Source organism: Dendropsophus ebraccatus, chromosome 12 (assembly GCF_027789765.1).
Source record: "Dendropsophus ebraccatus isolate aDenEbr1 chromosome 12, aDenEbr1.pat, whole genome shotgun sequence".
Taxonomy (NCBI): Eukaryota; Metazoa; Chordata; class Amphibia; order Anura; family Hylidae; genus Dendropsophus; species Dendropsophus ebraccatus.
In genome coordinates this window covers 11,442,252-11,586,430 of record NC_091465.1, presented here as the reverse complement: position 1 = coordinate 11,586,430, position 144,179 = coordinate 11,442,252, and the positions used below count along the sequence as shown (strand labels likewise).

General features: G+C 44.9%; 1 protein-coding gene across 2 annotated transcripts; it reads left to right on the top strand.

Moving 5' to 3' along the window:
* The first annotated feature begins 65,259 nt into the window (after nucleotides 1-65,259).
* Nucleotides 65,260-143,104, top strand: DISP3 (dispatched RND transporter family member 3). 2 transcript variants are annotated; one of them, XM_069947346.1, is made up of 21 exons: nucleotides 65,260-65,589; nucleotides 95,557-96,483; nucleotides 96,826-97,045; nucleotides 102,311-102,447; nucleotides 105,525-105,659; nucleotides 109,481-109,641; nucleotides 109,961-110,100; nucleotides 112,804-112,949; nucleotides 113,992-114,153; nucleotides 114,415-114,576; nucleotides 121,250-121,372; nucleotides 122,213-122,349; nucleotides 128,017-128,198; nucleotides 129,159-129,286; nucleotides 132,873-133,045; nucleotides 134,650-134,776; nucleotides 136,272-136,417; nucleotides 137,726-137,885; nucleotides 138,297-138,410; nucleotides 139,023-139,189; nucleotides 141,842-143,104. In XM_069947346.1, exons 2-21 carry the CDS (start codon nucleotides 95,562-95,564, stop codon nucleotides 142,202-142,204), a joined length of 4,005 nt encoding a protein of 1,334 aa, XP_069803447.1. In that variant the 5' UTR covers nucleotides 65,260-65,589; nucleotides 95,557-95,561; the 3' UTR covers nucleotides 142,205-143,104. The 2 variants fall into 2 exon arrangements, with proteins under 2 accessions (XP_069803447.1, XP_069803449.1); XM_069947348.1 differs by lacking the exon at nucleotides 65,260-65,589 and adding an exon at nucleotides 87,673-87,741.
* The last annotated feature ends 1,075 nt before the right edge of the window (nucleotides 143,105-144,179 follow it).

Here is a 144,179-nt window from a genome sequence, read left to right as displayed (position 1 = left end):
TTTGATTCCTAAATGCCTCCACTTCGTAACTAAGGCCTCCTTCCCACAACTGTAAGTGCTTTGTGGACTGAAAAAATATGAATCAGGATTTCCATTCTGAACACATGGACTGTAAAAGTGCACGTCAAATTGTTATATAGACAGGATTTATATACAGAAAATATACAGAACCTAAAAAAACAGAAGTCATGACTAATAGTGTCCTCCAGGGAGGTAAAAGGCACAGCTGCTAGACATGGGGGTCTATTCCTTTTGGCGAATATTCTGGTTTGTTCATATTTCAAGTCTCCAATAGGTGGCGCTAGAGAGACAGCTTTCTTCCTTTTAGAGGCAAACTAATTTGCATACTTTATCCCAGAAAGCGCAGCCTGACCTATAAGAGGTCTTACCCAGCCTAGAGGTCTCCCTGAGGAGTCACATTACTCTCACATACACTTGTGGTCACATAGACTGAGATTGAATGGGAGATGCCAGCTCTGATCCCATTCCATCCACATCATGATAATGGCTTCCTATATCCCCGGAGAGATGACCTGATGTCACAGGCGCCGTTTAGCCTTCATTGTAATGTGATGCATAGGTTATGTTTTTCCCTTCATCATTGGGTTATAATTCACACAGTAATGGGCGGATGTAGTCTGGTCGATAGATCTTCCCAGCATGTAATAGTGTCATGTATATAATATGTAACAGCCAGCAGTGAAAAATGACTCCAGCGTAATAACCCATCCTCAATAATCAGATGCTAATAAATCTTACCGCAACAGACACCAATGGCGTAAACATTGAGCAGCTAGGAGGTGACCTTAAAGGGGTTATCCAGGCTTAGAAAAACATGGCTGCTCTCTTCCAGGAACACCATAAATCTTGTCTCCTGATTTGGTGCAATTTTCCAATTAAAAGGGTTGTCCAAGTGCTATTACAATCCAGCTCCATTTACTTCAATAGAAATGAGCTGCAAAACTAAAACCAAACTGAGCGACCGTGGTTTTCTAAGCCTGGACAACCCCCTTTAAAGTAGTCCAGCCATCACTATTCATCACTATCCAGACTCACCTCTGTAGTATCCCACTATGTTTTGTTTTTTTCTTTTCTTACACCTTGGTAAATCTGTTTCTCTCTAGTGTCACAGGTTAGGACAGGAGGCCGCTGTTCCTTACTCCAACCACTAGATGTCACTCTCACACAGCATAGCTGCAGCTAACACTTAGGTCTAGGTCTACAGGCCAGGCAGGATGTGTATTATTCCTGCACTAGCTCTCTAACCTTCATGGGTCGCTAGATTGTAAGCCTAGGGACACCAGAGCTAAGGTAGAATTCAACTCTTGTCTACCCCGAGTATACACTACCTGAATAGGATGGTCGACCTCCTTAAGGAGGGACAGAAAAGCTCAAGAGTGATCCTACAGTAGAGCACAGTGCAAATTCAGCCGCTCTCTACTGACAAGATGCCCAGCTTTGAAGAAAGGACACTACAAGCCAGCTCCATCCAGAGCAGAGACCTGGGACTCGTACTACCTCAGAGGACGGGTTAACTGACACTGTGAGGCAGATGGTGGTAAGGTGAGATAACTGGGACTCATATGTGAGTACAGGGATTCTTCAAACACTTCTCAACACTTCGCCACATCCCGGCGAAGAGTACAGAGTACATTAGGCAAGGGCCCTCCTATTCGGTCCCTATCTTATGTTATCATTCTTCTCTCAACTCACCTACCTACCTGTTGAAGCTTGAGCACTGTTTGTAACTGTTTGCACTAAGATACCTTGGTTTGGGACTGTCTTCTCTGTCGCTGCACCTACACCTACACTCCATCCACACCTCACATCTGTCCAAACCAAGGTCCAGTTGCTGTGTGTCCGAGGGTGGGTGTCACAGCTCCTGGCCACCGTGACAAGTAGCCTCCTAAACACCAGAACCCACCAGCAGGCCCTACATCAGAAAGTGGAGGATAACCACTTTACTGGGAATCTCTACCATTCATCTCAATAGTGTTTGAAGGTGCAAAATTCTGTGCTGCTTAAAGGGGTTGTCCAGGATAAATTTATTATAAAGGATTCTGCTGGGGCTTCAGGGAAATGTGAGTAATGAATACTTACCTATCCCGCTCCCCAGCTGCTGCCGGATCTCGGGACAACCGTTCTTCACTGCTGTCATTGTTTTGGAAACATACGGTGACATCCCGCCCCCTTCAGAAAGGGACGGTCAGCATAGACAGTAATGGAGGTATACATAACTCGTATGTCCTAAGCAGTCCCAGCAGGACCATTAATGATCAATTTATCCAAGACATCTCCTCTAATTTTATAATCTTTATAGACAGACACTGAGCATTCTCCCCTGAGGCTCTCGAGCTTTTTCAAAACTAGATCTCCCATCATGCCCTCGTAGACAAAAGCTGGTTAGAAACAGTGGAATAGTAGGATCAAGAGGTGGAATGAAGCCTCATGGGACATCCCAATAACTGGTATGGGATCAGATGATGATGATGGTGAAGAGCAATGTCTAATACCCAGGATATGGAGGAGCCTATGAGATTCTTATAGCTCCCCCATGTGGCCAGTGTTGTGGCTCAGGGGGATCAGTTTATTCCCTTATTATCTTATATCACACATAGATGGCAGGTTCAGAGCCGCTCCCTCCATCCGGAGGGAAGTCACAGATGAGGTGACATTGATTTATGATGTTGTGGCCCCGGGGTGGGCCCCGGGGTGCCATCAGCCTGCCATGCTGACATTAGGATCCAGAGTATAAACCTTGCGCGGCTGGGATTTCCGGAGTGGCATTTGGGAGTCGGATACAATATCAGATGTTCTCACAAATCGCCCCGTGTTATTTAAACAGACTGGCATTTGGAGATGACATTTCGGATAGCGCTCCCTCCCCCGCCCATGGCTGACAGGTGGCCTCCGTCTAGCTGACTTACTCCTTATTTGTCGACAAACATGGCTTTTGCTTTCGTCTGCATTCAGTTCTACAGAGAACGACGCGGCCAATCGGAGGAGGTGATGCATACGGAGGGGCCAGATGGTGAAGCCCCATAGACACGGCACAACATCTGGTTCGCCCACAGCCAACTTTGCTACTGATGAGTCAGTCAGAGGCAACGTACTTCACACTACTCCACAATGTACAGGCTGTTCCTGCGATTGTACAGCGTCCCCATGTTATCTCTCCTCCCTCCTCCGCCTTCTGGTTTGTTCTGCATCGTCTCACACTTAGGGCAAGATCATTCTCACCTTGACATCCGCAGCGATCTCACCTGCTCCTGATCCTCACATCATATGCAACTCAGACATCCTGCAATTTTGTTTGTTTATAAACTACATATAATCAATAGTAGACCTCTAGTCAGATGTATCAATTAGGGATGGTCCGAACCCTCCGAGGTTCGGGATTGTATGAACCCAAACGCTCAGCATCAGATTCCCGCTGTCTGCCCGCTCCTTGGAGCGGGCGGATACAGCGGGAGGACTGCCTGGAAAACTGGGATACAACCTATGGCTATGGCTGTATCCCAGTTTTCCAGGCGGTCCTCCCGCTGGATCCGCCTGCTGCACGGAGTGGCAAGACAGCGGGAATCATTGCCGAGCGTTTGGGTTCACCCCAACCGAACTCGGTTCGGATCATCCCTAGTATCAATATATGCTGCTCCATCTCTTCCCTCCGCAGAATTCCAATAGGGACGCGGAGCTACTTATGCAGCGTCCCGGTATAAATCTTGTTGGTTTTTCCAAGATACTATGTACAGATGGAGACAGCAAAGGGATCGGTCCAGACCAACATTGAGATCTCGATCTATTCGATATCTTTTAGGGGACCGACTGATGACCACCCTAGGATTTGTGAATTTAAGGCAACGGGAGATTTGGAGTCGAAGCATAAAACTGAGGTTACCTTACTTTTCATGGAGAGAAGCGCAAGTTGGAGGTAATGACTCTGTCCTCACGTTACCTCTTGGATGACCAATTAGAGGTCTTATCTAGGGGTTTGACGACCTTTTATTTATTTCAAAAAAATTATTGTTGACAAAGTTACCTACAAAAGGAAAGTGGAAAGTGATGCAATCCGAATATTGGAAGAATTGTTGCAAGAACAGGAGGTTTCCCACAGGACTGATACCTAGACCCAAGATGTCGTTCCCCCCCGCCCCCCCCCCCCCCCCCCCCCCCCCCCCCCGCCTTTATCAGTTGGTGGAGAAAGAATTTAGCCGAATCTCCTACTCGAATTCCAATTCCAACCTAAGGGTATGTGCACACTGGGCAATTCTGGAGAAATTGTAGAGGAAAGTTTTCTGCTTGAAATTCTTCGCCTATTCTACTCTGGCAGCGGAAATTAAAGCGGAATGCAAGCGGATTTCGAGCAGAATTTCAAGCGGAATTTCAAGTCCCATTCACTTCTATAGGATTCCTCTAGCGGAATCCGCCCAAAGAATTGACATGTCAATTCTTTGGGTGGAAACGCGGATTCCATGCGCAATTCCAGACGTAAATTTCCTCTGTGTGCACGGGCAGTCGGAAATCTCTATGGAAAGGAGCAATGTTGCATTTACACGGGCGGAATTCCGTGTTAATTCCGTCTGCTTTTTGCTCCGGAATTCCGCAAGAATTTCTCAGTGTGCATATAACCTTAAAAGCGTTAAGGGAATTCCAGGGTATGACCATGGGGTATACAAAGCATCAGACAAGGGGGGGAACGTGGTGGTCTGTATTGAGCAAGACGGGAGAGGAGTATTACAAACATATTTCGTAAGTCGTAATTCGCAGTTACATGCAGCATCGGAGCACACTCTCTACAATTAGGGTATATGCACACTGAGCAATTCTCGAGGAATTGAAGAAGAATGTTTTCTGCTTGAAATTCCTCGCCTATTCTGCTCTGGCAGAATAGGAGCTGAATTTGAGCAGAATTTGAGCAGAATTCAAGTGGAATTCAAGTGGAATTTAAGCCCTCATTGACTTCTATAGGAGTCCTCTAGCAGATTCCGCCCAAAGAATTGACATGTCAATTCTTTGGGCGGAAAATGCTGGGGTCCTGGGTTCAAATCCCAACAAGGACAACATCTGCAAAGAGTTTGTATGTTCTCTCCGTGTTTGCGTGGGTTTCCTCCGGGTACTCTGGTTACCTCTTAAAACATACTGAATTTAGATTGTGAGCCCTGATAGGGACAAAGAGCAAGAACTGGATGTCATCCTTGAGGCATCTGTGGCGTGTGGCCTCAATGTAGAGAGATCTAACACCTTTCCCACTGCTATATTGTAAGTACTGGAAGACTGGAGGTTTTTAACGATAACTAAATTACAGATTTATATAACTCTGAAAGCAGCTGATGCTGGAGTTCCCCTTTAAGTAGCAGGATGGCCATACACACATACAGTGAGCCGGAGTACAGGGAGGGCACCCCGGAGCGCGGCTTTACTGCACCATATGATTACTTCCATACATCTCAGTAACATCTCATGTTTTGCAGGATGAACATTCTGTTCTTTTCCGCTGATTCACTAATGAAGAAGACATCAAATAATCATCTAAGACCGAAGTTATGTAAGAAAAGTCTAAGGACTTGGAGACATTTCCTTCCAAGTCGCCTCAAACGTGTTTCTAAAAAACAGGAGGAATTTAATCCTTCCCGCTAAGCTGGGGTGTAGGTTATAGGGACCCCCACAAATCAGTGGTGACAACCAATGTGGCCAGCAGCACTGCAGCAATGGTCTATACTGGTCGTCTCTAGCCTGTGACCCGCCAGTTGGCCAGAACTACAACTCCCATCATGCTCTGACAGATCGTCCCTAACCTATAATTCACTAGCTGTGCAGGACTACAACTCCCATCATGCTCCGACAGATCGTCTCTAACCTGTGACCCTCCAGCTGGCCAAACTACAACTCCCATCATGCTCCAACAGATCGTCTCTAACCTGTGACCCTCCAGCTGGCCAAACTACAACTCCCATCATGCTCAGACAGATTGTCTCTAACCTGTGACCCTCCATCTGGGCAGGACTACAACTCCTATCATGCCCTGACAGACTTTCTGTAAACTTTTTTACAATGCTACAATAATGCTTGGCGCCCTATTAAAACTTAAAAACTTAAAGGGGTACTCCATCCGGGGGTATTTTTTACCAATGGCGTGGAGGGGGGTGGTTATAAACGGCGCAGGTGACTTACCTCCCCGATTCCAGCTCCAGGTCCCGGATCACGGCGCCCCGTACCCCTATCCCGCGGCCGCTTCCTGGTGTGAGCTGCCGCATGAGATGTGACCTTCTCAAGGCAGCTCAGCCATTCGGTGGCCGTCCCACCAGAAAGCGGTCGCGGGACAGGGGTACGGGGCGCCGTGATCCGGGACCCGGCGGTTGGTAAAAAATACCCTCGGACCGGAGTACCTCTTTAATTAATGGGGTGCTCCAGCGGAAAAAAAAATCTTCATTTGGCATTTGGCATCAGAAAGTGCCAAAGATTTTTTTATTTCCTTTTATTAAAAAAAATCTCCAGTTCAGTCTTCCAGTACTTATGAGCTGCTGTATGTCCTGCAGGAAATGGTGTATTCTTTCCAGTCTGACACAGTGCTCTCTGCTGCCACCTCTGTCCATATCAGTAACTGTCCAAAGCAGCAGCAAATCCCCATAGAAAACCTCTCCAGACTGGAAAGAATACACCACTTCCTGCAGGACATACAGCAGCTGATAAGTGCTTGAAGACTGGAGATTGTTTAATAGAAGTAAAATAAAAATCTCTGGCACTTTTTGGCACCGGTTGACTTGAAAGAATCATTTTTTGTTTTTGCTGGAATACCCCTTTAACCATTGACCCCTTTTCTTCCCATTTTGCTCTCTGCTGCCCCTATCCCTCCTGTTGGGACTCATTCTGCTCTACAGCTCCACCTGGTGGTCTCATCTTGCCTTGCAGCTCCTCATCTATCAATAACCACCTTGCCATAAGGCAGATCTGTGATCTCTAATGAGACTGACTGATACACGCCATGAGACATATGGGAGACAGGAGCGCGGCGTCTCACCGTACACAGCCGCCATCGGCCACGGCACAATCAGAGCAGGAAACTTGGTGCAGCCCTTATGTTGTGATGTAAGACGCAATGTGTTAAACAGTAAAAATAAGAAAGAGACGGAAAAACAGGCGGACAAATCTCTCTTCAGATGTCATTACCCCATATAATAGGCGACATCGGGAACAAACGCCCTCTGTATAAGAACACTTCAATTCTATCTCCGCAAAAGCTCTCAACGCCGAAAGCCGAGAATTCCTGACACAAAGACGAGGTGAAGGTCACAATAACGGCGTACCACGTGTACTGCGGTCTGTCAATGGAAGGAGCGCAAAATCACAGGTACATGAAGCTCATCTCAGACATAAAGACATTACTCACCACCAGCTTGGGGTTCTCAGAGATCACAAGATAATATGTTATAATAGATCAGTCAAAGTTGCAGGATGGCGCATGAACCAGAAAGCTGAGGATATCTGAATCTGCAATTCTAGGCGTTACACCTGGATATGTACATCTTTATCTGAAGCTTTCGTGAAGCAAAAATAAAATAGCAGATTTGTCAAAGTTGAAAGATGGTGCACAAACAAGAAGGCTAAGGTTATCTGAAGGTGCAGGGTAAGTTATGAGAATTCCCTGTCTTATTTCCTGGGGAGTTCACAAGCCAGAGCCCTAAGGTTATTTGAAGGATCACACATCCAGGCTAGTGCACAAGCCAGAATACTAAGGTTGCTTGAAGGTGCTTATGTCCAGAATGGTGCACAAACCAGAAAGCTAAGGTTATCTGATGGCGCACACTCACTTATGACAATAACAGGGCTTATGTCTAGATGTATATAGGGTTGTGTTGAAAAAAAAGAATAAAGCACTTGTGAAAAAAGTATAAAAGTATATACTAATAGATTAGTTAAAGTTCCAGTATGGTGCACAAATCAAAAAGTTAAGGTTATCTGAAGCTGCATGATTACTCTTACAATTTTAGTTTTTATATCTGGATGTATACATGGTTATTTTGCAAAGCACTAAAGCTTTTCAAAAGCAAAAAATATAATAGTGGTGGACTCAAAGATGAAGGATGGCGCACAAACCAGGAAGCTAAGTTTCTCTGAAGGTGCACAATAAGGTATGAGAATGCCAGATCTTATTTCTAGGGGAGTGCACAAGCCAGAAAAGGGGCACAATTCTGGGATGGCGCACAAACCAGAGGGCTAAGGTTATCTGAAGGTGCACAATCACGTATGACAATTACAGGACTTATGTCAACATGGATATTGGTTTATGTTACAAAATGGTAAAGCTTTTTATAAGGCTAGTATATAGTAATAGATTAGTCAAAGTTCCAGGATGGTGCACAAAAAAATTTAACGTGTAGCTGTCATTTATATATTTTTTTGTACAAATCAATAGTGCAAGCGATAACCTATGGAGGGGGGAGGGGCCGAGGGGGATCAGTGAGCAGGAAGAGGTGACAAACAGACCTGCCGTTTGCAGACTGAGCACCTAAACCGCTGGATTCAGAGGTCAGAAAGGTCAGTGCTTATCTGGGAACCTGGTGAGAGAAGATTGCAGGATGATGTGCTGTGCAGGGCTTCTTTTCTCCTCTCTGTGCTCACTCACCCCTCTCGGCCCCTCCCCTCTCCATAGAGCGTAATGGACACAGGAATCCTGCTTCTTCTGAAGTTGGGGAGGGGGGGGGGGGGCTGTAAAACAGCTTTTTGAGTACAGAAGGAAACTCATTTGCTTAATGAAACCTATTACAGAGTTTCAGAAAATCACTTGTACTATTGAAATCTTATGATTTCTAAAAAGTGACATTTACATGACAGTTACACTTTAAGGATATGTGAAGCTGCACAATTACTCTTACAATTACAATTTTGGTTTCTATGTCTGGATAAATATACGTTAATTTTGCAAAGTCCAGAAGCTTTCATGAAGCAAGAATATAACAGCGGCGTATTCAAAGTTGAAGGATGGTGCACAAACCAGAGAAGCAGAAAGCAATAACTTATGAGAATTCCAGACCTAATTTCCAGGTGGGTGCATTAGCCAGAAAGCTAAGGTTATCTGAGGGTGCACAACCACTTATGACAATAATTGCTTAGGTCTAGATGGACATGGGGTCATGTCACAAAATATTAAAGCCTTTATAAATCAAGTACAGTGGTACCTTGGTTTAAGAGTAACTTGGATTAAGAGCGTTTTGCAAGAAGTTTGTTTAAATAGATTGCTTTGGTTTAAGAGCTCCCTGTACTGGGTGGGAGTGGGGGAGGGGCATGGTCTGCATAGCGGGGTCTACAGCACTGTACTCTGACCCAGGAAGTCTCCCTCACTTTCCAAATTATAGCAGATCCACTTCAGGCTGGGGCTTGCATCAGGGGACAGGACTGTGGAGGTAATCTCTCCATAGCTGTAACCCCTCTCTCCCCGGACAGAGAGTGCTGCTATACTGTGCCCACATCTGCCCTGCTCATTCCCTCATGCTCCCTGCAGTCTCCGTCAGCCCTTATGTTTCCCATCCTCTCCATGCCTGCTATAATATGCCTGCACGCACACTCAGCTATACACACCGCTGTATAGTAAAGTTTCTGTCTCTGCCCTCTTTCTCACTTCCTGATTGGTCAATGCTGAGCACACACCCCTTCCCCATTGCTGTCATGTGACCACACAGACCTCTGACAGCAGCCCTGCTTCTCTATTCTAGCCTGTTGTACTACACTACTGCATTATGGGGATCTGCAGTTCCATCCTGTATCTACAAACTGCTGCTGTGTTATCAGGGTTATACAGTTACTATACACTATACTCCACATGCTGCTATACTGTACAGTAACTTATATATCACATATCCAGCTGCTGTGTTATCAGGGTTATACAGTTACTATACATTATACACCACATGCTGCTATACTGTACAGTAACTTATATATCACATATCCAGCTGTTGTGTTATCAGAGTTATACAGTTACTATACATTATACACCACATGCTGCTATACTGTACAGTAATTTATATATCACATATCCAGCTGCTGCTGTGTTATCAGGGTTATACAGTTACTATACATTATACACCACATGCTGCTATACTGTACAGTAACTTATATATCACATATCCAGCTGCTGTGTTATCAGGGTTATACAGTTACTATACATTATACACCACATGCTGATTGCTATACTGTACAGTAACTTATATATCACATATCCAGCTGCTGTGTTATCAGGGTTATACAGTTACTATACATTATACACCACATGCTGCTATACTGTACAGTAACTTATATATCACATATCCAGCTGCTGTGTTATCAGGGTTATACAGTTACTATACATTATACACCACATGCTGCTATACTGTACAGTAACTTATATATCACATATCCAGCTGTTGTGTTATCAGAGTTATACAGTTACTATACATTATACACCACATGCTGCTATACTGTACAGTAATTTATATATCACATATCCAGCTGCTGTGCTATCAGAGTTATACAGTTACTATACATTATACACCACATGCTGATTGCTATACTGTACAGTAACTTATATATCACATATCCAGCTGCTGTGTTATCAGGGTTATACAGTTACTATACATTATACACCACATGCTGCTATACTGTACAGTAACTTATATATCACATATCCAGCTGCTGTGTTATCAGGGTTATACAGTTACTATACATTATACACCACATGCTGCTATACTGTACAGTAACTTATATATCACATATCCAGCTGCTGTGTTATCAGGGTTATACAGTTACTATACATTATACACCACATGCTGATTGCTATACTGTACAATAACTTATATATCACATATCCAGCTGCTGTGTTATCAGGGTTATACAGTTACTATACATTATACACCACATGCTGCTATACTGTACAGTAACTTATATATCACATATCCAGCTGCTGTGTTATCAGGGTTATACAGTTACTATACATTATACACCACATGCTGCTATACTGTACAGTAACTTATATATCACATATCCAGCTGTTGTGTTATCAGAGTTATACAGTTACTATACATTATACACCACATGCTGCTATACTGTACAGTAATTTATATATCACATATCCAGCTGCTGTGCTATCAGAGTTATACAGTTACTATACATTATACACCACATGCTGATTGCTATACTGTACAGTAACTTATATATCACATATCCAGCTGCTGTGTTATCAGGGTTATACAGTTACTATACATTATACACCACATGCTGATTGCTATACTGTACAGTAACTTATATATCACATATCCAGCTGCTGTGTTATCAGGGTTATACAGTTACTATACATTATACACCACATGCTGCTATACTGTACAGTAACTTATATATCACATATCCAGCTGTTGTGTTATCAGAGTTATACAGTTACTATACATTATACACCACATGCTGCTATACTGTACAGTAATTTATATATCACATATCCAGCTGCTGTGCTATCAGGGTTATACAGTTACTATACATTATACACCACATGCTGATTGCTATACTGTACAGTAACTTATATATCACATATCCAGCTGCTGTGTTATCAAGGTTATACAGTTACTATACATTATACACCACATGCTGATTGCTATACTGTACAGTAACTTATATATCACATATCTAGCTGCTGTGTTATCAGGGTTATACAGTTACTATACATTATACTCCACATGCTGATTGCTATACTGTACAGTAACTTATATATCACATATCCAGCTGCTGTGTTATCAGGGTTATACAGTTACTATACATTATACACCACATGCTGCTATACTGTACAGTAACTTATATATCACATATCCAGCTGCTGTATTATCAGGGTTATACAGTTACTATACATTATACACCACATGCTGATTGCTATACTGTACAGTAACTTATATATCACATATCCAGCTGCTGCAGTGTTATCAGGGTTATACAGTTACTATACATTATACACCACATGCTGATTGCTATACTGTACAGTAACTTATATATCACATATCCAGCTGCTGTGTTATCAGGGTTATACAGTTACTATACATTATACACCACATGCTACTATACTGTACAGTAACTTATATATCACATATCCAGCTGCTGTGTTATCAGGGTTATACAGTTACTATTGATAAGGCCAGCCATACGATTTTACCTACCTGCACCGTACCTATATGACTACACATATATATAGGCCTCTTGCTCAGAAGCTCCAGCACATTAGAGAGTCCCTGATAGGGTTAACTTATAGTTGGACCATTTCTTACCTTGGAAAACTTCTGATATGGACACTAGAAAGAATGTTTTGTCTCAAGAACTATTTCCCTCAGAGACATGTTTATCAGCGTTCAAGGCCGTTCTCAGAGGAAAGCTGCCTGTCTGTTACAGTGGGAATAATGTGAAAGTATCATTGCAGAGAATGTATTGTTTTAACCTTTTTGAATAATAATAATGAATACTAATATAGATGCCATTGCGCATGACTGAATATCTAAATCACTAGCACCGCCTCATCTATGTCTTATTAGCATTTGTTACCACCCTATATTTTATCTGTCTATAAAATGTGATGACCATAATAAAACTTGGGCCATTTTCTCCAGGCTTATAATCATGATACATTGTCTTATCTGTGTCCATGACGTATAAGTAACGAGCTGGTAATACTGCAGGATTCCAACTCTAGATATAATTAAAAAACCATCCTTTACCTGGGTTTTTGGCTTCTCTCCATAGAGAGAGGTCAACATATAAATTTAACCTTAACATTTGGCGTCCGAACTGGGACTCAGCCTCTTGCAAACTAGAACGCAGACAGACGGGATGTGGTGATTTATCCGTCATCGGACGCGCAGATATAACTGGCCAGGTAAGAAAGACTTTCCTTTCTTACGTACTATCTGTGCCTCAGGGGAACGGATCTAATGAGATTCCCGTCACCTGTGTTCTCTATATGTTTGTAAAGCTGAGTCTAATTGTTAGACAAAGAACTCTGTAACCCAGGATAGGACAAGGTTAAAGTGCTGCATTGCCGTCGCAAACTGTTGTGTGATTGAGATAAGCTGTTGCTGTATTTATGCTGAATTAAGGAAAGGGATTGCCGAACTTATTCACTTCTGCGTCCTTACGGGGAGGCTGTGATTAATGCTTAACCCTTGTAATACAGCATGGCATCGAGAACACCTGCGAGGTCACAGACAGTAGGCATATAACTTTTGGAGTGAACGGGTTCCTGATAAGTGATATCTGTCTCGAGCAGCGGGAACAATACTTGTATTGATCCCATTACTTGTGCTTGTACTGTGGTAGAGAGCAGGTCAGAAGATCTGTGACTTACCCCCTTGCCCCCTAGGAGGAATTAGCAACGAGGGACAGTAGGTTGCTGTAGTGCGTCGCCATAGTGTGTCACTGTGACGGCTGGGCCTATAGCAAGGTTGCTGTAGTGCGTCGCCATAGTGTGTCACTGTGACGGCTGGGCCTATAGCGGCTGTGCTTGTTAAAACCTAAGGTTTAGGTTTCGTTCCCCAATACGCTACCTAGGGATTAGCTGAGCAAGGATGAGACAGTTATTCTCTAAAAAAAAAGGGATCACCAGTCTCCACAAGAAGTTTATGTGAAGCTGATGTGAAGCTAAGGAAGATAGCGATGGGCATGTAAAGATGCAGTGCAAGATCTAGAACAGATCTTTAGGAGGCTTGATATGAAGGCAGATACATGCCTTAGCCCCACCAACCTCTGGCTCTCTGACCAACACCTGGGAAACCCCCCACACTCCTGTGCACACTTATTTTTGCCTTGTGGGTAGGTAACCAGACCTACATGTAACATGCAGGGCAAATGGGTCCTTGGAATTTCCAGGAATCTTAGGGGTTAATCGAAGTATTATCCCTAAGGGGGAATCAAGGATTAGAGTTCTAAGAGGGGAGGGTGGGAAGTAGATAGAGAGATGAGAGCCAGAGGGTCGGACAGAAGGAAAACATTCAGGATAATGGGTGGGAAGCACAAGTCCAGCTGGGTGGACATGTCATGTGCCGGTGACCAACAATATCTAGATAAGACAGAATATTGTAGTGTGTGTGGCAGACCCAAGCCACATCATTATGTTACATCATTGTACCCAGTTTATATCTGTATACAAACCCCAGATCCTGCGAAAAGCCAACCTACGTCCAATGGTGGCTTATAGACCCTTTGTTCTGCAGGAATCTTACCCTTGGTCAGCTGTTGAAGTAGTTACTTTGATTTAAAGTGCCCCTGACCTGATTGTAAGACCAATGCCTTTGTGGAGGTGGGCAGCCTAACCTCAAATAGTGTATAGTGCCATATAAGTGTCTGAGTACAAAGCCACGTACTCAGACAAGGAGAACAGTCCAGCTCATTGCTAGATACAGTACTGAGAGAGCTGAAGAGGTTAATTAATGCTGCGTAGTGAAGCAGCATACAAAGTTTTTTTTGTGTGTTATTTGTTATGTTTTGTACAAGGCCATCAACCAGCTCTGAGGGCTGCAGATCACATGCAAGCAGCATTAGAAAAAAAAAAAAAAAAAAGAATCAGAGCTGTTAGTGTAATGTAATGTACGCTCCTACATTATACTGTATTTCAGCCAGTCTTACTAAGCTGGTGTTCCCCTTTAGAAGTATGTTACGTGTTACAAAATGTTGATCATTTTCTGTTGTCCCGACCGTGGAACATTTGCTTATTTAGCTACGCCACTTTTCTGTAATCAGCCCTCAAAGATGGCGACTGAAAGCCAACCACTCCCACATATCATCCACGTCTGTATTATAATTGTGACGTCTCAAAACCATGCCCTAAGCCAACACCCCTATATCCGGTTATCTAGTCCGGTGGCCATTTTAACTCCTGGCATTTCTGTCCTCCGCCCATACTGCTTAGTGTCACTGAGGGGGCGGGCACAGGACTTTCCGATAGAGTCTAACAACTGTTTTGCACATTTATTAATGAATATTATTACCTGATGGTGAAGAAAGTTAGACAAAGGTTTGTTGGAGGGAAAAGCAATGAGACTGTTTGAAGGAGCTGGGTCTATTAGACCTATTAGTGTATAAGATTGTTATACGGAAGTGTCAGTAGGAGGAGTCAGAGAGAAAAAGTACGTTTATTTGGAATGTCAAGAGAAAAGTGATAACTGGTAAAGATCAAACGCAGAATTTTGTGCACTTATTAAGAACCCAATGGTATAAGGAGCCTGTAGTAACTTATTACTGTAACTTACACATTTGTATTTAAAAAGTATGTTGTAGGTATATATATGTATCCCAATATATATTGTAAGCAGATTTTCTTTAAGTGTGTGTCCCCAACGTATGATATTTCAAAGAAGAAGTAGTTTACTATAGTAAAATATATATACTTCTAAGGAGTAGTAACTTACTACTGTAATATATATTTCTATGTAACTTTATTTAACAAGTCTTTATATATATATATGTGTATATATGTGTACACATCTATCCTAATAAGTTCTACGCAAATTGGTTTTTTTTCCTACTAAGTTATAAGTATGTGTGCCACTGTCCAAGGTTACAGTCTGGTGCATAAGAGCACAGCGCTGATATCTTCTGTAACTTCAAGGATGTTAGAAAAAAAAAGAAAAAAAAAAAAAAAAAAAAAACTTCCAAGAAATTTTAACTCTTGTATCTATGATTTTACTGCTCACTGCTCAAGGTTAGAAGTGAGGTACAGAGCGTTCTGTTTACTGATAAGAGCAGCGTATGGAAGGAATATTCATTTCAGCGAATTCATTTAATTTTTTTAATGTTTTTATTTTTAGGAGTAACAGTTTTGTGATGATTATAGCAGACTTAGCTCATGAATATATATGTACTTTTATCCCTAGTAAAAACCAAACCCATGTCCATGGCTCCAGTCTGCACTCCTTATGCCCCCCCAATATATATATATCTTGTGCTAAGTGCATTGAATCCAGCATCTCTGTTGCCTATTGATGTAGATTCAAATGGGGGAGGGGATAGAGGTGAATGGAAATGGGAGCAGCCCATTTTGATGGAGTAGCCAATTTTGATGTTTTAAATTTTTTTAAACACCGTACAAATTTTTTATTTTTGAATAAGGATGTTTTTGTTACTTATTGTGTTTGATATTTTAAATTGTGAAAGATGAAAATGTAATTGAAAGCCCAAATATTAATGAAAGTTTAAAAGTTTTCATTGTAGATTATCCCAGACTTTTCAAAGATGGATGACACAAGACGCAAGGATATATGGTGACCGCCATGCAGTGTGACGTTCCACTGCAGAAACCGCTCCTGCTATAAGCTGGAGGTGAGGACAATCACTGAGACATGTAGGATGGTTGAAGGTAACTGTGCAGATGTCTATATGAAGCCCACCATTATGGGTTAATTGGCAAATTAGAGATTTGTTTGGTCCCTGGGCTTACCAAAAACACTTGTAGAAAAAAAAAACTGTTCAAAGAAGAAGAAAAGCTGCCATAGAGCGGCTGACACAACGTTCACGCTGACAAACCCTGATGCCAAAAAGGGTGATGGATGATGGATAAAGCTGGTGATGCGGTGGTTTCTGTGCTCTTCCCAAGGTAACAGCGTACAAAGCGTACAAGGGAATGGGGAGATGTTTCCAGTCTCTTCCTGAGGTAACCGTACATAGTGTACAGGTGGAGGGGAGATGTGGATCTGTTTGTTTTTAAGTCTTTTCCAGAGACAATCAGCAACAAGCTGAGAGACCAGCGGATGGAGAGAAGGTACAGGGTAAAGATGGCATCCAATAACTATTTGCCGACAGCCTTGTATCCCACTGTAAGTTATCTGACAAAACCAGCAGAAGGAAGCCATGTGTAATGTGATGTAGTATCCTCACATTGGGCGGCCCAGGGGACAACAAATATAGAAGAGAGGGTTGTGTACGGCTGTATTATCTACACCTGTCATAACCTACTGTAAGTAACACCGTAAAGTGCCTGTCTGCATAGTCTGTCATCTTCCTGCCTGTTTCAGGGAATGTAAGTGGACGTCATCCAGCTGCCACAGGTGGCCTATATAGGTATGTCCTTGTCTGTACTGGTGTCTTCTTTACAGGTCAAGCCAAAACTATGGGAGACAACAAAGCCAATGTCTGAGGTTATACGAGTGGCCTATATATAACTGAGGCCAAGAGTCCAAGTGTCTGTAAAGAGGCCTGTCAGTCAAAAGATGGGTTTAAGGATAAAGGATCCATACCAATGCTACTATTACAAAAAGGATCATATGATATATTATTCTCATAAAAAGGCTTTGAAACCTTAGGTGATGTATCGTTTACACTTTGCTGTTATTTCTATGGTGGTTATTTTATGTGTAATATATGATGATCTCAGTCAGACAAGAGACAATTCAGTAGGATCCAAATATTATGTAGGTAATAAGCGCCCAGTTACTCCATATTATTGGTCTATGTATTATATTATATGATTACTTACAGGAACAGATGTGACCATGCGACCAGTCATTACTCCTGTGTGATCTAATCATAAAGATGTTTTCTAGGTACAAAATTACGTAAAAAGACTAAAAAGAAGTGGAAATTTTGAGAATCCGGTACTAAAGATTGTGAATTCACTAATTGGTTATTATAAGTGAATCTAGAGGTTACATAGTAGGTCACATTGTGGAGATTTTATTGCATTTACCTGTTATGCTGTTTTTGGTTTATGTATCAATGAATTTTTATTTTTTGCTTTTGCCATGAGATAAGATTTGTTCACATCTTAACTTTTCTTTTTCAGAAATTTTTTAAAGTTAGTTGTTGTGATTTTCCAATATCCACATGATGCCTAAGTGGTAGAGTTTTTGTGATAGAGTCACATCTGTTATATACAGTGAAGAACTTATTGTCTGATCACTCAGTGTCACAGGGAGACGTAGGAGTGACAGGAGACTAGTTAGGTTCGGGACGGAGGATTGTCTTACCTTTAAAGCAGTCCTACGGTAAAGGGACCTAGAGAAGGGGGCTACATCTGTAGTCAAGATTAGGGACAAATCTTAGGGACAGGAGTGATGAGACAATAAGGTTTGGTTATTTTGATAAAATCCGGAGAGGTATTTGTCATATACATATATTAGTTTGGGTATTGATAATAAGCTTTTATTTGTTTTGTTGTAACTAAGCTGTATATTGATGTATACTGTACACTCACCCATTGTTTAGTATTTTCTTTCGGTTATTGCAGATCTTACTACCACATCTGCTGTAAGTTTGTTCCGCCATCTATAACTTTCAATAAAACGTATGGTACTATTTTTGTCTATCCTATGGTGATGCCCATAAACTAATGGGAGTCCTTCAGGGTCTCTTCCAAGTGGTCTTATGCATAATACTGATCTGTTTTTCAGTAAAAGTGTTCATGTGTATTTTCTCTCGTATAAAACCTCGACAAACAGGAAGAAGCTTCACCCTCATATAAGAGACTAACGTTACTATGCTTTCTTTCTCTTATCGGTTCTCTTGAATCTGTGCCGCCTGGACATTTCTGGAGGTTGGATGCTGTACTAGTACTTGGAGGATGTTTTCACCTGTGGTCCCTTGATCAACCTGCGGCTGAGGGTAGAGTCCTTAAAACCTCCGGCTACGACCCAACCACCAGTGATGAACCATATCCATGCTCCACGGATGTCAAATGGGGGAATGATAAGGCCAGCCATACGATTTTACCTACCTGCACCGTACCTATATGACTACACATATATATAGGCCTCTTGCTCAGAAGCTCCAGCACATTAGAGAGTCCCTGATAGGGTTAACTTATAGTTGGACCATTTCTTACCTTGGAAAACTTCTGATATGGACACTAGAAAGAATGTTTTGTCTCAAGAACTATTTCCCTCAGAGACATGTTTATCAGCGTTCAAGGCCGTTCTCAGAGGAAAGCTGCCTGTCTGTTACAGTGGGAATAATGTGAAAGTATCATTGCAGAGAATGTATTGTTTTAACCTTTTTGAATAATAATAATGAATACTAATATAGATGCCATTGCGCATGACTGAATATCTAAATCACTAGCACCGCCTCATCTATGTCTTATTAGCATTTGTTACCACCCTATATTTTATCTGTCTATAAAATGTGATGACCATAATAAAACTTGGGCCATTTTCTCCAGGCTTATAATCATGATACATTGTCTTATCTGTGTCCATGACGTATAAGTAACGAGCTGGTAATACTGCAGGATTCCAACTCTAGATATAATTAAAAAACCATCCTTTACCTGGGTTTTTGGCTTCTCTCCATAGAGAGAGGTCAACATATAAATTTAACCTTAACACTATACATTATACACCACATGCTGCTGTACTGTACAGTAACTTATATATCACATATCCAGCTGCTGTGCTATCAGGGTTAGACAGTTACTATACATTATACACCACATGCTGATTGCTATACTGTACAGTAACTTATATATCACATATCTAGCTGCTGTGTTATCAGGGTTATACAGTTACTATACATTATACACCACATGCTGATTGCTATACTGTACAGTAACTTATATATCACATATCCAGCTGTTGTGTTATCAGAGTTATACAGTTACTATACATTATACACCACATGCTGCTATACTGTACAGTAACTTATATATCACATATCCAGCTGCTGTGCTATCAGGGTTATACAGTTACTATACATTATACACCACATGCTGATTGCTATACTGTACAGTAACTTATATATCACATATCCAGCTGCTTTGCTATCAGGGTTAGACAGTTACTATACATTATACTCCACATGCTGATTGCTATACTATACAGTAACTTATATATCACATATTCTGCTTTTTCTCATTGTTTGTTTCGCCAGTTTTACATGTTATTCAGAATAAAACAATCATTATATTTGGGGTGAGGAACCAATTGTTTGTATTTCAATGATTTCTTATGGGGAAATTTGCTTTGGTTTAAGAGTGGATTTGGATTACAAGAACGTATTATGCTCATAATCCAAGGCACCACTGTATATAATAATGGATTAGTCAAAGTCCCAGGATGGTGCACAAACCAGAAAGCTAAAGTTATCAGAGGGTTCAGAGTATAATAACAGTTCCAGGCCTCATTCCTGGATACATTACAAAGGTGTAAACCTTCTGTGGATGTTCTATTTCTGCAGAATATAGCTTATCCAGCTTATAAATGACGGGAACGAGGAGGGATTAGAGGTGTGAGTGCGGCACACAATGTGGAAGCTGATTAGCCGCCATTCCGACAATGTGCTCTTAATTGAAACAAAACCTGATTATTTGCTGCTGGATTCTAAAAGCTTTCCCTCCATCAATAGAAAGTAAATGGCGCTGGCACTTCTCCCATTGTTCTCCCTCATTGTGGGAGCGGCCCAGGAGAGGACGGTGGAGCATCACCCCGCATGAACCCAGCCTGGTCGGCACGGATATGGCAGACAATGGCCTGTGTATTTATAGGGATCGGCCCATAATTTACTCCTACTATCTGGTCTGCCGGGGGAGGCCAAACTGATGGAGACAATGGCCGCCACTCCAGCACCCATAGGGATAATGATACCGTCTAACAAGACTGAAGACAAGACGGAACCGACTGTACACGTCTCCTCTAGGGCGGAGGAGCTGCGTTATGCCTACAACGCTTTATGTCTACAGATATGTGTATTACAGAGAGATCAGAGGCCAATATAGATACAGAATAGTGATTTATTGTCTACTGTCCTATTCTGCCCAATGCTGTGTATCCTATGGGCAAGGCTGCACTACTGTCTATAAGAATAGAGACACTAACAGTAATTACAGGCTGCACTACTGTCTATGGGAGGAGTACAGTGTATAGGATATGGTGATCCCCACTAGGTGTCACTACTATTTTGTCTAACCTGTTGCACACCTGAAGTTACCAAGGGTTAATTGTTTTGTAACACATGTCTATATGCTGACCAATCAGAGGCGCTTGTTTTCTTTAGTCCTTATCTCTAACACACACTCAGCCCCACCACTCACAGGAGGGTTTAGTTTGGCCCCTGTAGGAGAAGTTAGTTTAGGTGGAGGAAGTGAGGTCAGTCCTGACTTAGTATTCAGTGTGAGAGGAAGCAAACAAAACCCAGTCTCTGCAGAAGTTAAGCCAGGGCCTGGCTTTGGCCTGGACCCCTGACAGGGACCAAAGATAGTAACCACAAATTTCCTGAAGCAAGAGGAACTGACCCCAGTAGGGCAAAGCTATTGTGCAAGGTCTACATATCCTACTGCGCAGCACAAGATGACTGGAAAAACCTCGGAAGTCTGCTACACCCAGATAACCGACGACTGGGGCTCGTATTACCCACCTAGGATGGGTACCTCGCAACTAGGGGGCATACGGCGGTTCAGAGCCACAATTGGCCTCCGTGATATGAGTATCTTCTTATCTCTTCTACTTATACACCTGTTCCGACAGAGCACATTCACTATCTTGGGTAAGGCTCCTCTGGCAACTCCTCTCCTCTTCTCTCTACTACAAAGCACCTTCTACCTCTACAAGCACTGGTTACTTCTGTGTCAGCACCAACGTTGTGTGCCAAGATTTGCACTACTGTTATTACGTGTACTGTTTAACTTGAATCATACTCCAGTAAAGTATTATATTTTTCACTAAATGCACGGGACTCTGGTCCGTATACTACCGCATACTTGGGTTATTTCCCCTTTCTGGGAGTCATGGTACCAACAACCCAGGTGGGTTTACTACCACTCCAGGCTACTGTGACAAGTACCCAAGTGACCCTAAACACTCCCGGAGGTTGCCGACCATTGGGGCAACCAGCAGGCATAACAACATTCTCAACAGACACCCGCTACAGTAACATCACTGGTGTGGCAGGGCAGCGCATCACAAGTGCAGGCACATTATAGCAGCAGTGTGTATAGCTTAGTGTGAGTGCAGGTACATTATAGCAGCAGTGTGTATAGCTAAGTATGAGTGCAGGCACATTATAGCAGCAGTGTGTATAGCTTAGTGTGAGTGCAGGCACATTATAGCAGCAGTGTGTATAGCTGAGTGTGAGTCCAGGCACATTATAGCAGCAGTGTGTATAGCTGAGTGTGAGTCCAGGCACATTATAGCAGCAGTGTGTATAGCTGAGTGTGAGTGCAGGCACATTATAGCAGCAGTGTTTATAGCTGAGTGTGAGTGCAGGCACATTATAGCAGCAGTGTGTATAGCTGAGTGTGAGTCCAGGCACATTATAGCAGCAGTGTGTATAGCTGAGTGTGAGTGCAGGCACATTATAGCAGCAGTGTGTATAGCTGAGTGTGAGTGCAGGTACATTAAAGCAGCAGTGTGTATAGCTGAGTGTGATTGCAGGCACATTATAGCAGCAGTGTGTATAGCTGAGTGTGATTGCAGGCACATTATAGCAGCAGTGTGTATAGCTGAGTGTGATTGCAGGCACATTATAGCAGCAGTGTGTATAGCTGAGTGTGATTGCAGGCACATTATAGTAGGGGGGTTACAGCTATAAAGAGATTACTTCCACAGTCCTGTCCCCTGATGCAGGCCCCAGCCTGAAGTGGATCTTCTTTGATTTGGAAGGTGAGGGAGACTTCCTGGGTCAGAGTAAAGTGTTGTAGGCCTCGCTATGCAGACCATGCCACTTGCGCTCCCACCCAGTACAGGAAGCTCTTGAACCAAAGCAATGCTCTTAAACCAAGTTACTCTTAAACCAAGGTGCCACTGTGTTAGGACATGGTGACACAGTGTATTAGGATATGGTGACACAGTAGGATATGGTGGCACAGTTCATTGGGGCACAGTGTATATGCTGCTGTATAACTTATTAGGATTGTATTAGATTATTATTATTCTGTTCTGTATTGTCAGTCTTAGGTCTCCAGCTGCCCAGATCACTGGCTGCAGAGACATCACTGGCTGCAGAGACATCACTGGCTGCAGAGACATCACTGGCTGCAGAGACATCACTGGTTGCATCGTGTCTGGAGGGTCTGCTCTAGTTGATAACACAGGATTGTCTCCTCTTTAATGAATGATGAAGGGTTACACGGCAGGAGCGGCGGATACTGCCGGCTACAGGGGACTCTCAGGTAACATTTTCGGGATATAATATATAACAAGTAATCCTATGATCATGTCTTTGCTCTGTGGTCCCCGACGTCTCCGAGGAGCAGCGGCGCCATCTGTGTCTGCAGCTGAGCACTAATGAGCGTCACCCCCCGAGAGACGAGGACGACTGCTCACACACCAGCCCCATAGACTGGCTGAGGCCGCACCAGGCAAGGAGACCCAGGATACTACATGACATGCTTATACACAATGCCCTGCAGCTAAGATGGTGCTGGAGGAATCCAAACAGAACTCAATTACCAGCAGATAGGAGTCCAGTATATAGCACAATAACAGCCATATATACAGTACTAATATACAGCTATACACAACACAATGCCTATACTCAACATGTCACTATTAGCCAGTACTAATATACAATAACATAGAGAGCCAATACCAGGAGCGGTACTGACAGGACAAAATTATAACCAAAAGATTTGCCCAGTTTCTGTGTTTTCAACCGGCTCCTGGTTTTGATTGCACCCATCATCCACACACTATGCACAATTAGTTGAAACACCACTAACATACACAAACATACATTACTGACACAGACACTGACTGACATACACATTACTGACACGCACACAGACACTGACTGACTGACACACAGACACTGACTGACTGACACACACACACAGACACTTACTGACACAGACACTGACTGACTGACACATACACAGACACTTACTGACACAGACACTGACTGACTGACTGAAACACAGACACTTACCGACACAAACACTTACTGACTGACACAAACAGTAACTGACTGACACACACAGACACTGACTGACAGACATTGACTAACTGACACACATACACACAGCACTTACACCTCAGTCCTCCCCGTCTTTCTTTCTGTCGACTAATCTCCACAGGGTAATATTAAGGACCTGCAGGTCATGTCATCAGGTCCTTCACCTCTCTCTCTCTCACAAATCCTGCTCCTCTGTCTTCTGATATTCAGCCCGCTAACATTACACCATAGTGAGAGGGCTGAACATTAAAGTGCCGGGCTCCTCTCCCTCTCTGCCAAGGTAAGCTGGGTGGTCACACCGGCCCTGTCTCTATTCAATATACAATGGCAAAATACAGTTATAGCGTATGTTCCAACAACATCCCTTTTTATTTTGTTTTGCAGACCTTGTTTTTTTTTTTTTTTTTTTTGGGGGGGGGGGGTACTTTTGTCGTCATTAATTGTTATGCACAATACGCAACACCAATTATCCCAAAATACATTATACCAATATGCAACAATACAGAATACCAATATTCAACAATGTATAATACCAATGCAAAAAAAAGCACAATAACAAAAAAATGTAATGCACAGCACAATACTAAAGCACATATACTAATATACAATACAATACATGACTACATACAATACACGACACAATGCTGATATGAATAGGGAAGAGCTAGACACAATCATGTACACTATAATATTGCCGCTATATTTCAAAATGGTGCCCACTATGTAACACATTTCATGTGTATTCACATCCTTTTAGTTGTAGAATAAGATATAAAGAATGCAAACAATGGGCTTGTTGCTGGCACAGCTTGTGTACGGCTAAGGGCTTATGGGCCCTGTTGCATTTGGCTTGAGATTCTAACTGTCCCCCACAGGTTGAAAAACTACAACTCCCATCATGAACTGTCAGCAGGATGTAATTATGGGGGTTGTAGTTCTGCAGCCTGGAAAGCCACAGGTATGGGAACCCAGCCCATATTAGTAATTCTCACCTCACCTGGCTCCTGCTGTGCTCCGGTCCTCTGGCCTCTTCTGGTCAGGTCTGGATGCTGTGTAATGTAGGAGGAGTTAATCGTACTTCTATGCATAACACAGGAAGTGGCAGGATAAGGAGCACAGGGCTCCCCTTTCCTGCCATTTAACTATTCAATTGCATTAGCGCTAATATGATTAAATAGAACTTGAGAGCTGCTCACTGCAGAATGTCCCCACCCCGATACGGCTGTCATTATAACAGCTGCTTCTGGAGGACTGCAGAGTGACAGCACGTGGTGAGGGAGGCTGGCGGTGCCCCCCCTAGCGTGCGAGCCCAGTAGCAATGGCGTCCATTGCAACCCCTATCACTACACCACTGCCCATGTAGCTGGCACCTTATAAAAACCTTATCCATGAGCCATGCAGGTTTAGGGTACACTGGACCATGGAAATAAGGACACACACGCTCCACACTTGTCCAGCCATGGCAGACACACTGTAGACAGTAAGGCCCATGGTGACTATCACCCACCTATACACCTGGAGTAAGCGCCCCCCTCCCCCAGCCATTTTTCCCCATTATATTTGTGTTATCCCGGCCGTTCCCCTTCGCAGGTGCAAAACAATGGCAGCAGCAGCCGCTGAAGGAAGGCGCTGCCCTTTAGCCACAATCGTAACATTGCTTCCAATTATGTAAACAGAATATAATGTAATTTCACCCATGGGCAGCGCTGAATAGAAGGCATTCTCCCGGTGCATTAATGTATGGCGCCAGAGCTATCAGGGCTGAATACCGCGGCTTCATACAGTTGTCTTTGGAAAATATCTAATGTTCACAAGACACCGAGGCACGAAGCATTTCACAGCTGAGGAACCAAGATAAAGGGGCGACATCTGTATTCTTGTTCCATTTCCAAAGAGATTCAGCCAAATGAATGTCTTTTCTTTGAGTTCCTGCTCCTTCTTCCCCCGGCCAGCTCATACATTACTCTCCTCACTCCATGGATGTTGACAACAGCCTCGAAGAGATTTACCTGCTGTTAATGCCGGTCCGTCACGTCTCATTTGTAGCAGTGACGGAGAACGGGGGGGGGGGGGGGGGGGGGAATGTGAGGTCTACCATCAAAGAAAATGGTGGACCAGTGTAACCTCAGGTCGTCGATCAGGTTCATTCACAACAGAGAAGGCGATCAAAACAAGTGAGGTTCCAGAGACTTGGGCAGGGTGAAGAACGGAGCAGTCCACCTTAAAGAGGATGTACCACCAGGTACATCCTCTTGAATTTAACACACCGATAGAACAGCGCCGTCATGGGGAAGCTGGTGCCGCGGTCCGTTTTTCAAACCGTGGCCCAGTTCCCGTGCATGGCGCCGTTCTATCCAGTGGTACCGGGCCGTGCTGAAGCACTGGGGGTCGGCCGGCACCCCATTGGATTTTTTGTCGCTCCCTGAGCTCAGTGTTTGGTGTGTTTTTTTGGTCTATTTGTCATTGCCCCCGGTAGCCAGAAACCTGCTCCACACTGACGAGGGGCAAATACCCCGAAACAGCTGTCTGTGGATGGATGCCTGCCTTTGCAAGCCCTTGTCATGTCGCAATACTCGCCACAGAGTTAGACTTTGACACAAAAGGGGCCACCCTGGTATTTCCTTATTTATGTTCCAATACTCACATCTGAGTGGGACTTAAGTGGCTATGTATCAGGGTGGTTTGCTTGACTTCCCACTGGGAGACACCACTTGGCAACAGGCTTTCCTTCTCTGGAGGGCTATCTGGCTATTCCCGTGTTTTGAGACTCGTAATTGAGGCTCTGCGAACCCTTTTTTGCATACCTAAATGAGGGCAGCATAAACTAGTGACAGAAATGCTGAACAGATCGGCGTATTACTTCCATTATTCTGTTCAGCCGTTCTCCTAATATGCAGGAGAATAGGATTCTTGCCACTGCTCCCCCCCCCCCGCCCCGCGCCCTCCAGATGCCAATTGACAGTTGACTGCCTATACACAGCATGAATAACTACCAATCAGCAGCTGGTGGGTGGAGTTTGCTGCTGCTCACGAATATCCAGGACTTCTTATTGTCCATGTTTTTCAGTAGGATATCTCTAGATCAGCTGCATAGAGCAATGTAAGTGATAAATAATTCTGTTCAGCTTTTCTGTCACTAGTTTATGCTACCCTTAGATAGGACACCATAAAGCTACTGACAGAGTCTTTTTAAAGAGGGTATGCAGGCTTAGAGAAACATGGCCGCTTTCTTCTAAAACAGCACAATGCTTTTCCCCAGTTTGAGTGCAGCCAAATTCTATTGAAGTGAATGGAGCTGAATTGTAACACCACACACAAACTGAGAACAGAGGTGCAGAGGAGGGCGACCAAGGTCATAAGGAAATGAATGGGTTACAGGATCAAGACGGGTTATCAGACCTGGGGCTATTTAGGATAGAAAACTAGTATCACAACGTACAGATATATGAATGGACAGTACAGAGGTCTTTCTGGTGATCTTTTTACACCTAGGCCTGTAACCATGACAAGAGGACATCCTCTACCTCTAGAGGAAAGGACGTGGATAAGAGCAGTGAGACTATGTCTGGATCCACACGGTAGGGTTATAGCTTGGACTTGATGGTCTCTTTGGGAAGAGGTTTATCGAACCTTGTCCAGAGAAGCAGTCGTCCATAGCAACCAATTGGATTCCAGCTTTCATTTTTAAAAAGGCCTTTGAAAAATGAGAGCTGAAATCTGATTGGTTGCTATGGACAACTGCTCCTCTGTCCTAGGATTGATAAATCTCCTTATCAGCTGTAAGTATATAGCAGGAGATTTATCAAACATGGTGTAAAGTGAAACTGGCTCAGTTGCCCCTAGAAACCAATCAGATTCCACCTTTTATTTTCCAAAGAGTCTGTGAAGAATGAAAAGTGGAATCTGATTGGTTGCTAGGGGCGACTGAGCCAGTTCTACTTTACACCATGTTTGATAAATCTCCCCCATAGTGTTAGGACTGTTCCGCATCGCCCGCCATATCTCACTATCTCTTATGTGGTGTTGAATGTTATCCGCAGTCCCGCCTGGGGTTTATAGTTGTCATAAATAGAAGATAACCGGATGATTCCCTGAAGAGAGGCTGACATCACTCCACTGCCGCCATCAGAAGTGATTTTCCATGTATCCACAATATAATGACGCCGCCTCTTCATGCGTATAGAGAGAAGCGCCATCCGAGCCCCAGATCCTCACATCTGTTTTATATACACGTTCGGCTCTCCCTTCACTCTATCATATCAGTCAAAATTGAGACATCAATGATTCATTAATCTCGGTCTCTTTTCATTTTCCAAGAGAAATTAAAGCATCTAAATAAACATTACTTTGTGGCATGTTGGTAAAGTGGTGAGCGAATAGAATGGCGCCCCGGCGGGGGAGGGGAGGGACGGAATGAAGACTGATATCTGGAAAGACTTAAAAGAAGGATTCAATTACGAGACGAGAACAGGGAGTGCTCATATTATCAGGAGAGATTCGGGATGTAATTAATTTTGGGAGATGAGTGCGCTCCGCTATTCATTGGCTGAGATCTTCTTATTTGCCTAAGTCAGATCAAATCCACTTGTAATTCTGCTCCTCTCTCACCTGACTCTGACCTGGATTTCTCACTATTGTAGCTCTAATCTCTGCAATTTACATGTCTAATATACAGGAGGGGGTAGTTGGAAGCTGGAGGGCCCTGGCACAGAGCCATGAGGCCCAGGGCCACCAGTTAAAGCGGCAGCAGATTCAAACACATGGCTGCTCTCTCCCAGGAATGGGGGCCGCACCTATCCAGGGGCTGTGTCCGGCATTGTGGCTACCGGTTACCACGTCCACTTAGCCCGTCGGCAGCCAATTCTTCTCTGTGTCCAGAAGTTCTGGTATCCATGGATATGAACACGCAGAGACCTTAATGCACAATATGAATAGAGAGAGTTTAATATGTGCTCCGCCTTTCAGCGCCGCTCCGTTTCCACCCTGGGTGCCGGGGAAAAGCTGGATCCAGTCCTGGGAAAATGGGAGAAGTTTCCCAGGATTAGATCCAGCTTTTCCAGGTGTAACACAGAGTATACCTCAGTCCAGACTATACACAGGGTTAAAATGGCCTAGGATAAATTATACCTCGGGGTATATACCTAGGTATAATCTGGGCGGGGGTTAATCTGGCCTGCTACACCATTATCCTGGAAGGAGTGGCAGGGAGCGGAGCAACGCTAAAAGGCAGGCGGCTTGATAAGCGGAGCGCAGATGAAATAAAGCGCTTCACTTCATTTAGATGGGCGATTCACTCATCTCTATAGCCGAACATCCGGCCCCGGGGGAGAAATTACCTATCAGTAGACTTTGTGACAGGTACACATTAAAGGGGTTATCTAGTGCTATAAAAACACGGCCACTTTCTTCCAGGGACAGCACTGCTCTTGTCTCCAGGTCAGGTGTGGTTTGCAGTTAGCCTCCATTTACTTTAACGGAACAAAACCTGCACCCAACAGTGGTGCTGTCTCTGGAAGAAAGTGGCCATGTTTTTCTAACGCTGGATATCCCCTTTAAGGCCCATTGAAATAAATACTCTGCAATCCCATACACAACTTGTGGACAAGTTTTCGTCAGAAAAGTATTTTTCTAACTATGGACCCACCCCCCTTTAAAGTAGAGACCTGGAACTCCACTCGAACAGAAGCTGCAGGGGATCGGTAAGATGATGTCTTCTTTGTTTGCAAACTTCCAGAATCCCAGACTCCTTTAGGCTCTGATGACATCACTCTGCAGAGGTTTTCTATGATGCAACAACACAGAAACACAGCACCAAAGAGTTCTTAGAATCGAATGAAACTTTCTGTGTGAGATGTGAGGCGAGATCTTGTACTGTCCAGGGATAGTGACTGATTCAGGCCATTATGAGGGCTGTAGTGTTGTAGGAACTTAAGAACTGCTCTATTTTAAAGCTACAACTCTCATCATGACCAATGAAAGATTTAGAGACAACTAATTTTTTATTTCATCATAGTTGCTTGAACGCTGTAGGAAAACTGAAATATTCCTTTAAGGGGACTTAAAAATAAATTTGGTGTGAACTACCCCTTTAAGGAGCTCTTGATCACTTCTCCGCTTTTAGCTAAGATCTTCTATTTACAGCTGCAGAGCATTTCCAGGAGAGTTATAGAAAACCCATTACACAATGTTATAACCGGGGATCTCCCAGTCTGGTTTTTAATGGGCCATTCTGGTCGAAATGGGAGACGTCGTCAAAGTTATTAATGGCGGAGAAACGTATCGGAGATAAGAAGACGGGGGTGGGGGGGCATATATATTAGAGTTACGGTTCAGAGAGGTGAGATTTATACGGTGTATTCCGCTTGAGCGTTGAATAAATAAGAGCGGGCCATAAGAATTTACAGGCACTTTCCCGGTGAGTGGCGGTGGGCAAAGTATGTGACCCCCATTATTTCCTGAGATAAATCTTGATTTTCCCTTGTAAAACTTAACAGCCTAGTTAAAATAATTTCTTGCCTCTGAATAATTCAGCTGTTACAGTAAGTGGGAAAGTGATATTGAAGGCAACGTCTGAGAGCGTTCCAGATCAAGGGCACAGCGGGGGCTCTGCTGAGGCAGCTCAGCAACAAAGGCTGAAGCCGCCGACGTGACAGCGCCCCTGACACTCCACGCTGCAGCCCGATCCGGAGGGTCAAAGCGCAGCTCACTGCAAGATCGGCAGGTTGAGCCGAGGAACCGCGGCGGAATCATAATGAGGCCTAATAATGAGGCCTGATTAGCCAGACGCATCTCCCCCTGCACACACATGGCGCCATCAGTCCTGCACTCTCCAGGGAATCAAGAGGAAAACTACAAGGGCTACAGTAACCCGTCATCCAGAACCGCGGGAGGGTGGAGTGGTGCCGTCTGCCTGCCTAATAGTAGGGCCCCAAGCTGTGACAACAGAACCTGATGCACCCTGTTATAAGTCAGTGGGGTCCATAGGCCAATGGATCGTACAATAGATACTGGGTTATGGATATGATTGGCACCAGGAAATAGGCGTGAACAGATCAATTCTGAAGGAACTTTGTTCCTGACATGGACAGAGGTGGCAGCAGAGAGCACTGTCAGACTGGAAAGAATATACCACTTCCTGCAGGACATACAGCAGCTGATAGGTACTGGACGACTGGAGATTTTTTAATAGAAGTAAAATACAACTCTGTATAAAAAATTTTGGTGAACAACCCCTTTAAGCTTGAGTGGTAAGTCCTAAGATCTAAACCTTAAAGGGGTACTGCAGCGAAATGCTTTTTTCCCAGTAATTGAAACACATTACAAAGTATATAACTGTATGCTCCAATCCCTATCTTTTTCCCCATCAATCCCCCACCAGGAAGTGAAGTAAACTCATTCTTACCTGATGACTGTTGACCCCAGGCTTTTCTGTGGCAGCCATTTTGTGACAATAACATCATCAGGAGGGAGGCGGGTCTAAGCCCTGTTAGGTCAGCCTCTCTTTGTCAGATAACTCAGGTAGCTCAGCTTTGATTGGCTGAACAAGATGTAAGCCATCTAACAGTTTTACAGAGTCAGTTAGACATCACAGGAAACAAAGTGCATCATGGGAAAGCCCAAACCAGGAAGTGAAGAAAAAATGAAGACACCAACTGGAGATTCAGGGACCTGCAAACAGCGGGAAATTCAAACCGAGACAGACCCAGGAGGGATGGTAAGTGTAAAGACTATGATTGATTGTTTTTTTTTTTTGTTATCAGCGCCAGAGTACCCCTTTAAGCCCTGAGTCTTCAGTAACTGAATCTCGAGGACCCCAATGCAAAACCTGTATCAGGGCCCTGACTTACTATGTAATGATACTAACGTCCTCTTATGGGACAAAGAGGACTATGGGGCCCTCAAGCAGCAGGTGTCATCTGTAGCCTCTTCTCTCCCTATAGCCATGCCTCTATGTGTTAGTGCCAGGATTTATCATCAGATATCGGGACTACAGGGAGACGACAGCCAGAAGTGCCGGTGCCTCTCCAGCCGGCTCCACCATTAGGATTCACCACGTAACGTGCAATGTTTCCCGTATCCTCACCTCGTCCTCGTTCTTAAATTAGCAAATCTGATGAGAATAAATCTTTATTATGGGCTATTCAAATATTAGACTCGTTCTACATAAAACACAAGAAATGACTTCACAGGAGTGAATTAATGACATGCATATTTATTCTCCTCTAATTGGCGGATGTGAGGAGGAGCGCCACCCAAAGGCCAACGCCGCAACGCTAATTATTCTACACAATTAATTACATGGATTCTATTAATTACCGATCGCCATGTAGAGAGCATGAGCCCGCCGTGTGAGGAGCAAATAGATCATACACCGACAGGTCTGACTGTAGGGACCCGGAGACAGGGAGAGATGGAGAGACAGAGAGAGGGAGGAAGAGGAAGGGAGAGACAGAGATGGAGAGACAGAGGAAGGTAGAGAGAGAGGGGGAGGAAAGGTGAGACAGAGAGAGGGAGGAAGAGGAAGGTGGAGACAGAGATGGAGAGACAGAGAGAGGGAGGAAGAGGAAGGGAGAGACAGAGATGGAGAGACAGAGAGAGGGAGGAAGAGGAAGGGAGAGACAGAGATGGAGAGACAGAGAGAGGGAGGAAGAGGAAGGGAGAGACAGAGATGGAGAGACCGAGGAAGGTAGAGAGAGAGGGGGAGGAAGGGAGAGAGAGAGTAAAGGTGAGACAGAGAGAGGGAGGAAGAGGAAGGGAGAGACAGAGATGGAGAGACAGAGAGAGGGAGGAAGAGAAAAGGGATAGACAGAGATGGAGAGACAGAGAGAGGGAGGAAGAGGAAGGGAGAGACAGAGAGAGGGAGGAAGAGGAAGGGAGAGACAGAGATGGAGAGACAGAGAGAGGGAGGAAGAGGAAGGGAGAGACAGAGATGGAGAAACCGAGGAAGGTAGAGAAAGAGGGGAAGGAAGGGAGAAAGAGAGGAAGGGTGAGACAGAGAGAGGGAGGAAGAGGAAGGTGGAGACAGAGATGAGGAGACTGAGGAAGGTATAAAAAGAGAGAGACAGAGGAAGGAAGGGAGAGAGAGGAGGAAGAGGAAGGTGGAGACAGAGATGGGGAGACTGAGGAAGGTAGAGAAAGAGAGAGACAGAGGAAGGGAAAAAGAGGAAGGAAGAGGAGGGAGAGACAGAGGAAGGGAGAGAAAGAGAGAGGGAGGAAGAGACAAAGATGGAGAGAAAGGGAGAGAGAGAGGGGAGGAAAAGGAAGGGAGAGAGAGAGAGACAGACAGGAAGGGAGAGAGAGGGAGGAAAAGGAGGGAGAGACAGAGGAAGGGAGAGACAGAGAGAGGGAGGAAGAGGAAGGTGGAGACAGAGATGAAGAGACAGAGAGAGGGAGGAAGAGGAAGGGAGAGACAGAGGAAGAGAGAAAGAGAGAGGGGGAAGAGGAAGGGACAGACAGATGGAGAGACAGAGGAAGGGAGAGAAAGAGAGAGTGAGGAAGAGGAAGGGAGAGACAGAGGAAGGGAGAGAGAGAGGGGGAGGAAGAGGAAGGGAGAGAGAGGAAGGGAGAGACAGAGGAAGAGAGAAAGAGAGGGAAGAGGAAGGGAGAGACAGATGGAGAGACAGAGGAAGGGAGAGAAAGAGAGAGTGAGGAAGAGGAAGGGAGAGAGAGAGGGGGAGGAAGGGAGAGAGAGAGAGGAAGGGAGAGGAAGAGGAAGGGAGAGACAGAGGAAGGGAGAGAAACAGAGAGTGGGGAAGAAGAAGGTGGAGACAGAGAGAGGGAGGAAGAGGAAGGTGGAGACAGAGGAAGGGAGAGACAGAGGAAGGGAGAGAGAGAGGGGGAGGAAGAGGAAGGGAGAGAGAGAGGAAGAGGAAGGGAGAGACAGAGGAAGAGAGAAAGAGAGAGGGGAAGAGGAAGGGAGAGACAGAGGAAGGGAGAGAGGGGGAGGAAGAGGAAGGGAGAGAGAGAGGAAGGGAGAGGAAGAGGAAGGGAGAGACAGAGGGAGAGAAAGAGAGAGGGAGGAAGAAGAAGGTGGAGACAGAGAGAGGGAGGAAGAGGAAGGTGGAGACAGAGGAAGGGAGAGACAGAGGAAGGGAGAGAGAGGGGGAGGAAGAGGAAGGGAGAGAGAGGAAGGGAGAGAAAGAGAGGGAAGAAGAGGAAGGGAGAGACAGAGGAAGGGAGAGAGAGAGGGGGAGGAAGAGGAAGGGAGAGAAAGAGAGAGGGAGGAAGAGGAAGGGAAAGAGAGGAAGGGAGAGGAAGAGGAAGGGAGAGACAGAGGAAGGGAGAGAAAGAGAGGGAGGAAGAGGAAGGGACAGACAGAGGAAGGGTGAGGAAGAGGAAGGGAGAGAGAGGGGGAGGAAGAGGAAGGGAGAGACAGAGGAAGGGAGAGAAAGAGAGAGGGAGGAAGAGGAAGGGACAGACAGAGGAAGGGAGAGAGGGGGAGGAAGAGGAAGGGAGAGAGAGGGGGAGGAAGAGGAAGGGAGAGACAGAGATGGAGAGCCAGGGGAAGAAAGAGAGAGAGGGGGAGGGAGAGACAGAGATGGAGAGACAAGGGAAGGGAGAGAGAGAGAGGGGGGGAAGAGGAAGTGAGAGACAGAGAAAGGGAGAGACAAAGATGGAGAGACAGAGAAAGAAGAGAGAGAGGGATGAAGAAAGGAAGGGAAAGATAAAGATATAGAGATAGAGGAAGGGAGAGAAAGAGAGAGGGAGGAAGAGGAAGGGAGACAAAGCGGGAGGGAGGAAGTGAGAGACAGAGATGGAGAGACTAAGGAAGGGAGAGAAAGAGAGAGGGAGGAAGGGAGAGACAGAGAAAGAACAGAAAGAGGAAGGGAGAGACAAGGATGGAGAGAAAGAGAGAGAAAAGGGAGAGGGAGGAAGAAAGTAAGGGTGAGACAGAGAGAGAGGAAGGGAGAGACAGAAAGGAAAAAGGCAAGAGAGATCGAGAGAAAGACAGAGAAAGAGAGAAACAAAGCTACAGAGACAGGAAGAGAGAGAGAGGGGAAGGAAAGACGGGGAGAGAGAGAAGAGACAGAGAGAGAGGGAGGGAGAGACATATACATGGGGGGGAAATGGATGTAGGGGGAGAAAGGAAGGGAGAGACAGATGAAGAGAAGAGTAAAGGTGTAGAAAGAGACAGAGGTATGAAGGGAGTGATAGAAAGAAAAGAGTGGCGGGAGAGCCAGAGAGGTGAATAGACAGAGTGAGAACAACAGAGATAGAGAAAGGGAAGAAGAGAGGGAGGAAAGAAACAGAGAGGGGAAGTGAAGGGCAGAGAAAGAGAGAAGAGCAGAGACCATAAGAGAGAAATAGAGAGAGACAGAAAGGGATAAACAGAGAAGAGACAAAGATAGATGTGAAGAAATAGAGAGGTATCCCCTCAGGTATCCCCTCTGTAGGTAGTCCTCCCCCCATGTAGGTATCCCCCCCTCCTGTCGGTAGCCCCCATGGTAGTTGGCCTCCAAGTAAATAATACCCCCTGTATAAGTTCTCCCTTTGTAGGTAGCCCCCCACCCCCCATCATGTAGGCATCCCCCCTTCAGGTAGCCCACTTTTAGTTATCCCCCAATAAATAATATCCTCTTTCTTCCAGGAACAGCAGCCCTCCTTTCCTCAGGTTGGAGTTCCATTGAAAGTGAATAGGGCTGAATTGTAATACCGCACACAGCCTGAGGAAAGGGTGGCGCTGTTTTTGCAAGAAAGTAGCTGTGTCCTAATCCTGCAAAACCCCTTATAAAAAGCCAGCACCCAGTGGCTTGGTGGGCCCCAGTTTACCAAGTTCTGGCACAGCAACTGTCACCCCATTCTAACAGCAGGAGACACCATCTAAGGTACACCGGAGGTATGCTTGAACTACACTCCTGTTCATTACCCTTACCACATCTCTGCACAGGACAACTGCTCTATATCACTAGATGTGCACAGTACTCCATGACCACTGCCTCCAGTATACACAGTATATCCAGTACAGCGAGCAGGGGGTGTGCACAGTACTCCTTGGCCAGACCAGTACCTTTAGTATACACAGTATTTCCAGTACAGTGAGCTGGGGATGTGCACACCACTCTTTGACCACTGCACTTGTGGTGCACCACCGCAGTGGTGGTCGACGGGTCACTTGCCAGATGGTGAAGTGTGACTTCAATGCAGTAGTGGTTGGTCGGGAAATAGCTCAGCCAGGTGTTAGGTTGTCGTGACACCAGTGCCGGTTGGGCACACAGGTACGATGGCACACCTGCTTTTGTTTTAGGGAGGCTGGCTATGTCCTTTCCCCTGTGGTCCGTAACCTGCCGGGCTGTTTGGGGGTCCCTTGGGCGCTTATCATGGTGGTCCGGAGAGGAGTTGTGGCCCACCCGGACTATTGGTACCGCCACCCACAGAAATGGGAGATAACCCAAGGAAGATGCAATGGCTGTATAGGTGCTTAGAGAATAACCAATGAGTCCAGTTAAATAAATAACTTCTTATTTACTTTTAGAAATACTTGATACAGTGCTATACAGCGGACTTCTTCCTTGACAATACACTTTAGACTTTAGTAACAGGATCTGAGCTGAAAGCTTATAAAGTAGTGCAGCCGTGCTGGCTGGGTTGCGTGCTGAGAGGTAGAAGAAGTTCTGAGAAGTAGAGAGGAGGATGTCGAGAGAGTCCCAACCCTATGTAGTACTGTGCTCTGCTGGAACCTTAGAAGTAGAATAAGTAGACTTGAGAGTAGATAGAATACTTGTGCCTGTGTTTAGACTCCTTGGTCTTTACACCAGCTATTGCCCCCCAGTGTCGGGCGTGTCGGGCGACCTGTCCTAGAGGGGGATACAAGCCCCAGACCTTGTTACCTGGGATGAGCAGAGTGGTCAGAGTTTTCTGATAACACCAACACTGCGAGATAGAGTACGTAGGCTTCTAGCAACTTTGCTCCATCCGGATCAGTTCCGCTTTCTTCAGGATACTGTCCTGCACCTTTAAACTTGTTCACGGCATGGGCTGGGATGATCCCTGACTTGTCCTTTCTGAGAGTCTTTAGCACTGCATAGTGCGTGGAAGTGCTGCTTGCAAAAAAAGAGTGGCCGTTCCCATGTGCATCTGCTCCGTACCACAGCTCAGACTACACTGGACACTGACTCTGGACTGGTTCTTCTGTCCCTGACAGGGGACCTGGCATAAGCCAGGGCCCAGCTTGACTACAGCCGGGGCTGTTCTGGCTTGCGTCCTCTCACTACAGAAACCAGACTAAGACCCACTAAGTGTGGCTACACTTCCTCTCCCCATGTGACAACTTCCTACAGCATATGTAATTTGTGCTGTGAGTGGGTGAGAAGAGAGTGCAAGAGAAGAAAGGAGATAGGTAGAGAAGAGAAAGAGCTCTCATTGGTACACAAATCACAGAAACCTTAACCCTTTAGTTACCTACAGCTGCAATAGTTAAGCATACAGTACATTATACATACTAACGACATCTAGTGGTAAAACTTAGGTACTACTTCATCACCATTAATACTTTGAAGTACAGGCTTTTGCGAGGGGTTTAAAGAAAAGTAGCACCAATGGTGGTACACCACATACCCAGTATACACCGTATCTCCAGTACAGTGAGCGGGGGATGTGCGGTATCTTTTATATTCTTGAGCACATAAAATGGATCCATTATTTACAAACCGCCACAGTCAAGTGAACATTATGAGATGTGAGGCCGCTGGAGGCTCCTGTCATGTGGATCTCACTTTCTGAGGTTCCATTTGTTCCATCAAAAGACCCAAGATAAATAGTTCATGAGCTGATATCTCTCTATAAGCCGTGGCTGCGGAATATTACAAGCAGAGAGCCCTGGCCCCAAGTATCCTGTACTGATTCAGTACTGACTATCATATATACCCCTGGACTCCATGTTATATGCCATGTACACATACAATGTATATAGAATGATAACCCTGCAGCTACATTTAGTGTTAACAACTAAGGGCAATTTTTCAAATCTGACCGGTCACATTTTAGGTGCTAATAACCTAAATAAAGGGCTTGTTCACAATTTAGTTTTCTTTTAAATCAACAGGTGCCAGAAAGTGACAGAGATTTGTAATTTACTTCTATTAAAAATCTCCAGTCTTCCAGTACTTATCAACTGCTGTATGCCCTACAGGAAGTGGTGTTATTTCCAGTCTGGAGAGCAGGAAAGGTTTTCTATGGGGATTTGCTACTGCTCTGGGCAGTTCCTGACATGGAGAGAGGTGGCAGCAGAGAGCACTGTGTCAGACTGGAAAGAATCACTTCCTGCAGGACATACAGCAGCTGATAAGTAGTGGAAGCTTATTTTGTTCGTCACAAAATGTACTTCATGTTAGTAACAGATTTTGGTCGATACAGTCACATTCAAATTTTTCTAGGTTTGCAATTCTCTGCTGTATTGTGTCAAACAACTCAAATGAGATAATAATTCACCCTTACAACGTGTCTTCTCTATGTCGGCATTATCTGGGTTAGGTCCTTTTACTTTTAGGATGTTATAGGGATAAGCAGTTGTACATAAAGTGACAAGAAGATACGCTACAGTCAGGTATAGTAAAAGGAGCAAAGATCAGATACACTAACAGGAGTAGCAAGCTGGTACATTAACAGGAGCGCCAATCAGGTAGACTAACAGGGAACAAGAGCAACACTCAGGTACACTAACAGGGAACAGGAGTTTCGATCAGGTACACTAACAGGCAGCAGGGACGGCGATCATTTACAGTAAGAGGTGTAATTATAGGTACAGTAATAGGGCACAGGAGAGACTATCAGGTACAGCAACAGGGGACAGTATTAACAATCAGGTACAGCAACGGGACAGGTAGACGGTCAGGTTAGGAAGAGGCTAATATGTCTTTATTAGGTGTTGGTGCTTACACTGCGGTGCAGGGCCGTTCAGCACTCCCAGCTCTGAGCTACTCAGTCAAAAGTCAGACCCTCCTGACACTTTACATTGCAAATGATCATCTGTAATAGTAGACCATTTCCCCTTCCCCCATGATCCCCTACCAAGGGCGGGACCTGTCACCTGATGTCACTTAAATTTCATTCGATGACAGTTTAACTCATTCACGTACATGGATTAAACTAGTGTGCAGCAACCGCATTACCCTGCGGAGCTGCACTCACTATTCTGCTGGTAAGGTCATTTTGTACATACATTACTGATCATTTACTGATTCTGAGTTACATCCTGTATTATACTTTAGATCTGCACTCACTATTCTGCTGGTGGTGTCACTGTGTATATACATTACATTACTGATCCTGTACTGATCCTGAGTTACATCCTGTATTTCTTTTATTAAAATTTTAAACATAACAATAAATAAATACAGAAATAACACCCCATATACCATATCTGACCAGAACAAGACAATAAATAGAAAAATGAAACCATAACATAAAGCACCGGTCCATCCCCGCACTCATTCCTCCACACAGACAACCCATATACCTATATACAATATATACACCCATATACCTATATACAATATATACACAATATAAACTATTTAGCTAAACATATTAATAAACTATATACACTACTATATACAAACCTATATATACACTACTATATACTATACACCTATAAACACACCTATATACACCACTATATATACACCTATATAACTAACTAATTGTGAACCCCCTGGCCCAGTTGCATTGTGCACAACCTAATACCACAGACATAACTCTACTCAACCCAACACCAACTAAACAAGACATCACTACACAAATAAACTAAAACTAAACAAGACACAATGCAAAATAATAACCTACAACTAAACAATACATATGATATTTTTAAATATTTTTTTTTTTTTTTTTTTTTTTTTTTTTTTTTTTTGGCCCTGAGCTGGTCCCGCATCCCATGCCCCCAGTACATGATCACGGACGTCCATGAACCAGCCCAGGATTTTATATATATATAAAAGTCCCAACAAAGTCCCACAGAAGCCCCCTCCCCCCTTTCACCCACCACCCAACCTATCACTAAACCCGAACCCCAAGTGCAAACAAAACATATATAATATATACAGTATATACAATTTATACAAACATACAAAGATAATCACAAAGACAATCACAATACACAAACTTTTGAAAAAATATATAACATACTAAACCCAACAATAATGAGACTTCTCAGCCCCACACACAGCCCGAAAGCCCAAGTTCAGCGCCTGCAAGCCCTATACTCCAGTATCTCTACAGCACAAAACAAAAGACTAAGGTGCCAGCATCAGCCCACCACCAGGAGAGGAGACGCAGGCTAAGGAACCTTATAGGCAAAGCCCCTCCAAAGACAAGAGGCCCTACCAGCCCCCAGCCTCTCGTACTCCAGAGAGCGCACCTTCACCAGGTCACCGAGTGTGCCCCTAACCACCTCATCCACAGGGAGGATTTTACGCTGCGTCGACACTAAACACCGTGCACTCCACGTGTGGTACCTGACCACTATGCTGACTAGGAATAAAGTGCTCCGGTCCCAGCCACCAAGGTTTCTGAATGCTCCATAGGCCCATTCCGCATAGGAGAGACGGGCCAACCTGGGCCACCCGATGGAAGCGCCCACCCTGTTGTAAACCTCTGTATTAAAGGGACAATGAAGCAGAAAATGCTCCATGCTTTCCAGCATGCCTCCACACTCCTCCCGGGGACATCCCCGATCCTCAGAGCTCCTGCACTTCAGATTGTCCCTCACATACAGTTTCCCATGGAAGCAGCGCCAAGCCAAGTCCCAAAACTTCAAGGGGATCCTGATGGAATTCAATAGGCCCAAACCAACCTCCAAATCCCGGCTTGGGCAATCCTTGAGCGCCAGCGGTTTTTGGAAATGGGACGACAGGACCCTATTGTCAAGGAATTTCCTCGACAGAGTCCTAATCTCCCACATCCCCAAACCCCACCGACGAATGACCTTCAGAACCAGGGTAGCATAAGCCGGAAGATGCCCGTGTGGTGTGCGGAGATCCTTCACTTGCCCTCCTGTCTCCCATTCCTGGAAGAAAGGCCGAAACCATCCCCTACAGGAGAATACCCACGGAGGAGCCCTCTCTTTCCAGAGGTTTGCAATGTTGGTCTTAAGAAAGGTATTCACCAGGAACACCACGGGGTTGACCATACACAACCCCCCTTGTCTCCTCGTATGGTAAGTAACCTCCCTCTTGACTAGGTTCAGTCTATTCCCCCATAACAGTTGGAAGAACACACTGTAGACCCGAGTCCAGAGAGGTTCTGGCAAAATGCAAACACTGCCCAGATATATCAGCAAAGGGAGCAGGAAAGTTTTGATCAGGTTAACCCTTTCCCTGAGGGTCAAAGACCAACCCTTCCACTGATCCACCCTCTGAGCGGCGATCTTAAGCCTGCTGTCCCAGTTTTGTTTGGGGTAATCCCCTTGGCCGAATTCGATGCCGAGAACTTTTGCAAACTCCTGGGGCTCTGGAAGGGTGTCCGGGAGATCAAATCCAGGATCTCCACCTCCCAGCCAGAGACTCTCACACTTATCCTGGTTGATCTTGGACCCAGATGCCTCTGAGTAGCGCTCCACCTCTGACATCACACACCGCACCTCCTCTTGCGAGGAGACGAATATGGTGACATCATCGGCGTACGCTACCACCCTCAGAGTGGAATCCGGCACCGCAGGGTCCATTCTCACCCCTGCCAACGGTCCACAATCAATCCTCCTAAGGAAAGGATCAATTGCAAACACGTACAACAGTGGGCTCAAAGGGCAACCCTGACGGACACCAGACCCAACCTCAAAAGAGCGGCCAATCCAACCATTCACAAGCGGGAAACTCTCTGCCCCTGTATACAAGGTCTTAAGCCAATCAACAAAAACCCCCGGCAGGCCATATCTCAGAAGAACAGACCAGAGGTACTCATGGTTAACCCGATCAAACGCTTTTGCCTGATCCAAGGACAGCAAGTACCCCTTCCAATGACCCGCTCTACCCTGCTCCACAGCCTCCCGGACACCGAGCACAGCACTAAAGGTACTGCGGCCTGGAACAGAGCAATGCTGGGCCCTCGAAAGGAGCTGGGGTGCAAACTTCACCAGCCGATTAAACAGCACTTTTGCCAGAATCTTTCTGTCCGCATTGAGAAGCGCTATGGGACGCCAATTCTCAATGCGGGTCGGGTCTTTACCCTTTGACAAGATGATCAAGGCTGACCTCCTCATTGACCTCGGCAGAGTGCCCAAGGAGAGACACTCATTAAATACCTCAGTCAAGAGGGGAACCAAAGTGTCCTTAAAGGTCTTATAGAACTCAGATGTTAAGCCATCTGGACCGGGTGACTTCTTGAGGGCAAGACCATCAATAGCCACCCTGACTTCCTCTTCTTGGATCATCTCTGTCAAAACGTCAAGAGAGGGGTCTACCCCTGGTTCAGGGACGGTTTCAGTCAAGAAAGCTGAGGCCTTATCCCGATCTAGATCTTTCCTCCCCAAGAGGTGCGAGTAAAAGGATCTGACGACCTCCAGGATCCCCGATCTGGACCTTTTCAGGGATCCTGTACTATCAATCAGTCCTGAGACGATTTTACTATTCACTGACATCTTGCAGTTTCTGTAAGGGTCAGGCGAGCGGTACTTCCCGTAATCCCTCTCAAAAACCAAAGATGCGTGTCTATCATACTGGCACCTCAGTAGCAAGGCTTTCACTCTGGAGATATCATCACGACTACCTCCAGTCGAGACAAGACGTTCAAGTTTCTTCCTCAGGCCCTGGTACAGGCGATACCTGTCCAGACTCCTGAGGCTCGAGAGCTGGCGGAAGAATCCCGCAACCCTTTTTTTGAACATCTCCCACCACTCTGACTTACTGCTACAAAGGCCCAGCAATGGTACCTGGCTCTGAAGAAAATCCTCAAAGGACTGTCTTATTTCCGCTTCTTCCAAGAGAGACGAATTGAGCTTCCAGTAGCCTCTACCCATCCGGGGGGTCTCTGCAACACTCAGAGAAAACAAAATTAAACAGTGGTCGGAGAACTCCACCTCAACAACGGACACCGCTGAAGAGACGGCTTCCTCCTTTAAATAAAACCTGTCTATCCTGGACCTACAACTACCCCTATGATAGGTGAATCCCGCGTGGCCTGGTGTATGCCGGATGTGAACATCCACCAGGCGAGCCTCACTAGCTATACTATTCAGAGCGACGCCATCATAAGTCAGCTTGTCTCTGGAACCTCCCCTATCCTGGGGCCTCGTGACAGCATTGAAGTCCCCTCCAAAGACCACCTGCCGACTTGTAAAAAGATAGGGCTTGATCCTCATAAAGAGACACTTCCGATCCCACTTGGACTGTGGACCATAGATGTTAATAAGGCGAAGTTCTTGTCCCTTCATGAGGACATCTAGAATCAGGCACCTCCCCATTTCTAACTCAATAACCCGTCGGCATTCTACCGGTGCGGCAAAAAGTACCGCCACCCCGCTATACGGCTCGGCCGCAAGAGACCAGTAGGAGGGCCCATTCCTCCATTCCCTTCTGGCTTTAAATATAGATGACATGTCTGTTAGCCTGGTCTCCTGCAAAAAGAAAATATCAGCATTAATGTGGGCAAAATAATCATAGGCCGCAAATCTAGCTGTATCTGACTTAATGCTGGCTACATTAATGGAAGCCAGCGTCAACGGAGAGGGTGCCGCCATCATGGGTGATTGAGTTAGACAGCTTTCTTTTTCCCACTATCCTTTCCATCCTGCCCGCCACCTTCCTCATCTGACGATGGTTTACCCCTCTTTAGTGAAACAGATGTATCCATGTCCCCTTTATTTACATTTTCCTCGTCCTCTGACCCTGGGCAGATCCTCCCCCCAAAGGAAATACGTTCCCCAGGGAGAGAGGATTCGACGTCCCCTGCAGGCCCCTCCGTCATCGCACCAACCAGAACCTCACCCTGTGCCTCCTGCACCTCTGAGGAGGAAATATCCTGGAGGGTTTGGAACCGGTTTGAGAGACCAATCAGAGGGAGGATGGTTGTACCCTCCTTTGGCATCTGGGGGGTGGGAGAAGATCTTACATCCCCCCTTTTCTTATTCTTTTTAGTACCCCGCTTGTGCTCCACCCATCTCCCACTATCCTCATCCGCGCTCTCACCATGGGAGGACAGTGCGGAGATGGCCCCCTCTTCTTTCCGAATCCTCCAGATCTCCTCATCCAGATCACTGTCCCTCAGAGCCTCAGCAGTAAGATTGTCCTCAGGGATGAGGTCAGAGGTCATCACAGTTGCGCAAGGCTCCTGAGACTCCCCCATCTCCCTCTCCCTTTGGCGCTTATCCCGACGCCTCAGTTGGGCTGGCGTCTTTTGCTTACTTTTCTTCCTTGGCTCTTTTACTCCTTCACCTCCGTCAGCTGCACCCCCAGTAGATTCCTCCTCACGACCTTTCTCCACCGGGGTAACAACTGCGTTGGCAAAGGAACGAGGGCAGCGACTGAATGGGTGACCTAAGTCACCACACAGGTGACACCTAATCTCCGCACAGGATGCAGCGTGATGACCTATTTCCCCACACAACGAGCACTTCAATACCGTGCACCTAGCACTGAAATGTGTGGGGTCACCGCACCTGTGACAGAGCTTCGGCTGACCCTGGTAGAAGACCTGGATTCGATCCCTTCCTAGGAAGGTGGCAGATGGTATGTGGGTAACGGTGTTTCCTGAATACCTAAGTTTGACCATAAAGGTCCAAGCCCCTGACCAGATGCCATATTCGTCCCTGTTCTTTTTTGGGACTTCCACCACCTCTCCATACCGGCCAAGCCACGTCATGATGTCAATACAAGAGAGTGATTCGTTACGGGTTAAAACGGTCACTCTCTTGACGTTATTTTGGCGAGACACCGCCTGAATGGCAAAGTCTCGCCAGCCGGGCTCATCCTTTACCAGCTCGTAGTTCGACCAAAAAAGCTCAAGCCCCTCCGGCCGAACAAAGCTGATATCGAATTCAGGGGTACCAAAGGGATGTATCAAGGCAAAGATGTCGGTTGCCTTGAAGCTCATCCTCAGCAGGAGCTCAACAACTTTAGATCTTGGGGGACATGTATCACTGCCTCTCCACCTCAGACGGACCACATTCCTTCGGACACCGCCTGGCCCGGCTGTTGGGAGAGACCACACAGTTTCCCTACCCCTTTCCTCTCGGAAGGCTGCAAGGCCATGCCTTTCTATCAAGAAAGACAGATCAACCTCCCTACCCTCTACATTGATTGTTCTCTCCCCTCTCTTTAAGGCCTGCAGAACACGTCGATGCAAGTCACCATCCCCAGGGCCCGAGGACGAGGAAGGCCCCCCACTTCCCCCAGCGGCGACATTTGCATAGCTGCGTACCGCTGCTGCAGCCGCTGGGGGTGCAACTGGACCAGGCCCTATGCTCCCACCACTAATCTGTGCCCCTTCACCACCCTCCTCCACATAATCCATACCCACACCAATACCACATGTCACACTACCCCGACCACCCTCCAAAGCCCCAGACAGATTCCTCCCCACATTCACTCCTGCCTTCCCCCCAACATTAATTCCCCCATTCACACTGGGTGGACCGGTGTGTTCTGGAACAGAAACAGATTTTGTACCATCAGCGTCATTGGGTACCAGGACCGGAGCCACCTCCACAGGACAGGCCACTGGTCCCTTTAGAAAGGACCGAACAGCCTGCCTGGACTGTTTAGAGGCAGCCCCTGCCCTATTTCTGCTGGTACCCTCTGCCTCATCAGTACTAGACTCCTCCGCACGATCTGGTCCAGCAACTCCAATACAAAACAATGGCTTTAGTCCAGTCTTTCTTTTGGGAGGCGAAGGCATCCTAGCCCCGGCAGCATCCCGACGACGACACCGCTGCTCCAAAGGAACAGCAGTGCCAGCGCCAAGCGCCACCGGAGCTCCCGCAGCTGACTCTGGCACACAGCCGCTCCCCCCTCCCGTCAGGGAGCGAGCTGATGCACCAGTGCCTTTAACGTTACTGCCCACCGCTGGGCCACCTTTCCTACCACTGCCCGCCGCTGGGCCAATATCGCTGTCCGACCTTACGGCCGGTTCCTCACCTGCTCCACCTCTGCTACTGCAAACAGAGATGGAGCTTACCGCCATACTAGACTCTATACTCTCCCCATTCTCCTGCACAGAGTCCACAACAGAACTCAGGCCGGGCTGAGATATGGGGTTCACACAGTGAGCTGACCCTGAGGCCAGTCCGGGGGGCACAGGGAGGGGGGAATATACAAATGTTACCTGCTCCTGAAGCTTGGTGGTCTTTACCTTAGTCTTTCTCCCAGGCGCCTCCTCTGGTAACTCATCTCCGAATACGAAGTCCTGGAGGCGCCCTGGTGACTCCAGGAGCTGGATCTGGGCCATCAGCGCCCCTCCCTGGTAACTGGTGTTGCTTTCATCCCCCGAACCGCGGCTAGATGACAATGCTGCTTGCCCTGCAGGGAGCCCACTGTATGGGGTCTGTTGTTGGGGACCCCCGGGTGGATTCGGCTCAACATCACGTACCTCCGCAGCGTCTCCTTCCTCCTCCACCCGGCTCTCTGGCTGGAGCCCACTCAGCCTTCTCCGCTCTTCTCTCTCCGTTTGAGCAAAACGATCATCATTCTGTAGTTTTTCTCTAAATGGCCCACTGTTTTCCAGAATAAAAGTTCTTTTTTTCATCAGCTTTTTGATGTCGGCTTTCAGACATTTCATTTTCGCTGTTAGCTCAGCCTTTTGCTGCTTAGCAGCAGTGTCCATCAATGCTTTTACAGCACATACCTCCTCCTGGAGCTTGTACAGCTGGTTCCTGGCTTCCTCATACCCACAGAGGCTTGCAGCGATCCGTAGGCCATAGGTCTGACCACTCTCCTGGTCCCGCTGCACCCCCCAATCTTCCTCCACACCTTCATGGGCAGACAGCCTTGCTCCAGGAGGAGTGTCACTGCACAGATTTTCCTGGCTGGTTTCCATAGTCGTTCCAGAACTTCTGGCACTTGTAGTTCCACAACTTGCTGTAGCCTTGCGGCTACCCTTTGTTACATCTGGTTCAGGGGCGGCTGGAGAAGCATCGCTGCACCTCCTAGTAGACCGCCTCAGCCCTTGGACCTCTGATGGTGTTCCCTCTGTTGGTCGCTGGATTCCTTTGCCCCCCACGGACCTGGTTCGGGGAGCAGGAGTTGGGACTCTCCTTGGCTCGCTCATGCCTGAAAACCTGCTCCCCCCCTGGGGAGGAGAGAGCAGGCCCAGGGGCAGATCTTCCTTGCCTGGAGCTCAGGAGCAGCAGACTCACACAGCCTCTCACAGCAGGACCACACCCAAAACTAATTGGATCACCACTCCAGAGCTGCACTCAGTATTCTGCTGGTGGGGTCACTATGTACATACAGTAAATTACTGATCCTGAGTTATATCATGTACTATACTCCAGAGCTGCACTCACTATTCTACTGGTGAGGTCACTGTGTACATACAGTAAATGACTGATCTTGAGTTATATCATGTACTGTACTTCAGAGCTGCACTCACTATTCTGCTGGGCGGTTACTGTGTACATAAATTGCATTACATTACTGATTCTGAGTTACATCCTGTATTAGGCTATGTTCACACTACGTATATTTCCAGCCGTAGTGCGAACCGCAAATATACGCACGTAGTTTTGAGGTTGATGCGTACGCTTGGAAATATATGATTTCCAGCCGCACAATGCACACTACGTATGAGCTTACGGCTGGATCGTATACGGCGACGTGAAAAATGAACAAGACCATTGTTTGCGTTCCAACTGTTCCAACTCACGGCCGTGGATTTCCATGCGGTCCCGTACCAAGTACTTATTTCAGCCAAATAGAACTTGATTTTAAGATTCAAAATGTTCTGTGAGTTTTATTGGGCTGGGCGAAGATTTCCAAGTAAATGACCTGCCTCAGATCGCTTCGAAACAAGCTAGGAAGCATAACTGTAATACGGGCGTATGTTCGCGGTTCGCCCGCATGTTCGCAATCCGGCCGCATGTCTATTTTTCCCACGGCCGTAGTTTCAGCCGCACATGTCCGGGCCGCGTACGAACTACGGCCGGAAATATACGTAGTGTGAACATAGCCTTATACTCCAGAGCTGCACTCACTATTCTGCTGGTGAGGTCACTGTGTACATACATCACTTATCCTGTACTGATCCTGAGATACAACCTGTATTATACTTGTTGTTACATGTTAGATGTGGCTTTTAAGGTCAGCCACATGGACCCCTTTTGATTATAATGGAACTAAGGGCCCTCCCAAAAACAAAGTAGCTATTGTTCCTGCCACCTCATTCTGTCAATCAGCAGGGAGAGTATCTGGTTCTCTACAGCACCTGCATCCCGGATACGGCAAAGCTCAGGATGAACACTACTATAGGCAGAGTCTGGTCCTCACTCGCTCTGTTCTCTGGGTGAGGCCTCCTGCTCTGCCATGCCGGCCATCATCAGTGAAACAGAAACAAGACCCCGAGTTTGACAAGTTAAGTAGCTGAGTACTCAAAGATCCTTCATCCAGAAGTAACAACCACCATGAGGATTCTTCACTTTACTGAAATAGGTGCAGAAAGTCGTGATACCGCGAACAGGAAGACACGCATGAACGCTCAGGAACTCATCTTGGCACTTTACCGATACTGTATCATGCATACATTTAAAAAAAAAAAAAAAAACATCTTCAAGAAAAGAGGACATCTTACAAAAATGAAAAAGAAACACAGAAATAACAACCACAAAAAAATTAAAAATAATAAATAACCAAAGATACATCGGCAATGATCAGATACAGCAACAAGGCATGGAGCAGTGATCAGGTACAGCAACAGGGAACAGGGCAATAATCAGGTACAGCAACAGGGTAAAAAAAAGGGGACTATTAGGTACAGAAAAGGCACAGGGATGACAATCAGGGTCAGCAACAGGGGAAAGGGGAGACTATTAGGTACAGAAACAAGACACAGGGATGACAATCAGCAACATTGGAAATGGCAACGATCAGGTACAGCAACAGGGGAAAAGGGGAGACTATTAGGTACAGAAACAAGACACAGGGATGACAATCAGCAACATTGGAAATGGCAACGATCAGGTACAGCAACAGGGGAAAAGGGGAGACTATTAGGTACAGAAACAAGGCACAGGGATGACAATCAGGTACAGCAACAGGGGAAAGGGAAGACTATTAGGTACAGAAACAAAGCACAGGGATGACAATCAGCAACAGGGGACAGAGCAATAATCAGGTACAGGAACAGGGGACGGAGCAATAATCAGGTACAGCAACAGGGGAAAAGAGGACACTATTAGGTACAGAAACAAGGCACAGGGATGAGAATCAGGTACAGCAACTGGGGACAGGGGTGATGATCAGGGTAGGAAGGGGTTAAAAGGTCTATTATTTGTTGGTGCTTACGTTGCGACACAAGCTGTTCAGTACTTCCCGCGGTAAACAAAAGACACAAATGAACGCTCAAGAACTCATCTGAGCACTTTGCCAATACCATATCATGCATAAATCTGAAAAGATAAAGAAACTTCCTTTGAAAAAAGAAGACATCACACAAAAATGTAAAGAGAAGCACAGAAGTTACAACAACCAAACAAAAAAAATAATAATATAAAATAAATATAAACTGATAAAACAATGGAGACACAATAATAAGTAGTAAAAAAAAGTTATAAAACTAACAAACTATTAAAATAGCTAATATAAAATAAATGATAAATATAAAAGTAATTAAAAACAAAATATTAAAAATAGACAAATGATAAAAATAGACAAAAAAACATAAATAATAAATAAATGGCAAAAACAGACAAATACTAAAGTAAGACAATTCAAAATAACAAATACTTAAACATTTTAATAAAAAATAGAAAAATAAACATAGTAAAAATATTAAACACATTATAAAAATAAATAAATATTAAATAAAAAGTAAAAATAATAATACAAATAATATATGCAAATGAAATATATACAAATATTAAATAAAAACAATTTAAAAACTCAAGAACTGAAAAAAATCTTAATGAATTTTGAAGTTATTATGAAATACCCTAAAATATATATTTATTAAATTTAATAAAAAGTGAAAAAACAATAGGAAACAGGTCTTGGCCCTACAATGTTAAAACGTTGTTAACCCTGGTTGACCCATCTTTGCATTGCAATGACAACTTCAGGCAGCAGGGGACCTCATTGACAGCAATAAAGTTTTTGTCATTTCAAAATAAATTTTCAGGAATCAATACTACAAGCAATTTCAAGGAATTCTGTAATAGGTTTTATTAGGCAAAAAAGCCTCATTCTGATCTGTACATTTTCAAGGCAAAGTCATCTTCAGAGGAGCAAAGTGAAGACTGGTTTGCTGTGTTTTTTATAACCTAGGAAGAGGAAATAAGCAGCTCTGCAGTATGGAGACTGTCTGGCCACAGAAAATGCTGGATTCACAGGTCAGATGGCTCAGTGCTGGTCTGGGGACTTGATGAGGTAAGATTGCAGGATGTTGTGCTGTGCTGGCTCCTATACTGCCAACTGCACAGGCTGGTTCTCTCCTCTCCCTGCTCACTCCTCCCCCTCGGTCCATCCCCCCCTCCTCTATAGGATATAAAAGATTCAGCAAACCCATCTTTACTTTGCTTCTCTGCGACAGATAAGAATTGAGGGGGAGGCTGGAAAACAGCTTTCTGAGTATAGAAAGAGGCTTTTTAGCCAAATAAAACCTATTACAGAGTTTCTTAAAATCGCTTATACTATTGATTTTTGCAAAGTTGTTTTGAAATGACAGATACGTTATAAAGGGTTTATCTAGCGTGAAAATATTTCACTTACAAGGGGCAGGCTGGGTGAAACAAAACAAAATGGTTCCCCTCCTCAATCCCTATCAGATACTATTGCAGTGATGCCCACCCTGCTGTTCTGCACCTCATGGGGGGGGGGGGAGCTTTGCTATATACATATGCTGTACAGTTGTCCTTTACTATATGTGCATTCTTTCCAGTGGGCCTTCCCTACTTCATAGGGAAGCCTTTACTATATGGAAATTGCTGCACAGATGATGCTTATACTATATAGGGACTGCACATAGGAGCCTGATACTATATAAGGACTGCTCAGAGGGGCCTATACTATATCGGGACCTTACTTTTATGAAGGGGAACAGAGCATACCTAACTATTATATGGGGGCACAGGACAGCCTTAAAACTATATGGGGCAAAGAAGGACCAGTCTACTATATAAGGGCACAGGGGACCTAACTACAATATGTGCTAGAGCAAGGAGCCTGAAATGTTTCTCCGGTAGATTCTGGAGAGAGGATTCAGGGCCAGGAGAAGACTTTAAGATGACCTGGACTGAATGGAGAGAAAAAGGAAACGTGAATGACTCTGATTGAAGAAAATGCTCCCTGTGAGTCACTGAATGTACTCTCTTATAGGGTCTGTAACGGATAGCGGTCATGGTGTGGCGGTATTACTAGTGTTGTCGTTGGTAATATCCTTTTGTTAGTTCAGTAGCAGTATGGAGGCAGCGTCCAGGAAGGGGGACATTGAAAAAAATTCAGCACAGTGTGCCATCTACCCTAACGTTGAGACTTTCTGTTTTGTCTGTGATGATAAGGAGGAGGCTGCTGTAGAGTGATCTGTATGGGGTTTCAATGAAAGGTGACACCAGTAAATAAAGAGGAGCAGCTCAGCCTCCCCCTCTCTGTGTAATGACTTCTTCAAAGGTCAATGGTACAGGTCCTATCCATTGTTGTCTATGTCCATGAGACTTGGCGGAAAGCAAAGAGAGTTCAGGCAACATAGACAACACCATGATAATGTACAAAAAAAATATTTTTTTATTACCAAAGATTAGAAATTAATAATATCTGACTCCAGTCAGTAACAGAAAAAAAAATCTAGGTCATACTTGCCCTTTAAATGTTATCAATTAGAAATAATAGTGGAGTCGTGTATTGTTGACTATGGGATATTTTCTATGATTTTATTATGTTCTGTAGTCATTCTTGCTGACTAGAATATTTATGAATGTTTTTGAAAAATATTGACTTTTTTTTAAATATTATTATTCATAGACATGTTATTGCTCCAGCTCTGTGTGGAATAGTTGTGGGCTCCGGAGAACAATGGAGTAGTGCTGGAACGGGCTGTGTGTGCAGCCAGAGATTGTCGGCCATTGGCAGAAGCAGATTCTCAGCTGGGGCTCAGTCGCTTTTACTGAAAAGAGTAAATTGTTCCGTCTCTCTTCCTGTCCCATTTTCTCTCGTTCGCTGGCACGGTCTCTGAACATGCAGCTGCTTCTAAAACACACGGAAAATTCGAATTGATTTAGATTTTTGATTCAGTGCCATGGCTAAATATAAACTGTAATCGGCCGTAATCTCCATTGTCTGATCCTGGCAGAGAACTGCGAGAGCGGGAAATATTGTAACGTGTAACGGCAAGCGATGTACCCAGCGAATGTTCATTCACGGACGGTATACAGAAATAGTCAGGAAGGTTGACAGGGCTGTTCGAGTCCTTCCAGAAACAGCGCCCCAGCTCTCTGCAGGTTGTGCCTGGTATTGCAGCTCAGCCCCTGTGTACAACCCAATGACGGGTGTAGCACTTTGGAGGAAGGCAGCCATATTATTCTAATCTTGAAAGCTCCTGTGCACATCTGTGGTTGTCCAGTGATCCCATAGGGATCAGCTACTGCAAGGGGTGTCAGACTGTATACTGCTGGACTGGTGCTGGCTGCTGCTGCTATATACTGCCTGCTACTGTATACTGTCATACACTACTGGTGCTGGCTGCTGCTGCTATATACTGCCTGCTACTGTATACTGTCATACACTACTGGTGCTGGCTGCTGCTATATACTGCCTGCTACTGTATACTGTCATACACTACTGGTGCTCTCTGCTGCTGTATACTGTCATACACTACTGGTGCTGGCTGCTGCTGCTATATACTGCCTGCTACTGTATACTGTCATACACTACTGGTGCTCTCTGCTACTGTATACTGTCATACACTACTGGTTCTCTCTGCTGCTGTATACTGTCATACACTACTGGTGCTGGCTGCTGCTGTATACTGCACTGCTTTACACTACTGCCTGCTGCTGCTATATACTGCTGGACTGGTGCTGGCTGCTCCTATATACTGCTGTACACTACTGGTGCTAGCTGCTGCTGCTATATGCTGCTAGACTGGTGCTGGCTACTGCTGTATACCGCTACACATTACTGGTGCTGGCTGCTGCTGCTGTACACTACTGGTGTTCAGACTGACACAGGGCGAGGAGCAGACCTCACAGTGGTCTCCTGGCTCGGTCTCACAATCAGTCAAAGTCTGAACAATCAGACGCGAACCGATTAAAACCTTTGACATGTCTCTCTGACATGGACAGATGTGGCAGCAGAGAGCACTGTGTCATACACTACTTCCTGCAGGACATACAGTACCTGATAAGTACTGGAAGACTGGAGATTTTTAAATAGAAGTAATTTACATATCTGTAGAACTGTCTGACACCAGTTGATTTAAAAATAAAGTACTCCTTTAGTTTCATGGAGTAGGTCTACGATCTGATTAAATGAGTCAGGTCTGTGCTAAGTTTGCTAGTTATGTCCCCGCTTTCATGTATATCAGTGTCGTCAGGCAATATTAGTATGTGGCAGTATTAGGCACTCCGGGGGAAGGCGACAGAAGGCGCTTTTTTGGGGGGGGTTTTTTGGGGGGGAGGGGGTGTTACTGTACAGGCTGAGGAGGGAGAGCTGCAGAAGTGAAGGACCAAAGATGTCGCTCCAGGCAGCCACAGCTCCCATGGATTTCTGGCCGAGTGCTCCAATGTTTCCTGCAGTCATAGGAATAAATCATGGCGGTCCGGGTCAGATGGAGAAGACAGAGAAAGAGAACAATCATAGAAGACGTCACTGGATTTCACCGTTCTGTATTCAGCCGGTGACTGACCAGTAGTAGTGATGAGCGAATACTGTGCGATCGAATAGATAATCGATCTAATAGTAAGGTATTCTATGGTATCAAATATTATCGAATAGTACGCCAAATATTCAATAAATATTCGATAAGCGTTCAAATCCCCCTTGCCTTTCCCTGAGGTGTCATTGTGGACTTGGAGACTTCCAAGTGGTTGAATAGATGTTTTTCAATAATCGAATACTTGTTCCCATAGACTTTAACAGGATCGAATATTCGATCGAACATTCGAATATCTGGGAGATATTCGTACAAATATCGAATATTCGAATATTTCACTATTCGCTCATCAGCAGTATTATCTGACCGCAATACCATCAGTGTTTACCCAATTATTTCTTAGATACATATTAATTTCCAAATGCAAAGAAGCGGATTAAGGCGTCTATAGATGTTCCATGAAGTGGTGATCACACGCAGCAGTAAAGCAGAGTGACCTTGGCCAAGTCGTCTGCAATCTCCAAGGCTAAAATACATCTCGGGATCTGCAGACCATGAAATCATTGGCCGCCACTGTTAAGTGTAGAGCGGGGTAGTGTGGCAAAGTCACATTAAGGTCTGCCGACTTTACATTGAACTTATTGATGTTCCTATTCCCCCCTCCTGATCATATGTTAATGCTATTTACGTGGAACAAAACGTCCATTTGTCATCATTACAGGGGTTGAAAAACACCAAGAACTGATCAGTAGACCGCCGAAAAGGCCAAAAAGTCCTGTGTATGCGGGATCAATCCCAATCATGTGGTTTGTATCTAACCGGCAATTCTTCCTGTCTGGTCTATATAGTAACCAGGAGAAGAGATGTGAGCAGCTCTTACTGCCTCGTGCACAGCAGGAAATCCCAGCACTCCCCATTAGATTTCTATTGAGGGCTGAAAACTGGTGGCAACCCCTCCCCCCCCATAGAAAGATTTGGGAGAGGAGCGTGTGGGGTCCATGATGAGGGTTGGAGCTGTGGATATTACAACGGTGGAAGTCCTGAACCTTAGGATACGCTAAGGGTACTATTGCACCAAGCGATTTTTTGACGACTAACAATAAACGATCTTAAACGACCCAAAATCGTTCGCCCCCTTACACAGTATGATGATCGTTACTTATGATGATTCTTGCGGTCGCTTTGTTGTCAATATTGTGTATGTTTCAGCTATGACTTCTTATTACACGGAAGGATTTGTGAACGATCAATCGATAAAAATAGGTCCGAATTCAATCAAACAACCAACGATTTCGTTGTCTGCTATCACATGAAACGATTAAATCTGAACGATCTGACGATTTTTCGAACGATAATCTCCCCGTGTAATACGGCCCTTAGATGAGGTGTCTGGGGATGGTGTACTGAAGATTCTCCGTGTACATCCATACAGTGAGCTACGGTAGGAGTTTTTGGGATGGATACTGGAGTTTTGTTACGGTCTCCTTTAGTTGCTTTAGTAGCGGTAATACTGTAGGAAAGGGTCTGCTTTTGCTATCACCTCTTTTAGATATATTCTGCCGAGGAGAGTCTCTACAGCCTGGATCACTGTGGGGAATATACTTAGAATACTTTACTTGCAGCTATGATACCCTATTGTGGGGCATAACATGTAAGCCATGCAGCAAAGAGAGTGTTAGCAGGGGAGTCCTTGTACAGCTACTCCCTCTTCTGGTTAGACAATTTTCTCTATTGGAATGGGATTGTAGGGACAGACACCCTCACAGCATAGAATACCCTCCTGAAATGCCACATGTTGCCATAATCGATGCCACCAACCCATAATTGACTTACTTTAGCAAGATCTGGCAGATGCAGCGAAGCTAACCTGGGACATAGAAGGCTTTGTTACTAGGGACACACATGGGCCTAGGCCTTCTCCTCCTCCTCCTCACAGTAGACAGACTAGTCTAAACTCGGCACTGACTGACTGGTTCCAGCCCTAGGGAGAAAGGATTAGACCTCCTCAGAGCATCATGGTGGTTTATAACAGAAGCTTATCTATCTGAGGGAAGGTCATGTGACCAAACTCACAAACATCCTTACCGAGAAATAGCCTAATACCTCAGTGTATGCAGTTGGGTCGGTGTAAGGGACAATATAACAAATTATACAAGGTTAGCTTACCCTAAATATTACAGCAGCTTGTAGACAGACACCAGGACACTGCAGGTGTAATGATACCTTGACATTGGGGGGCAGCAGAGAGGCCATATAGCCCCTTACTTCTACTACTAACGTAAAAAAGAAAAGTTGTAGTTTGGCAATGAATGAAGCCCAGTACAGCCTCCTGGAGAAGAGGTGGTCTCTGGGAAGTCTCCATCTGCTTTCCAATGCATGAAGATGAGCGGATCCGCTGCGGGATAACGCCGGCCGAGTCGGACAGGTTCAGCAGACATTATAGACGTTACATTTTTTATTGCACACACTAATATATTCTGCGCCTCTGGTGAGAATCGCATTCACAAATACCTAAAAATCCTAAATTAAATAAAAATGCAGATGAATGGAAGGCTCTCGGAGCTGCGCGCGGCTGCTGTCCCCAGTGGGGACCGGATTGTGATGTTTTCAGGGCATTTTACATTTCAATATTTTTTCACCTTCCCCTGACGCTTCCTGATGGAGAGAAATGTACGTTCTAGTCATGTGAGCATCCCAGCTGGTTATTAATATATGCCTTGTGTTTAGTGATATCTAATGTTAAGGGGGCTCCCTGGCATTACCTCTATAGCAGGGGTACTCAACAACTTTTAGTGAAGGTCCACTTACCGGGGTCTATTGTCAGGTGAAGGTTCGAGGTAAACATCATTAGTAAATGTGTTGTGCTCCCCCAGTAGTATATAGCCCCTCTGTTGCTCCCCCAGTAGTTTATAGACCCCTCTGCGCTCCCTCAATAGTATATAGACCCCTGTATGCATCCCCAGTAGTATATAGCCCCCTGTGCACTCTCCCAGTAGTATATAGACCCCCCTGTTGCTCCCCCAGTAGTATATAGACCCCTGTGCACTCCCCAAGTAGTATACAGACCCCTGTGCGCTCCCCCAGTAGTATATAGTCCCCCTGTGTGCTCTTCCAGTAGTATATAGCGCCCCTGTGTGCTCCCCCAGAAGTATATAGCCCCCCGTGTGCTCTCCACTAGTATATAGTCCCCCTGTGCACTCCCCCAAAAGTATATAGTCCCCCTGTGCACTCCACCAGTAGTATATAGTCCCCCTGTGCACTCCACCAGTAGTATATAGTCCCCCTGTGTGCTACCCCAGTAGTATATAGCCCCCCTGTGCGCTCCCCCAGTAGTATAAGCCCCCCTGTGCATTCCACAGTAGTATATAGTCCCACTGTGTGCTCCCCTAGTAGTATATAGTCCCTCTATGCGCTCCCTCAGTAGTATATAGTCCCCCTGTGCACTCCCCAGTAGTATATAGTCCCCCTGTGTGCTTGAGCGCCAAAACCAGGGACAGAGGGGCCTCTTGTGACCACTGCTGCCACAAGAATGACTGACAGGGAGGGAGGGAGCTGCAGCAGCAGGGGTCCGGACAGCTGGCCTCCGCCAGTTGAGCACCCCTGCTCTATACCTTGATAATCATTAAAACCCCCTGAGATGCCATTATTCAGAACTAAAGGGATGCCACAGTTTTTGAGTCTCCTCAATGTTTATCCGGACACAACAGCGCCTCCTTATCTGTGGCCACGCCTGGTACTGCAGCTAAACTTCCTTAAAGGGGTACTCCGGCAAAAATCTTTTTCTTTCAAATCAACTGGTGTCAGAAAGTTATATAGATTTGTAATTTACTTCTATTTAAAAATCTCCAGTCTTCCAGTACTTATTAGCTGCTGTATGTCCTGCAGGAAATGGTGTATTCTTCTAGTCTAACACAGTGCTCTCTGCTGCCACCTCTGTCCATGTCAGGAACTGTCCAGAGCAGGAGAGGTTTACTATGGGCATTTGCTTGTTATTATCTTGTTATTATCTATCAGGTTTCCTTCCCCCAGTTCTCAGCTGCTGCTTTCTGCTGAAGACACAAAAATCTGTGTGTGAACTTTTCTCTCTGTCTCCCCCTCCCCCCCTCCCTTCTGAGACAGATGATGTAAGCAAGTCCCTAGCAGGCTTTATCTGCAACATTGTAGCTTCTTTGTAATGCTGGAAGGGTTATTCTGAGGTCAAGTTGCTGATAAACACACTGTGATTTTCCCTCCCAGCATTAAAAAAGAAACTATGTTGCAGATACAGCCTGCCAGGGCCTTTTTTTTTTTTTTACACCAGCTGTCTCAGAAAGGAGGGGGAGGAGGGGGAGACACAGAGAAAAGCTCACACACAGATTAATGTGTTTTTAGGATAAAGCAGCAGCTCAGAACTGGTGGAAGGAGACTGAATAGATAATAACAAGTATGGAAGGAATTGTTAGTCTCACCATGGGCAGCAACATATGAAAAGTTATGTTTGAGTGGAATACCCCTTTAAAATTTCTGAGTTGAGTGTATGTTTTTTAACCTTAGATAACCCCTTTAACATGACCGCCTAGTATTGCTGGGCTGGTAAACTAAACCCCATACACTCTGATGACTGATGACTTTGTGCTGGACCCCTTCTCTGGTGACTCTGCACAGTGTCGGTGCTGGTCCATAGCTCTGGGATTTGCAGTGAATAGCCCCCTTCCTCCTCTTCCCCCGCCACCACCGCTTATCTGTTTTAAATTGCTGTACAATTTCTTAAACAGCTGTCGCCTGCCGCAGCTGACAGCAACAAATCATTATATGCAGCACGTCTGTCGGAGGAGAAGAAGGATTCTCTCTGCAGAACAAAGTCCTCCTAACTGGATGATAAGCAGTGTGTAATGAAGACCTTCAGCCCATAACCACAGCGCCTAATGAAATTGTCCCCACAATGATTTCCTGCTTACTTCTCTCAATGTTCAATTCCTCTTCATTTGCATTTCCTTCAAGCAAGCAGAACGCTCAGAGCAGAGCAGATCAGAGAGGGCTGTGGGACTATAAGTGCCAGCATGACCTCAGCAAATACACAAAGGACAGTTGCATCTTCTAACAAAAAAAGAGAGTTGATCACTGCCACCAGTTTTGATTTCTTAAAGAACCCCGTACTGAGTGCTCAGTTTCCCTGCAGTGCCTCCGCAGGACAAATGAAGAATTACACCGATCAGTGGGCCTGGATAGTACTGGTTCCTCCAGCATAAGAAACTCTGTACTCCAGAAAACAGGTGACGGTCTTGGGTGGTGACTGCCCACCTTAAGACCCTTCCTGATAGTTGATGAAGTATATGAGATGTTGGGTCAGAAAGTATGGAGCAGGTTTGGAAGGCTAGGGTCCTATTCCACGGGCCGATGGGGGCCCGATCAATAATGTAAATGAGCTCATTTACTGGGCCTAATCAGCGCTCATTTACTGGGCCTATTCCATGGCCCGATAATCATTTAGCGAGGGCTGCAGGGACATCGTTACTGATGACCTTGCAGCCCTTGTTTAAACACCATACATTACCTAAACATGTTGCAGGTCTTCTCCTACGCTTCTTCTTCCTCCCGGTCCCGCGCGCAGCAGCAGCTTCGCTACGGCCTGTCTGAGCCGACAGACCTCTTAGCCAATCACTGGCCGCGGCGGTCCTGGCCAGTGATTGGCTGAGCGGTCTGTCAGCTAGGACAGGCCGCAACAAAGCTGCTGCTGCGCGCGGGACCGGGAGGAAGAAGCAGTAGGAGAAGACCTGCAACATGTTTAGGTAAAGCATAGTGCTTGTGAAAGAGTCGGTCGCCCACCGCCGCGCATCGCTATTCGCATCGCTATCGTCCTCCTTCTGTACCTGCCCGATGTGACACTTAATAAACAAGCATTTAAGAATTTGGTGAGTGCCGGGATACTTCTTTACTGCCAGTGATAACAGGCAGGAGACATTGTAGTCTATTTTAGGTTCTACATCAATGGCACTGACTGGTATCACCATACTGGTCCGGTCTGTTATCCAGTGGCTCCTCACAGACTGTAATGAGGGTATGGTCCGTATTGCAACTTTTTGCCATAGTCCATGTGTTTTACATCAGCAAGGACCAAAGAATCCACCATGATGCTAACCGACTGGAGGAATAATGAAGCATTGTATTTGTATTGGTCGCCAAAGTCATTGGCGTTCCAGAAAACCTTTGACGAAAATCTGTTGAACTTTCCAAAGTAGAAAGGGTTGAAGAGCTGTTCCTATTGTCTGGGATCCCATCATCCTACAGTGAAAGCCAGGTGCCGGCGACCCACTGCAGTGGAGCAACTCACTGCCGAAATGACTCAGGGGCTACCGGATGTGTGTAACACAATAGATCACTGATCCCTACTGTATATGAGGCTTCGGAGCAGATGAGTGGTCACTGTCCCTCTGATAACCAAGTTACATCAAAAGAAAAGGCTTCTGTATTCACAGCAGTATCAGGACTGGACCCTCACTAGTTGGTAAAGGGTTGTCTTCTCTGGTGATTGGTAAAGGGTTGTCTTCTCTGGTGATTGGTAAAGGGTTGTCTTCTCCACTGATTGGTAAAGGGTTGTCTTCTCCACTGATTGGTAAAGGGTTGTCTTCTCTGGTGATTGGTAAAGGGTTGTCTTCTCTGCTGATCGGTAAAGGGTTGTCTTCTCCACTGATTGGTAAAGGGTTGTCTTCTCTGCTGATCGGTAAAGGGTTGTCTTCTCTGCTAGTTGGTAAACGACTGTCTTCTCTGATGATCTGTAAAGGGTTTTCTTCTCTGATGATCTGTAAAGGGTTTTCTTCTCTGATGATCTGTAAAGGGCTGTCTTTTCTGCTGATTGGTAAAGGGTTGTCTTCTCTGATGGTTGGAAAAGGGTTGTCTTCTCCACTGATTGGTAAAGGACTGTCTTCTCCATCGATTGGTAAAGGGTTGTCTTGTCCACTGATTGGTAAAGGGTTGTCTTCTCCATCGATTGGTAAAGGGTTGTCTTCTCCATCGATTGGTAAAGGGTTGTCTTCTCCATCGATTGGTAAAGGGTTGTCTTCTCCATCGATTGGTAAAGGGTTGTCTTCTCCATCGATTGGTAAAGGGTTGTCTTCTCTGATGATAGGTAAAGGGTTGTCTTCTCTGATGATAGGTAAAGGGTTGTCTTCTTCTCTGATGATTGGTAAAGGGCTGTCTTTTCCGCTGGTTGGTAAAGGGCTGTCTTCTCTGATGATCGGTAAAGGGCTGTCTTCTCCGCTGGTTGGTAAAGGGCTGTCTTCTCCGCTGGTTGGTAAAGGGTTGTCTTCTCCGCTGGTTGGTAAAGGGTTGTCTTCTCCGCTGGTTGGTAAAGGTTTGTCTTCTCCTCTGGTTGGTAAAGGTTGTCTTCTCCAATGAGTCACGTCTTCTGCTCCATGGACCAGATGGATGCTGATGAGTCTGGAGAAACATCAGAGAACACCCTGAAGCCATTTCTGGTAGACCACAAGCTGGTGTGGGCAGCATTATGATCCGGGGGAAATTCTCTGGGCCACTCATCCATGTGGGGGTGCTCCGAGCCAATCTGGGTATAAATCCATCCCTGCAGAACACGTACACCCATACATGCTGATTGTCTTCTCAGGGGTGGATGGGATCTTCTAGCAAGACAATGTGACGTGGCTAGAAATGTCTGACATCGGTTGGAAGAAAACGATCAAGACTTTGTAGCAGTAACCTGGGCCCCAAATGTATCAGACTTGAACCCAACTGAGCATCTGTGGGACCACCTCAATGGTTGAGTTGGCTCTATGGACCCTTCAGGATGCAGTCCACCATGGCTCCAGATACCTTTGACACCTACCAGGACCTTTTTGAGTCCCTCCCGGCCCATTTAGCTGCTCGCAATGATTACTCGCGATAGTAGTTGGTGCTCATACTAATGGGACTCCACTGTGTAAAAGGAAGTTTAATACACAGGGATGTAGTGACAACGGCCAAAGAGCATCCAAAGAACTGATGTCTCCTCAGCTGAGATCATTGACAATGGAGAACAACATAAAGACTGGCCAACAAGGAGAAGAACCAACAATCCCCCCCAATCAGCCTCATATATGATAAATGAGTCATACGCTGTAATATCTGGTAGCACACGTCCGCAGTATATGAATACTCTTGTTCGGCTCACATGACGCATCAAGGGAATGCAAAACATTGTGACAGGCCATCATTCTTCAGTTTTCTCCGTCCCCCCCCCCCCCCCCCCCCCCCCGAGATTTCTTCCTTCGCTGTTTAATTTGGCAGCTTCCTATTATTATATGTAGCAGCCATCTGCTGGCCAGACGCTGTAAGGATATGTGGGAAGACGGAGCACAAGGGGTTAAAACACATTGTTGGAGGATGGGATCGCCCCGATCAATTGTTAACACAGTCTCCATTCTGCAAAACTACAGCTCTCATCATTTGCTAACAGCCCGCAGAGTTGCAAAACTACGACTCCCATCATGCCCTGACAGCCGAAGGCTGTCAGGGCATGATGGGAGTCGTAGTTTTGCAAGAGGATGAAGAACATTTTGATTATTTGAACAGTGCAGTGTAATACTTCACTTCACCTGTAGAGGCGCTGTTGGGAAATGTAAATGTCATAAATGCAGATAAATTAAAGGGGTACTCCACTCAAACATAAGTTTTGATATGTTGCTGCCCATGGTGAGACTAACAATTCTTTCCATACTTGTTATTATCTATCCGGTCTCCTTCCCCCAGTTCTCAGCTGCTGCTTTCTGCCGAAGACACAAAAATCTGTGTGTGAGCTTTTCTCTCCATCTCCCCTTCCTCCCCCCTCCCTTCTGAGACAGCTGATATAAGCAAGTCCCTGGCAGGCTGTATCTGCAACATTGTAGCTGGGATGATTATTCTGAGGTCAAGTCACTGTGATTAACCCTCCCAGCATTAAAAAGAAGCTACAATGTTGCAGATACAGCCTGCCAGGGACTTGTTTACATCAGCTGTCACAGAAAGCAGGGGGGAGGAGGGGGAGACAGAGAGAAAAGATCACACACAGTTGTTTGCATATTCAGTAGAAAGCAGCAGCTGAGAACTGGGGGAAGGAGACTAAATAGATAAAAACACGTATGGAAGGAATTGTTATTTTCGCCATGGGCAGCAACATATTAAAAGTTATGTTTGAGTGGAATACCCCTTTAATAGGGCTCTCCTCTCCCAATTATTCAAACCCCAAAATGCAATCACCTGTAATCTGTGGAGAAACCAGGCAGTAAGTGTTCAGCTTCCCTGCAGCGCCATCACAGGGAGAATGAAGCATTACACAGTGCCCATTCATATCAATGGCTCGACAGGACGGGTCCTCCAGAGCAAGAGACGCTCTTTATAACTGCTCTCCGCTCTAACCAAGACATAAGAAGCCCTCCCTCTCAATTAAAGGGATCTTTATACTGGACAACCCCTTTAAGAAACTATGTTTGTCTATGGGGATTGCACAGGAATCAAGTATATAGAGGGGTTCACTTACTTTAGCTGTATCAGATGTTCCCATCCCTTCCTGCCTTTCCTGCATACATATGAATGAAGAGGGAAATTCCCTGCGGATCTAATGCAGAAAGAGGGAACGTCCTAGAAAATGCAGAGCGCTGACCGTCCTCTCTGTATACAGCTGCGTCCTCTATATACTGCCCACAGAGACTACCTGCAGAAGACGCCTGACCGCAGAGACTACTGTAACCATAGCAACACCGGCAGCCCGCAGCTAAAAGTTATCCAGGGACAGGTCTGTCCTATTATTTATATGTGCACAGAATCTCCAGACCTGACTCCCAGGAAGAGCGCAGCGCCCCCCGCTGGTACGTCTCTTACTTCCATTAGGGATGTCTGGCTAAAGCTCCACTCCTTCTGCACAAGGAGTTAAGACCCCCCAGTGATCAGCTGTGATCTGCGGAGCAATCTAGCAGCAAGTGCTCAAATTTCCTGCAGCTCCCCCACAGGTGGAATGAGGTATTACACAATAAAGAACTGCTGATGTAATGCAGTGTTCCCCAATCAATGGGGAGAAATCCCATCATGCTCTGACAGCTGAAGGTCAAAGGCTGCAGAGGATGATGGGAGTCGTATTTCTAGCACAGATATGTAGCTTAGCTTAAGGCTATCGGGGCATGATGGGAGCTGTAGTTGTGCAGCAGCTAGAGAACAATGGGTCCGGGTCACAAGTTTATTAATGTGTAATACCTCATTCCACCTGTGGGGGTGCTGCTTGGGATTTGAACCCTAAATTACTCCGCAGATCACAACCGATCACTGGGGGTCTCAGCACCAGGACAGCATCTTATTTTGTAGATCCATTGCAAAATACCTTCAACAGAGGCCGTCCTATTGCTAAGACCCCAAGTAACAGCGTCTACACAGTTGGAGTTAAAGGAGTATTCTGCTCAAACATCACTTTTGATATGTTGCTGCCCATGGTGAGACTAACAATTCCTTGCATACTTGTTACTATCTATTCAGTCTTCTTCCCCCAATTCTGAGCTGCTGCTTTCTGCTGAAGACACAAAAATCTGTGTGAGCTTTTCTCTCTGTCTCCTCCTCCCCCCTCCCTTCTCCCTTCTAAGACGGCTGGTGTAAACAAGTCCCTACCTGCAACTTTGTAATGCTGGGAGAAATAATCACAATGAGTTCATTAGGGGGAGACAGAGAGAAAAGCTCACACACAGATTTTTGTGTTTTCAGCAGAAAGCAGCAGCTGAGAACTGGGGTAGGGAGACTGAATAGATAATAACAAGTATGAAAGGAATTGTTAGTCTCACCATGGGCAGCAACATATCAGAAGTTATATTTGAGTGGAATGCTCCTTTAAGTATTTCATATTGATGAACAATAATACAGTGATCCTCTCTCATTATGTCCTAACATGTGAAGGCGCCATCTATTCCTTGTATTCTCCTGACCTTCCACTAGAGGGCGCCATAGCTCGTTCTCATCTCCCAGGAAGGAATACAACCCTGATGGGCAGTGTAGACTGACACACAGCTGTCTTCTATAGGGAGGGACTCAGGGACAGATACACAGAAAAAATACTAAAAAAAAATCAGTAGAGTCAATAAACCATTCAGGGACCTGGGAAAGCTGGAGATGTAGCAGAGCTGGAATCATCGCTCTGCATAGAGGAGTATGGCTGAAGCGTAACGAGGCGTGATGTCACCGTGTATAAATAATGCAGGGCGCACAGAGTTGCCTGACAGCCTCAGCTCTGCTACATCTGTATTCAGCGGACGTGCTGTGCCGTGCCGTGCCGTGCCGTGCTGTGCTGTGCTGTGCTGTGCTGTCGGTCGGTCCAGGCTCGGTGCCCGCCTGTCAGACCCCCGGCAGCTGAGCAGTAGTGCCGGCTCCCGTCACCGCGCACTCCTATATATACTGGGGCTCGTACCAAGCGCGGGCAGCGCGGGGAGGCGCCGCTCCTGCCGGATCAGCGCCCCGGGCGCACGGTGCCGCCTCCTCCGGGCACAGCAGAGCTCAGCACCGCGGACAGCTCCCCCGGCTCCCCGCCGCCCCTCTGCCCGGCTGTGGTGTCGGGATGACGGAGCCTCGCCCCCTCTGTGCCGCGGCGGAGTGGTAGGAGCCCGGATCAAAACAAAGGAGAGCGCCACATAAAAGCCTATAGAAGCCGGAGCGGCGGGGAGAGCGGCAGCTGCGCTACAGGAGCGGTACCGGAGCGGTACAGCAGCGGTACAGGCGGGGAGCTGGCGCTATACTCCATCACCAGGTCCAGCAGGGAGCCCCCGGCAGCACCCGCACACCACCCGGAGCCAGGTGAGGGGGCGGCACCGGCAAGGGGCAAGGGCAGGTGTGAGGGGGGAAATATATGTATGAGGGGGCAAGTGTGTGTATGAGGGGGCAAGTATGTATGTATGTATGTATGAGGGGGCAAGTATGTATGTATGAGGGGGCAAGTATGTATGTATGAGGGGGCAAGTATGTATGTATGTATGTATGAGGGGGCAAGTATGTATGTATGAGGGGGCAAGTATGTATGTATGAGGGGGCAAGTATGTATGTATGAGGGGGCAATTGTGTGTATGAGGGGGCAAGTATGTATGTATGTATGTATGTATGAGGGGGCAAGTGTGTGTATGAGGGGGCAAGTGTGTGTATGTATGAGGGGGCAAGTGTGTGTATGAGGGGGCAAGTGTGTGTATGTATGAGGGGGCAAGTGTGTATGTATGTATGAGGGGGCAAGTGTGTGTATGAGGGGGCAAGTGTGTGTATGAGGGGGCAAGTGTGTATGTATGTATGAGGGGGCAAGTGTGTGTATGAGGGGGCAAGTGTGTGTATGTATGAGGGGGCAAGTGTGTGTATGAGGGGGTAAGTGTGTGTATGAGGGGGCAAGTGTGTGTATGAGGGGGCAAGTGTGTATGTATGTATGTATGTATGTATGAGGGGGCAAGTGTGTGTATGTATGAGGGGGCAAGTGTGTATGTATGTATGTATGAGGGGGCAAGTGTGTGTGTTTGAGGGGGTAAGTGTGTGTATGTATGAGGGGGTAAGTGTGTGTATGAGGGGGTAAGTGTGTGTATGAGGGGGCAAGTGTGTGTATGAGGGGGCAAGTGTGTATGTATGTATGTATGTATGTATGAGGGTGCAAGTGTGTGTATGTATGAGGGGGCAAGTGTGTATGTATGTATGTATGTATGAGGGGGCAAGTGTGTGTGTGTGAGGGGGCAAGTGTGTGTATGAGGGGGCAAGTGTGTATGTATGTATGAGGGGGTAAGTGTGTGTATGAGGGGGCAAGTGTGTGTATGAGGGGGCAAGTGTGTATGTATGTATGTATGTATGAGGGGGCAAGTGTGTGTGTGTGAGGGGGTAAGTGTGTGTATGAGGGGGCAAGTGTGTGTATGAGGGGGCAAGTGTGTATGTATGTATGTATGTATGAGGGTGCAAGTGTGTGTATGTATGAGGGGGCAAGTGTGTATGTATGTATGTATGTATGAGGGGGCAAGTGTGTGTGTGTGAGGGGGTAAGTGTGTGTATGTATGAGGGGGTAAGTGTGTGTATGAGGGGGCAAGTGTGTGTCTGAGGGGGCAAGTGTGTGTCTGAGGGGGCAAGTGTATGTATGAGGGGGCAAGTGTATGTATGATGGGGCAATTGTATGTATGGGGGGCAAGTGTATGTATGAGGGGGGTAAGTGTATGTATGAGGGGGTAAGTGTTTGTATGAGGGACAGCAGTGTGTATGAGGGGGCAAGTGTATGTATGATGGGGCAATTGTATGTATGAGGGGGTAAGTGTATGTATGAGGGGGTAAGTGTTTGTATGAGGGACAGCAGTGTGTATGAGGGGGCAAGTGTATGTATGAGGGGGCAAGTGTATGTATGATGGGGCAATTGTATGTATGAGGGGGTAAGTGTATGTATGAGGGGGGTAAGTGTTTGTATGAGGGACAGCAGTGTGTATGAGGGGGCATGTGTGTGTATGAGGGGGCATGTGTGTGTATGAGGGGGCATGTGTGTGTATGATGGAGCAAGTGTATGTGTGAGGGGGCAAGTGTATGTGTTAGGGGGCAAGTGTATGTGTGAGGGGGCAAGTGTATGTATGAGGAGGCAGGTGTAGGTATGAGGGGGTAAGTGTGTGTATGATGGGGCAAGTATGTATGAGGGGGTAAGTGTGTGTATATGTGTGAGGGTATAAGGGTAACTATATGTGTGTGTATATGTGTGAGGGTATAAGGGTAACTATATGTGTGTGTATATGTATGAGGGTATAAGGGTAACTATATGTGTGTGTATATGTGTGAGGGTATAAGGGTAACTATATGTGTGTGTATATATGTGTGAGGGTATAAGGGTAACTATATGTGTGTGTATATGTGTGAGGGTATAAGGGTAACTATATGTGTAAGTATGTATATGTATGAGGGTATAAGGGTAACTATATGTGTGTGTATATGTGTGAGGGTATAAGGGTAACTATATGTGTAAGTATGTATATGTGTGAGGGTATAAGGGTAACTATATGTGTGTGTATATGTGTGAGGGTATAAGGGTAACTATATGTGTGTGTATATATGTGTGAGGGTATAAGGGTAACTATATGTAAATGTGTATATGTGTGAGGGTATAAGGGTAACTATATGTGTGTGTATATATGTGTGAGGGTATAAGGGTAACTATATGTGTAAGTATGTATATGTGTGAGGGTATGAGGGTAACTATATGTGTGTGTATATGTGTGAGGGTATAAGGGTAACTATATGTAAATGTGTATATGTGTGAGGGTATAAGGGTAACTATATGTGTGTGTATATATGTGTGAGGGTATAAGGGTAACTATATGTGTAAGTATGTATATGTGTGAGGGTATAAGGGTAACTATATGTGTGTGTATATGTATGAGGGTATAAGGGTAACTATATGTGTGTGTATATATGTGTGAGGGTATAAGGGTAACTATATGTGTGTGTATATGTATGAGGGTATAAGGGTAACTATATGTGTGTGTGTATATGTATGAGGGTATAAGGGTAACTATATGTAAATGTGTATATGATGGAAGATACTTGTATGTGTAAGTGTGAGGTTATATGGGGATTACTTAGTCTGTGTATATGTAAGGGTTATAGGGGTTTCTATATGTACAAGATGTAGGTATGGAGAGTAGTATATATATATATGTATTGGATATATAGGTAGTAATCATATATGTGTGTGTATCTAGTGATATACATTGCTTCATCAACACAAAGCGACACAAATAGTTTCATATATATATATATATATATATATATATATATATATATATATATACACACGCAGACTTCTTCTATGGTTTCCTTTATTAGCCATGTGCACCACTCTCCTATAACATAGCTGCCCCCTTATACATATGGAGAGTGACATGTGTGTGTATGGGGGAGGGGTAAGGGGCATCATACCTCAGGACATGGGGGCGCTGCTGGAAGTTTGAGCTGTGGAAAGTGCGGCGTCTTTGTATACAGAGCCACATGGATGGTATGGTGGGGGACGGGGAGCCGAATACAGATCCTTCTGCCCCCACAATCCATCAGTAGAGATGACATTACCTATATGTGGCGGTGTAATGGGAGTATTATAACTCTAGTTATAATGTCTCCATATAATGATCAGGGTATAATGATCAGTGTAACACCCTGGGTATAAAGTCTCTGCATATAATGCTTCAGGGTATAATGATCAGTGTAACACCCCAGGGTACAAAGTCTCTGCATATCATGCTTCAGGGTATAGTTATCAGTGTAACACCCTGGGTACAAAGTCTCTGCATATAATGATCCGGGTATAATGATCAGTGTAACACATTGGGTATAAAGTCTCTGCATATAATGATCAGGGTATAATGATCAGTGTAACACCCCAGGGTATAAAGTCTCTGCATATCATGCTCAGGGTATAATGTCTCTGCATATAATGTCTAAATATATAATATCTTTCTGTAATGTCTCAGGATACACTGCATTAGGATAACATCTGATTATCTCAGGATATAATTCCTAGTATAATACCCCAGGGTGTAAAGTCTCATGGTATAAAGCTCCAGGGTATAAAGTCTCTGCATATAATGGCTCATGGTATAATGTTCAGAGATATAATATTTTGCTGGTATATCTCATTATATTGTCAGGATATAATGTCCCAGGATATAACATATCACTCTAAGGATATAATGGCTCAGTATAACGTCTCAGGATATAACGTCTCAATCTCAGGATATAATGGCTCAGTATAATATCTCAGGATATAACGTCTCAGTCTCTGGATATAATGGCTCAGTATAATATCTCAGGATATAACGTCTCAATCTCGGGATATAATGGCTCAGTATAATATCTCAGGATATAACGTCTCAATCTCAGGATATAATGGCTCAGTATAATATCTCAGGATATAACGTCTCAGTCTCGGGATATAATGGCTCAGTATAATATCTCAGGATATAACGTCTCAGTCTCTGGATATAATGGCTCAGTATAACGTCTCAGCATATAACATCTCAGTCTCTGGATATAATAGCTCAGTATAATATCTCAGGATATAACGTCTCAGTCTCGGGATATAATGGCTCAGTATAACGTCTCTGTATACAATGGCTCAGGATAGAATGTATTAGTCCTTGGATATAATGTGTCAGTCTCAAAATAAGTTATCACTATAATGTCTCAGGATGTAATATCTCGGTATAATATTGCAGTATAATGTCCCAGCCAGTATATAATGGTTTAGGATTAGAGATGAGCGAACCTCGAGCATGCTGGAGTCCATCCGAACCCGAACGTTCGGCATTTGATTAGCGGTGGCTGCTGAAGTTGGATAAAGCCCTAAGGCTATGTGGAAATCATGTATATAGTCATTGGCTGTATCCATGTTTTCCAGACAACCTTAGAGCTTTATCCAAGTTAAGCAGCCCCCGCTAATCAAATGCCGAACGATCGGGTTTGGATGGACCCGAACCCGGTTCGCTCATCTCTATTTAGAATATAACATATCAGTATAATGTCTCAACGTCTCAGTATAATGTCTCAGTATAATATTACAGTATAATTTCTCAGTATAATGTCTCGGGATATAATATCTCAGTATAATATTACAGTATAATGTCTCAGTATAATATTACAGTATAATTTCTCAGGCTATAACGTCTCACTATAATGTCTCAGTATAAAATTACAGTATAATGTCTCAGAATATAGCATCTCAGTCTCAGTATAAAATCTCACTATAATGTCTCGGGATATAATGTCTCAGTATAAAATTACAGTATAACGTCTCACTATAATGTCTCAGAATATAGCATCTCAGTCTCAGTATAATATCTCAGTGTAATATCTCAGGATACAATGTCTCAGTATAATTACAGTATAACGTCTCAGTATAATGTCTCAGAATATAGCTTCTTAGTCTCAGTATAATATTACAGTATAACATCTCAGTATAATGTCTCAGGATATAACGTCTCAGTATAATGTCTCAGGATATAATATCTCATTATAATATGACAGTATAATATCTCAGTATAATATTTCAGGATGTAACGTCTCAGGGTATAATGTCTCAAGGTATAATGTCTCAGGATATAATGTCTCAGGATATGACGTCTCAGGATGTAATGTCTCAGGGTATAATGTCTCAGTATAATGTCTCAGGATTTAACGTCTCAGTATAATGTCTCAGGATATAACATCCCAGTATAATGTCTCAGGATATAACGTCTCAGTATAATATCTCAGGATATAATGTCTCAGTAGAACGTCTCAGTATAAGCTCTCAGGGTATAATGTCTCAGGATATAATGTCTCAGCGTATAATGTCTCAGGATATAACGTCTCAGGGTATAATGTCTCAGGATATAGCATCTCGGGGTATAACGTCTCAGGATATAGCATCTCAGGGTATAACGTCTCAGGGTATAACGTCTCGGAATAATGTCTCAGGATATAATTTCTTAGTATAATGTCTCAGGATATAACGTCTCAGGGTATAATGTCTCAGGATATAATTTCTCGGTATAATGTCTCAGGATATAATGTCTCAAGATATAACATCTCGGTATAATGTCTCAGGATATAACGTCTCGGTATAATGTCTCAGGATATAACGTCTCGGTATAATGTCTCAGGATATAACGTCTCGGTATAATGTCTCAGGATATAACGTCTCGGTATAATGTCTCAGGATATAACGTGTCAGTATAATATCTTAGTATAATGTCTCAGGATATAGCGCCTCAGTATAATGTCTCAGGATATAACGTCTCAGTATAATATCTCAGGATATAATGTCTCAGTATAATATCTCAGGATATAATGTCTCAGTATAATATCTCAGTATAGTGTCTCAGGATATAGCGTCTCAGTATAATGTCTCAGGCTATAATGCCTCAGGGTATAACGTCTCAGTTTAATATCTCAGGATATAGCGTCTCAGTATAATGTCTCAGGATATAGCGTCTCAGTATAATATCTCAGTATAATGTCTCAGGATATAGCGTCTCAGTATAATGTCTCAGGATTTAATGTCTCGGTATAATATCTCAGAATATAATGTCTCAGGATATAATATCTCAGTATAATGTCTCAGGCTATAATGTCTCAGGGTATAACGTCTCAGGATATAATATCTCAGTATAATGCCTCAGAATATAATGTCTCAGGATATAATCTCTCAGTATAATCTCTCAGGATATAATGTCTCAGTATAATATCTCAGTATAATGCCTCAGGCTATAATGTCTCAGGATATAATGTCTCAGGATATAATATCTCAGTATAATGTCTCAGGATATAATATCTCAGTATAATGTCTCAGGATATAATGTCTCAGGATATAATATCTCAGTATAATGCCTCAGGATATAATATCTCAGTATAATGCCTCAGGGTATAATGCCTCAGGGTATAATGTCTCAGGATATAATATCTCAGTATAATGCCTCAGGGTATAATGTCTCAGGGTATAATGCCTCAGTATAATGCCTCAGGATATAATATCTCAGTATAATGCCTCAGGATATAATGTCTCAGGGTATAATGTCTCAGGATATAATATCTCAGTATAATGCCTCAGGGTATAATGTCTCAGGGTATAATGCCTCAGTATAACGTCTCAGTATATGATATCAGTTTCCCAGGCGCCTGGTTACACAGCCCTCCTCCTAACAATGCCATCATTCTGCAGTCACTGTAGGGATCCCCAGGCTGGCAGCGCCCTGGTACTTTCCTGGCACTGCTCTCGCTGCCTATGTAAATTGGTTGCTGAGGAATCCTCCTGCCATCTAGTTACCAGCAGTCTCCTCTCGGTGTCTCCCATAGGCTGTGCCCATCTGCCCCCATGGCCCTGGTAGGAATGAGCTGTGTGACCTGGTCCTGACAGGGCACAGTGCCCACATCCCCGGTGTAATCCAGCGGCTGACCTCATTCCCCCGGTGTGGAGAGGATGCCGCGCCGGTGTCTCTGTACCCAGTGACATGCATATTAATGCTCTGACAGTCTCTCTCTCTCTCTCATTACCCTCATAGCACATTTTAGCCTGTGCAATTAGCAGCACGTTGCGGGAGCCAGGCTGGCGTGCCCGCGTCCCCTGCCCATACCAGCGCCCGGCTCTTTGTCCGGCTCCCATGTGGCTGTGATAGAAGCCTTTGTCCTGGAAAAGCGGCTTCATTGTGCTGGCTGCACACGGAGGAGAAGAAGCTCACTGTGCACATACATCCAAAAGGAAGAGACATAAGGATTAACCCCTTCACTTACTGAAGCTTATAACAACCTGTGCCTCTCCGACTGTTACACTACTACAACTCCCATCTTGCCCAACAGCCTTTGGCTATTGATAGATAGTAGTAATTCCTACCAGCCGGAGAGCCACAGGTTGGGGAACACCACATTACATGTACAATTCACTAATGTGTAATACCTCATTTCACCTGTGGGGGAGCTGCAAAGAATTTGAACACTTGCTGCTAAATTCTGTGCATATCACAGCTGATCACTGGGGGTCTTAGCAGCAGGACACCCTGTTAGGAGCTTATTTTGAAGAATTTAGCAGCAAGTGCCCAGATTACCTGCAGCGCCTCCAGAGGTGGAATAAACTGTTGATCTAAGGCTGTGGTCCCAACCTGTGGCTTTTTCTACGTTGCAGAACCACAACCCCCATCATGCTCTGGTGTATGTTATATACATAGTTATGTACATAGTGATGTCACAGGTATGATGTATAAAAACCTGTTTGTATAGATTGTGATGTCACTGGTGTGGGGTGTTAACGCCTGTTCATATCAGTGTATAAAAACCCATTTATGTATCAGCGATGCCATTGCTGTGATGTATTGTATAGTAAGCCTAGTCATGTAAGCTGTGATGTCATCGGAAAGATGGTTAAAAAACTATTAGGTCAGCAGTGGTGTCATTGGTTTGATGTTTGCAATCCTTTTTATCATCGATATGATGTATCCTATTTATGTAGGTAGTGATGTCATCGGTATGATATATTCTATTTATATAAGTAGTGATGTCATCGGTATGATGTGTCCTATTTATGTAGGTAGTGATGTCTTCAGTATGATGTATCCTATTCATGTAGGTAGTGATGTCAGCAGTATGATGTATTCCATTTATATAAGTAGTGATGTCATCGTTATGATGTGGTGTGATGTATAAAAGTCAGTTTATATAGAAATAGTAGTGATGTAATGAGTATGATGTAGAAAAGCCTATTTAGTTAGTGATGTCATCGGTATAATGTAATCTAGTTATATAGTTAGTGATGTCATCGGTGTGATATATTCTAGTTATATAGTTAGTGATGTCATCAGTACGATGTATTCTAGTTATATAGTTAGTGATGTCATCGGTGTGATGTATTCTAGTTATATAGTTAGTGATGTCATCGGTGTGATATATTCTAGTTATATAGTTAGTGATGTCATCAGTATGATGTATTCTAGTTATATAGTTAGTGATGTCATCAGTATGATGTATTCTAGTTATATAGTTAGTGATGTCATCAGTATGATGTATTCTAGTTATATAGTTAGTGATGTCATCGGTATGATGTATCCTACTCATGTAGGTAGTGATGTCACTGCTATGATGTATTCTAGTTATATAGTTAGTGATGTCATCGGTATGGTGTATTGTAGTTATATAGTTAGTGATGTCATCGGTGTGATATATTCTAGTTATATAGTTAGTGATGTCATCGGTGTGATATATTCTAGTTATATAGTTAGTGATGTCATTGGTGTGATATTTTCTAGTTATATAGTTAGTGATGTCATCGGTATGATGTATTGTAGTTGTATAGTTAGCAATGTCACTGCTATGATGTATTCTAGTTATATAGTTAGTGATGTCATCGGTATGGTGTATTGTAGTTATATAGTTAGTGATGTCATCGGTATGATGTATCCTACTCATGTAGGTAGTGATGTCACTGCTATGATGTATTCTAGTTATATAGTTAGTGATGTCATTAGTATGATGTATTCTAGTTATATAGTTAGTGATGTCATCGGTGTGATATATTCTAGTTATATAGTTAGTGATGTCATTGGTGTGATATTTTCTAGTTATATAGTTAGTGATGTCATCGGTATGATGTATTGTAGTTGTATAGTTAGCAATGTCACTGCTATGATGTATTTTAGTTATATAGTTAGTGATGTCATCGGTATGGTGTATTGTAGTTATATAGTTAGCAATGTCACTGCTATGATGTAGAAAAGCCTATTCTCTTGTTATAAAATGTAAGTGATGTCATAGAATGACATATAAAACCAATTCCTCTTAGAAGAAGATAGTTGTGATATCACGACATGTAGAAGCCTGTTTGTGTTGCCGGCAGAACAATGATGTCATGGGCCGTATCTGATACTTGATCGGTCTTATAGACTGATGTGATGCAGGAAGTGATGCTCTGGTAGCCGGATAATACCTCGATGACTGATTGTACAAGGTCATCGGGACAGATGCTGCGTATCTACTCTCAAGGTTGGGATCGGCTTCGCTCCGCTCATTCTCTCAGTCTTTTCTAATGTAAATGAACCGCTGATGGAGTCATACAGGATGCGCACATTGGGTTCAATGCTTCGGGAATCAATAATGACAGAGATGGGGCGAGGATAGCAAAGAACATGTTCTTTATGTGTTTTCTATAGTCTTATAGAGCATGCCGTGCTTCACACACCTAGAAGAGCAATTCTTCTGATTCCACAAACGTCCATATAGTAGTTCTAATGAAGAAGTACCAATTGTCCATGGTCTTAGAGCTATAATCATAGAGTACTATCCTAAAAGAGTCATTGCTCAAATCTATGTCCATAGCTCGAAGACCCAAGATCCAGTCTTCTATAGTCTTAGGGCCAGTTCACACTGAGTAAAACAGGTGGAATTCCCGCCTGCATTAGTGTCACACAGTTTCAATTCTTTGAGCGGAGAGCGGCAGGAGTGGAGGCACGTGAGCCATCCCATAGAGACACTGAGACAAGCGGGATTCTGCGGCGGAGCTCTCCACCTATATTACTCATTGTGAACATACCCTTAGAGTTATAACTATACAGTGTCCAAATTTCTAACACCTAAAGGCCGATCTTCTAAAGTCTTACAGCTCTTATAACTATAGACGTACCATCCTAAAAGAGTTATGGCTTAAATCTTTTGGTTCCTCACATGTCCACACAGGAGCTCTAATACCGAAGAACCAATCTTTAATGGTCTTAGAGCTATAATTATAGAGTGTGCAAACTTAAAGGAGTCAAAGCTCAAATTTTCTGGTTCCCCAAATAATTTGGGGAAGACCCAAGCACCAGTCTTCTATGGTCTTAGGGCCAGTTCACAAGGAGCAGCAAGGAAAGTGATCCACCCAAAATCAGCACTTGTGGAATTCGGTGCGGAATTGTCGCATATTCCATGTGCATTCCACGTGAAATGCAAGCGGCGTTTTCGCACAGACTTTCCACACGGAAATATGTGAGGGAGACATCGTTTTGCAAAGTTGTTTTTAAACGTTTTTTTTTTTTACGATTCCGTGAGGAAATTCTGCGCTGTAAAAATTTCAGAGAGGAAATACAAAGCCCCATTGATTTCTATAGGATTCCGCCAGCGGAAGAATAAACATGTCCATTCTTCTGGCGGAAAGAGGATCCGCCACAGAACGTTCCGAGCAGAAATTCAGCTGTATGAACTACAGAGCGGAATTTACAACGAACTTAATGAAAACTGGCGCTGCAGCAATTTTATGGGTGGAATTTTCAGCATGGATTCAGCGCTGAAATTCCACCGCTTTTGCGCTGTGTGAACTGGCCCTTAGTGGTATAACTATAGTGTTTGCCGTCCAACTTGCACCTAAACTGCATAGTGCTCAGTTCTTCTGGTATCCATAGTCCTAACACTCATGCGCAGGTCTACCATCATATTGTTTAACCCTTATGGTTCCGTAAGTCGTTTCACTGTAATATCCAAGCACTATGGTCCTACGGCTATGATTATCGTTTTAGTCTTTTCTTGTATAACACAAGGGCTCATGCACATGGCAGCATTACGGCTCTGTTCAAGCATCAGGTATTCTCTACTGCCGTATACAGCAAGACACTTTCCATAGTACTGGGCCATGTGCTGTAATGTGTGCAGGGTCTTCCTGTTGTCGGGGCAGTTGTAGCGTTACATAGAATAGTATAATTTCTCCTTATTACGTGTGTATTCGGGTGCTCGGGTGACACAGTATTCTGACATGGAGACATGATATGTTACAGAAGACAGGCTAGCCCAAAAAAACAACAAATATCCCCGTTGCGGGCCGATGGTGTCTGAGGTTTTCTGCGGTTCTCCAGTTCTATTTCCTGCATCTACAGTAAGAATGATTATATAGTGAAAGCAATCACGGGAGTCTGTGACAAACCCTAAATACCTCTTCATCATTTGGACAGAAGCATCGGGAGGATTTTTATTATTGTGCTTTTTGCTTTACTAGAGTCCAAAAAAAAAATTTATGCAGGCGGGGGAGGGCAGTGTTAACTCCCAGCATAGCCTGGCGGCACGTCTGTGTCTACGGGACCCAGTGGTGATGCTGCAGGGACATAAACACTACCGGCTACTGACAGGTCCCTGCAGATTACAGCTGATACAACCACCCCTGTCCATAAGTTGTATTGCAAAATATGTTTTTGGTTGCTGTTTTTTTCCAAACAACTTTCCTCCTATGTGATTTATAACATATTTGGCAACTTTATTTACCAAAAATGACTCTTAACTTCCGAACAAAGACTTGTCCATCAGGTGTTTCACTTGCTTGCAACCTGCTTTTTGTTGTCTGTTGTTTTGCTCCGTCCGTCTCTAGTAACAAAAAGACAAAGATCGAACACAGGAAGTGAGGGCGGGGCTTAGCTACTGCTTTGTACAGGAGAGATGGAGGGTTGGGTTGTTTATCTGCAATCTGTGAACCTGTCTGCCTCCTTCAGGGGGTTCCTCACTGAATTTAGAGGCCTTCCTGTCATCTGTGGCCATCCTTAAACTTCTGGGCAGTTGTGTTATACTTGCGCCTCTACTGCTGCATATACATGGTGCTGCCTCCAGAATGTAATCCCCCCACCCCCTTCTTTTAGCTTGTCATTGTCAGTTCAACAAACACAGCAATCGCTAATTCCCGTGTTTTGAGACTCATAACTGAGACTCCACGGACCCTTCTTTTGCATATGTCATTGTCAGTTGCCACAGCATTTCAGTGCCTGGTGTAACCCCTTCTTTGCTGTACTGCTGCTAAGTCTGTCTGTCCGTTCTTATAGCACCTTACAAACACAGTTCAACATTAAAGTGGAACTCTAACACATCTAACTTGCTGATAGCCCCCTATTGTGCACAGGAGAAACTGAGGAGGAAGGTATGTCCTCCTGTTTCCCTGCAGCTTTAATGTAGTGCTCTGTACGGTAAGACTGTTTGCAGCATTGCCCCTCCCTAAGAGCACTGATCTATCCCTGGCTGGCCCGCCCCTATTTATGATTATCAGTGGAGTGGGTTTGCAAGGGCAGGGCCGGATCGATGCTCTGGGGGGCGGCCAGTGCTCTAAGCTAAGCCTTACTGTACAGATTACAACATTAAGGCTATGTTCAGACGCTGTATGACACTGGCCGTTCCGTCACAGAACGGCCGATGTCAGATAAGATCCTCACGGCCAGTACTGCAGTACCGGCCGGATGATCTTAAGCGCTGCTGAGTTCTGATGCAGTCCATAGTGTGCATTGACAGGGTTTTCTGCGTCCGCTGTTCAATGAATGACGGCCACAGAAAAGTGACATATCAGTTTCTCGCAGCGCCGCTAGGAATCCCGGACGGAGTGTATACTATGGGGAAGATTTATCAAACATGGTGTAAAGTGAAACTGGCTCAGTTGCCCCTAGCAACCAATCAGATTCCAGCTTTCATTTTCAAAAGAGCCTGTGAGGAATGAAAGGTGGAATCTGATTGGTTGCTAGGGGCAACTGAGCCAGTCTCACTTTACACCATGTTTGATAATTCTCCCCATGTGTATTCACTCCGGCCGGGATCCCTCAGAAGGAAGCACAATGTAAGGTTCGTATAAATCACAGTCGTTGTTCAAATCTCCAACAGCGACCGTGATTAATATGAACCTTACGTTTTGTGAACATAGCCTAAAACTGCACAGGAACAGTGCAGAGGATGAGATATACCTTTCTTCTCAGCACCCTGTGCGCAGTAACCTGCTGATAGTTCCCCTGTAACTGTTCCCAGCCATGCTCTCACCCCTGGAAATGGAGAGAATGAGAAATACCCGTGCACCATGAAGTATCCAATAGTACAATAGAAGAGCATGTCCTCTACCATGTGTACTGGGTAGACAAGCAAACTAGTTTTTCCCCAGTAAGTACAATAACATTGACAGCTTGATAGTATAAATTCAAACACCCAGGAGATATTTACTAATAACATCTTCCCATCACCTGGCATAACTGCAAACCCCATAGCGGTTCCCTTTTTTAAGATACTAAGCAATATACACCCCGCTGTTTAGATAAAATAGTATTCAAAAAGCAATTGTATTTGTCTGGATTATATAATGTATTTTTACTATACTACAAGAAGTTATCAGTTGGGGGGACTCAAATTGAGGACCCTCATCTGTTACACAAGGGGAGAGCTGGTACAAAGAGTAACCCCCTGTCTATAAAAGACTTGCATGGCCGTGCTTTACCCAAATGTCATGTTGTTTTATTAAACACAGAACTGCTCAAGCATCCTAAACCACTGATATACAGACAGACACAGGCAGGTGCACGCTGTTATGGCTGCAGTACAAATGCTAAAATATAAATCACTTTTTTTGAAGTACTGCTAAAGAGAAAGTTAAGGTTCTTGGCACATCATCTAATCCAAAAAGTGTATAGCATCCCTTTATAGAACGAAGAAGCTACAATGTTGCAGACAAAGCCAGTCAGGGACATCATCTGTCTCCGAAGGGAGGGGGGAGGAGGTGGAGACAGAGAGAAAAGCTCACACACAGATTTTTGTATCTTCAGCAGAAAGCAGCAGCTCAGAACTGGAGGAAGGAGACTGAATAGATAATAACAAGTATGAAAGTAATTGTTAGTCTCACCATGGGCAGCAACATAACAGAAGTTATGTCTGAATGGAGTACTCCTTTAAGGCAAGGCTGCACGGACATCACTAACAATATATATATATATATATATATATATATATATATATATATATATGTAGCCCTTGCTGTACGATTATCGAGCCGTGTCAAAGGCTCAGTAAACGAGCGCTGATCTAATGGATCAGGGCTCCCTTACATTAGCCATCGGGCTGTGTAATACGGTCCTTGCCGTCACCGATCCCAATAGATTACAGCTGATCCCTGGGTTTTCCTGTAATTAGGTTATATTTGGGGGGACCTATCCAAAAGTCACTGTCCAAAGTGGGGGACCCCTTTAAGGACTTTTCCCTTTTATTACGGTTTGGTAGATATCAGTTTATCTGCTTTAAAGGTTACAGTCATTCCCTCTTATTACCTTGGTTTAGAATTCAAGGACAAGTAGAAAAATGAGTGACAATATGCAATTATTGGGAGAAGTAATGAATATAAAGTGAATTAAATATGTAGCATGCATATAAAGTGATACATAATCTTTTACATTTGTGCCAATGTCTTATAGAGTCTTTCCCTCCTGCCAGCGCTCTCAATGCATATTAATGGCATCATCTACAATACAGAATATACATAGAGGTGTAGTGACACCGTACAGGGCCAGCTCTGCTTATCCTTATAGTAAGCTGTCCAATAAAGGGGGAGTAAAAATAAAGAAAAGTTGTCTGCTATTATCCATGGTTACAGCGCCACTCTTCTTCATTGGCTGTAAGTGGTATTGCAGCTCAGCCCTATATACTTCAGTGGGAATCAGCTGCAGTACCGGATAAGACCTGTAGACAAGAGTGGCGCAATGAATTTGGGTATTCCTGGACAACCTTTTAAATAGTTGTATCTAAGCTCTAACCTTAAAATAAAGAATAAACTCTATTTTTTTCAATATGAGTGATGGACAACCCTAGCTCCTCTATGCTTGGGAAAGGAAGTCAATTAAAGGGGTACTCCGGCGAAAATCTTATTCTTTCAAATCAGCTGCTTTCAGAAGGTTTTATAGATTGGAACTGGATACTTCTATTTAAAAATCTTCAGTCTTTCAGTACTTATCAGCTGCTGTATGTCCTGCAGAAAGTGATGTATTCTTTCCAGACTGACACCTCTGTCCATGTCAGGAACTGTCCAGAGCAGGAAAGGTTTTCTATGGGATTTGCTGCTGCTCTGGACAGTTCCTGACATAGACAGAGGTGGCAGCAGAGAGCACTGTGTCCGACTGGAAAGAATACACCACTTCCTGTAGGACATACATCAGCTGATAAGTACTGGAAGACTTGAGGTTTTTAAATAGAAGTAAATTACAAATCTATATAACTTTCTGAAACCAGTTACCCTTTTAAAGCTTTGTGGCTTGGGGGCACTGGCTCTAGCATTCAGTTGATTCCAGTATACAGGGCCTCTCCCAGCAGACAAACCCTTTAGCCGTAGACAATAGAAGTCACATGCATGTCCTTCCTGGCTATTCCAAATGGCCAATGGTGACATTTTCAGTACCTGTCGGCCAAACGTTAATTCCGCCATACTGTCCTCCCCATGCACATGAACACATGTCTGTACAGCTGTCGCAGATCTGCAGCCTCCACAATGTCGATATAAGAACACGCTGAGCGTTATAATTATACACATTGTGCTACCTGTTGCAAAACTACAGCTCCCATCATGGTGCTATCAGACCATGTTGGAGACTATTTCGCTTGAATTGAGAAGGTCACTTCCATATATTTTTTGAGTTCTCCTAGTAGCTAAAGGACCATAGCGTTTCACTTGGAGGATGAAATTTTCTTTTATTGATAATTTCCTGTTAGCGCGGCCAAAGTGCTTGCCTTCCCTGCCGGATCCTTCCATGACGCCATATATTGACAGCACAGAACAATGTGCACCGTGTTCATTGAACACCTAATGGACTGGTACGTTTCTGGTCAATATTCAATTAGCTGCATTTCCCTGCGTTTTCTGGGGGCTTGGATACCGGTATAAAGTATACAATCCATCTGGAATCTTTTGACGTTATAGGAAATATGAACAGGTCTGAAGACAGCCGTGGGTCAGGATTGATGATCCGTACACGGCGACATCTTTCCGAGGACCCCGGGGCATGGAACACATGGACGTTGCACCGCCGCTCCTCTTTTTATTGAATTGCAAGGATAAGGGATTATGTGTAATTGTTTCTCTTCTCCCAGAGTGGCCATATAAAAACCATTAATATTAGTATTACTATGGTAGTTAATAGAATGTCCACCCCGAGAGCCATTATACAAACTGATAGCACTTTCATTGGTTTTTCTGCCCAGTCTGTCCATGGCTTTACACTCAATGGCCACTTTATTAGGTACACCTGTCCAACTGCACGTTACCACTTAATTTATAATCAGCCAATCACATGGCGGCAACTCAGTGCATTTAGGCATGTAGACATGGTCAAAACAATCTCCTGCAGTTCAAACCGAGCATCAGTATGGTGAAGAAAGGTGATGTGAGGCCTTTGAACGTGGCATGGTTGTTGGTGCCAGAAGGGCTGGTCTGAGTATTTCAGAAACTGCTGATCTACTGGGATTTTCACGCACAACCATCTCTAGGGTTTACACAGAATGGTCCGAAAAAGAAAAAACATCCAGTGAGCGGCAGTTCTGTGGGCGGAAATGCCTTGTTGATGCCAGAGGTCAGAGGAGAATGGGCAGACTGGTTCGAGCTGATAGAAAGGCAACAGTGACTCAAATAGCCAACCGTTACAACCAAGGTAGGCAGAAGAGCATCTCTGAACGCACAGTACCTCCAACTTTGAGGCAGATGGGCTACAGCAGCAGAAGACCACCCGTTACTAGCATGGTGTACCTAATAAAGTGGCCGGTGAGTGTGTATCAGGGATGGGGAACCTTCGGCTCTCCAGCTGTTGCAAAACTACATTTCCCATCATGCCTGGACAGCCAAAGCAAAGCATTCCTGCTTTATATAACTGAAAAATACATTTTCTGCCATCCGTAAGGGTCAGTCTCGCAGCACTGCCAGAATCAGTGGAGCCTCAGTTACAAGTCTCAAGTCTCAAGTGGAAATCATGGATATAGTCATTAACCCCAGCTAATCAAATACCGAAAGTTCAGGTTCGGATCGACTCGAACCCGAACCCGGTTCGCTCATCTCTAGTGAGCAGGAACATTTTCAGCAGTTTTCTTTACAGCAGCTCTGTGGGGTCATATCAGAAGGGCTAGCCTTCACCTCAGCTTAGGACGTGCCTTGGGCCTCCATGATCCAGTCCCTGGTCACTGGTTGTCCTTCCTTAGAGAACTTTTGGTATATATTTAGCACTACATGTCAAGAATACCCAACAAGACCAGCCATTCGGGAGATGCTCCACCACGATTGTGCCTTCTGTGGCCTCTATATATTTGCAGATTGTCAAAATGGGATGATCATGGGCTTCATAGACCGTATATAGACACCATATTATCCCAAGCATAGTCAGTGATTGCATTCTTGTTGTTTTCTCGATTACCTGTTTAGGTTCTGTGGCTAAAGTGTTGTTGCCAACCAATATGTGTCACAGACAGCACAGTTGTGGTGTGAATACACCCTAACATATTTTTACGCTTTCATATATTTCCTGCTCCTACGTCATTGACTTCCAGAATTGACTGACATACGCCATTGTCACCAGATAATCAGTGTTATTCACTGCCGGTGGCTTTAATGTGGCAGCGGTGACCGCTTCTCACTCTTTCCCAAACAAAAATAACCATTTCACCTCTATTACCCATTGTATCTGAGCAGGGAGGTGAATGCAGCCGGTTGAGCACAAAGTAACAGATCAATAGGGAATTATTGATTGTGGGCGGAGTCACTGTAATGTATAAGTGTAATGTTCAGAGATTTCAGTCTTATTATCTTCAAAAAGAGCCCTGAGCCCGGCTTATGGCAGACGTTACCACGCTGACAGTACCTCAGAAGCTCGTGTGGCCCCAGGTGGAGCCAAAATCAAGACAAGAGAAAAAAATCAAATCATTGATGATCAAAAGGAGACTTGTAAAGTAGCAGAAAACATAAGAAGATTTTTTTTCCTCAACAAGACACCGGGAGATGAGGAATCGTGACAGCATGTGCTGTCAATCAAGAGCTGCCGTTCTGTATCGACTGTCTTTATGTGCTTTGCTGGAAATTTTTGTTTTAGATCAGGAGCAAAAAAAAATAAAAAATTCTGTATAAAAATGAAAAAAGTCAGAATAAGCAGAAACAGAACAGTGCAGTGATAACGTCTCCTCTTTGTAAGTACTGGAATTGTGGATCCGCTGTACCACCACTAGCGATGGTGTAGATGCTGCACCAGGAAGCAGAGTCTTAGGGACCGCTGGTCCACCGATGGTGGGGTGGACTTGCTGCAGTGGGCAACCCCAAGGTAGCTACCCCTTGCTTGGCTTGCTAGTGGCGGCGGGTGAAGTGCAGCTGGAGATACGTAGGCAGGCAGGAACACAGCACTCAAGGCTAGAACCACAGACAGCAGGAACACAGCAGGACTCAAGGCTAGAACCACAGACAGCAGGAACACAGCAGGACTCAAGGATAGAACCACAGACAGCAGGAACACAGCAGGACTCAAGGATAGAACTACAGACAGCAGGAACACAGCAGGACTCAAGGATAGAACCACAGACAGCAGGACTCAAGGCTAGAACCACAGACAGCAGGAACACAGCAGGACTCAAGGATAGAACCACAGACAGCAGGAACACAGCAGGACTCAAGGATAGAACCACAGACAGCAGGAACACAGCAGGACTCAAGGATAGAACCACAGACAGCAGGAACACAGCAGGACTCAAGGCTAGCACAACAGGCAGGAATCACGGGAGAGCTGGGGCCACACACTAGGAAACACACAGAAGCTCCAACAAGGAATGGCAGGGCAGGTGCAGATTTATAGGGGGGGGGGGGGTGATTAGGTGCACAAGCAATTAGAGATGCACTGTCCCTTCAAATCCAGATCAGCCGGCACGCATGCGCCTTAAGAGATGGGGACTCGTGCGTCGGCTGAGGGAGCAGGAGACTGAAGCCAAGACGCGTAAGGCACCCGGGGGACAGCAGAGAGATGGTGGTGCTGGGTCTCTGCACATGGGCTCCGGTTGACAGGCACAGAGAGCGTCTGTAACATACTTCATGCATATCACAAATGGTCAAAGGCTTCTACATCTTCCCCTTCCTCTTGTAGTTTCTGGATGGTGGTGGTGGTGGTGGGGGGGGGCAGATTACTGTAGCAGAAAGCTTCTTCCTGTTCTGTTCACATTGAGAAATCAGTAAAGTTCTGGCCCTTTTAAACCAAAGCAAGTCTAACATCCTGTTCCTCCCAAAATGGAAAGGTCTGATAGACGATGGAGCTCCCTCCAGTGTGATAATAGCTCGGGATATCCCTGAAGTATAGGAAAAAATAAAAAATAAAAAAAATTACAAGTTGAAATATGGCAAAAATGGCAAAACAAACTACATTGTAATATTCTTACTTCTATAACCTCCTATAAATTTCAATGCCTTCAGTCCATGATCTTACATGTCATGTACTTTGACATTACATCCATGCCAGGTCATGTATCGGTGATTGCCCCAGTCATGTGATAGAGCAACCCATTTATTTGAATGGCAGCATAATACTTTGTCTTGCCTGTGGAGGCAGTGCAGGGAAATTGAACACTTATTTCCAAGTGTCCCCACCTTTACAGATGATCGCCTTGGGACATTGTTCAGAGTAGGGAACCAATTAGATACCACTATAAGAATGGATGCATTGGTAAAGCAAAAAGACTGAGCCGGTATAGCCCGATGAAATGAAAACAACAATGAGCAGCCTCATTGTTAGTACTACATTGTTTGCTATCACTAGTGGACATGTGGCTTGGCTTCACGCAGGGAACAAAGTGTCATGCGGGCGCACACTGGTGTATTATATGAGCGGGCCTCTTATCACATCATAGATAATCATAGCTCGTGTTTAATGGGATCTGCTGAGCGCCGCGCACCCTCATCCCGGGCTCAGGCGCTATGATGTGTGGATCTGCAGTTAAGATATCGACACATCTAACAAAATAAGGAGCCGGAAAAAAAAACACGGCTGGAAGTTTTCAATTAGTAATGAAATCCTGTGTGCCGAGCGTCGGTGCTTTTCTGCTCCGTTCTTGCTCCACTGCTTTCAGGCATTCACAATGCTTCTGTAGACAACCAGCCTCGAATGTTCTCATCTACAACTAAGATCTTATTGACATAATGAGTGGAAAGTAGGTTAGGACGACCGCTGATTTTTCTCATTTAACTCCTTCTCAGAAGGTAAAAGGCTTTTATGATTGGCTGAAAGGCCGTTTATTGACAATACTATGTGACCCAGCAGGGGGCTGTGGATTTGGCCAGTTTTTTATATGGTGAAATCAAGACTTTGTGAATGTTTTCCTATGTGTGGAGCCTTTTCCTTGCTTATATTCACACTCATTGGCAGCAGAGGCGTTCCCACTCGGGTCAGAATGGGCTGCAGGCTACAGAGCAGCAGTGTCCTACCTCAGACCTTTGTTTTAGAGGTGCAGCATTTGTTTCCATCCACCTTAGGGTTGTCCAGACATGCATGCCCATTAACACGCTCCGTACGTGATCCATATATACTGGTGATGTGGTACAGAACTGACTTTAGAACTCGTGACATGAGGATGCTCGGAGCGTCAAAACATGAAGTGTTTTTAATCTTTTAGTCAATTTTTTATATTCTGCAATAAAAATATTTGCATTTTTATTGGAGCTGTGGATCCACACGTCTATTTTGCATCTTCATCGAAATACGTCCCGATACCTTTCCACGTGCTCCATTCCTGGGACTCCAGAGTGTTAACGGGATATAATTTGGGATGAATGCATTGAGCTCCAAAACAGGACAAATCTTTGCGCTACTGTACTGTCCGTACAGTAGCGTGAAGATTAAAACTTTTTGCTTGACCCATTTGAGATTGAGTTTCAGTGTGAATGGTGCCTTTTGTATCTTATGTTAGTGTTCTAGAAAGTGGGATAAAGCTGTGCAGAAGTCCCCAGTAGGGAGTGAAATTGGTCAGGGGTCGTAGAAACACCAGAACAATCTATTCTGGGTTGAAAAACCCTCCCCAATGGAGCTGCATTGTTAGAAAATTGGTGTGTAATTGGCTCACTGTTCATGGAAGCACCAAACTTACTATTATGATAAATTGCGTTGTTAGTAAATGAGTATGAAAATTTGGATAAGGGGTCATGAAAACATCAGAACTTTCTCCTCATAAGAACTGCATCATTAGCAATTGGGTGTAGAATTGGCCCATGGGTCTTGGAAATACCAAAGATTTGATGGTCCGTTATAGTTCTTCGACTACTGAGGGTTTGTCATAGGTGACCATAATTGTAATTTTGACATGGCAGTTCATCAGCTGCTAATGCTTTGGATTGGTTTTTAAAGAGACTCTGTCATTTGGTTAATGGTGTCCTATCTTAAGGTAGCATAAACTAGTGACAGAAAAGCTGAGCAGAATGATGTACACTTACATTGTTCTTTGAGCCTTATTCTGAGATCTCCTCAATAGCAGGGACAATAAGTAGTCCTCTCCATAAGGAGCGTGAGCCCAGTAGTCCTGGATATTCATGAAAAGCAGCAAACCCCGCCCACCAACTGCTTATTGGCTGTTATCTATCCATGCTGTATATAGGCAGTCAACTGTCAATAAGCAGCTGGAGGGTGCGGCGATGGGTGCGGCAAGAATCCTATTCTCCTGCATATTAGGAGAACGGCTGAAAAAAATGATGTAAGTAATACACTGATCTGTTCCATATTTCTGTCACTAGTTTATGCCCTCCTTATTTAAGGCAGCAGAAGCCTAGTGACAGATTCCCTTTTATCTTCTTGTCTACAATGCTATGGCTTGTCCCCCAGCACCCTAATCTGACTGTAGTAGGGCAGTCCATCCATCTGGGTGACCGCCAATGGGCTGCTTTGTTTTGCTTTTCAGGTAAGCAGGTGGAAACACCATAAACTAGCGACAGTAACTGTTTTTCTACCTTCCTCCAGCTGACTTAGAACAGCAACAGACTATAAGGTGAGACATTCAAAAAGTAAACAACCCCTTTAAGACAGTTTTTGGAAAGACAGACTGTACCACAACTGGAGCCAGAACACTGCTGACTTCCTATTCCAGTGCTGGAAGATAGCTGAAGCTGGCATAGCGGAGCAGAGCTACAATAATGATGGCGAAGGCTTTGGAGCTTGAAGAAAGATCTTGGCTCCTGTATCTACTTCCATCCCTGCTAGGAAGAATAAAAATAGACAAGTGATGTCTCCAGCTATAGCGACTATATAATTCTGGATGAGAAATACGTGTACCGAAAATTGACAAAGTTGTTATTATACAGCAGCATACCCAGGTTCTACCAGCATAGTCCATGTTATATACAAGAAGGTGTGTACCCGGTACTAACTGTACACCTATACCAATCAACCATAATAGTAAAACCAAGAGGCGACTCAAACGCGTAAATTATCAGGAGACAATGGCGCGTGTCAAGGACAGATATATCTGGTAGCAAGTGACTGTTCATTTCTTAAAAGTTGATGCTGAAAGCGGGAAAAATAGGCAAGTGTAAGAATCTGAGCGAAAAAGACAAGCGCTGAATAGTGTAGATGACCAGGCCAGATCATCTCAAGAGCGGCCAGTCTGGTGGGGTCCCTGGTATGTAGTAGTTACTACCCACCAAAAGTGTCCAAAGGAGGACAACCAGGGGAACAGAGAACAGAGCTGTTGGAAACAAGGTCCATTGGTGTATGTGCGTAAAGCCTAGGCTGAACGGTCTGATCCAAGAAGAGCTGCAGTAAAGCAAACTGCCGAAAAACTTCCTGCTGACTATGATAGAAAGTAGTGCCTTGTCTCATAGGTCATGTTCTCAATGTGTACATCACTTACCTGGGGGAGAGATGGCACCAGAGATGGTGAGGGCAGTGTGATGGGCAATGTTCTGCTGGCGACTTTGTGTCCTGGCGTCATGTGGATGTTACTGTGACACCGACCACCTACCTAACCATTGCATACACCAATACCCCTCCTTCATGACAGCAGGACCTGCTAACGGCAACTGTCAGCAGGATCATGCCACTCTGCAGACATTGTACAAGAATGAGGAACACGATTAAGAGGTCAAGATTGTGACTTGGCCTCCAGATCTCTACATTTCAATATGACCATCTGTGGGATATGCTGGAGAAACAAGTCCCATCCATGGAGGTCGCACCTCACACTGCACAGGATCTGCTGCTGATACCTCGGGGGAAATCAACGGGCTATGGAGTCCGGGGACACACATCACATGGCTTTGGGGTCCTTGGTGGAGGGGACACATTACATGGCTATGGGGTCCTTGGTGGAGGGGACACATCACATGGCTATGAGATCCTTGGTGTAGGGGACACATCACATGGCTATGGGGTCCTTGGTGCAGGGGACACATTACATGGCTATGGGGTCCTTGGTGCAGGGGACACATCACATGGCTATGGGGTCCTTGGTGGAGGGGACACATCACATGGCTATTGGGTCCTTGGTGGAGGGGATACATCACATGGCTATGGGGTCCTTGGTGGAGTGGACACATCACATGGCTATAGGGTCCTTGGTGGAGGGGACACATCACATGGCTATAGGGTCCTTGGTGGAGGGGACACATCACATGGCTATGGAGTCCTTGATGGAGTGGACACATCACATGGCTATAGGGTCCTTGGTGGAGGGGACACATCACATGGCTATGGGGTCCTTGGTGGAGGGGATACATCACATGGCTATGGGGTCCTTGGTGGAGGGGATACATCACATGGCTATTGGGTCCTTGGTGGAGTGGACACATCACATGGCTATGGGGTCCTTGGTGGAGGGGATACATCACATGGCTATGGGGTCCTTGGTGGAGGGGATACATCACATGGCTATTGGGTCCTTGGTGGAGGGGATACATCACATGGCTATGGGGTCCTTGGTGGAGTGGACACATCACATGGCTATAGGGTCCTTGGTGGAGGGGACACATCACATGGCTATGGGGTCCTTGGTGGAGGGGATACATCACATGGCTATTGGGTCTGGGCCTCAATGGCAAGAGGGGGGCCGACAAAGTATTATTCTGGTAGTTTCCATGGTTGATTGGTCTATAATTATATAACAGAGGATGCCCTGGTTATCCCAGCATGGTCTGTGTCTGCACCAGTGCAGTTAATATTAGCTCTTTGAAGCAAAATATACAGAAACCACACACATCCTGCTGTTTTCCACTCCATCAACTTCCATAGAATTCCCCATACAGCGAGCCGTATGTATGTGAGCCTATAAATAGTGCATTGCTGGACCTGGAGGTGAGACGCTCTGCTAATTCTTATCAGCTGTCACAGCGATAAGATCTCTTAATCAGCAGCAGTCACATTTTCTGGACGGCGTTCGTAATTTTTTACTTTCCTCCTGCGCGCCGGGCGCCGATACGATATGAGACACGAGGCCGTGCCGGGCTCACATTACTGCTTTGAAAGATTTAGAAACCTGAACGTTGAGCTGAACGTGAGGTGTAATTGAAAACAGGAACTCGCAGCTCTCACTGTCTGTGAATAAAATAAAAAAAAAATACTAATAAAAGCGATATGCCGTCTATTACCGTACCAGCGCCAGGAAATTGAATTAGGGCAGTTGTGATTTATCATTCGCTCCCAAGGTCCCCCCGCCCACCCATCAGGCGAACGGGGCGTACGCCAGGGAGAAGGGATCGAATCTACACGTTTTCCCTGGCGTACGCCTTGGGCGTATCATTCATAAATGTCCCCCTCATCTCCATGAGGATGCTTGTTATAGGGTCTATGAGTAGAACAAAGGGAATGGGAAAGGGTTCACACTGGTGAGTGTCTATCCTTAGAACATGACTGTTACTCGGCCTCTAGTGCCCTGGTGCAATGGTATTCCCATCATGGGTAACTATGGGAAAGGGTAGAAGGCCTGGATGACCAAAGGCCTGCTTCACAGGGGACATTAAATCTCCCCTCCTAATAAGATGTAGCTGCTGTGCCCGATGCATGACGAACATACGGACATTGAAATTCACGTCTCCTAGCCAGCGCTCTATGAAGAAGACTGAGAGTAATTTGCAGCCATGAACCTGCGCTCGGCGGAGGAGCTCATTTCAGCGGCTCTGTCATCCCGCGTTTTGCAGAGTGTCCTCTCCTGACTTGCTCTGCTGTGTTATAAGCTGAGAGACTACATTGGGTTTCATTGATTATTTTGCATACTACAAGGATGAGAGTGACACACTTGTGAGGCCGAATAACCCCGAAGATGCCGCTTCCTTTCATTCCTTAGCCGCCTCGCATAGATTCACGGCTATCAGATATATTGAACTGGAACCTGTGAGACCAATTATATAGAAAGTCAGAGATACGGGCTCCATGTCAATGCTACAGCGAGGGCGCCGGTGACAGCTGACAGGCCTGGCTCTGCCAGGCACGTGACTGAGGCTGTCATGTCTGAAGAAGATACATCTCTGGAGTGAGACGACTCTATTTTCATATTTGTACAAATGTTATTACTCTGCAGACCAATTCCAATCTGCTCCTCGATAGATGCGGCAGCCAGACGCGCTGAAAGAGGGAAGAAGGTCATTGCTGGAAGGCAGTCATCATGGAGAACCGGACTATAAGAGGCCCTGGCGATGACATGGCACTAGGGAAGTCTTAACGTGAATCTCCAGTGTTGGTTTATGGTTAACGTGGGGAATTTAATATATCTTTATAGGGTTTGGAGTCCCACTTTTGTGTTACAGAGCACCAAATCCCCTGCACTAGAGTGAATCCAGGAGCTTACGTGAACCCAGGAGCTTTCTGTATCTTCAGCCACCTTTTGGCACGCTCAGGCCCAGTGGACTTCTACTCTTGAGACACTAGAGTGACAGCCCCTTCAGCCAATCACTGACCGCAATGACAAATATATATAACTAGAAAACAAATTTTGAGGTAAAACCGAAATTATGTTATCATGTATCTGTGTCTGTACTGAATATCAGGAAGCCATAACTGCTTGCGAGATCAGAGTTGTAGCTAGGTTTTGAGGGGTATTGAGGGGGTTCTGCAGCCGTTGCCAGGCTTTAATATAAAGCAAATAAATTCAAACCCAAGACCCGTAAAGTGTTACAGACCAAAGACCAGACTTCTAAACTAATAAACCAGACGCAGACCAGGCCAGACCCCATAAGGTAATACAGTCCCCCAGACCAGACTATTCAAACTAATATGGAGCCAGACCAGACCCTCTAAGGTCTTAACAGCAATGCAAATAAATTCAAACCCCAGACCCCACCTTAATTAATCAACTCTCTAGGCCAGAGCCCCTGAAGTAATTTAGCCCTCTGATTAGAGACCCCATACCAGAACCCATAAATACTGACAGCACCCCCCAAACTGATACAGATCCCTAAATACTAACACCAGAACAGACCCTCTAAACTAATTTACCCTCCCTAATTGCAGATCTTACACCAGAATCCTGAAAAATACAGACCCCCTCAACTAATACAACCTCCAGCCCAGACCCCTTAAACTAACTTAAAACAACCAGACCACCGAAACGAATACAGACTCCCTAAATGCAAACCTCCGACCCGAAATCTTAAATATGGGCCCACAATACTGATACAGACCCCAAACTAACCCCACCTAAATTAATACAATCCCCAGACCAGACCCCCCAAAACTAATACAGACCCTTTATATGCAGATCTCAGACTATGAACCCTAAATACAGACTCCAGGTCCCCTATACTAAAAGAGTCCCTGACCCCCTCTACTTATACATTGCTATTCATCTCTATGGATTCGGGACCTGCACAGATTTGGTCACCTATGGCTACCTGGGGAGCGTTTCTGTCAGTTTCATGGTAATGCCGGCCGACACACTTGCAAATCTCAGATAAATGTGAGCATCAGCTGCTTTAGTACTGAGTGACCTGGCTGGGATAGTGTTTTCCCACCATCTTTCCCCTACCTCAATCCTAGCCTCACCCGGGGCACATGTATAATAAAATTCTGCAACCTTCTTATATATTTAGAATTTCAGTTCTTTGTCATTTCCAGGATCTCTGCTTACTTTCAGGGATTTTTTTTCTTTCTATTCAGACCTAACACTTCTCACAGCTGACGGGTTGTAACCGTTGTATCCAGTCAGGATAATCCTCTATAAATAAGGGTGGACGGATAGATTATACCTGCAGTGATGCATTATGGGAAGTGTCAGGGAGAAGAATGAGATATGTTTTCAGATGGTGCTGTATCTACTTTTACTGACAGTAAGCAGAATGGGATTATATACCATAAGTGCATAATATGTGTCTGTATAAAGGAGAGTCCGACGGGTTTTCCTGGATAGGGGCTACCATTCAGCAGGGGTCCCATATGACTCCCCACTAGTGCTGAGCAAACTTGGAAGCTGTTCGGGCTTGGCAACATTCTCCGAACCCAAACATTCTGCATTTGACTTCCGGTGGCTGGAGAAGTTTTGTGCCACCCTAGGGCTGTCAGAAAAAACATCGATACAGCCTCTGGCTATGTTCACACAACGTATATTTACGTAAAATCACAGCCGTTGTACAACAGCGGTGATTATTACGAACATATACGTTACCTCTCCGTGTATGGGATCCCGGCCGGAGCGTATAGTATACGCTCCGGCTGGGATCCCCAGCGGCGCCGCCAACAACTGACATGTCAGTTTTCTGCGGCCGCTATTCATTGAATAGCGGCCGTAGAAAACCCTGTCAGTGCACACTGTGGAGCCTGCTGTGGGGAGTCCTGATACAGGCGCGCACGGATGCGCCCGCATCAGAACTCTGCAGGGCTAAAGATCATCCCGGCCGGTACTGCAGTCCCGGCCGGGATGATCTTTTCAGAGACCGGCCGTTCTGTGACGCGGAATACATACATAATACATAGTCTGCACATAGCCTATGGCTGTATCCATGTATTCATGTTCTATCTATGTTTTCTTGGCAGCCCTAGGGCAGCATCCAACTTCTCCAGCTGCTGCGACTCAATGCAGATTGTTCGGGACCAAAGAACGTGGCCAAAACAGTTCGCTTAACACTACTCCGCACCTCTCATAGATCAATATTCCAGCAGTATGCCATTGGAACATACTATTTCTCATTTATACTTTGTTTGCTGGTCAGCCGTAGAATCGCCGGGTGCGTGCAGAAGCTTTACCGTGTTTTCCATTCATCCGGCCTTTAGATAAGGGGCCTGGTATCTGTAAATATGAGATATTGTAGCCATAAATCAGATCCTGTTTTCTGCACAATGCATATATAAATCAGAATGCCACAAAAAGGTTCTGGTGCGTAAACTGATTAGATTTTATTGTAGCCAGCGCGGATCCTGTAATAGAAATGCAGCTGCGGAGAGCAGGAATCAGGCTGACATTTAGTCCCAGGCAAATTGTATAAAACAAGCAATAAATGTACACAGGAGCCAGAATGCTTCCTTCTTTTCTAATAAACCTTAACATTTCTAGGACTGAGGCACCGAGGACCCCACAGGGCACAATGCCTAGGGCCCAGATCATTCTTTACATTGTTAACCTTCTTCTGTAATTGTGCACACCTGGGGTATAATCAGCGAAGACTAACCCAATGCTATAGCGGGGCTCCAATATTATGTCTGGGCTTCAATCTCTGTTTAATAGTCAGTATGGAGATCCATCTGGAGGACCCAGCATGTCCTTGCATTATACAGACAGCCCACTGATTTTAATGAGCACTGTGTAATACCTAATTTTTCCTGCGGAGGCACTGCAGAAGAATTTAACAGCTTTTGTTAGGTCCTCTTGCAAAAGTGTTTCTGCAATGGGTGGATATACAACTGTTACAAGACGGACAAAACTACAACCCCATCCAAAACGACTACTCCCATCATGCTGTTACAAAAACTGTGACTTACAAAACGACCAGCCCTAGGCTGGTGAGCACTGCATTACATGAACACTTCAATAATGTGTAATACTTCATTTCACCTGTGGGGGTGCTGCTGAAGATCACAACTGATCACTATGGTTCTCAGCAACAGGTACCATGCGGTGAGCTTATTTTTGAGCGTTGTGTACACATTAAGGTCCCTGCATGCTGTTCTGCCGCTGAGACCCCCCATGATCAGTTTTGATTTATGGAGGAATTTACAGCAAGTGCTGGATTTCTGAGCAGCGCCTCCAAAGGTGAAATGAAGTAGTACACAAACTGTTGATTTGATGCTGTGTTTCCCAACCTGATGTTCTCCAGATGTTGCAAAAATCCAACTTCCGATCATGGATGATAGGTTTTCCAACAACTTGAGAGACACCCCGTTCTATGATGGGATATCTAACAAAAAGAGACCTTCAAAAACTGGAGAACCTCTATACAACCAATGTCTGTCTTATGGGAACTCGAGAGTTACGCGCCATCTGTACTGAGCTGAGAACTCTAGGAGACGGTATTTAAATGTTGAATGATGATGTTTAGCAAAAATCCCCATATAAATCTAAAACCATGTTTTCTTTCTGCCCTTTGCTCCTCAGGGACTATGGACACAGATGACCCCTTGTTACAGGATGCCTGGTTTGACGATGAGGACGATGAGATGTCCTTCCGATCGCCCATCTGTAATGCTTGCCAGTGGACTTCTAAACCTATAAAAGATGCTATGCCAACCTGTGAATTTTGGAACATAGTGGGATGGATATTCACAAATGTTTACTGCGCCAGCTTTTTATTGGCTTTAGGATGTCTAGTCCCCGTGGTCCTTTCCATCATCATGTTTGTACATTACCCGACCCTTGATATTGACATCTCCTACAATGCTTTTGAGATTCGCAACCATGAATCCTCCCAGAGGTTCGATGCTCTCACCCTTGCTCTGAAATCTCAGTTTGGCACTTGGGGGAGAAACCGGAGGGACGTTGCAGATTTTACCTCTGAAACGTTGCAACGGTTAATCTTCGAGCAGCTTCAACAGCTCCACCTGAACACATCTCAGACGGATAGCATGATAAGGGTCAAAAGGAACTCTGTGTGGCACAATAGTACAGAGAGAACTAACTTCACGGCCACTGAGTCTTCAGTGCCCTTATCCTCTGCCGTGAACCAGTCCCGTCACCCTCGTGGGGCTACGGTGAAGGAGTTTTCAGGTGTTTATGTGACCCCCAACACTCAGAGCCATGCTCACTGGCGGATTGAGCTTATTTTCTTAGCCAGAGGTGATGAGGAAAATAATATATTTACAAAGGAACGTTTGATGACCATCCACAAGATAGAGAGGAAGATCATGGATCACCCGCACTTCCGGGAATTTTGTTGGAAACCTCATGAGGTTCTCAAGGACCTTCCACTTGGATCCTACTCCTACTGCTCACCTCCCAGCTCCCTTCTCACTTACTTCTTCCCTACAGAGAAAGGGGGAAAGATCTACTATGATGGGATGGGACAGGACTTGGCTGATGTACATGGTAAGTCTACTTTTCCAAAAACCTCATTGTAAACTTAACCAGTCTTTCAAATCACTGTATTTTGGCGGCTTTCCAGTCTGGCTCGTAATGGGATTCCAAAGCTGATGAATAATATATGGTATAGCTGTGTGCCAGTAATAACAATAACAAAAATTTAAGGGCATGTCCATTTCCAAGATTTCCAGTAAGGAGTCAGTTGGTGGTCACCTACTATTCCCCCAGTTTTGTCAGATGTGTAATGAATGACATCACAACCCCACATGAGCAGGCGGATCTTCTCATGGATCACATTGCCTGTAATGTCCAGAAAATACTGTTGACTAATGACGATTTTTCTTGTAGGATCTCTAAAATTGGCAATGACGCATCCAGAATTCTATTGGTACGTAGACGAGGGTCTTACAACAGAAAACCTGAAGAGTTCTCTTTTACGCAGTGAAATATTGTTTGGGGCTCCGCTTCCAAATTACTACTCGGTGGAAGATCGGTGGGAGGAGCAGCACAGAAAGTTCCAGAACTTTGTCATCTCCTACATAAGTGTCTTGTCTAAAGAATCCACAAGGTAACTAGATGTGCATTACCAGGAGAGAATACATAGTGCTTGAAAAGAGTTCCCCCTTAACAGTGACGTTCAAAACACCCCTTTAAGAGAAGCTTTAATTCTTTAACAACCAATAATGTTTATTTTCGCCATGGGTCACCCAAGGGTGTATTAGGCTCTTTGGTGCCAGCCCTTTAAGAGTGTCTTTGGTGACAGCTTCTTAAGAGCAGAATCGGTACCAGCCCTATATGAGCAAATTCTGTTCCATCCTTTTAAAAGCAAATTCGGCAGCTGCCCTTTAAGAGCGAATTCGGTACCCACCCTTTAAGAGTGGCTTTGGTGCCAGACCTTTAAGAGCAAATTAATTACCAGCCCTCTTAAAAGAGAATTCAGTACCAGCTCTTTAAGAGTGAATTCAGTACTAGTCTGAGTATGTGTCTGATGTAGTGACATTGCTCTGTGTAGCGGAGTTCTGGGTATTGGAGAAGACACTAATGTGAAGTGATCTCTGAGGGTAATTTAGAAGATAGTGAAGAGTTTAGTTTCTCCGAGATAATTTGTCTCTTGTTGTTTTATGTGATTAGAATTGACTCTTCATTATCACTTGTGTGACGCTCAAATATCTGGAATTTTTGCACTTCTTGCCAAGTTTGTTTGTAAAATAGAGATATACATATATAAGGTATAACATGTGCCCATTGATGGCTGCTATCTGTAAGCTCTGTGGACAGTGGGCATGATGTCCATGATGGTGCTGGTAGTTCTGCCATACATTATGCTATGAACATTTCCTTCCACCATCTGATTGGTGCTGGCCAGATTCGAGGCATATTGTCTAGAGGACTCCAGTCTTCATCAGTGGCCCTTCAAGGTGGAGATCGCCTCCTATGGCGGTAGGTGGCACCACCATCTAAGGGAAACATCACTGTGGTCAGGAAAACCAATTTTGGCCACCAGTAGCTGTGGTGCCAGTATGAGCCAAATACTGTAGCTAAACACCATGGGGGAAATTCACCCATTTTTGGTCTTAGTCCTATTTATGAACCAGTATTGGACAGGTGAATATTTTTTAAGATGAATTTGTCTGCAACTTTTTTTGCGACTTTTTACTACGACAGCGCGACTTTTCCTAAATCACACACCGTATATTGTAACAAAATAAACACCAATCCTTACTAAATGTCCCTCTAAGTGTATTTCACTATGTGTAATGTCGACAGAAAGAGAACGTAAGAGCTTTTATAGGTGCTGGGCTGGTTGTCAGAAGGTCTAAATACAACACCAGGTGACTCTTACCCTAAGGCTCTTTTATATTTCCCATTCTTTTTATAGGATAAATCTCATCTTATCTCATCTCACCACTGTTAACTGGAAAAGTGGCCCTCAGTTCCTTTATGGACCATGTACACTAGAGAGATGTACAATTTAGTGCAAATTGATCTAACAACAGAACAACCCTCTTCCGTTATGTCTACTAAGTCTGCTACACATTCTACTTGTAGGGGTTCATGCACTCTATAGACCTCTCATAGGGGTCCATAGATTCTATAGAACTTTCTTAGATATCAAGGCTTTCTATAGATCTCTAATAGGAATCCTGCAGTCTATAGATAGAGGCAAAGTAGCCTTCATGCAACTCATAGGGGTTCATACCCTCTGAAGACCTTTGATAGTCGTCATTAGAGCGCTCTTATTTTATAGACTACTCATAACAGTTAAAGAAAAAGTCCTGCAAAATTCCAAAAAAAGGGAGGAAGGCGGTGGGAGGGGGGTTGGAAAATTAATAAATACAGTATTCTTACCCATCCTCGTGCACCGTAGTGCACAGGGGCGTCTCTTTTAAGACATGCCAAAGACTACCTGGAATCCCATAGACGATTCTAGACACAGCCGTCCAGGCACTCTGTAAACTACTGCCAGTGGTCCTGTCACTATATAGACCATTCCTATTGGTCCATATAGACCTTCCATGGAGCTACAGGCATTGTAGATCATTCATAAAAACTCAGACCCTGTATAGACATGGTAAGTCATGATCCAGACACTCTACAGACCTCTCAGAGAAGTCTGGACACGTAGAAGGGCATAGGACTCCAAGCAATCTATAACTCTCTCTTCGTTGTCAGGCCACCCTATTGATCCTATCGGGATCACCCTATCAACCCCATTTTAATTTTGGAGGTAGAATGGATGGCATTTTATAAACCCCCATAGTTATGATCCCTCTCAGAATACAATGCACCGATCTCACATCTGAGGCACAATGTCACTTCCCTCTTCCACCCTCTCTCGTCTTGCTGACGTTGCGGTATAGAACTCACCTGCGCCTCTCCAGATTGACACCATATTATTCTCCTAAATAGGATTGTCTTCACATATCTTCCCACATTTTTCTGAAAATGCTATCTCTAGCTCATTTTCTGTAGATATCAGCAATTTTTTACTGGAGAACAAAGTAAAAAAAAACTTCTGAAGAGGCTGACAAGACAGAGAAATATGAGAACAAAGGAGATAATGTATTCACAAATCAGGTTACGCTTCTATAATACCTCTTGTCTTGTATGGGATAGGGGGTTTATATATCTGAGCTGTCCTAGGACTGTGATATTAGCAACGAGGTATGTGGAGGACACTGGAGGTTCCTCCCGCCTACACTACCACCGACCAGTAGGGAGCTGTATGTATAACCCAAAAAGGAGGGCAACAAACAGGGCTTTTCATGTTAGGGGGTCCTAAGAAATGGGGCCACCACCATGGGACCATGGGTCACTCTTATACCCTTCAAACTTGGTGTCAGCTCGATTGGATGGTGATCCTGTTACTGGTCAAATGTATTCTTGTGGCTCAAGCTTGATTTTGATGTAATTCCAAAGTCGAAAACTATTCATAGTAAATCATGTGTCCGGAATCAGCTATTGGGTGCAAAATAGCTCTCACACCACTTAGGCAAAGTGGTATCCCTTCAAGTCGGTGTTTCACTCTATCTAGGAGTCTTAGAACATTGGCTTTGGATCTGTGCAAACCTAAAAAAATCTCCCCAAAAGGAAAGACTTCCCATCTAAAGATCATCCTTTTGGAAAGATTTTTGGCTTGGCACAGATCCCCAGTCAATGTTCTAAGGGCCTTATCAATCGTTACGTGTAATAGCAGGCACCGGGCAAAAGACCAACGACAAATCTTTGACTGTTTGATAGAATCTGGATCTATCTTCATCGTTAATCATTCACAAATCGTTCTAACATTGTTCGGTGTAATAATGTGTCATTCACTCGTTCCCTAGTCTATCAGGCAGGAAAGGATGAGCGCAACAACAACCGCAAGTAACGATCATCGTCCTGTGTAATAGGGTGAACGATTACGATAGTTCGTCATAGCACATCTTTATGACGGACTTTCCTTAAGGAGAACTAGTATCCCTTTGACCCAAATAAAAGAGAGACTCATAAAAGGGGTCATGAACCCATTTCAGTAAGGGCCTGTGTATTGTTGGCTGTTCATCCCTTATTACATGGGGAGACACGTGACCGTCGAATGATGTTTTTTTTAACCAGCCTAGAAGATGTGATCAGCCAGCAAATGAGCGTTTGCAGGTTTATTGAGTGATTGCTGGCCTATTACACAGGGCAGTATTTGTCTGTTCAGTCAATAATCACTCTGTCTAATACGTCAAAAGGTATTGATCTCAGCGGGTCTTACTGCTAAGACCCACTGTGGTCCTGAGGTACGGGGGGGGGGGGGGGGGGGTTGTAGAATGTGCGGCAGTGTACTCCACTCCCTGGCTGGCCGATGATCTGACTCTTTCGCGTTATTCTAGTCTGTGAAGTGAAAGAGTCGGATCTTTGGCTAGTCGCAGAGTGAAACGCACAGCTACACCCTCTGGCAGTGGCTTATTCTTCTTCCCCTGTTTGAGAACATATGCCCAATCGAACAGGCATGCATGGGGGGTCAGGAGGACTAGCCAAAGAACTTACATATTATTGGGGGATCAAGGAGAGTAGACGTTTATGGTTTTGCAACAGCTGTAGGGCTGCAGTTTGGAGACCTAATATCTAAAGTGTCTGGCCAGCTTAACAACATATATATATATATATATATATATATATATATATATATATATATATTGGTGCTGTATATGTAAGGCGTACACGTAACTCTATGGAAAGGCCCATGGGGCAAGTGCCGGGGCTCCCACCCAGGTAAGTATGTAGTTTTCTCCTCTTGTCGCTATAACTCCCATAGACTTTAGCAGAGAGGGCCATACATATGTGGATACAGCAGGGGATCAAGTAACGGTCTGGCACCAGGGGATGCCCCCCCCCCCCCTTTACCGCAATCTTACCCCTTCCCCAGGTACGACATACAGTACACTATAACCTGTAGCAACGCGGCAATGATTCTATCTGAATCCCAGTAAACCTTAAATATACAATTACTGTCTTTACCATAGAAATGATTAAGTAAAATAATTAGCGGTGTAAAATCGAATGATATCTCCAATATATTGCGAGCTTTATGAACGCGTTCTTTGTAGAGTATTATTGAAAAAATCGGTTTCCATGAGCGGCCTCGTAAGATGAATTAGTGAAACCTCACCCATTAAGCGGATACTAACGGCCCATTAACAAAAGGCAGTAAAAGGCGGCAGTAAAACATTTTTAAACATTAAAGATGCAATAAAGAAAATTGAATCGGGTTCTTGTTTCTTTACTGCCCCCGCTGGCCGGATGCGGTACAGCAGGAATAAAAGAGCCTCCTGATTGATAACTGGGCTGTATGAGCCCTAGACTTGTGTCTCCTCCTGGTTTTGCAGCGCTGCCGTGTTTTCTGATAGGAAAGCGATTCCTGATCTGTCACCTTGGGCTGCACTGCTGAATATCCAGAATCCGTCACTTATCTGATTATTATCGGAGACGTGACATTATCAGACAGAGCCTGGCACTACATCACACTCCACACTGACACCATGTTCCACTGATTTTGTGAATTCATTATTTGTTGTTTCTAGGGATTTCTAAGCTAAAAGACCTTACAGGAGTGGTGGGGGTCAGTGATGTCTCTACAACCCCACAGACTCCAGTACTATCCTTAATTTAATGGGCTTCCTATAGGTCAGCTGAACCAGAGCTTCCTGGATCATTAACAGGAGTAATGAATCACAAGCAGTCCATATCAGTATTGTGCTAGGTATACAGTATGTGCCAGTGAAATTATTATTCTGTAAAATATTTGTGAGGTTTTGCTGGTAAATGTTAGTAATGTTTTTATTTTTCCTCTTGGTTGTTTCAGTAAAGTGCAGGTGCTGTACGGGGGGACCGACCTGTTCGACTATGAAGTAAGAACGACGTTCAACAATGACATGCTACTGGCCTTCATCAGTAGCAGCTGTATCGCCGTCCTAGTGTATATCCTCACCTCCTTCTCCGGTACTGTGTCCCCTCCAGAGATATCCTCATCATCCTCTTGTGCACATTACATATACTCTTCTACTCCCTGAACTGCTGAGTCCCCTCTAGAGATATCCTCCTCATCATCCTCATGTGCACATTACATATACTTTACTACTCCCTGAACTGCTGAGTCCCCTCCAGAGATATCCTCATCATCCTCATCTGCAGATTATGTATACCAGTGCTTCTCAATTCCAGTCCTCAGGCCTCACCAACAGGTCATGTTTTGAGGATTTCCTTAGTATTTCACAGGTGATATAATTATACTCAGTGCATCAGGTCTTGTCACAGCTGTTCTTTGTATGGGATAACCTCAAAACATGACCTGTTGGTGAGGCCCGAGGACTGGAATTGAGAAGCACTGATGTATACTCTAATATTTCCTGTACCACTGTATATCCTTATTTTCCCAACTGTTTCAACATTTCCTTTCTTTTCATTTCTTTTCTATTTTTCTGTTGCTCTTTTTGGTTTTTTTTTCCTTCCATTTCCCCTTCCGCTCTTCCTTCTCCCTCTACTTCTATTTTTGCACCTCCTTTTGCCTATTTTGCTTCTCCTCCTGCCCTGTCTCTCTCTTTGCTCCTCCTGATCCATCTCTCCCTTTGCACCTCCTCCTGCCCTGTCTCTCTCTTTGCTCCTCCTGATCCGTCTCTCCCTTTGCACCTCCTACTGCTCTGTCTCTCTCTTTGCTCCTCCTTCTATTCCGTCTCTCTCTTTTGATGCTCCTCCTGCTTTTTCCCTCTCTTTGCTCCTCCTTCTGCTCTGTCTTTCCCTGTGCTCCTCCTCCTGCTGCTCTATCCCTCTCTTTGCTCCTGCCCTGTCTCTCTCTTTGCTCCTCCTGATCCGTCTCTCCCTTTGCACCTCCTCCTGCCCTGTCTCACTTTGCTCCTCCTCCTCCGTCTCTCCCTTTGCACCTCCTCCTGCTCTGTCTCTCTCTTTGCTCCTCCTTCTGTTCCGTCTCTCTTTTGATGCTCCTCCTGCTTTTTCCCTCTCTTTGCTCCTCCTTCTGCTCTGTCACTCCTTACTCCTCCTCCTCTTCTTTCCCTCTTTTTGCTCCTTCTACTGTGTCTTTCCGTTTGCTCCTCCTGCTCTGTCTCTCTTTGCTTCTCCTCCTGCTCTGCCCTTGTATTTGTTCCTCCTCCTGCTCTGTGTCTCCCTTTGCTTCTCCTACTGCTGTCTCTCTCTTTGCTCTGTTTCTTCCTTTGCTCCTTCTTCTGCTCTGTCTCTCTCTTTGCTTCTCCTCCTGCTCTGTCTCTTCTTTTGCTCTTCCTGTTCTGTCTCGCTCTTTGTTTCTCCTCCTGCTCTGTCTCTCTTTTTGCTCTTTCTCCTACTGTCTCTTTTTGCTTATCCCCTTGGTCTTTCCATCTCTTTGCTCCTCCCCCTGCTTTCTCTTTCTTTGCTCCTCCTCCTGCTCAGTCTCTCTCTTCGCTCCTCCACCTGCTGTCTCTCTCTTTACTTTCCTCCTGTTCTGTCTTTCTCTTTGCTCCTCTTCCGGTTCTGTCTCACTCTCTCTCTTTGCTGCTCCTCCTGCTCTCTGTCTCTTAATTAGCTCCTCCAGCTGCTCTGTCTCTCTTTGCTCCTTCTTCTGCTCTGTCTCTCTCTTTGCTTCTCCTCTTGCTCTGTCTCTTCTTTTGCTCTTCCTGTTCTGTCTCGCTCTTTGTTTCTCCTCCTGCTCTGTCTCTCTTTTTGCTCTTTCTCCTACTGTCTCTTTTTGCTTATCCCCTTGGTCTTTCCATCTCTTTGCTCCTCCCCCTGCTTTCTCTTTCTTTGCTCCTCCTCCTGCTCTGTCTCTCTCTTTGCTCCTCCTCCTGTTCTATCTCTCTTTTTGCGCCTCCTCCTGCTCTGTCTCTCTCTTTGCTCCTCCTCCTGCACCTCTCTTTTTTTCTCCTCCTGTTCTGTCTTTCTCTTCGGTCCTCCTCCTGCTCAGTCTCTCTCTTCGCTCCTCCACCTGCTGTCTCTCTCTTTACTTTCCGCCTGTTCTGTCTTTCTCTTTGCTCCTCTTCCGGTTCTGTCTCACTCTCTCTCTTTGCTCCTCCTCCTGCTCTCTGTCTCTTAATTAGCTCCTCCTGCTGCTCTGTCTCTCTTTGCTCCTCTTTCTGCTCTTTCCCTCTCTCCCTCATCCTTTTGCTTCTCTCTCCCCCTCTGCTGCTCCTCCTTATCTCTTTTTTGCTCCTCTTCCTGTTCTCTCTCTCTCTTTCCTTCTTCTCCTGCATCTTTTCCTTCATCTCCTTCTCCTGCTCTATGTCTCTCTTTGCTTCTCCTGCTCTGTCTTTTCCTTTGCTCCTCCTGTCCTGTCTCTCTTTTCTTTTCCTCCTGTTCTTTCCCTCTCTTTGCTCCTCATCTTGCCCTTTCCATCTCTTTGCTCCTCCTGCTGCTCTGTCGCTCTCTGTGTGCACCCCTTTTTCTGTCTCTTTTTTGCTCCTCCTCCTGCTCTGTCTCTCTTTTTGCTCCTCCTCTTGCTCTGTTCCTCTCTCTTTGCACCCCTTTTTCTGTCTATTTTTGCTCCTCCTCCGGCTCTGTCTCTCTTTTTGCTCCTCCTCCTGCTCTGTCTCTGTCTTTGCTTCTACTCCTGAGCAGTCCCTCTCTTTGCTCCTCCTCCTGCTGTCTCTCTCTTTGCTCCTCCTCCTCTTCTATTATCTCTCTTCGCCCCTCCTCCTATTCTGTCTCTCTCTTTGCTCCTCCTCCTGCTTTGTCCCTTTTTTTGCTCCACTTCTGGTTCTGTCTCTCTCTCTTTTTGCTCCTCCTCCTGTTCTGTCTCTCTTTGCTCCTCCCCCTGCTTTCTCTCTTTGCTCCTCCTCCTGTTCTATCTCTCTCTTTGCTCCTCCTCCTTCTCTTTCGCTCCCTTTGCTCCTCTTTTTGCTTCTCTCTCCCCCCCTCTGCTGCTGCTCCTTTTCTCCTCCTCTATCTTCTTCTCTATCTCTATTTTCTTCTTCTTCCTATTACTGCCTTTTTGTGGCCACTGCTCAAGTCAAAGGGACACAAACGAAATGTCATCTCATCAGCAAAAAGTGGAAATCAGCCATTAATTGTAATAACTATGATTTATTTTGCAGTTTTCCTCACCTTCTTTGGGATTGCCAGCATTGGCCTGAGTTGCCTTGTGGCCCTCTTCTTGTATCACGTGGCCTTTGGTATACAGTATCTCGGTATACTCAATGGGGTGGCGGCCTTTGTCATTGTTGGAATTGGTAAGTATTAGATATTACTGAAAACAATTCATAGATTACAATAGGGATGCTTTATATATTTTCCTGGTATCATCTGCTTAATGTGTTCCCTGTATGGCACTTAAATAAACCTAATGGTAGTATAATTTACTTGGCGGTAATATCTACTTGGCATTACTTGGCTGTATTATTTTTACCTCACCCCCTGACCTCACACACCCCTGTCACCCCTTTGGTCTTCACGACTTTCTGTATCCGAGCAGAGTGATGGAAGTTGTGACAGCGTGCAGGGCGGCAGGCACGCCTGCACCATGATGTCAGCAGCCGTCTAAACAGACAGCTGAAAGTAGGAAGACAAAGCCACGAAAGTGATGTATCTTCCAGCAGATAACGCCGGGGAGATCAGAGGGGTAATTGCTCTGTGACATTATGAGCATCTATGATCTGTAACGTTCCTGAGGCTGAATGCTCGGCTTAGAACAAGACATTTCCCGCAGATTACGATGACGCACGGCGCCTGACACCTCGCTGTAAAAGGGACAGATAGCGGAGATGTGAACACGTTCTTCTAGTGTCCTCTTACTATGCAGCATTGAATAGTACAATGTATCTAATGCAGTGTTTCTCAACCTGTGGCCTTGCAGCTGTAGAGCCAAATGTTGGGGAACACTGATCTATTGTACCAACCAGCTATATGTTAATGGAAGCACAATCGGGTGTGTGGGGGGGGTTGCATGCTGAATGTGTCCATATATCGTGTACAGAGTGTTTATCCTGATTGCAACAGAAGGGTAATTGCAATATCAAAGGGCAATGGTGTTTAACAGCACATAATAGTAATCAGCTTTTGATACCCCTCTAGTAGGGGTTACCTTCTGTTCACCATTGCCCTTAATTGTCTCCAGTTATAGTAATAGAAAAGTGGTATAATTTATACACATGTATGTGTAAGCTACAGATTTTGGCTCTTTTGCTTCCCTCTGCTGCTTTCTCTCTATGACTGTGCTGAGTGGGCGGAGCTGTAGGACTGTATTCTTTCTGTGACTGTGCTGAGGAGGCGGAGCCATAAGACTGTGCTTTCTCTCTTTGACTGCTGAGTTGGCAAAGCTTAAACACTGCTCTTTCTCTCTATGACTGTGCTCTGTGAGTCAGAGGAGCTGTAGGATTGTGTATTCTCTATGATTGTCCTGATTGGGTGGAGCTTAAGGACTGTCATTTCTCTCTTTGACTGTGCTGAGTGGGAGGATCTGTATGACTGTGTTTTCTCTAATTGTATTTTTGGGGCGGAGTGGTAGGACTGTGCTGTCTTTCTATGACTGTGCTAAACGGGCAGATCTGTAAGACTGTGCTTTCTTTCTTTGACTGCTTTCTTTGACTGTTGAGTGGCCAGTGCTATAGGACTGTGCTTTCTCCCTCTATGACTGTGTTGAGTAGGCGGAGCAATAGGACTCTACTGTGTGCATTGAGCCAATTAGCTTCCTCCCTCTTCTGCTCCCTCCCCAGCACAGGCCAAGAGACACTGCAGCACCATCCCCCTCTCCTCTTTGCTTTTCTATATGTTGTTATCAACAAGCTTTTAATGCTTCCCCCCCCCTTAGAGGTCCGTCTCCTCTGTATTTTATCAGATGTTCCCCCCAGATCTTTCTGCCAGAACATTGCTTGATGGGAAGTCCTGACGCGTCCAAATTGTTCCGCTTTCAATTCCCGTAAACAGAATTATCCTGTCGACATTTAGGTTTTTGCAGTTTCATTTGTTGTAAACTTTAATTCTCCGGCATAAATCCCAATAAAGAAAGGAGTCTGGCATCTCTGATCCTGCCGTGAAATCCTCAGTGTCTGGCTGCTGCAATTTGGTGTTTATATTACTTTTCACTTTTATCATTTGGCTGCTTTCAGATGAGCATCGATTTCTTTTTTATTTTTTGTTCCTGAAAAAATTCACGTATTCTGAACTGTGATAGAATATAATTTCTTTTTTTTTTGAGCCAAGGCACATAGCATACATTCACGGGGAACTTTATAGCAGCATCCAGATGTGCAGTTCTGTAATGCACTGACTGACCAGGTATTATAATGCTGCAGTGATAGAAAGAGTCCTGATATTATAATGCTGCAGTGATAGAAAGAGTCCTGATATTATAATGCTGCAGTGATGGTATGAGTCCTGATATTATAATGCTGCAGTGACTGTGTGACATTATAATGCTGCAGTGATGGTATGAGTCCTGATATTATAATGCTGCAGTGACTGTGTGACATTATAATGCTGCAGTGATGGTATGAGTCCTGATATTATAATGCTGCAGTGACTGTGTGACATTATAATGCTGCAGAGACTGTATGAAACCTGAGATTATAATGCTGCAGAGACTGTATGACTCCTGATATTATAATGCTGCAGTGACTGTATGATATTATAATGCTGCAGTGACTGTATGATATTATAATGCTGCAGTGACTGTAAGAGTCCTGGTATTATAATGCTGCAGTGACTGTATGACATTATAATGCTGCAGTGACTGTATGAAACCTGATATTATAATGCTGCAGTGACTGTATGATATTATAATGCTGCAGTGACTCTATGAGTCCTGGTATTATAATGCTGCAGTGACTGTATGAGTCCTGGTATTATAATGCTGCAGTGACTGTAAGAGTCCTGATATTATAATGCTGCAGTGACTGTATCACTTCTGATATTATAATGCTGCAGTGACTGTATAAGTCCTGGTATTATAATGCTGCAGTGACTGTATCACTCCTGGTATTATAATGCTGCAATGATGGTATGAGTCCTGATATTATAATGCTGCAAGGACTGTAAGAGTCCTCATATTATAATGCTGCAAGGACTGTATGACTCCTGGTATTATAATGCTGCAGAGACTGTATGACTCCTGGTATTATAATGCTGCAATGATGGTATGAGTCCTGATATTATAATGCTGCAGGGACTGTATGAGTCCTGATTTAAAGCTGCTGTCACGGTCCGAGCTGCGCGCTCGGCTCCTGGCATCGCCGTAGCGCGCAGCTTGCCCGTTGGATGCTCCGATGGCGTCCTTAGCTGCTTGGCTGGTTGCTAGGGGCACAGGAGCATTCTTAGATCCTGCCAGGGACAGCCTGCCCCTGGCTGAGTGGCTAAGCTGCCATGCATCTTGTATTACTGACTGGCGGTTGGAACAACCAGTCAGACTAAAGTATGTGTCCTGGGGCTGGGACTCCAGGCCGCATAAGTATCCTCCCCATACCTGTGTTCCCTGCCTAAAATAGAGCCTCATACCCTGAGTAACCTCTTGACCTAGCGTTTGTTCTGACTGTTGTATTGGTTCCCTGACTTTCTGGCTTTAACTTGTGACTTCCCCTTAGAGTTGCTGACCCGGACCTCTGACCACGTTTATTTGTGTTTGTTTGTCTTGTCCGTGTTCAGTGTCTCACCTGCATAGGTTAGGAACAGTCGACCAGTTGTCCTCTGTCGCCTAGGACAGTCGAGGCAATTAGGCAGGGACAGCGGGGCGGGTGTCAGTGCCAGGGCATTACCTGTCTTGTGTCGTCCAGTTCCCTAGACCTGACAGCTGCAGTGACAGTGAGTCCTTGTTTTAGTATATATTCTAGACATACATGTGTCCATTTTGAGTTGTGCACACACTATAGTGGGAGACTGTGCAGATGCTGTGGGGATTGGTGTGATGGTCCACTCCTAGATTGGTCCTATTTCCATTGGTATGAGGGTTGGGGAGCTGTGGAGGGCCCTCATGGGGACAGTATGAAGGCACCTTAGCTTTGCAGGCTGTGTCTATGTAGGGAACATCCCACAGTTGATCATGTTACATCTTCTTTCACAGGGGTAGATGACGTGTTTGTCTTCATACACACCTACCGGCAGGCGGACCAAATGAGAGACCGTCGCCAGAGGATGATCCACACTGTGCAGATAGCTGGGAAAGCCACGTTCTTCACCTCTTTGACCACAGCATCGGCCTACGCAGCCAACATCTTCTCTCAGGTCAGCAATCCATAGACTGACAGCGTAATGCTTCCTTTCACCTATGGAGGCGCTGCAGGGAAGCTGAACACTTAATGCCAGGTTACTCCACTGATCACTGCTGATCACTGGGGGTCCCAGAAGAGAGTCACTGTTACTTTCTTATTGTAAAGGGATTCTTTTGAGATGTAGGGATTGATCCCCTTTAAGAAGCTCTTTGCACACAGCTGACACATTGACACTGAGAAACAAGATGGATTTTTGCAATTAGACTTGTGAATGTTTACTAGGGCCTGTGATGTGACAGCCTGAGTCATCCTCCTCTCTTGTCTCTCCACAGATTCCCGCTGTTCACGACTTTGGTCTCTTCATGTCGCTGATCGTCTCCTGTTGCTGGGTGGCTGTTCTGTTTATTATGCCTGCGGCCCTGGGTATATGGGGAGCCTATATCTCTCCTCTGGAGACTTCCTGTCATTCTAAGTGAGTAGAATACTTAGTAGGGAACAAACATGGGAGGGATGGAGTGTCTCAAGATGATGAAGACGTCCACATATACGGGGACTAATACAAATGAGACAGAAAACTGGCTGATTCAAAACTACAATTCCCAGCATGCCCTGACAACCGAGACTGCTGGAGAGCCACTAAAAAGGGGTTACTCGACTAGATAGTCTAAAGATGTGACTAGACAGTCTAAATATTAGCTCTGCATCGCTGTACGTAGATCACAGTCTGGTAATCAACAAAGGGAGCATGACAGACCCCCAAAAATATTGACATATTTGATGTAGGTGAAACTTTTGCTGTCAATATTTTGCTTTGCCCCAATGCATCCCCAACTACAAATCTGAAAATAACGAGTCTGCAAGTACACGTGATTAGAACCTATTAATCTTTAATCTATGCAGCTCCCATACAGACCTATATGTCTCCATAGTAACAGACTACATGCTAACAGAGTGTAGTCGGATCCTATCAAAGTTGTATAAATTTGTAATTTATTTCTATTTAAAAATCTCCAGTCTTTCAGTACTTATCAGCTGCTGTATGTCCTGCAGGAAGTGGTGTATTCTTTCCAGTCTGACTCAGTGCTCTCTGCTGCCACCTCTGTCCATGTCAGAAACTGTCCAGAGCAGGAGAGGTTTTCTATGGGGATCTGCTCCCAACACTTCCCATCCAAATTGGATAGGAACTGTATGCACAAAACGTGGGAAAGTTGCTTTCTTTTTTATGTATATGCATGGTAACAATAAAAAGGTTTAGTCCAGTGCATTTATAATAAAAATACAGCAAGATTTCAGTTAGGCTTCATTAAAAACCTGCAGTCTTTTGTTAGCATCTTCTTGATAACCTTTAGAGTAACACATGAGGGCAGGGTCAGACTACACTAGGTTTGCTCATAGTCTGTTGCCGTGGAGACACATAGGTGTTTATAGGAGCTGTATACACAAATTAAAAAATATATAATCATTTAGATGCTTTGGAGCATTCAAAAGTTTGCAGAATCTTAATGCACATGTAAGGATGTCTGAAGAAGAATGAAGACTCTTGTGTTAATGGGATTGTACAGCCCCCCAGAGGGAATCACATACCGCACTGTAGTTGTCTTCCTCTCAGTTTGATTAATGTTCAGGCACATGCGTTGCCCCAGTGTTAATTGCTATAATTACTTTTGGATGTGCTCATTGTGTGAACAGTGATGGGCTGGACAGGTTTGTTTTTTACCGCCTTTTCTACCTGATGTGGGAATAGATGTGATCCCGGTGTGTGATGTCTGCGGGAGGCGTAGGATAAATTCCTATATATATTCACGCTCCGCTCCTTCCATCTATAACCTGCGGTTATTGAAACTCACATCTTCTGAAGGTAAAAATATAACCAAACCCAAGGGCCCATATATTTCTCTTTGTAACTAGATCGGATCTATTCTAAGTCATTGACTGTTTCCATTTTTGCATTGGGAAAGCTAAACATTCAGCTTTGACTACACAACCATCCCGGAAGCTGAGATATGGGGGGTTGATTGATGGAATACCTACATGGGAAAGCTTGACAAAGGTCTTATCGATTTTATTAACAGCAGAGCTGCTGTCCATGGCCGTCTTACCGTGATATAGAAACTTCATTGTATGGAACCTTTATATGGCACCCATAGAAATCTGTAAGCTCATACTGTGCTTCCATATGGCCCTGATATCAGAACATCATACAGTATGGAAGCATAAAATAATCCGGATGCCTTATTACAGAGGTATTCTCTTTCATAAAAGCCTAATTCAGTTACATGTTACCGTATAGCGGAACGCATAGTATCATATAGTATCATAATGAGAAGCCAGAGGGACTCCTAAGTGCCATCTAGGTGCCTAACTATAGGGGTACAGAAGAAGGAAATGCACCCCCACCCCAAGTCTGAGGGGCCCCTCTACCACATTGGTGACATGTTATGGGGTTAGCATTAGGGCCCAAGAGACTTCTCTAGTAGCGATATACAGGCTGTGCGCGCAGTGCTCAATAAAGGATCTCCATCCCCATTAGAATACCTTCAGACAGCTCCTACTTAACAGCTGCTGTATGTCCTACAGGAAGTGTTGTATTCTTTCTAGTCTGACACAGTGCTCTCTGCTGCCACCTCTGTCCATGTCAGGAACTGTCCAGAGCAGCAGCAAATCCCCATAAAAAAACCTCTCCCGCTCTGGACAGTTCCTGACATGGACAGAGGTGGCAGCAGAGAGCACTGAGTCAGACTGTCAGAAAGAATACAGCACTTCCTGCAGGACATACACCATCTGATAAGTACTCAGGTGAGGAGTCTGGCAGCGGCTTACCTTCCTTCTGCCCATCAGGGATAAAACGGGTACTCTTGCAATTTTTTTTTTCTTTCAGACTATTATAAGTCTATGGAGCTTAAAGAGACAGTAAAGGCAGTGAGTAAAAGCAAAGCTTGTCCTAGAGATTGTGGGGGTCTTAACTCTCAGACCGCAACCAGTCAGAGCTCTGACATGTCAAATGTTTTGTTAAATGATAGGGGGGACACTTTATTATTGGAGGCCGAGCTGTGATGCTCTTCGGACCCCCTTAGTACTCTCCCGTGTGCAGATCCTTCAGGGGTCTTGTCTCAGGATTATTCTCTCGGCTCCAGTAAATCACCCGAGGGGTCCTTGTTCTCTTCTTCATCATCAGCTGCAGTGAAAGGTGCCTGAAGAAAGACAGTCTGGACATCCATGAGGATCTGCTTCTAGGCCAGGACCCCTACTCCCGGCCAGTCCCCGGCACGGTTCCGTACCTGGATGATGACATTCCCCTCCTGACAGTGGAAGATGATGGGGGTAGGTGTATGGCGATGATTTATCTATGGTCAGGTGTCCCATGTGTCTCCATTGCTTTCCACACATTGTGCTGGTATTGTGTAGGGAAGAGAGTTCAGGATGTTTTCTGCACTGCTCTCTTCTCCTTCCATCTCATGAGAACATCTTAAATTTGCAAAAACATTTGCTTATTGTTGGTGAGCTCCCCAGTTTTTTGGGTCCAGCCAAACATCTACTGTACATGGGAGGGTCTCCTGATTCTCCTCCGAAAGAGAGAAGAGAAGGGTCAGACAGTTGGACTTCAACATGGCTGATTCTATCGTTCTCAGATGAGGAGTCTGGCAGCGGCTTACCTCCCTTCTCCCCATCAGGGATTAAAGGGTACTCTGGCAATTTTTTTTCTTTTAGACTTTTATAAAAGTTATATAGATTTTAGAAAGTTTTAGAAAGTTATATAGATTTTAGAAAGTTATATAGATTTTTAATTTACTACTATTTATCTCTAGTCTTCCAATACTTCTCAGCTGCTGTATGTCCTGCAGTAAGTGGTGTATTCTCACCAGTCTGACACAGTGCTCTCTGCTGCCAAATCTGTCCATGTCAGGAACTGTCCAGCAAATCCTCATAGAAAACCTCTCCTGTTCTGGACAGTTCCTGACATGGACAGAAGTGGCAGCAGAGAGCACTGTGTCACACTGGAAAGAATACACCACTTCTTGCAGGACATACAGCAGCTGATACGTACTGGATTTAAATAGAAATAAAATACAAATCTATATAACTTTCTGACACCGGTTGATTTGAAAGAAAACATTTTTTCGCCAGAGTTCCCCTTTAATATAGTTACCGATACAGGACAGACTCCCAAGATAGAGGAAGAATCCAGCTACCCCCACATATAGCACTGTAATGTAGAATTTTATAGAAGGGACATCTCACAATTGTACATCTGGTGACAATGGACAATAATAATGTTTTCCAAACTGGACACCCCCTTTAAGCATAGTCTTTTAGGTAGTACTGCCTGATGGACCCCGCATACATTGCTGTGTTTTTCCCTTAGGGGCTCCTGAATTCGGGGACGTTCCTTTGGTCTCTGTGCTGCCGGATAATTTGGAACAGAAGACAGATGTAGATAGAAGAGACCAAGTCATTCAGTGGTTCCACACCATCTTACACCATTGCGTCCTATGGACCTCTGATAAGGGTCGGCACATCACTGTCGGTAAGAAGTATTATTGCTTCATGCAGCGTTCCCCAACCTCCAGCTGTTGCTAAATTACAACTACCATCATGCCCGGATGAACTTTGGCTGCAGGAGATGGACTCCATAGACGTACTGTCCTGCAGCAAGACATGGAGTGAAGCTCTTAGCTGAGTGCTTCTCCTGACTCTAATGTAATCATTGGGGATCTGCACACCCAGAAAATAAAAAAGCTGATTGTTAATTACTTTTTTATTAATTATAACCCTCCTTCATTTCCAGGTATTTTTGTGGTGGTCCTGGTCCTCTCTATATCTTTTGCGTCCCATCTTCACCCGGCCAGCCGAGCCCCTGTCCTCTTCAGACCGGACACTAATATCCAGCTGCTCTTAGACCTCAAGTACAACCTCAGCGCAGAAGGAATATCCTGCGTGACTTGCTCAGGTAATGGGCCGCTGCATCCAGGGGTGTAACTAGCAAGAGGGGCATGTGCCAGGAGGGAGCAATAAGCCGCTTAGCATGTAGAGATGGGAAGGGCAGAAGCTGAAGCTTTGCCCTGGGTGTTGGGAAGCCTCGCTGCAGTTCTTACTACATCCACATCACAATAAGGGTAACGGGAGCGACCTGGTGGTAGTATGCTTTGCAGCTGTACATTTTCTATCATGAGAAATGTTTGTGAAAAAAGCAAAAACTAGGGGGAAAAAGTAAAAAGAACTTTCCGAAAATAGTTGGAATTATACCCAGGGTGAGCATAGCGCCTCCTTGTTGTTACTGTAGATTGGTAGGACTGACTACATTATACAATAGAGAAATTTCCACCCATCCTGGGAAGTATCAGCTGTGTATGGCGGCCTCCCGACTTGTCCCAGGGTCGGAGACCATAGATTGCAGCACTTCTCTCCCCTCTCCTCATCTAGAACACATGAATGCTTTGCTGAGCCATACAGTATATTCATGCTGAAACATACACTAAGGGTACTATTACACGGAAGGATAATCGGCCGATTATCGCTCCGTGTAATAAACACAATGATCAGCTGATGACAACGATCATCGGCTGATCGTTGATATAGGTCTGGACCTATAATCATCGGCTGATCGTTGATATAGGTCTGGACCTATAATTGTCGGACCTATAATCATCAGCTGATCGTTAATATAGGATTGGACCTATAATTGTCAGGATCCGACCGCGCATTGCTACGTGTAAAAGTGGTGCGCGGCCGGCGGCTGACGATATGCAAAGTGCATTACCTATCCAGGCTGCAGGGCTCCTCAGCTTTAGAGTGGCCTGTCTGAGCCAATCACAGACCGGGACCGCCGCAGCCAGTGTCTCAGCTGACAGGCCGCTCTGAAGCTGGAGCGCACGAGACCCGGGAAAAGCAGACCGCAAGAGGAGCCCTGCAGCCAGGATAGGTAATGTATACAGTTTAAAGCGTAACTGTCATTTCAGGGCCATTTTTCTGAAAACATTAAATATCAACAGTACAAGCGATTTTAAGAAACTCTGTAATAGGTTTTATAAACCAAAAGAGTTTCCTTCTGTACTGAAAAAGCAATCTCCCAGCCTCCCCCCTCACATCAGAAGAAGCAGGATTTCTGTCTCCATTATGTGGCTATGGAGAGGGGAGGGGCTGTTAGGAGTGACTGAGCACGGAGCAGTCCTGCAAAGCACAACACCCTGTAATCTTCTCTCAGTAAGTTCATAGATAAGCACTGACCTTTCTGACACCTGAATTTAGCGATTTAGGTGCCCAGACAGTCTACAAACAGCTGACCTTCATGTCACCTCTTCCTGCTCCCTCATCTCCCTCGGCCCCTCCCCCTTCATAGGCTTACAATGGAGAGAGCAGAACCCGTCTTCACTGGCTTCTCTGTAATGAAGACGTGTTTGCCTGATAATGCACAGATAAGAAGTCAGGGGGGGAGGCTGGGAGATTGCTTCTTGAGTACAGAAGGAGGCTTTTTTGGCTGATGAAACCTATTACAGAGTTTCTTAAAATCGCTTATACTACTGATTTCTGCAATAAAAAAAAAACATGACAGTTACGCTTTAAGCAAGGTCTGCAAGGACATTGATAACGATGTTCCTGCAGCCCTTGTTAAACCATTATCGGGCCGTGTAATAGGCCCAGTAAACGAGCGCTGATCTAGTAGATCAGCGCTCGTTTACAGTTATTATCGGGCCCCCATCGGCCCGTGTAATACTACACTAAGGCTATGTCCACACTGAGTATAATCGGCGGAATCCTGCCGGCCTCAGTGTCACACAGTGTCTCTATGGGATGACTGGCGCACCTCCGTCCTTTCAGCGGAGAGCGACCGGAGCAGAGGCGTGTGGGCCATCCCATAGAGACTCTGAGGCCGTGGAATTCCACCAATATTACTCAGTGTGAACATACACTAACAGTGCTTGTGACTGACATATTTCACGGTGCTCTCATAGGGGATTCACAAAGCTTGCTATCCTGTGGAGAGGGGAATACCCCTTTAACATCAAAGGAGTTACCAAAATGCTGCTTATGGCTTCCCAGCAAGGGGGTTTGGGGGGCCTGTGATGTCCGGGGGGTAGGACTGGGACCTGTCAGACATCTATGGTATATCCTATGGATGGAAAAAGCCTGAAACTACAGAATGATTCCTATAATCCGGCCTCTAGGAGAATTCATAGATGACAGGAATGTGTATGTAAGAAGATGGGACAGAGTTGTGGAGAATAAAGGAGGGACCCCCAGGGACGTGGCAGACCCCTTGTTATTATGGCGGCCGTCCCTCCTCTCTAATCAGACGGCACCCACTATCTCTCCATATTACGTGTAATGTCACAGTGGAAGGTTCCGGTGCTTTCTGAGTGAGCGGGAATAGCTCTGACATTTTATTAAATTGAAAACTGTGAAGTTCTGGAAATTCTCATTAGACGCCGCACAGCCGTCCTTGTTCTGAAGACCGTTCACCCTAAAAGACCCTAAACCACGTCAATCGCGGAGGGAGTCCATCTGCTCCTGGGAAAGCTGAGTGACCCTGGCCGCTGCCAGAATCCTTGGCTAAGGAGAACCATCCCCCACCCCTCAGTCTTCCTCTCGCCGGACTCCGTCCCTCTTTATTACACCGCCTTTTTTTCTCCGGCAGAAGCCGCTCTGGTTTTATAATATTTCAGATTTTTCAAAGTGCAAATTTCACACAGAACAGAGAACACAGCGGGACCCGCTCCTATTCATGAGGTATCAGGAGGACGCGCAGCGATGGAGGAGAAGAAGAAGAAGGGCAAGAGAGAATATTAAATTGGTCTAGAAATCCTAAGGTGTCAGGAAGGCAGCGAGACCGAGGTCTTCATCACATCATGTGATCACGACAGAAGATTAATAGAAAATAATGGTTCATCTGGGAACAGCTCAATACCAAACGTGTATATGTCACTGTGTATATCACCAGCAGAACAGTGAGTGCAGCTCTGCAGTATATAATACAGAATGTAACTCAGGATCAGTGCAGGATCAGTAATGTAATGTATGTACACAGTGACCCCACCAGCAGAATAGTGAGTGCAGCTCTGGAGTATAATACAGGATGTAACTCAGGATCAGTAATGTAATGTATGTACACAGTGACCCCAGCAGCAGTATAGTGAGTGCAGCTCTAGAGTATAATACAGGATGTAACTCAGGATCAGTAGAATATCATTTCCTTATTGGTGGGATTCCATACTCAGATTAAAGGAGCAGAAGACCCTCTAGCTATACCTTTAGGTAGTGCTGGTCCTGTCCACCTCTGTACTGGGGACTGTAGTTTTGCAGTTCTCTGTATAGCAGGTGGATAGAGCCCACACCCGATGGTGAAATATAGTGCACAGTATTTCTCAGGTTTCTGGCATTTCCACTAGTCAGAATTCACAAATTGGATGCTTGGTTTTTGGTAAACCCCTTGAAGTGCGGCATCCTCCCCCCTGAACTTACAGACTTCTCGGGGACAGCTCGCTTGGCTGATGCTTTGCATAGATGACATCTTTAGTTGCTCTGGCTCAGGGCCAGGGAAAGTATCGTACCCGAGCCCAGAAGTTGGAATAATCTTCTCCTATAACAGTATTGACGTCTCCTTTTGTTGCGCAGAGACTTTCAATAAGCTGCGCATTGATCGGCCAAACTGATGTTCATTTCTTCCGAATAATTGGTCACTTTGGGGGTTTACTCAATTGTCCCAGAGAGGATTTCTCGGCTGTTTAGGACAAAAGAGGTCACTTAAAAAAGACAAAGAAATGTAGAATACGCAGCATGCGTCACATCTTATTGACCAGATTGTGAGGAACTAGGCCGGTAAGGAACTCGGTACACAAAGCCATGTCACAGCACTATAATGACCAATATGGCCGTCTTTGTAGGTCACCTTCAGGTTGTCACCCAGTGTAGAATCCTACACTGCAGTCTGCCACATCTGCCGATCGGGAGTATGGGAAGATGGAGGCCATGTTGGTTATGAACAGATGAATGAACATCATTTTAGCTTTAGGTTACAGATGCTGTTTTGCTATAACTTACCCTGTTTGCCTCCTACACTCCATTGCAGCAGCCCACCTGGTTATTGTGCTACGGAAAACTAAGACCCCACAGTTACCCGCCTCTGACCCTGATTCCCTGCTTTCTTTGTCACCTTTGTTATAACATCTTGGCTACTAACCCAACCTTTTCCTATATCTGTAGGATGGCACCACCATTAGATTTGACCTAATAGAGACTCTGTCAGTGGGTTTCTCCTATCTCAGGGTAGCATAAACTAGTAAGAAGCTGAGCAGAATGATGTATCTGTGCATTGTTCTATGCATTTAATTTACAGATATCTTCCTGAATAACATGGACAATAAGTAGTCTTGGATATTAGTGCCTATACATGTGTTCCCTATGGGGAGCAGAGGGGTAAATCACCATTCTGATGCTGGCTTATCTCCCCAAGAACAAAAGAGTCAGGCAGTGAAGATCCATCATGCCCGACCCCTATCTGTCAGTGGAGACTCAGGAGACCCTCATCCAGCCAGTTGCATGTACCGCCATGGTAGGAATACTAAGCCGGCATAGGATGCATCCATTGGTAAACTTGGCTTAAAGGGGTAGTGCGGCGCTAAACAATTATTCACAAAATAACACACATTACAAAGTTATACAACTTTGTAAAGTATGTTATGTATGTGAATGGCCCCCTTCCCCGTGTTTCCCCCCACCCACCCCAGACCCGGAAGTGTGATGCCCTATACTCACCTGATTCGTGTCGACCCCCGTCCGCCATCTTGGGACAATGATGTCATTATTGGGCGGCCGAACCGCTCCATCCGTCCCTCGTGCCGGCCCCTCTCTGCCGCGTCATCAGCTGCTCAGCCGCGATTGGCTGAGCATAACTGTGCTCAGTCAATCGCGGCTGAGCCCATTATGACGCGGCAGAGGGGGGCCGGCACAAGGGACGGATGGAGCGGTTCGGCCGGCCGCCCGAAGATTACATCATTGTCCCAACATGGCGGATGGGGCAGGAGTATAGTGCATCACACTTCCGGGTCTGGCGTGGGTGGGGGAAAACACGGGGAAGGGGGCCATTCACATACATAACATAGATTACAAAGTTGTATAACTTTGTAATGTGTTTTATTTTGTGAATAATTGTTTAGCGCCGCACTACCCCTTTAATGACAGGAAAACCCATCGGCAATAACCAACATGGATGAAAAGAGAATTGCCTTACATCATCGTAGTTGGCAAGTGAACATGATGGATCTCATAGACGTGAATAGGGATGGTGCAAATGGGAAAGAAAAGGGGTAGGGGAGGGTCTGTCATGGTGATGCGGGGAACTTTGGTCACTTAGAAACAGGACAAAGCACCAAACAGAACCTTTTCCTGTCATAGAAGAAAGCCCAGCTATGACTGTTCTCTTGGAAAACACACCGATTGTATGGACGTGAGCTGGTTGGACCTTGTGACCTACACACATCCTGATAGACTCCACTGGGGAGACCCCTGCACCTTCTATCCTTCCCGTGCCAGACGGGCTTTACGTGATCCCAGGCCCAGTGACCGGCTGTGCATGTTCAGACTGCACAACATCATTTATTAAAAGCGTTCCTGGCAGAAGACTTAATGTCTGCTCTCTATCCTTTTCCTGAAAGTTGAAATAAGAGAAGCGTAATGAAGGCAACCGCAAGCCTAAGGGAGACGAGCTGAAGCAGATGAGGGCTGACAGGCGCCAGGGACGGGAAGGCTCACCCCCACCACCACCCCCGCCCAGACTCTGCCATGCTAGTTACCTGCCATAAGCTGGAGAGGGATTTCATCCAAATCTTACTCAATTTACTGTGTTGTTCATTTAGTCTCAAAAACAGGGATTCAGCAGCAGGCTTACACTGGCATAATCCTCTTTTTCTAGACTATATTGATATTTTATGTGTTTTTAGTTGTTTTTGTTTTTGCATAATTACAGATATTGTAATGAGGACCGATGGCAAGCTGCTATTTTTCCCTATGGCCCATGAGCCTTTGGGTCAGGGATGGGGAACCTTCGGCCCTCCAGCTGTCTCAAAACCGCTTTGGCTGTCCAGGCATGAGGGGAATTGGTTTTACAACAGCTGGAGGGCCGAAGGTTCCCCGTCCCTGTTTCAGATACACCCCTGTATGAATACACTCCGATTTCATTGTATGTTCCACTGTGACAATACAGCCTCTTAAAGGGAAATATTATACCATGTGAAGGATCGGCAATCCCTCCGGAAGGGTAGAAAAACACAGTTTTATAGATTATCTTTGTTCCTACATAACTCAGTTTTCCACCTTATTTACAGAGGTAGCCGTGTCTTTCGACTTACGAAGTGAGTGTATAAAGGAGCTGGCTCTCTAGTGCCACCCATTGGAGGTAGCTTTCCTGTAAATCATTATTTAGCCTCCACTAGGTGGCGCTAGAGAGCCAACTCTTTTCCTTCTGGAGCACAGCCACTTTGCATAATTTTTTCCCAGGGTGCATTGCCCAACCTAGAACTCTTTATGCCAGCCTGGCAACCCCTTGGAGGTGGATATAGTCATGAAGACATTTCTAGTGTGAATAGCTGTGATTCAATCTGAAGGCATCTCCTATGTTTGTCTTATAGGTTTGTTCCAGGAGAAACCCCGGAGCCTTCAAAACAACATTCGGACCTCATCAGACAAGAAGAAGAGGGGCTCGCTGTCTACATGGAACAGCAAGGTGACCCCCAGTGACACTGGACATGAGGGTGAGCATATTGCAGCAGTGCCTATTGTGTAGTGGAGCTATGGGGGACAGTGGCAGCAGTCACACTTGAGCCCTGGTGGTCAAGGGAACTCAACATCCACTTTTAAAGGGGAACTATCAACAGGTTAGACAAATCTAACCTGCTTATATGTCCCTACTGCACAGGAGACGCCGAGGAGGAAGGTATGTCTCTTACCTTCATCCTCGTTACCGTTCTGGTGTAGTTCGTCATGTGCTTCACGGTCCGTTGGAACTGTTAGGAGCACTGGATCACCCATTAGGAGCACTGCCCACCCACATAGGGCTGATCCTACCCCGGCCTGCCCCTTTCTAATGATAATAAATGTAGCAGGCCAAGGGGGCAGACTGGATCGGCACTGTGTGGGTGAACAGTGCTCCTAACTGTGCCCCAGTGCTTCTAACGGTCTTACTGGGCCGAGGAGGAGGAAGGTAAGAGACATAGCTTCCTCCTCTGCGTCTTCTGTGCAATAGGGACATATCAGCAGGTGAGATTCGTCTAACCTGCTGATAGTTCCCCTCTAAATGGCGCTGTTGCAGATTTTGCATTGGGCCCAGGAGCTTAAAGGTTGGAAGTAGATGGTTCATCGTATTCCATGTGGAAGCTCATCCATTCCATATGACTGGTTCTGTTGTTCCTATGAAGTCCTATGGGGCTTTGGTTCCCATTACCATTGGGCTCTCCATACACCCACTCCGTAGACTTTCATTAGCTCGGTGTCCTTTGGGCATACCGTTGCCCGATGTGGAGCATTATGTAATTTTTCTGCCGCCCTCAAAGTCAATCTTTTTCATATGACCCTGACTATGTATAACCTCTCAGATTTGCAGAGAACAGTGTACGTCACCAGATGCAAATGGGAAGGACGGGCCACCATTTACCGGCTGTCATTTAATGCCTCTGTTACACCCCCCTGGCAATCTACCCTGCCCGGGGATGATGATGTCACCTCATTTCAGGTAAGAAAACAAATCATAGTTCTTTATGTGCGAGACCCATGTTCCTACACGTGACTAAGACAATAGATATGAAAACCCTCCATTAGTCAACTAAAATGGTGCAGATTTTGGTAGTCAAGGATTGAGGGTGAGCATGGCTGCTTTCTTCCAAAAACAGCACCACACCTGTTCACAGATTGGATTGCAGATCAATTCTATTCATCCTATTGGAATTGAGCTGCAATACCAGACCCAACCACTGGACAGGTGTGGTGCTGATTAGAGGAAATTGACCAATTGAATCCCTGTGCCTCAGCTGATTGTCCAATGAAGATTGGGGTGAGACTTTTGCACCATCCTGATGGCTATGGATGACCAGGGCCCTATTAGTCCATTCTTTGGCATATTGCGATGGTTTTGCTATGTTTATTAGTTCACTTGATAAAATGTAGAAAATTTTAGTTGGAACCAAGATTTTTTTTTGTCTTGTCCCCGAGGCGAATAGATAAAGAGCAGCAATTTGTAAATCACTTTCTTATCCTCCGAATTGGATATTAACCTTGATGGCGCTCCGGTGCAGCAAGCGTCTAGGCAGCGGCAGCAGAGATGTGTTATAATAAGAGGGGATGATGTGTGGAGGCAGCAGCAGATAGCTTCTCCTATAAACCTGATGCTGGTTATAATGAGACTCATAAAGTCTTGTACAATTAGATAGATTTAGGAATGAAGGCTGTGATTATGGGGCAGACACTGACTGCAGGAGACCCCTGTGCAATAAGTTTGTGTGGCCCCTCTCACACGTCACCACTCACACTCGGTACACATGCCACATATGTACTACTGACACACCGGACACATTCCACATATGCACCACTTACACTCAGTTCACATGCCACATATGCACCACTGACACACTGGACACATGTCACATATGCACCACTGACACACTGGACACATGCCACATATGCACCACTTACACTCAGTACCAATGCCACATATGCATCACTCACACACTGGGCACAAGCCACATATGCATCAAACACACTCAGTACACATGCCACATATGCACCACTCACACACAGGACACATGCTACATATGCAGCACTTATATACTGGACACATGTCACATATGCACCACTCACACACCAGACACACGCCACATATGCATCACTCACACACCGGACACACGCCACATATGCATCACTCACACACCGGACACACGCCACATATGCACCACTTACACTCAGTACCAATGCCACATATGCATCACTCACACACAGGACACATGCCACATATGCACCACTCACACACAGGACACATGCTACTTATGCATCACTTATATACTGGACACATGCCACAAATGTACCACTCACACTCAGTACAAATGCCACATATGCACCACTCACACTTAGTACACATGCCACATATGCACCACTCACACTCAGTACACATGCCACATATGTACCACTTACACACCAGACACATGCCACATATGCACCACTCACACACAGGACACATGCTACTTATGCATCACTTATATACTGGACACATGCCACATATGTACCACTCACACTCAGTACAAATGCCACATATGCACCACTCACACTTAGTACACATGCCACATATGCACCACTCACACTCAGTACACATGCCACATATGTACCACTTACACACCAGACACATGCCACATATGCATCACTCACACTCAGTACAAATGCCACATATGCACCACTCACACTCAGTACAAATGCCACATATGCACCACTCACACTCAGTACACATGCCACATACAGTACATGCCACTCACACACTGGACACATGCCACATACTTACCACTCACACACTGGACACATGTCACATATGCACCACTCACACACCGGATGCATACCATACATACATTATGCGTCAAACTCGCTGTGAACACATGCTGAATATGCATTACCGGGCATAAGTACCAGGCTTAAAAGGAGTTATCCAGCACTACAAAAACATGGCCAGCTTGGGTGGGGTTTTGCTGCTCAGTTCCATTGAAGTGAATGGAGCTTAATTGCAAACCGCACCTGAACTGGAGAAAAGAGTCGTGTTGTCTCTGAAAGCAAGTGGCCATGTTTTTATAGCACTGGATAACCCCTTTAAGGCCCTATTACACGGAATGCCTATCGGCCGATAATCGTCCTGTGTAATAGAAGGCAACGATCAGCCAACATGAACGATGTCGGCTGATCGTTGCTGTCGTTTGTCTTTCAACATGTTGGCAGATAACTGACTATGATAGCAGCGATCTGCCGCTGTTGCTCTGTGGAATAGGAGCAGTGGCAGCAGACTGCTGCTATCTGCTGTGGGCTGCCCGGTTGATCTACCGATCACCCAGGCAGCCACCCCTATACTCACCCACGGAATAGTGGCGGCAGCGAGCAGGGAACGAGGAGCAAACGAGCGCTGACAGTGCTCTCTTTCTCTGTCACCCATTTATAACATTAAGTCACTTTTTGGAATGCCCAGAGCATGTGAGAGCATAGAGGTAAGGTGAAATCTGACTTTACATCTTAGATAGAGAGGTATATGACACCTGTAAATTAGACCTAAGGTCCCCAGCCCCCACACCTATGGGCATCTAAGGTCCCGGTGTTCACAAGGGTTCACAAACTTTTTGCATCCTCTTTTCTCTATTATCTTTGATTTTTACCATCAATAAGAAAAGATAAGAGGCCCGATAAGTAAACAGCCCCCCTCCTGGCAGTATGCATGTAGAGCGGAGCTAGTGATGAGCAGATTGAGCTCGGGGGTCACGCGGATGTTCTGTGTTTTCTCATTACCGCAGACTGACATCTCTTTAGCGCTGCAGCCCGGCGGCCGCTTCCCTCCACTTATTGGGCCGGGAATGATGAAGTGTTAAATTATAACGCAGACATGTCTCCCTTGTTTAAAATAATTCCGCCATTGTGCAGGCCTATTATTATAGCATCTGGAGCAGGGGCTGGAGTGTGCGCGGCTCTGGATGAGCACCTGAGGATTAGCTTCAACGCTTAAGGACGGCAAATGTGACACAGAGGATAACCGTTTTCTTGGCAGAAATCTCGGCCTGCAGAGCTCCTCGAAGCAGCTCATATCTTGCCAGGCGTTCGGCGCCATCCTGCCTGAGTGCTGATTTGCATCAGACTAGATAAGACAGATGGGAGATTGTGCCGGGAGGCGGCTTGCACCAGTTGTGTCGTCTGTAGCATAAAGGCCATCATATCCCTGGAAAACCCCAGTATATTTAGCCAGACAATAGATTTCAATGCTCCAGTGCTCCGAAAAGTAACTATACAAACTTTCCTTGTTAAAAGATACACATGATTCTGTGTACTAGGCAGATTGATGTGTTGCCATGGTTACAGACTACAAACAAATCCTATGTAGTCTGACCCTGCAGTCACATGTTGCTGCACTGCCCCTGTCCCCTCTTACATGTTGCTGCACTGCCCCTGTCCCCCGACTTACAAGTAGTCAGAGGGAATGGAGTAACACATGGTGATTATACTCCGGACAGTAACCGCAGAGATGCATGATACCAACAGAGGAGCTAGTGTCATTAGTGCAAGTCACAAACACAACCTGTCATTGGTTCAGCCACCAACACCCCCTGTCATCAGTGCAGCCACCAAGACCCCCTGTCATCAGTGCAGCCACCAACACAGCCTGCTATCAGTGCAGCCACAAACCCCCCTGTCATCAGTGCAGTCACCAACACCCCCTCTCATCAGTGCAGCCACCATCACACCCTGTCATCAGTGCAGCCACCAACACCCCCTGTCATCAGTGCAGCCACCAACACAGCCTGCTATCAGTGCAGCCAAAACCCCCTGTCATCAGTGCAGTCACCAACACAACCTCTCATCGGTGCAGCCACTAACACCCCCTGTCATCAGTGCAGCCACCAACACACCCTGTCATCAGTGCAGCCACCAACACTCCCTGTCATCAGTGCAGCCACCAACACACCCTGTCATCAGTGCAGCCACCAACGCCCCCTGTCATCAGTGTAGCCACCAACGCCCCCTGTCATCAGTGCAGCCACCAACGCCCCCTGTCATCAGTGCAGCCACCAACACACCCTGTCATCAGTGCAGCCACCAACAACCTCTGTCATCAGTGCAGCCACCAACGCCCCCTGTCATCAGTGCAGCCACCAACACTCCCTGTCATCAGTGCAGCCACCAACACTCCCTGTCATCAGTGCAGCCACCAAGGCCCCCTGTCATCAGTCCAGCCACCAACACTCCCTGTCATCAGTGCAGCCACCAACACACCCTGTCATCAGTGCAGCCACCAACGCCCCCTGTCATCGGTGCAGCCACCAACGCCCCCTGTCATCAGTGCAGCCACCAACGCCCCCTGTCATCAGTGCAGCCACCAACGCCCCCTGTCATCAGTGCAGCCACCAACGCCCCCTGTCATCAGTGCAGCCACCAACGCCCCCTGTCATCAGTGCAGCCAACGCCCCCTGTCATCAGTGCAGCCAACGCCCCCTGTCATCAGTGCAGCCACCAACACACCCTGTCATCAGTGCAGCCACCAACACTCCCTGTCATCAGTGCAGCCACCAACACTCCCTGTCATCAGTGCAGCCACCAAGGCCCCCTGTCATCAGTGCAGCCACCAACACTCCCTGTCATCAGTGCAGCCACCAACACGCCCTGTCATCAGTGCAGCCACCAACACTCCCTGTCATCAGTGCAGCCATTGTATCTGTGGGCAGATTAATGACTTCTTTTTCATAGTCCACTGGATTTAGATGGGTGATGAGTTATCAGTGATGGTTATTATAGATGCTGAGTTATGAGTTATTCTGGATTACAAGTTAATATGTAAGGAGTTATAAGGAGTAATGAGAAGCTGTTATAAGTGATGACTTGCCTCTTATGGATGACGAGTTACGGTGGGTGATTAGTTGTAAATGACTGAACGAATGTGTGTTCCGTATAGAAAATAAATACAACCCCCCCCTTCCTCCAATGTGAGATAGATAGATAATAGATAGGTAGATAGATAGATAATAGATAGATAGATAGATAGATAGATAGATAGGAGATAGATAGATAGATAGATAAATAGATAGATAGATAGATAGATAGATAGATAGATAGGAGATAGATAGATAGATAGATAGATAGATAGATAGATAATAGATAGGTAGATAGATAGATAATAGATAGGTAGGTAGATAGATAGATAGATAGATAGATAGATAGATAGATAGATAGGTAGATAGATAGATAATAGATAGGTAGATAGATAGATAATAGATAGATAGATAATAGATAGGTAGATAGATAGATAATAGATAGATAGATAGATAGATAGATAGATAGATAGATAGATAGATAGATAGATCATCAATATATTGTATCGTTTGACTATTATATGCCATTGTTTCACCAGTCCGATGGAACCTTCAGGTGGCACCAGAACTAAGTGACATTATGATGTATTGCTGTTACTATGGGGGTGGAGCTGTGACAACCTTCCAGTCTATCATACAGAAGTATCACCAGGGTAATAGGGAGGGGGACATTCCTGGTGCTCTCTCCCTACCCCCACAGTGTTACAGGGTGTCAGTGGGGCAGATTATACACAGGGCGCTCAGGAGCTCAGATCTGAGGGTGTCACATTGTAAATGTTTGTTTTCGTTAATCCATTGTTTAGGTGTATAAGATTCCTTACGGTAACTACACGTGGAAGCTGACAGCTTGTATGTCCACCATAGGGCTGCCGACAGATATCTGTCCCAAGAAATGGATGATCACCTCTTCAGGGTGCGACACACGGAGAGGATGGAAATTTGACTTCAGTTTCTTTGCTGCAGATAAGGAACAGTCCTATGCAAGGTAATAGTAACCCCACAGTGTGCAACACCTCAGTGGTATAATACAGGATGTAACTCAGGATCAGTAATGGAATGTATGGAAATAGTGACTACACAAGCAGAATAGTGGGTGCAGCTCTGGAGTGTAATACAGGATGTAACTCAGGATCAATATAGGATAAGTAATGTATGTACACAGTGACCCCATTGAGTATTCATAGTGACTGCACCAGCAGAATAGTGGGTGCAGCTCTGGAGTATAATACAGGATGTAACTCAGGATTTATAATGTATGTACACAGTGACCCCAGTGAATATACATAGTGACTGCACCAGCAGAATAGTGAGTGCAGCTCCAGAGTATAATACAGGATGTAACTCAGGATCAATATAAGATAAGTAATGTATGTACACAGTGACCCCACCAGCAGAATAGTGAGTGTATTATACTCCAGAGCCTCCCTCCATATGAGAGGGATTAGGAGCTGGGCTTTCCCTTCCTCCATAATAATAATCTGGGTTTTCTCTATGAGAGTACATTGCAGGCTGTTTGCAGTGTCTGTGAATGGTAGAGCCTGTTCTGTTGTGTTAGATGTTTTGTTGTCACGTTGTCGTCTTGCGAGCAGAATATTCAGCATTGAATTGATAAAACATTTATAGACATTTTACAGCGTTTGAAATTACAAAGTAGAAAGCCGGAGTCTGCAGCCATTAAAGTTGTGATAGTGCGGCTCAGAATAATTTAACATCTGTGACTTCATTAACATTAAAAAGAAATCCGGGATTTCCTGCGTATCTGCCTGATGCCTGTCACACAATAAGCTGGATGTGCCGCACAATTAAAGGGGACTTGGGCGCTTGGAGGGTGCGCCTAGTCTTGGAAGCCGATTCCATTTGCATGTTACGGAATATTTCCATGGTGATATATATATAATTAATTCTTTTTATCCATTTTACTTGATTTTTTCCCTTCTTTTCACAGAAAATTATATTTCGCATTGGTGCACAAAAACCCAATCCATGGTAGAGTGTGTGCGTCTGCTTCCGGATGTCCCGGATCGGGATCAGATGTGTCAAACAGAGGCTTTTTCTATGTTCCCACTGAGAAAGGTAAGCTGTGAGAAAGCTCCGCACTTAGAGGGTAGTTCAACAAGGTCATATTGTACTAAGTAATATGTCAGGTCAACATATGCTCAGCCAATCGCGGCTGAGCAGCTGATGACGCGCCAGAGGGGGGCCGCCATGAGGGATGGCTGGAGCGGCCTCCTGAGAATGACGTGTTTGACCCAAGATAGCGGCCGGGGTCGACAGTAATTCGGGGAGTATAATGCACCACACTTCCGAGGGTGGGGGGAATACGGGGAAGGGGGCCATTCACTTAAATAACACACATTACAAAGTTGTATAACTTTGTAATGTGTGTTATTTCGTGAATAAATGTTTACCGCCGCACTACCCCTTTAAAGGGGTACTCCGCTAAATATCAACTAGCTTCAGAAAGTTATATAGATTTATAATTTACTTCTATTTCAATGATTTATATAAAATTTTCTCAAAATTTGTCAGAGTTTGCCACAAACATAGCAATAAGATAAAATAGGTGGTATAAGTATACAAGGATATAAATGAAGATATTAAAGCATAGCCCACCAAATAAGTTCACATAGTCGGACATGTCAATCAACATGTAGAAGAAAGATAATTAACAAACTAACCAAAGAACAACAATCAGACATCATCCTACAACAGTAAATAATTTAACAATTACGCTATTACAACAATAAAGTAGATATGTATATGGACATACAGCAGCTGATGAGTACTGGAAGACTTGAGGTTTTCAAATAGAAGTAAATTATAGTATGAAGCAATGCCTGAGCTTGACAGACATTGCTTGATACTATAATTTACTTCTATTTGAAAATCTCAAGTCTTCCAGTACTTATCAGCTGCTGTATGTCCTGCGGGAAGTGGTGTATTTTTGCCAGTCTGATACATTGCTCTCTGCTGCCACCTCAGTCCATGTCAGGAACTGTCCAGAGCAGGAGAGGTTTTCTATGGGGGACTTGCTGCTGCTCTGCACAGTTCCTGACATGGACAGAGGTGGCAGCAGAGAGCACTGTGTCAGACTGGATAGAGTACACCACTTCCTGCAGGACATACAGCTGATGATAAGTACTGGAAGACTGGAGATTTTTAAATAGAAGTAAATAACAAATCTATATAACTTTCTGAAACAAGTTAATTTGAAAGCAAAAAATAGCTGGAGTGCCCCTTTAATATTATCATGCAGGCTTATAATGTGAGGAAGGAGAGGAGACCAGGAGAGGTCTATCATTTAATAACCGTCTTGATGCTATGTACCCAGTATATTGCAGCACAAACATTTCATAGTTATAGGACAGGTACAGTGAAGCTTTCAGCCCTTTATATAGCGAACTAATAGAGAAAAACATACATGTGAATTCATTAAGCTCTGCAGATTTTTGCAGACAATATGGCAGTAAACCTCTAGATACTGGCCTGCTGGGATACTCCCTCTCATTGAAGGGACATTACATGCTGCTGGGGTCTGATCTTTGCTGCACACTCTTACACATCTATCCTTTACCCAAGTAGAAGCCAAATGGACGTGTAAATGGGAGAACAACAGGAATTTCTACAGATATGGAAGGAAATAGGGAGAGGGAGACATTCTGATATAAAAATAAAGGGTTGTATTCTGAGAATGGAGATCCGGAGACCAGACTGCAGCCCTGTTACATACTTCAGAGGACAAGAGATTTCAGTAACATGTTACTCTAAGGCAGCGTGCACACTGAGGAATAGGCGAGGTATAGAGGAAAGTTTTATTTGAGCAAAATTCAAGCAGAGTTTAAGCCCCCAATGACTTCTATCGGATTCCTCTAGCATAATCCATCCAAAGAATTGACGGCCCTGTTCACACTGAGCAAGCTGCCGACGCTCTCCGCTCAAAGAGTTGACATGTCACTTCTTTGAGCTGAGAGCAGGAGCGCGCACCCTCTCATTTACTCAAAGCAAGACACTGAGCACGGCGGGATTCTGCGTCGGAGAGCTCCGCTGCAGAATTCCGACGTTCTTGGTCAGTGTGAATGGGGCCTTTGGACGGAAAGAGGATCTGCAGCAGAAAATTCTGCTCAGAAATTCTGCAGTGTGAACAATTGAGCAGAACTTCTATTGAACACAATGGGACATTGCTCTGTTCATATTTTACAGAAGGAATTTCAAGTGGCATCTCCGCCCGTGCCATAGACTTCATTCTATGGTCGTAGCTTCTTTGACCTCAGATTAACCCTCCCAGCAAAAAAAACTACAATGTTGCAGATAAAGCCTGCCAGGGACTTCTTTACATCAGTTGTCTCAGAAGAGAGGGGGAGGAGGGGCGACAAAGAGAAAAGCTCACACAGATTTTTGTGTCTTCAGCAGAAAGCAGCAGCTGAGAACTGGGGGAAGGAGACTGAATAGATAATAACAAGTATGGAAGGAATTGTTAGTCTCACCATGGGCAGCAACATATCAAAAGTTATGTTTGAGCGGTATACCCCTTTAAGAAAGGAGACCAGAGTGCAACCCAGAGATACCAGTCAGGAGCATGAAAGAATAGAGAGTCACATTAATCCTACAGGTTTATCTTTTGAGAAAGAAGATCAGACTGCAGCCCAGTTATATACAGGAGACAGCAGGGGAGGAGAGACAAGGGACTGTGTTATTGTAATTGTGAAGACTTGTAATGTGAGAAAGGAGACTGAGAGACCAGACTGCAACTTCACCGGGTTTAATTGAATAGATATTGATAGATCTGTGGGGGAAAAAACAGCTAAACTATGGAGAAAATGACTTCACACATTACAGCTGTAGAGTCTGAAGCCCCAAGATAATAAGCAGGTGACACAGACTTCCATATGCTAGTAGTTATCCTTACCCTGCTGAGAGCCCAGTACGGTCACATCTGGGTAGATAATGGAAGCAGGCAGCTGTTAATGGCGATACAATTGTACATTGCGTTACCCTCCCTTTGTGTACCGCCACTCACCAGTTTACTCTATATAAGCAACACGTGAGCCTCCTCCTCCTCCAGCAGTCTGAGCGCTGAGCATAAGGGCCGCTCAGACACAGATGTGGTTTTATTACGAGACTAAAGCAAATTCATACAGAAGCTAATTAGGAACCAAAAACTCCGTCTCGCATTAACGACAATGGGAATCGGCAGCCGCTACTCACGGCCCCGGCCAAAGCAAATACTCTTAAAGTGATCAAATGTAATACTGTAAAATAAAATCCCAACAGGACGCCAACGAGAAGAAAAAGCACTGCAGCCCTCGAAAATAAAAGACACCCGGTCTATTGAAATGGAAAAGACTGCTGGCAGGATCTGAAATTAATGTTACTATTACGTTGTGCTGTGTTTATAGCAGATGTAGCAGAGCTGAGTTGTTGCATGTTGCAAAAAGGGATCACTATTCCCTGTAGTCACACACCTGTATAGTCCTTAAAATAGGGAAGGGTAACCTTTGGCCCTCCAGCTGTTTCAAAACTGCAATTCCCATCATGCCTGGACAGCCTTTGGCTGCATAACAGCTCACATGCAACCTGGGAGGCAGTCATGCAAACACCACCTCTTATAGTTTCTACCTGAGTTGAGGCCTTGTTGTATGTGTTACTGTTGTTCTTTCAGGAGTTCCAAAGAAGTTGTCCCCAACATTAAATTTCAATCCTTGCTTGAACACGGCCTGTGGGAAGCCTGCAGTACGCCCCCTTGTGGATACCGGGGCCATGGTGTTTGTTGTCTTCGGAATTCGAGGAGTAAATCGGACAAGAGTCCTGGATAATCATGTACTTGGAGAACTGGTAATAACTTTGTCTTAGTCTACAATGTACATCATAATGTTCTGTTGAGCCTTCACCAGCAGACAAATACTACCATGCAGTGACCGTATTACTCCCATCAGTGTACATTTCTCTCCACCAGTGCCAAACACCTCAGTGCATCACAAAATACTTCTCCACCAGTGACAAACTTTGCAGTGCAATACAAAATACTTCTCCACCAGTGACAAACACAACAATGCAGCACACAATACTTCTCCCCCAGTGCTAAACACCTCAGTGCATCAAAAAATACTTCTCCCCCAGTGCTAAACACCTCAGTGCATCAAAAAATACTTCTCCACCAGTGCCAATCACCATAGTGCAGCACAAACTACTTAAAGTGATCAAATGTAATACGGTAAAATAAAATCCCAACAGGACACAACGAGAAGAAAAAGCACTGCAGCCCTCGAAAATAAAAGACACCCGGTCTATTGAAATGGAAAAGACTGCTGGCAGGATCTGAAATTAATGTTACTATTGCGTTGTGCTGTGTTTATAGCAGATGTAGCAGAGCTGAGTTGTTGCATATTGCAAAAAGGGATCACTAATCCCTGTAGTCACACACCTGTATAGTCCTTAAAATAGGGAAGGGTAACCTTTGGCCCTCCAGCTGCTTCAAAACTGCAATTCCCATCATGCCTGGACAGCCTTTGGCCAAAGGTTCCCTAACACGGGGAAGAAACACTGCATAACAGCTCACATGCAACCTGGGAGGGAGTCATGCAAACACCTGCTCTTATAGTTTCTACCTGAGTTGAGGCCTTGTTGTTCTATGGTTAATTTGATTCTTGTTATACTTTTCTTGTGGTCAGAGTGGTCAATACTTCTCCCCCAGTGCTAAACACCTCAGTGCATCACAAAACACTTCGCCACCAGTGCCAAACACCTCAGTACATGACAAAACACTTCTCCACCAGTGCCAAACACCTCAGTGCATCACAAAATACTTCTCCACCAGTGCCAATCACCATAGTGCAGCACAAACTACTTCTCCACCAGTGATTAACACTGCAGTGCAATACAAAATACTTCTCCACCAGTGCCAATCACCATAGTGCAGCACAAACTACTTCTCCACCAGTGATTAACACTGCAGTGCAATACAAAATACTTCTCCACCAGTGCCAGACACCTCAGTGCATCACAAAATACTTCTCCATCAGTGCCAATCACCACAGTGCAGCACAAACTACTTCACCAGTGCCAAACACCACAGTGCAGCACAAAATGCTTATCCACCAGTGCCAAACCACCAGCACAATTAGCGCCCGTTCAAACTGAGCAAAACAGGCGGAAATTCAGAGTGGAACTTGCGCTGCGGACTCCAAGCGGAGTCCATGGTGCGAGTTCCACTCGGAATTTCAGCCTGTTTTGCTCAGTGTGAAGAGGCCCTTAAGTGCTAAACCCCACCCCAGGAGCGCTTAACAAATACCTTAGTGCAGCACAAACAGCCCTGAATACCTTAATCGAGCTCTTCCAATACCGCTCTTGGATGATAGTAAGGGAGTCTAAGAATGACTCTCTTATTATCACCCAACCGATGTCTTTTACTTCCTCATTCTTGTCTTTTTTTCTGAAAGGGCAGGGTGATCTACGACGACAAGTTTGACCTCTTTAAAGAGATCGGTAATCTGTGCCGCCTATGCAAGGTGATAGCTAGTAATACAGACCTGGTGAAGCCGGGAGGAGCACAGTGTCTCCCCTCGGGTAAGTATAATACTTTTGCATTATATGATATCAGGCATGAGTAAATAAGACCCTTGTCACAAGCCGGGTGTAAGCAATCCAATGAAGGTGATGGTGGACCTTGTAGTTCCCCTTGGGCTTCTCTATTACTGCAGTCTGAGGTGTTGGAGGAGACGGCCATGATGTTGGTGAGGTGCAGAATAAAACAGACAACAGGGAGTCAAGGTCCTGAGGTGCAACAGTGACTTTACTTGAACTGAAGTACATAACTAGTATGGTCTCAGGCTATGTTCACACGTTAGTAAAGTATTAATCAGGGCCGTTGTTGCCGATTTGCAACACAGCCATGATTAATACTTTACCTACATTCTGCTGCAGCTGAGGGAATTCCGGCTGGAGTGTATACACAAGGTACATACTGTATATACATACACGTAGTATACACTCCAGCCAGGATCGCTTGTGGCATCGCAAAAAAACTGACATTGTGTGCAGCCGTGAATCCGAATTCAGAAGAAATGAAGATCATCCGGACTGTACTGCAGTACCAGCCAGGGTGATCTTCTCTGACACCGGTCGTTCTGTGATCTGGCCGGGTCACAGAACGGCCGGTGTCTTACGCCATGTCAACATGGCCTCAGTCTGCAGAGTACCTTTCAATATGATGGTCACTGATGATAAAAAAGAGAATGCTTATTATGAGGAGTTGCCCTTTATAAGATGGATCAATAGTGAACCACAAACCCAGTGGGATGGAAGTCTTTCTGGGCCGGGCCTTATGCCACAGTGTCTTGGATCCCAGAAACCACTAGTGGTATGTCGAGGAGTTGCCCCTCGGTGTAAAGTACCTTGAAGAGTTAAGGTGATCAGGTTTTGGTGGTGCTGTTACCTAACTCCCTGATTGTGGTGAGTGTAGGTGGGAATGGTGACCCAGCTCATGAATACAGCCTAATGAACATATGCAATTATAATTCAGGCTCCATTCTCTGCCCAACCTTAGGGAAACTCAACTTCAGTACCCTGCAATTCTATCCCATAATGGCTCTTTGGGACTGTACAGTCTACAGGGCACTGAGGGACAGATATATGTACATAATCCAAAGTATAAGGCTAGCTGGACCTTGCCATTTTGGGCCAGAAGGTCGATAGGCATTGTATGCTGTTCCCTATTATATATATATATATATATATATATATATATATATATATATATGGAGCCCAGTGGTAGACCTGTTTAGTTGTACTCCATATCTTTATCGGTGCATCATCTGTAGTAGAAAATTTCCTACTCGACCATAATTGTTACCATTAACCAAAACCAATTGGGCCATGAATACATTTGGTGGGAGGGGACACCAATGAAGACCTCATGATGAGGTTACCCCCAGTTTTCTTAACCTTTCGTCTGAGTAAGGAGACAAGACTCAATAGGTAGACTATATAATATTCTGCTAACCATCTTGAGTGGCGCCACCTTGTTTCATTGTCTGTATCCCACAATAATTTGTCTCCCCAGGTTACAGTATATCCTCCTTTCTTCAGATGTTGCACCCCGAATGTAAGAACATTCCAGAGCCAAACCTTCTCCCTGGCCAGCTGTCCCATGGGGCCGTGGGTGTGAAAGACGGGAAGGTCCAGTGGATCTCCATGGCATTTGAATCCGTAAGCACAAGATACATTGTTAGGGCTTTGTCAGAATTTCCCACATTTCCGTCAGCTTCAGTCTGATGTCTCCATCCATCTTGATGCTGGATTTTATGCAACATTGGTTCAGAGTTAAAAAAGTTACCCCAAAAAGCTGTGTGACAACCAATATGGCCCCACAAAAAATAGCAGTGCGTTGCTTTGACTACAAAACCAGATGTAACATTCTGACAATGCTGGGTAATACTCGTGAGGACAAGTGGAACATACTATAGAGACAGACCACAGGGCTGCTAAGAGGCCTATATAGACTTTGGGCCAGGCCTCGGTTGGTACCACCCCCCTTGGCACTGGGAGACTACAGAATGCCTCAGATCAATTGGGGTTACGAAAATAGAAAGGGTGGCATGCCATGTAACATGCTGGAGGCCTGTTTCGTTCTTTGCTGTTGGGCCCCCTCCTCTTTGAGAGCTCTGCTCACCATGGTGTTTGTCATCCAGAATTCCTGACACAAAAAGATCCAAATCCTTTATTCTGTAGTGGCAGATTGTGGATTTGTGAGTTGTTTTACCTGTCCATCCACCCATCATTGCTGACTTATATTTGGAATATTATTACTTTATAACTTTAAAGCGAATGTACTATTAGGTACGGCACGGGGATGCTGGTGGCGCAGTCCTTTGTTTAAATTGCCATCTGGTTCCCGCATACGTTGCTGGTCTTTTATCGAGTTCAGGGGCTATGGTAAAAAAAAAACAACAATGGTACATTCGCTTTACAGGAGGAGTCAAGCAGATTGATATATACATTTGTGGAAAATATTTAGTAGAACGTATCATTTATTCATGCTTATTTTGGGCTTTGAAGTCCAGTGGGCGGTCCTACTACTAGAGAAGGCTGTCAGTCACTTAGAGGACCGCCCACTGGACCGCTAAGCCTTCAATGAGTAGAAATATAAATGATAAAATTACAAGTTTTACTGAATCTTTTCCCACAAAACTACATATCAATCTGCTCAGCTCCTCCTGCTCTATGACATGCTGACTGCATTTCTAACATGGCGGCCTTCCTGTAAATTGATAAGCAGATTAGCTGCGTCCCCAGAGCAGGCTCAGAACTGTTTGTGCTTTTGCCTTATTCACTTTTTATTATCAATTTATGAGAATCGGCAGGATTGTTGTATCAGGGAGGAATAGCGCATCCCCATGTGTCCCGGCTGTACGCATGAATGTATATTTATACGTAGGTACCGAGCTCCAGACGTGCGCCCAGGCTCATGAATGACTCATGACATCCGTCTAATGCATTATCCATGTTTCTACACAGACGACCTACAAGGGTAAATCCTCCTTCCAGACGTATAAGGATTATTTGAAGTGGGAGTCGTTCCTGCAGCAGCAGCTGCTTCATCTCCCTGCAGACTCAGCGCTGAAACACGGGTTCCAGACATGCGAGCACTGGAAGCAGATCTTCATGGAGATCATAGGTAAGTGTTAGGACACTGCCTGCATATAGAACAGAGTTAGGGAACCTTGGCTCTCCAGCTATTGCAAAACTACAACTCCCGTCATGTATGGACAGCCAAAGCTTTAGCTTTGGCTGTCCATGCGTGATGGGAGTTGTAGTTTTGCAAAATCTGGAGTTTCGACCCCACCAGCAGAATAGTGAATGCAGCTCTTGAGTATAATACAGGATGGAACTCAAGTTCAGTATAGGATCAGAAATGTAATGTTTGTACACAGTGACCCTACTAGCAGAATAGTGAATGCAGCTCTGGAGTATAATACAGGATGTAACCCAGGATCAGTACAGAATAAGTAATATAACTCAGGATCAGTATAGGATACACATAAAGATGTCAGTGATCTGCTGTGTGTAACCCTGTTCCATCTTCTAGGTGTACAGAGCGCCCTGTACGGTCTCATCCTCTCCCTTGCTATCTGTGTGACAGCTGTGGCTATCTTCACTACGCATGCCCTGCTCCTGATCCCAGTCCTGCTCACTATTCTAGGTATTGTGGTACTTCTGCAATATAATAGTCTTTATCTGTAATAAGCCTCGCCTCTTCCAGCCATTGTCTTCCTTCCCTTACAAAATTGGGCTGTTTCTGGTGCACTCAGTACTTTATGGTCTATTACAGCCCGATGATGTGTTGATACAATGAGGGATTGTGCGGCATCGGGTCTGTTTAGCAGTCACTGGAGCAGAGCATCATATTCATTAGGAATATTGTTCCTGCTCCATTATCTGCAAACAGGTGTAAGATGAAAGAGGGAAGGAGGGAATTATGGAACTGTCTTATAACAGGTCATATTCAGATGTAGCAGAGCTGAACTTGTCATTTATATCACAATGTTGCATGTGCAGTGTTTATAGAGCTCTTACTGAAATTAGCTCTGAACTTTCCCATAGACCTCAATGGAAGTGATATAGCAGTAAAGAATGTACTGAACGGATCTGCCGTTCCAGATGCTAGCAAATCTTAGTGCCTATCCGCCTAGAATCGGTCATGGTGGCCATATGGGTGGTAATGGTGTAATCGGGACGTGAGGTTGTTTTGTGATGTAAGTATTACATGTATGTAATGAACAGTAACCAGATCTTGCCTCCTGTTATGGTGTAGGTGTCGTGTGTCTGGTGGTGACCATTATGTACTGGCTGGGATGGGAGATGGGAGCAGTAGAGGCCATTTCTCTATCCATACTTGTCGGATCTTCGGTGGACTATTGTGTTCATTTGGTGGAAGGATATCTTCTGGCTGGAGAAAATCTCCCTCTTCATCTCATGGAGGTAAATAAGATCCAGGATATGTTTATAATGAACCCTTTATGACCCTCAACTCTTCCCAAGCACACTAGGGTTTGTTGACACTACAGTTGGGTCATACCATGAAATTATCATCAAAATGTATTCTTCCAAGGTATGCCACCATATAGCCAATAAAAAAAAATGTATAAAGCTTGCAGTATACTTATTTGCTGTAGCCAGGAAATACGGTACCTCTGTCACATGAGCTGGGGGCCTCTACTACGAAACAGCCTAATCTGATAGGTGTCTATACCCACACTATTGGTGGGATCCACCGACTATATGTGTATCGTTCCCCAACTCATTGTTGGGGAAAGAAGGATTGATCGTGTTAGATTTCACCATTCCTTATCCTTTGTTCCCATGGGAGATAAGTCGCTAAGCCTAGTAATCTAGATAATTCCGTTATTTTCATGGCTGTTCTGCGAGCAATTTACTGTCAAGGTATACTTCTAAAGCCAAATATATATAACCCAACAAAACAGCCAACAAAGCAAATATACATCACGGTAAAGAGCAAATAATACTATATTGCGTAGAGGTCCACATGACCTGTAAATATAATAATCTAGCTAGGGAGTTTATAATTTTAGATACATGATATTTTCTGATGGATCAACTGTGCATATTTGATCAGTCTAATGTGTAATGTTGATTAGATTAGGAACCACAATGGGGTAAAGCTCTACCCCACAGTTCCACACAGTTCCTACTCTGATCTATTGAAGATGTCCATAATATGGTGAAGCTCCATCTTATTAATGTGTACCCAATGTGTATATGGTCTAGGAATCTGGATTCTCCAACATCCAGACTTCTGTAAAACAAAAAAACAAAAACAAATGTACCTTATAATTAACAGCACATAATACGATTTATTTATAGGAGGGTACTCGTATAGATGACATCATGGGTTAGGGAGTTCAGGATAAAATAAAACATTTCCCCCATAGTTAAGTGATATGGATATTCACATGTGAAAAAGATTAGTAGATGGGGGCGCTCACCGTTAAAAAATAATCTTTATTAAATCTTCATTAAAACATCCATGCAGAGTGCAGCAGGAACACGGGACGCCAGGCTCTGATTACTGTTAACACATGACAGCTGTTTCGCACGTAAGGACGTGCTTCTACGGATGAGCATCTGTAGAAGCACGTCCTTACGTGCGAAACAGCTGTCATGTGTTAACAGTCATCAGAGCCTGGTGTCCCGTGTTCCTGCTGCACTCTGCATGGATGTTTTAATGAAGATTTAATAAAGATTCTTTTTTAACGGTGAGTGCCCCCATCTACTAATCTTTTTCATATTGTTGTTATCCTACATTTTCTTCGTGGGTGAGCACCTCCGTGTGTGTATTTACACATATACTTTTCACTCCCTACTGCTACCATGTTTCCATGACCTCACACCTGATAGTGCCAGACTACTGTCTCTCACTGAAGCTATTGTGGATATTCACATGTGTTGAAAAGTATCTTTTAAAATTGGTTTGATGTGTAATGTTAGATTTAGAACTGCAATGGCATCGAGCTTTACCCTAGTTCTTTCAAGTTCAACTCTGATCTGAAGATTTCCATAATATGGTGGCCCTCTACCTAATGTGTTAGGAACTGCAATGGGGTCAAGTGTTACCCCAAGTAATTTAATCCCAACTACAATCTGTTGAAGATGAACATGAATATGACATTCCATGTGGTTAATGTGTTGGGAACCATAATGGGGTCAATCTAAACCCCAGGTTATTGAAGTCCCACTCTGGTCTGCTGAAGATGACCATAATAGCCCCATCTAGTTAATGTGTTCCTAACATGTATTATCAGGGAATCCGGGATTTCCAAAATCCAGAATACTGTTTGCAGAAAGACTAAATGCCAGCGGCACTTCATATAACTGTGAATGTATAGACAATGGGTTGTGTTTGCAGTCATATCTTGAGCACAGAAACAGGACATATTGTGTGATTACCTCTGAACTTATTTTTAAGTTTTTCCAGCTCCAACGTATAATAGAAAATAGCAATGCAAATGACTAAATAATACATTGCTAAATAAATTACTTAATAATAATACAAATTATTTCATGCATATTACTAAAATTTTTCCACATTGACTCATTATCCTTCAGCTATTCAAATCCAGCTCACACCATGGCTTCATCCACACTAAAAGACCCCCAGCCACTCTCTAGAAATCCTATTTATTCTGATATTTTCGAGCCTGCCCGCCATCCTGCAGCTTCAGACTTTCAGCAGATCAAAGCCTCAGCGTGGGCCGCTCTCTCTGCATTATTCTACACGTTCAGGAAATTTACATTCCTGTCATTCGCTGTAAATGGGTCAAGATTGTAATGTCCATCACAGCGTAACAAGTCATTAGCGTCCGGAAACTCAAAACAAGGCATTGAATTTACCACGGCGATGTATAATTTATTCATTGGCCCCATGTGACGGACTGGTAAAAGTTCGGCCAGAATATTTATAAGCTTAGTCGATTGCAGACACTTTTATGACCTCCTTCCCCCATACAGTCCCTGCTCTTTTATATCTGCACATATATTTCTATGTAGATATACTTTTGGATTGTGTTGACTTTTAGATTTTGTGACATCTGTTTTGCATGTTCCCCTCTATAGGATCAGCTGGCATGTCGTCAGTGGAGAGTGACAGAAGCTGTCCGCCATGTTGGCGTAGCCATCGTGTCCAGCGCCATTACTACAGTCATAGCCACCATCCCTCTCTTCTTTTGCATCATCGCCCCTTTCGCCAAGTTTGGAAAGATCGTGGCGCTAAACACCGGCATCTCTATAGTGTACACCTTAGCCGTGAGCACGGCCCTGCTAACTGTCATGGCGCCCAGTACCTTCGTCAGGAGAAGAACTTCTTTCCTTAAAGCGACTCTGGTGGTGGTCCTCTGCGCCGCTGGGAGTGTCCTTGTTTACATCATCTTGCTCAAAACAGGGTTAACCATCCCTATCCTCAATGGGACCCCGCCATAGGGCAAACTTTTTTTCTAGAAATTTTTTGTACACACAGAAATTTTTGGCGGATATTGTAGAACATGGACAGAAGCGACACACTGTGTGTTTTCTTTTACTACAGAAGCACTTTATTTTTTTTCTTTTTCTTCTTTCTTTACTTAGATGATGCATACAACAGCAGACATGGAGTCACTGCGATGCAGAACCTGGGGGGCAAGCGCATCGTCCTCCCCCCACAAGGAATTTTTTTTAATGCAGGTGCAGCATTTGTGGCCTTATTTACTACGAAAGGTCTAGAAAATGGTTTTATTCGGCATCTTTTAATGGACCTCATGTGGAAATCATAATAATCCCATCCCAGGAAGCTTCTTCCAAATGCTGTATTGAATCTGCCCTTTGTGAACTTAATATTTCCCGCCCTCTGGAAGGGATTTCAATATTAAATTGTAATGGCGGCACCCTAGTACCCACCAACGGTGTGCTGACCCTGCATAACCAATACTTATACCCAGTTTTACCCATGTTATGGACGATGCTACTGATTTTTATACTACTGTTGCACAAAATTTTACAAAAATAGTACTGTTATGACTGACGTCGGTCTCTAGGTTTTGGGAAACGGCATCTGCCCCTAAAAAACACCTAAATATCAGTCCTTGAGTTCCATCTGTGTTGGACATGGGGTTGTCAACATGGTTGGGCTGGCCCGATCATCCGGTAGGCCCAAGCTCTGACACAATACTAGGCACCTAATACAGGGCCCCCAAGGTTGCAGCAGTGGACAACCCTATTGGAAGGGGACTTTGGAGTCAGTTACTTGCCACAAGGACTAATGAGATCTTATTGATGATTTGTCCTTTGTTAACGTGTACATGCTCTATAAAGATGAGGGCGGGCCCAAAGAAATTTTAGCTTAGGTGGGCTGATTCTGTTGTTTGGCTTACTCTGCAAATCTTATCTATGGCCAGATTTATGGCAACCTAACTAAAAGTCTGGGTAATGATTAGAGATGATCGAACATCGGAAAATTCTAAGTTCGATCGAACTCAAACATATCCGAACCTTCCGCATTAGATTGCTGATGCCTTCCCGGTCCCGGAAGGAGGAGCGTGTCCCAGGTAATAGGCTGAATCCCGGAATTCCAGGCGGTCCCCGGCCTGTCTCCTCCTTCCCAACACTGGGAAGGCATCAGCAATCTAATGCGGAAGGTTTGGGTATGTTCGAGTTTGATCAAACCTAGGATTTTCTGATGTTCGATCATCTCTAGTAATGATCCCTGTGGGAGTTGTAATCAGGGCCATAGTGGTTGTCATCTAGATTTCTTAAAGGGGAACTATCAGGAGGTTAGATTCATTTATATGTCCCTATTGTGCACCTCTGTGCCGTTCCGATGCAGTAAGTCCTTCAGTAAGACCCCTAGGGGCACTGGGGCACCATTAGCAGGACTGCCCCACCCCCATGTCGACGGTCCGGCCCGCCCTCCGTCGGCCAACTCCATTAGTTATCATTAGAAAGGAGAGAGCCAGCCAGGGGTGGATCGGTGCTATCGGGACGGGACAGTGCTTCTAATGGTCTTACCAGAGGGTAAAGCAAACAACTAATTGCACCGAACAGTGCTGAGGATGAAGGCAAGAGACATACCTTCTCAGTGTCTCCTGCACAATAGGGGGCTATCAGTAGGTTTGATTCGTCTAACCTGCTGATAGTTCTCTTTAGAGTACACCTACAATAAATCAATGTTAGGTATTGCTTATTAGTTTAAAGGGGTTGTCCATTTTTCCCTAGTTGTTCTCAAACTCCTGGTTGTTAGGTGGTAAAAACCTTTGCTGGAATCCCCTCCCCAGAGGAGCTGCATAACTAGCAAACAAGGGGGTATAGAGTTTGCTCAAGTGTCATGAATGGGAAATGGAGGAGGTAAACAACCACAAGGCCCATCTGTCCCGGCTAAGTACAGAACCATAGTGGGGGCCCAGTTTCATCTTTGCTATGCTGC

Bases quoted from the DNA above. Each gene is read 5' to 3' on its own strand.
- DISP3 (XM_069947346.1), top strand. From the start codon at position 95,562: ATGGACACAGATGACCCCTTGTTACAGGATGCCTGGTTTGACGATGAG. The intron at 112,950-113,991 runs GTAGGTGTATGG...TTTTTCCCTTAG, and splicing joins GACAGTGGAAGATGATGGGG to GGGCTCCTGAATTCGGGGAC. The intron at 136,418-137,725 runs GTAAGCACAAGA...GTTTCTACACAG, and splicing joins TCTCCATGGCATTTGAATCC to ACGACCTACAAGGGTAAATC.